The sequence below is a fragment of the Erinaceus europaeus genome, chromosome X (assembly GCF_950295315.1).
Source record: "Erinaceus europaeus chromosome X, mEriEur2.1, whole genome shotgun sequence".
Lineage (NCBI taxonomy): Eukaryota > Metazoa > Chordata > Mammalia > Eulipotyphla > Erinaceidae > Erinaceus > Erinaceus europaeus.
Genome location: NC_080185.1, coordinates 15,832,786 through 15,976,964, shown reverse-complemented (window position 1 = coordinate 15,976,964; position 144,179 = coordinate 15,832,786). Strand labels below are relative to the sequence as shown.

The 144,179-nt window shown below is 39.8% G+C and overlaps 1 pseudogene; it reads right to left on the bottom strand.

Annotated features, from left to right (window-relative positions):
* Nucleotides 1–57,484: 57,484 nt before the first annotated feature.
* LOC132535917 (uncharacterized) lies at nt 57,485–134,194 on the bottom strand (annotated as a pseudogene).
* Between the last annotated feature and the right edge of the window lie 9,985 nt (nt 134,195–144,179).

Sequence of the window (144,179 nt, the reverse complement as noted above, 5' to 3'; positions counted from 1 at the left end):
ATTTATTTACTTACAAGTGACATAAGCTAGTACCCTGCCAGTAATATTCTTCTCATGGTGCAGAAATAAGTCACAAAGTACTTGTATATGCTTTATAATCCTTAGGTGCTCTGCAACCCAGTACATGCCCCAACACCTATGCATACCTCACATAATCCAGAGACATGATAGAAAGCATAGTGCAACCTTAAACAAGGGGGCAATGTAGATAGTGGCTAACAACTAATCATTAAGAGTCAGGATACCTGAATTTCAATTGCATAGGCATTATTTACTACTTGTGTCACCTTGGAAAGGTTTCCTCATCTCATTGTGCCTGTTTCCTTCAGGTGTAAGTTTGGAATGATAATGGTACCTACTTCACAAAGCTCTTAAGAAGAATAATTGATGAATGCTTATAGAGTTTAGGTTAGTGCCCAGCACAGAATTAGTGTTGTTGATGTGATGTTTGCTTCTACTGTGGCTGTTAACGATTGTTGTTACTTACTATAGAACTCCACTGTAATAGTAAATATGACTCCATTTAAAATAGCTATGATTACATCCTGACCATAAGGCACAGAATCACATAACAGCTTACTTGTTCACTGTCCTTTCCTTCCTATGCCCATACTTTATGAACTGAGCCCATAATTCTCACATGCGCGCACCACAGCGGAGCCTCTGCAGAACACCGAGGCTCATCACCAACATCTGGGCACACATCACTATGCACAAAGTTACCCAAGACACAGACATACCCATCCAGGCAGAGACTCACTCCAATTCAACCAAACATTCTTTGTCATTTACTTACCTGCTCTCCAGTACACATAAGTGCCACAGACGACCAGACTGGCTTCAGAATGCCAAGAACTCACTTCAAATTTTTAGAGATAAAGACTTCTCCAAAGTGTAGAACTAGATCACACCACAGAATCAGCTACAATGAACAGACTACCAACACAAGAAACCAGTATGCATCACCTAGCACACAGATTGTCCTAGTGGCACACTTACTAGTGGGACAAATCACTGTCTTGCCTGTAAACACAAAGATTTGCCTCAGAGAGCATAGCCATGGTGTAGAATATGCATAAAGTATTTCACTGGGTACAAATGTACTGCTCACTCATAACACATAGACTGTTTCAGCACACACAAACAAACCTCGTATCACACATATTTGATCCATAACTTCGAGCTTTACACTGAATCATATAACAAGAATCCACTTTCAACAGTCTTCTCCACTGAGCATATAGAATAACTCCTTCCTGCCACAACTGCCCACCACAGCAGGGGTTGGGCCACATGCAGGGGGCCACATGGTACAGATATAGTCTGCAACGTACAGATTAACTGCTCAAGATTAAGGTTTGCCTCAGAACTCCCAGATCCACTCCACAGCACACAGTTTTTCACCCCAAACACCAGGTTGACCTGCCAATTCATGGCTGTGTTCACAACACCTGGATAAAATTCATGACATATAGACAGTATGACTCAAAGCCAGACTTGATCCTCTACAAACAGACTGGCTCCATACAACACTGCCTTGTTTTATTTATTTATTTATTTTTAATAAAAATTAGATGAGCACCAAAGCCAGCAGAAATGGTGGAAAACACGTAAAGAGTCTACAATGTACACATATCCTCATTTGATCGAATCTTAACTCCCAACAGCCAAGCTTCACATGTTCACCATCACCAAAACTAGCCTCAGAAGCCCAAGACTGAAGCCATGTGACACGGATATAAATCCAATTGTTTGAAATCTCCCCACGCAGGATGAGACCCCTTCTTGCTGCATACCAGTAACATTTACTTTGTAATTAGAATTTTAATTTTTGTAAATTTTATATATTTATTTGTTTATTTATTATTTATTCGCCTCCAGGGTTGTCACTAGGACCAGGTGCCTGCACTATGAATCTACTGCTCCTGGAGGCTTTTTCTCTCCCCTTTTGTTGCCCTTGTTGTTTACTGTTGTTATTAGTGTTGTTGTTATTGCTATCATTATTGTTGGATAGGACTGAGAGAAATGGAGAGAAGAAGAGAAGACAGAGAGGGGAGAGAAAGAGATACCTGCAGACCTGCTTCACTGCCTGTGAAGCTACTCCCCTGAAGGTGAGGATCCAGGGTCTCAAACTGGGATCCTTACATCGGTCCTTGAGCTTCGTGCCATGTGCACTTAACCCGCTGCACTACCTCCCAGCCCCCTATATATTTATATTTTATTAGCTAGAGACAGAAAGAAATTGAGAAAGGAAGTGGAGATAGAGAGGGAGAGACAGAGAAACACCTGCAACGTTACTTCACCACTTGTGAAGCTTTCCCCCTACAGGTGGGGACCAGGGTCTTGAACCCGGGCCCTTGCACACTGTAATGTGTTCACTTAAGCAGGTGTGCCAATGCCTGGCCCCCAGTAACACTTACTTTATAGTGTATACCAGGAACTGCTAGAAGTTGTCATCACAACCAGATGTGCCTCACATTATGCTCCACAGCACACAGTCAGACCCTGTGGTAACCATGTATTTAGCAAGAATACACAGGTTTGTGCTATGAAATGCAGCATCAACCATGATTGTCTTCCACCAATCCCTAAGTAGAGTTCACCTGCACACTGGTATGCCCTACATCAACCACTCTATCCCTCCACACCTCCCTGGATCCCCAATATCAAGAATGGTCCCTGAACACATAAAAAATTGAACAGCACACTTTAAAAGCCCAAGATTTACAGATATGTCCTGTAACAGTTATAGTATCTTTAGAATATACTGAGTGACCCATGACATCCAAGCCTACCCCATGACTCTAGGATATGTCCCACCCTCAACTAGAGATTGACACTTTCCTTCCTTTGAAATCTCAGTCTACTTCCTGTGTACATAAACATGAGACAACATCTGGAGAATCCTTACAATGTCCAGACATGCACCAAAGATTCTCTCCTCAACATCTGTCTGCACACTACCACACAGAGACATGCCAACCAAACAGATGATGGGCCCCCAAAACACTGAAAATTGTCCCCATAGTCCTCATAGACTCATTCCTCAACAGAGAGAAAAGAGTCATACCCAGAGAAAGTAGGACACAATATGGATATTCACTCCACAGTGCTTTGACTTAACCCCAGACTTTAAAGACACCACACACATTCCCCAGAATTACTACACAATATTTGGAAGGTCTCACACCTCCATGAAATGCAACATGATTTTCATGTTCAGTATGGAACCTTTGTATTCACTGTAGGAGGCACACACTATCACATTTAATCCTCAATGACACATCACTGCTTTGGGTGATATTAACAGAGGCTCTCCAAGCTCACACAGAGCTTTTGCGTGTGACTGTACTTCTTTAGGGCTACATACCTTTCATGAACGTGGACAAAGTTTTTCATTTTAAGCCACTCCAAGGACTAAAGGAGATCATTTCAGGAAAGACTAGATGTTCAGATCAGTTTGGGGAGACATTCATGCTGCTTCCTGGTATGTGTGTGGGACCTTGGGACATTCCATAGCTGTAATAGTATTTAGTATGCCTAGAGGGAAGGAACATGAATTTGGTGCCAGACAATGTGTGTGAATCTTGCCTCTGGCACTTCTTGATCATCTAACCTGAGACAGTATCCTCAAATGCTCCCATCCTCATGCCCTCTTTTGTAAACTGGGGCGACACTGGTTCCTGCCTTCTAGAGTAAGGACTAAATAATATCAGCTTTCTTAATATAACTTGCCAGGCCAAAAAAAAAAATGGAATAGAACAGGAAGAGCATATAGAAGTCACTTTATAGGCCTTTGGCAAATCAGGCAAGTCTGGGAATGCCACAGGCGAGATGGGGCTGTGCTATGGAACAACCAGCTAAGTGCCAGGGTCTCCACAGAAATGTCTCTGTTGACTGTGGGATTGCAATGTCTAAGCACCCACTTGATTTTTACCTTCAGAGTTTATCAAGCCTGCAGTCTTAGACCATGGTTACCATCATCAATAGCCAATATTTAAAGGAAAAAAATAATGTTTACTTTCCTCGCCACTTGAAGAGAAGGAAGAAAATCCGGGGACCTTCTGCCTCCTGCACCATAGAAAACCAAGTGGGGAAATAAAGACAACAAAATGCCTTTACATCCACACACCTGCATGCATCTGAAATAAGCACCTATACACCAGGATACATTCTAGTGACACAAATTTTCAGTCTAACAAGGAGACCCATAGGTGTAAACAGAGCCCCACAGACCACACATTCAAACAGCCACAAAGAGATGTATTTGTGCAAGCTTGAATATGAAATTCAGAGTCGCACTGGGGTTATGTTATGTGTAGACACACTGATCCACATACAGATGTACATACATGTCTACACAGACCTGGTGAGGCTGATGCAGAGACATTTACTTATATGTCACTCTAGGCTTCTGGATGCAGAAAAAAAAGATACACATAAGCACAATACAACAACACAGAGATCCTTTTAGAGGTTCATGGGACACAGACCTTCTCCAGATGGTTATGCAAGAATGTAGACAAGCAAACGGGACCACACAGGCACATAGGTTTTACATGTGTGTGCAAAGAGACAGAGACTTAGAGACATTTATAGCAGACAGGTGTGATTTCACTAATACACAGACACTGAGATGTCTATGCAAACACTAAAACTTTCCTTCAGAAATAGATGTAGATAGAGACAAACATCATTGTGAGAATGTACATACTGTCACTCTTATGCTCACAGGGTCATATTCATGTATATACAGAAGCATGGTCATCATTAAAGCATGCATGCATAAACATGATCATGCCTGCAATGCTAAAGGTAAACATTTTAATGTACACCTGCATGAAACTGCATGGGAGTTCTCACACATTGTTTATATGGGAACAAACAGGCACACACATAAATGTACTTCTTGTACCTGGACATGTTCACATGCACATACAGACCAGACAGATGAGTCCATCAGAAGACTTTTACATATGTATACAAAGATAGTGGCATAGAAGCTCGCAGAGACATGCACTGGTAGAGAGGGAGGCATTGTGATGAGTTATTCGGTAGACATATGTTTCTATGCAGAAGCATGTACCTGCACATACAGATACAGGTCTAAAGGCTCACATAGGTCTATAAGGGAAAGCATTTCCATACAGACTCAGATGCACAGGAGGAGGTGGCAAAGTCACAAACACAGGAAGAAACACATAAATCCACAGACACATAGTCATACACAGAGACAGAAGTACAGGGATTCACAGCTGTATAGACTGCTAGAGAGATGGACACAGAAGCTTATGTAGATGCATGCAGGGATATGCACACAGATTTAAATACAGACAGGTATTTCACAGGGATGTACAGAGAGATAGGTAGAGTCATAAGTATATGCCTGAAAACACACACACACAGAGAAACACACACACCTATTGATTAGTATATGCAGATACAGTGTCACAATCCAGCACATAGTAACACAGGCAATACTTGTGCAGACAATTTTATAGTATTGTGTAAGTGTAGTCACATATGTTCATGACAACATAGATGTACACAGTATATACCACAGAAACACAGATCAGCAAATACAGGGATATAGACACACACAGACTTGAAAATTTGTCATGTAAGCAGTAAACATGAGGATTAAGCAAGCTTACATAGACAGACACTACCTTAAACATGTGAGTTTGTGTAGAAATATATAAGAAAGAATGCAGGTATGATCCCAGGGACATATCTTTGCACACATAGGTATGGAGAAATACCCAAAGAAGATAAGATTTCCACACTCAGATGGTGGCATACTCCCAATCCCCCGATAGGTGTGTGCACACGGCACTGTGTAAATACACTTGAATACAGGGACCCATAAAGGAACATTCAGATGACAAGTGCGCCCACTCAGAAATACATAAGCACATGATCCTTAGCATGTAAAACACACACACACACACACACACACACACACACACACACACACACACCTCTACAGCCAATGTAGACTGGCAACACTAAATATATAGACCTATATAGGTGTCACAAATATGTTAGTATGGGTATGCATTCACACATATCATCATCTACACATTCACACACACACACGTACAAATGTACCCCCTGACTATAATAGCACTCAGTCATAAATGAATATCAAATATATGAAAGCACACACATGAGCATTATATATAATGGGCAAATTGTGCTGACACGGATCTAATTATGCTTTAAACAGGAACACAGACTGGCATATACACAAACATAGACACACATGCAGATTCAAATACATGAAAACACAGAGACTCTGACATACATGACATACACTCTTTTAAGAAAGGCAGTGACTTTGTTTTACTTGTGGCATCTAGAGGTCAAGAGGCTGTGATTTCTAAGATCCTTCTTCCTGTGCTTCTACAGGAGACAAGATCAAAATTTTTGAGCTCCTTCTATTGAATATACTGTATAAACGTAGATGTGAAAACTACCGAAAAGAACTCCAAAGCACTTTTCCTGCCATTTGTGTGTATGTACACACACAGATACAGGCCAACACACATAGGATAAATGTGTCAATAGGCATAGATAGATAGACAGATAGATATGTAGAAAGATGCATATACATATACCTCTGAAACACCCTATGATGTAATACTTTAAGGGCATTTTGATTGAATTTGGAAACCAAGCCAAACTTGTATCCACACCTCAAGCACCAGCATTTACTAACTCAACAAATCCTGGTTCTTTCTTTCTTTCTTTCTTTCTTTCTTTCTTTCTTTCTTTCTTTCTTTCTTTCTTTCTTTTTTTCTTTCTTTCTTCTTTCTTTCTTTCTTTCTTTCTTCTTTCCTTCCTTCCTTCCTTCCTTCTTTCCTTCCTTCCTTCCTTCTTTCCTTCCTTCTTTCATTTCCCTCCCTTCCTTCCTTCCTTCCTTCCTTCCTTTCCCTTCCTTCCTTCCTTTCCCTCTCTTCCTTCCTTCCTTCCTTCCTTCCTTCCTTCCTTCCTTCCTTCCTTCCTTCCTTCTTTCCTTTATCTCTCTTCTTTCTTTCTCTTTCTTTCTTTCGTTGTAAGTCATGAGTACGTCAGTTTAGACACCAGGACATTTCTGGAATTCTTAGAAATGGCTAGATTTCATTACTGTCCCTGGCACAGAGGAAGAGGTGAAACTAATATTTTTTGTTTCTTTTTGCTATGGTTGCCACTGTTTCAATATTCATTTCTTTTTGCAGGGGATGAAGATTAAAAGATGAAGATCAAAAGGAAAGTGAAGAAGGAAAGGAAGGCTTTCTGTTCACTGGACATCTTCCACCTAATGGCCATACTGAGTAAGTACAACAATTGTGCATTGCTCAGAAAGCCTAAATATCACCCACTGCAAGCTTTGAAATTGCTTTCAGGGAATAAGCAAGTGTACATAAGGTTAAAATGGTTTATGCTATCTCCAGGAGCTTGGATTTAGTTGTAAAATAGGAAAAATTAAATTTCAGTTTTCCTCCTGACTTCAATGAGACTGTTCTATAGCAGTGGTCTTCAGACTTTCTACTTACAGACCACCAAAACCAATATACTATATCACATATCTTGACATTGGCAACTGAAGTTTGTCTCAGAAGGTTTAGATTTGTAATTATTCCCATCATACTACAAAATATTTGTACTTTAAGAATAAGTGATTCAATGGTCCAGTAGGTGACGCAGTAGATAAAGCATTAGATTCTCAACCATGAGGTCCTGAGTTCATTTCCCGGCAGCACATGTACCAGAGTGATATCTGGTTCTCTCTGTCTCTGTCTCTGTCTCTCTCTCCTTATCTTTCTCATGAATAAATAAATAAATTCTTGGAAAAATAAGTGACTTAATCACATTTTCCATGCATTTAGTGAATTTAAAGTGCCATAGGTGGTTTGAAAAGCAAGCAGATAAAGAAATAAACCCTAAATAGTCAGAAATTTTGCATGCATTTTCTTTTTAAATATATTTATTTATTATTGAATAGAGACAGAGAGAAGTTGAGAGGGGAGGGTAGATAGAGAGGGAAAGAGATAGAGAGACACTTGCAGCCCTCTTTCTCCCCTTGTTAGACTTTCCCTCAGCAGATGGGACCAGGGGCTTTTTTCATTTGTTTTAATTTTGATTTATAAAAAGGAAACACTGATAAAATCATAAGATAAGAGGGGTGCAACTCCACACAATTTCCACCACCAGAAATCCATATCCCATCTCCTCCCCTGTTAGCTTTCCTATTCTTTATCCCTCTAGAAATATGGACATAGAGTCATTATGGGGTGCAGAAGGTGGGAGGTCTGGCTTCTGTAATTGCTTCCCCCATAAACATGGGCATTGGCAGGTTGATCCATACTCCCAGCCTGTCTCTCTCTTTCCCTAGTTGGGTGGGGCTCTGGGGAAGCGGGGCTCAAGGACACACTTATGGGGTCGTCTGCCCAGGGAAGTCCGGTTGGCATCACGGTAGCATCTGGAACCTGGTGGCTGAAAAAAAGAGTTAACGTATAAAGCCAAACAAATTGTTGGTTAATCATGAACCTAAAGGCTGGAATATTGCAGATGAAGATTTGGGGTCTCCGTTTTGAAGACAGCTAGTAAGCCTATTTTAGTTATATTTCAAAGAGCCCATGACTATACTAGTTTTTTCCTGAGGCTGACCTCTCATAATGCAGGTGGACCCAAGTTATTGTCTGGGGAGATGATGTCATGGCTGGATAAAGGGCTAGAAAGCGGGATCAGGGAAGAGAGTAGCTCCCAAATATGGGAAAGGTGTATAAATATTGTTGACTGTAGAGCCCACTGATTTGATTCTGGGTTCTTGTTCACTGTAACGTGTGTGCTTAACCCAGTGTGCCACCACCTGGCCCCTCATAGCTTTCCTAACTCCTTGAAATTAATATTCCATTAAGATTCCCTCACATAATTGTTCCCATTAGTTGTCCTACTCTACATCTCTGTGAGAAGTATATAAGTATCAAAATGAAGTTTCCTATAATGCTAAACTTCTAATATTAAATTTTTTATATTTAATTGTTAATTTTTTATATTTAATTGTTAATGATATATATATGTATGTCAGAACCGTATAAGATTATACATACATAGATTAACTGGCTCCTGCAAATAAGTGGAAAGGACAAACGTGAGTATCTAAGACATGTATCAAAATACTCATAGTGACTTGTCATCAAAAACACCTTAATAATTCATATTTTATTGAAAATGTTTAAATTTGTAACAGAAAAATCAATTAGACATAGTTTTCATTCTGTAAAAACAAAGATTCCCTGATTCACAAAAAATTTGCTTATGAATCATTTATTTTTAAGTTTCCAGGAAATTTTCTAACAGGCTTATGACAAGATTTAGCACATGACTATTTTATCAGTCATACTTTTATTTTCAGCTATTGTTTTCCATCGCAATCACAAAAAATTGCAAAAAAGTCAAATACTTAGATCAATATGCCTTTTCCAATCCAATGATCATTAAAAACATCTTTTTTTTTTACTTTTTAAAAATTTCTTTATTGGGGAATTAATGTTTTACATTTGACAGTAAGTACAATAGTTTGTACATGCATAACATTTCCCAGTTTTCCATATAACAATACAACCCCCACTAGGTCCTCTGTCATCCTTTTTGGACCTGTATTCTCCACCCCCCCCATCCACCCCAAAGTCTTTTACTTTGTTGCAGTTCAGGTTCTACTTGTGTAAAAAAACGTCTTTTTTATTAACATCATTTAAGTATAAAATTTCAAGACAAAATTTGCATTATCAATTTCATAAAATATTCATAATAAAGTTTAATGATGAAAGGCAATGATCATATCAAAATGATTGTGCAAGTCTGATTTAGTTTCACATAAAGTGTCAGACTTCATTTTTCAGGGAATGAAATGATTTAATATGTATTCTGAGGAGTATTATTAAAAACCAGGATAGGGGAGTCGGGTGATAGCACAGCAAGTTAACAGCACATGGTGCAAAGCTTTGCAAGGACCAGCGTAAGGATACTGGTTTGAGCCCCAGGTTCCCCACCCGCAGGATGTCGCTTCACAGGAGGTGAAGCAGGTCTGCCAGTGTCTCTCTTTCTCTCCCCCTCTCTGTCTTTCCTCCTCTCCCTATTTCTTTCTGTCCTATCCAACAACAACAGCAATGACAACACTAATAATGACAACAAGGGCAACAAAATGAGAAAAATGGCCTCCAGGAGCAGGATTTGTAGTGCAGGCACCAAGCCCCGGCAATAACCCTGGAGGCAAATAAATAAATAAATATATAATAAATAAACCAGAAGAGATAAATTACGTGACACCTCTTCTTAAGTAGTTTACTAACAAAGACAATAGAAGATTAAAACTAATGAGATTTTTAAAAATATTTTATTTTATTTATTTACTCCCTTTTGTTGCCCTTGTTGTTTTATTGTTGTAGTTATTATTGTTGTTGTCATCATTGTTGGATAGGACAGAGAGAAACGGAGAGAGGAGGGGAAGACAGAAAGGGGGAGAGAAAGACAGACACCTGCAGACCTGCTTCACCACCTGTGAAGCGACTCCCCTGCAGGTGGGGAGCCAGGGTTCGAACCAGGATCCTTATGCTGGTCCTTGTGCTTTGCGCCACCTGCGCTTAACCCGCTGCGCTACAGCCCGAATCCCACTAATGAGATTTTTATCCACTTCAAAATATATTAGGAAATTAAATATTTTTTCTTGTCTAATTTTGAGTTATGCAATATCATATATAAATGATATAATTCATGTGTGGAGCAAGGACTTTGATGGTAAACATAGTTTTCTTTGAAAGAAACATATGCACATGTAATTTATTTGTTTATTTTAATTTTTATTGCCACTAGGCCCATTGGTGGGGCTTAGAGCCTGCACAACTAATCCACTACTCCTGGTGACCATCTTTTCTTACTTTTTTGTTTTCCTTCCTTTTCTTTTTTCTCTTTCTTCCTTCCTTCCTTTCTTTCTCTTCCTCTCCTTCTCCTTCTCCTTCTCCTTCTCCTTCTCCTTCTCCTTCTCCTTCTCCTTCTTCTTCTTCTTCTTCTTCTTCTTCTTCTTCTTCTTCTTCTTCTTCTTCTTCTTCTTCTTCTTCTACTTCATCTCCTCTTCCTCCTCCTTTTTCATTTTGAAAGAGAAATGGAAAGGTAAGTGGGTATAGAGAGGGTGAGAGAAAGAAAGACACCTGCAGCATTGCTTCACCACTTGTGAGGTTCCCCTCTGTAGGTGGGGACTTGGGGTTTAAACCCAAGCCTTTGCACATAGCAGTAATGTGCGCGCTCTAAAGGGTGAACCAGCATTTAATAGCTCCACTTGCTTTTAGAATTTTAATGTCAGTTTTTTTTAAAAAAACAATTTACTAAGAATCATGTATAATAATCTGGTTTTATTACTTCATAGAATCCGCTTTTCAACTATATGTTGAAAATGGTGAGTGTGTGTATGTAATTGATCTAGCATCTGTCATACTTCATTTTCAGTAATCAAAAGTAGAAAATATTTTTCATAAAAAGTGAGAACTGGCTTTAATAAAGAAAGATATTTCGTGAGACACTGGGAAAACAGCTTTCAAGTAGTTTCATTGAATGATGTACCGTATGCAAAAGAAATCACATACAGTTTCTATGCATAGGTTTTCTAGTGTAAACATTTGATACTACTGGCAGTCATCCTGCTTATTTTTTTAAAGAATCAGCAACATTATCTACTGTTGTAAGTTAGGAAAGACCACTTTCCAATTAATGATACAGTGAACTGATTAGCATTGACAGGTACAAAATAATGCTTAATTTTAAGCCAATAAAAAAAATCTTACACAATTTTTAGGTGAGAATACACATGGAAGTTGAGAATCTGTGATTAGGTTTACCCAACCCAGCAAACTAGTCCTTCTCACATACTTCTTAAAAATAATTCAAGATCAGTAAACTAGCTTGAAGACCACTATTCTAGACAGTCTCTAGCAAGATTTTTCCAGAGCAATGTATTGTTGTTATTGTTGGGATAATCCACTTATTTTAGCTGGCAGTGGAAATAGCTTTCAATCTTTAGTTTCTGCCCAATGCTTCTATGACTAATTGTGTTTGAGCAAAATGTCTGGAAGGGATAAGATTGTTTTGCTGATGAACATATGTATTGGCTAAACTAGACTTGCCTTATTCACTATGGAATCCACTAGTCACATGTGTTTATTGAGCATTTGAAATATGATCACTGTATGTTATGCTGTAAATATAAAATATAAGCCAGGTTTCAAACAACATAAGCATAAACAAATAATCTCATTGATTTTTATATTGTTTGCACGTTGCATATATTAGGTTGGATAGCATATTTTCTTAGAATTGATTTCACCTGCTTTTAATTCCTTTAAATGTTGCAACATGAAAAATAAAATCACATGTGATTTGCATGGGATACATTATATGATAGTGTTGGTCTAGAGTTTGGATTGCTACATCAAATTATATATAGAAATATGACTGTGGTAAAAATGGATGAGTTCTGATCTAGTTCAGTCTACTGATGTTCTGATGCAACCAATACCTTGCACTAGGATTTGGTATATGGGTTGGGAAATTTCTAGTTGTAAGCAGAAAAAAATCCAAATGTAAAAGAAAATGTAAAGTATAGCCTTTTACTATTGGGTTGTCAATAAAGTCATGATGCATTTTTGCATAGGAAAAGAAAAATATGCCATAACCTTTCCAACAGCACAGTAGTACCTTGGAATCTTTCTAATATAAGCTTTTGAGAGCTTCTTAGTTTGATGACTATGTGAAACAATTGAAACTCTTCAGAAATGTCAGCAATGGATATTGCATTTACTATTGAAGATATACTTTCATCATATTTGGAATATGTTTATATTTGACCTTTCATGTATAAAAGAAAGAAAATATCTTCAAATTACTATGATGTAGTACTTTGTCATCCATACTGCATTAATTTTCTGAAGACTGAAAGAGCCTTTTTTCAGTTTAGATAGACATATTTATCAGACATCATGATATTATAATAGATATTATAGTATTATAATAGAGTTTGGGTATGCACAGGCAATGACTATTCCCTTTAAATTGCCTCCTAGTGACAGTGGTCATAAAATATTGATAAGGTGTGTTCTGATTCCAGAAATGTGACAATATGAAGAGTGTCCATCTTAGAGTCAGTTAATCATGGTAAGTCACTTATCAGAAAATAAAGAATTATAGTTGGCAGAAAGTCAAACTGTAAGATTATTTTGGGAGTCGGGCAGTAGCGCAGGAGGTTAAACACACAGGGCGCAAAGCGCAAGAACCAGCATAAGGATCCCAGTTCGAGGCAGGGGAGTCGCTTCACAAGTGGTGAAGCAGGTCTGCTGATGTCTATCTTTCTCTCCCTCTCTCTTTCTTCCCCTCCTCTCTCCATTTCTCTCTGTCCTATCTAACAACAACAACAATAATAACTATAACAATAAAAACAACAAGGACAACAAAAGGGAAAAATAAATTTAAAAAAAAATTTTAAAGATTATTTTAAAACATATTTGCTGTATATTATTGTATTTTCAAAAACCAAAATGTGGCTCTTACCTGAAAACTTCTGGTGGTGCTCTTAAGTAGCCATCACGATAAGACATTTTCACCTCAGTTGTTGTTTGATTGCTTTCCTAATATGTCTTTATTTGTTGCCTTCCTTGGAGTTGGGAGATGAATGGTGGTAGATGGGGCTCTGACTAGGAGCACACAGAATCCCTCCAGACTGGAAAATTCTAGCATTTTTGTTCTGAGACCATTTAGCAGAGGTTTGTGTGAGACTATGCCTTTAGTTTGTTCTTCACAAGAGGGCTAACAGAGGAAGTCTTTCTCCTTGTCCAGGCTTAGTTTAGTTCTATTATGTTCAAAGTATCAGTTCTTGACTGAAGGGCCTGGTATAGGAAGGAGCAGGGATTGAGTGGCTCTCCCAGTTTTTGTCTTATATATTTTCAGCAAGAGAGGGTTGGCAAAAGGATTTACATTTCCATAGGAAGGACATTTCTCTTGTGAATTAATGAAATAAAATTTAGACTTCTCATCTTGCAGAGTGGCACATCTCTGAGTCTAACATTAGTCTTGGTGATATATAATTTATAAGAAGCATCAAGCCCCCTTATTATAATAAATGAGAATAAGAGAAGCAGTAACCCATTTCCTTCCTGGTCGTAGTAGCTAAACTTTATATTAAAACGTTAAGCATCTTTTATAAACTCAAATGCAGAGTCATTTTGTGTGATTGTCTATGTCTGTAGGCTTGGAGAGCCTCATGTTTAAAAAGACCCCGTACTTGCTTTGAAACTCCGTTTTTGTGGTCTTGGACTCCTCCTCCTCCTCCTCCTCTTCCTCCTCCTTTTTCTATAAGCAATTTAATAGTGATTTACAAAATTATAACATGATAGGGGTGTAATTTCACACCACTCCCACCATAAAAGTTCTGTGCCTACATCTCCCTGCATTGGCTACCACCATAGTTCTCCCAAGGTCATAGTGTGCATGTGTGTGTGTGTGTGTGTGTGTGTGTGTGTGTGTGTGTGTGTGTGTGTGTGGGTGTTGTGTGTGTGTGTGTGTGTGTATTCTTTTTTGAAGTTCTTATGTTTCAATTCTCTATATTTCACTTATGAGTAAAATCATCTCGTAGTTGTCCTTCACTTCCTTCCTTATCGCACTAATCATAATTATTCCCAGGGCCATCCATTTAGTCCTAAAGTGCATATTATAGCCTTTGTTAAGAACTGAGTAAGTACTCCTTTGAGTATATGCATCATGAACTTATTAACTTTTTGTGTTTATGAAACTCAAATTAGTGATTTTAGTCCATTGATAAAGGTTTTTTCCCATCAACTCTATCTGAGTATCATTCATAGGGTTCCCCATACACACACACACACACACACACACACACACAGTATTTTAATTTTTTCCCCTTTTGTTACCCTTATTGTTTATTGTTGTTGTTGTTCTTGTTACATTGTTGTTGGATATGACAGAGAGAAATGGAGAGAGGAGGGGAAGACAGAGAGATGGAGAGAAAGATAGACACCTGCAGACCTGCTTCACCGCCTGTGAAGAGACCTCCCTGTAGGTGGGGAGCTGGGGTCTAGAACCAGGATCCTTGCTTTTCGCACCATGTACGGCTAACCTGTTGCAGCACTGCCACTGCCCGGCTCCCAATATTTTAAACTTTTAATCAGGAAAATGAAAAGGTGTGCACTAGAGAAGCACATGGGCCATTTGGGTAAAGATGGGTGACTCCATGTGGAAGCTGATGCCCATTTTTATTCACCTCTAAGGCCCTGCCTTCACTTTCTAAGCCACACCTACACCTATTCCAAATTTGAGTAACCTTCCTTTTTATTCTTCCTTCTCAGGTAAGAGAAATAGCACCTGACTTTCTTAGGTGCTCTCCAGATTCCCTTCCCTCTCAGTGATTGTATGAAAACAAAGGTTCCTGGTCACAAAAGTTCTGATCCCAGTAGAACTGGGTTCAGATCCCTGTGGTTCTCTTCTCCTAACATTTACCCCCTCTGGTAGAATGGCCCACAGTTATTTTGGGGGTATGGAAAAAGGGAGTTCTGGTTTCTGTGATTGCTTCTCTACTGGACATAGACATTGGCTGGTTGATCCATATCCTCAGTGTGATTCTGTCTTTTCCTAGTGGGATAGAGCTCTGGGAAGGTGAGGATTTGGGACATATTGGCAAGGTCATCTTCCTAGGGAGGAATCATGGTAGCATCCCCTCTATTGGAAACATCTCTATTCTTTATTCCTCTGGAAGTATGGAGCAAACTTCTTTACAGGGTGAAGAAGGTGGAAGGTCTGGCTTCTGTAATTGCTTCTCTGCTGGTCATGGGTATTGGCAGGTGGATTCATATCCCCAGCCTGTTTTTGTCTTTCCCTAATGGGATAGGGCTCTGGAGAAGTGAGGTTCCTGGACACACTAGTGAAGTCATCTGCCCAGGGAAGTCAGAATGGAATCTGCAACATGGTGGCTGAAAAGTCATAAGATATAAAACAGTACAAATTGTTTAATAAATAGGAACACAAAAAGGTAGGAATAGAACAGATGAAATTAATGGTCTTCATGTGGGAGGAAGCTAGGAAGCCCATTTTAGGTATGTTCCAAGGGGCCCATGACTAGTAATTTTTGTGTGTGTGTGGTAGCTAACATGCACGTGGGCTAAGAATATTATCTGGAAAGCTGATATCAGAGTTGAAAATAAGGCTAGAAAGCTGGATTAGGGCATAGAGTAGCTTCCAAACACGAAGCATGGGCTCCCTCATTTCTTCATATGATTTGGGACATCTTCTGTGCCTGTAATTGTTCATCTGTAAGATATCTTTGCCATATACCCACTGTCCGTACAAGGAAATTGCTACAGTCAGGTTAAAATTTCCACAGAAGGACTTGTAATCTGTAAATAATGAAATAGATGGTGTCTTGGTAGTCACCACACACATGCAGGAGGGGGTGCCATCTGGGGCCTGAAGTGGACTTAGCAGTCAAGCTACTCTGGCCCAAAGTTATAGAACAGATATCCTGGGGGATCCTAGAATCAGAAAATCAGTGCCCTATAATCTCAGAGACACAAACAGACCATTCAATTGCTGTAAAAATTATAGAAATTGCAGATAGCCCTGTGTGTGTGTGTGTGTGTGTGTGTGTGTGTGTGTGTGTGTGTAGGGGTGAGCTGAGAAGAGTCTTGAACCTCTGGAATGTAGTCCCAAGCTTTTTCCTCAGGTACCTGAAGTTTTATCCAGACTTGGGTGTGGCTAGACAAAGGTCAAGTACACCAGGCATCTCAGATTTTCAGAGAGGTTTTCCTAGTTGCTTCAGCCCTTTAGGGTAGTTTAATGTGGGACTATGTAAAACCTTGGTAGAGCTTAGGGAAGCTCTTCCATCCTTGGATGGAGGTCTGGAAAGACATCCCACTTATTAGCCTCTCTTCTTAGAGATGAGCCAAGAGGGAAAAGTCTCCCAGACTCAGTTTCTCTGTGTTAGTCTCACAAGCTCACAGAAATCCTACAAACCTCTCACACTTAGTTCTCCCTGCTAGCAGTAGGCCAAATGGTTGTGTGCTTTAGGCTTCACTCAGAGTTCACACATCCACTTCACCTTTTGATCATAAAGGAGAAAAAACTCTATATACATCCCTAACACCAGACAGTGAAAAGCCCCAAAATCATATTTCCTTGTGTTCTTTGATATCTATGATTTACATCAAGTTTTTTTTTCTTTTCTCTACCTCACCTTACTGATTTAACCCCTATGCTTCTCTCAAATGACTATGGATAATTAAAGTGCCTGCATCATGGAGACTAATTGTCTTGACCTTTACATGTCACATCAATTCTTGTCATACAAGCCCCCTACCATAGGAGCAAGCTGACCTTTAAGAAACCTGTAATTGGGAGTCGGGCTGTAGTGCAGCGGGTTAAGCGCAGGTGGCGCAAAGCACAAGGACCGGCATAAGGATCCCGGTTCGAACCCCGGCTCCCCACCTGCAGGGGAGTCGCTTCACAGGCAGTGAAGCAGGTCTGCAGGTGTCTATCTTTCTCTCCTCCTCTCTGTCTTCCCGTCCTCTCTCCATTTCTGTCTGTCCTATCCAACAACAATGACAACAATAATAGCTACAACAATAAAACAACAATGGCAACAAAAGGGAATAAATAAATAAAATAAATATTTTTTAAAAGTTTAAAAAAAGAAACCTGTAATTTCTGACATATTTGAAAAATGTTCTTTGTTTAATTCTCTATATAAACCAGTACCTATCCCCAAATAAAACAAGTGCTCGTACCAGAGTACTCTCCTAGTCCTCCTTTCTGTATCACACAGTCCCTGAGAGCCTGTGAGGAAGGATCGGTGACTTACCCCATGACTGGATACACTCCACGTGGGTTCCAGCAGTTTAACATAGGTGGATTTAAACATGTATTGGGAGGTGGTAGGAGCATGGTGGTACATCTGATTGAGTACATATGTTTCAAAGAAAAAAGGTTTGTGTTTAAACTCACAGTCCTACCTGCAGTGGGGAGCTTCACAGACAGTGAAGCAGTGCTGCAGGTGTCTCTATGTCTCTCTCCCTATTTTCCCTTTCGTCTCGATTTCCCTCTGTCTTTATCAAACAAACAAATAAGTAAATAAATAAATATGCTGGGAAGACATCACAGATTTCCAGAGAGGGTTTTGTTTTATTATTGTAAAAAGTCTTATTTGTTTGTTTGTCAAAGCACTGCTCAGCTCTGGTTATTGGCAGTGTGGTAAACTGAACCTGGGACCTGTTGCATGCAAGTCTCACATACTTTCACTATGCTAGCTCCTTAGCCCTGATATGTATATATTACCTCCAGGATTATCTCTGGGGCTCAGTGCTATCACCATGAATCCATTGATTCTGGCAGCCATTTTTTTCCTTTATAGGATAGGGCAGAGAGAAATTGAGAATGGAGGGACAGAGAGAGAGGGAGAGAGAAAAAGAGACACTTGTAGACCAACTTCGCTGCTTGTGCTCAAACCCAGATCCTTGCACAGGTCCTTGTTTGTGCTCAGTACTATGTGTCCTTAACCAGTTGTGCCCCTGCACTTGATATAATTTGTAGATGACAACTAAATCCAGTGGTCCACTTAATATATTTCAAGTAACCATAACTATAGAAACAGAAAACTTTTTCATGTTATTAAGACTTTTCAGATTCTTGGATTTCCCTGAATGTTAAGGAGGATGAGTGTTTGAGATACATTTTATTTATGCTCAGTTAAGGAGATAAGCAAACTGACACACTTCATAAAATAATCGATAAAGTCTGGAGTAACAGCTTAGAAGCTGAACACAGGACTTTCATACATCTGGTCCCAGGTTTGATCCGTGGTACAACCAGATGCCAGAGTCGAGCCGCGCTCTAGTTTCTCTCTTAAATATAAATTTGTTAATATTTTAATTAATTTTTAATATTTATTTACAAAAAGGAAACATTGACAACAACCATAGGATAAGAGGGGTACAACTCCACACAATTCCCACCACCAGAGCTCCATATCCCATCCCCTCCCCTTATAGCTTTCCTATTCTTTATCCCTCTGGGAGTATGGACCCAGGGTCATTATGGGGTGCAGAAGGTGGAAGGTCTGACTTCTGTAATTGCTTCCCTGCTGAATATGGGCATTAACGGGTTGATCCATACTCCCAGCCTGTCTCTCTCCTTCCCAGAGGCAGAGCTCTGGGGAAGCGGGGCTCCAGGACACATTGGTGGGGTCATCTGCCCACGAAGTCTGGTTGGTATCATCTTAGCATCTAGAACCTGGTGGCTGAAAAAAGAGTTAATATATGAAGCCAAATAAATTGTTGGCTCATCTTGAACCTAAAGGCTAGAATAGTTCAGATGAAGAGTTGGGGGGGTCTTCTGTTTTGTAGAAAGTTAGTAGGCCTATTTAAGTTAAACTCCAAAGATCCCATGACTGTACAAGTTTTTTTTTTCTTTTTTGAGCCTGACCTCTGATATGCAGGTGGACCCAAGATATTATGTGAAGATGATGTCATGGCTGGAAAAGGGAACAGAAAGCTGGAACAGTGAAGAGAGTAGCTCCCACATATGGGAAAAGTGTATAAATATTGTTTATTGTAAACCCCATCGATTTGATGTGATATGGGTCCCATATTCAGCTTAGGAGCTTATGTGCCCTCTGCATCCCTGTATATCTGAGCTCATATTCTGTGGTCATGAGTAGAAACGTTCCAAGCTTCCCCAGTTTCAGAACCCATCTTCCTCAGGTGTAGCATACAGTATGTTGTCCAGCCTCCCTTCAGAGGATGGAATATTCTCTACCGTTGTTGATCCAATGTTGAGGGCAATATTTTAAAATGATGAATAAGAGAAGAGATAGTGAAATTTGCAGATGAAAGGGGTTGATTCTGAAGCTCTCTTATAGCAGTCAGAGGACTCTGAGTGATCATTTCCCCTAAGGACTTTGAGTTTGAGTTTAAGTGAATGACAGGGACATAAAGACTGACTGCCTAACTTGTGCCCAGGATAAAAATGGACAGAGGATGTCAGAGTGTCTCAGCTTACAACGAGGAATAGGAAAAAAGGAATAGGAAGAAGACCTGTAAATATCTGTGAGTAATGACTTGGAAAGTATTTGCAGATTTGCAAGTTGAAACTGCATTGATTATTAGAGGACTGTTAAATCACTGTGACCCCAAAGCAAAATGTACTTGTTATAAATACAAAACAAGATCTGCTAGCCTGAACTGCTTTGCCATTGGGCAGAGTGCATTTTGAGGGTTTTTTCAATTTCTCTCCATGGTTGGTTGAATGAACAATGTACCAAGGTGCAACTTCTGAGACAACAAGATTAGCCCTGTGCTCAATGTAGAGCACTGAGAGCTTCTTAAAGAGATTAAATCAAAACCTTATTACAGTTCACTAGTGCTTTATTAATATAGAAGACTTTTTGTTTTGCCTTTCCAGGGTTTCATTTAAACTTGGTATTTGTGCATATTATTAAACTTCTTGGGATTAAGAACTTTAAATCCCTTTATTTGCAAAGCTCTATTCTTCAGTTCTCTGCAAGAGCTCAGAAAGCCCTCTATCTATTCCTACTGCATTATTTATTACACAGGGGCTTAAGAAAGAAAAAAGATGGTTGAAACACTTTTGAGAGAGGTACTTGGCCAATGGAAGGAGGTCCACCATTTCTCCTTTACCTTTGTGGTTTCATCTTCTCTTACTCCTCTCAGAGTCTCTTGGGCAACGGTTAAATGGGGTGGGGGGTTTCTTACCACTGGTATGGAAAGCAGGATGAAGAAAGAAAGAAAGAAAGAAAGAAAGAAAGAAAGAAAGAAAGAAAGAAAGGAAGTAAGGAAGGAAGAAAGAAAGAAAGAAAGAAAGAAAGAAAGAAAGAAAGAAAGAAAGAAAGAAAGACCAAAGAGACAACAACCTAGAAACCTTGCTGTGGAAGTTGAGTATATATTTCATCCTTAAGCTCTGGTTTCAGACACTGAACTTATTCTAACTGCCTATCACTTCTCCTCCTCCACCTCCTCATATTATTATTATTGTTCTTGTTATTTCTGTTATCATTTTTTATTGCCCCCTAGGTTGTCGCTGGGCTCAGTGACTACCCTACGAATCTGAATCCACCACTCCTGGTAACCATTTTTCCCTCCCCCTTTCTATTATTTGGATAGGATAGAGAAATTGAGGGAAGAGGGAGAGATAGAGAGGGAAATAGACACCTACAGACCTGCTTTATCACTCGTGAAGTGCCCCCCCACAACTGAGGAGTGAGGACTCGAACCCCATATGACAATATGAATGCTTAACTGGGTGGGCCACCACCTGGCCCCTACTTCTCCTTTTTTAAAATATTTATTTGTTTATTCCCTTTTGTTGCCCTTGTTGTTTTTTATTGTTGTAGTTATTATTGTTGTTGTTAGTGATGTCATCATTGTTGTTGGATATGACAGAGAGAAATGGAGAGAGGAGGGGAAGACAAAAGGGGGAGAGAAAGATAGATACCTGCCAACCTGCTTCGCTGCCTGTAAATCGACTCCCCTGCAGGTGGGGAGCCAGGGGCTTGAACCCAGCTCCTTACTGTGGTTCTTGCACTTTGCGCCACGTGTGCTTAACTCGCTGTGCTACCGCCAGACTCCCCCCTTTTATTATTATTATTTTTTATCTCTCTGCTCCTTTCTCACACAGACCTAGCATAAGTGGCCTCAAACCAAATGACACAGACAGAAACTCATAAAAAGAGTTGACAATTCCTCCAGTATTTCTTATTTATTTCTTTGAACACTTAAGGCTTCATCTATTCATTTCTTTGTGTGTTACCTTCCCATGCTCTTAAGCATCTTGAGTGTAGAAGTCAGGCCTTAATGTTCTGCTCCTGAGGAGGTCTGTTAGAGAGCCTTTAATAGGAGTGTGACTGCATGCAGGGCAGAATCAATGTCTGTTTGTCTCTTGGTAGCTGTGTGTAAGTTGTGTTCCAGTAAAAAGTCATGGCCACACTGAAACTGAGTGGGACACACCCCTCTCTAAGTAAATAGCAACACAAACCAGTGAAAAGAATAAACAGAGGATCCAAAAGAGACAGTAATCTTTAGTCCACACAACAACATATGAGGGAAACATTTGTGGCAGTTTCTAATTTTTTTTTTACATTAGGGTTATCACGGGGGTTGGTGCTGGCACTAGGAATCCACCACTCCCAGCAGCCATGTATTTTTCCCATTCTTCCTCCTCTTCTCCTTCTCCTCCTCCTTCTTCTCCTTCTTATTCTTCTTCATCTTCTACATCTTATTTTTCCCCTTCTTCTCCTTCTTCTTCATCATTTTCTTCTTCTTCCCCTTCTTCTCCCTCTTCTTCTTCTTCTCCTTCTCCTTCTTCTTCTCCCACTTCTCCTTCTCCTCCTCCTCCTCCTTCTTCTTCTTCTAATTCTTCTTCTTCTTCTTCTTCTTCTTCTTCTTCTTCTTCTTCTTCTTCTTCTTCTTCTTCTTCTTCTTCTTCTTCCTCTTCCTCTTCCTCTTCCTCTTCCTCTTCCTCTTCCTCTCCTCCTCCTCCTCCTCCTCCTCCTCCTTCTTCTCCTGTTTTGTCATGGTTTAGTGAAGACTCAACCATGACAAAACAGGTCTGTGTAAACAGCTAGTGGCCTTGAACACCAAAGACCTCTCTTTGTTTAGCACAAAGTCTGTTAATGAGACTTCAGATGCTTCTAACAGATTTGGCAATTGTTCCAGTCAGATGAAAGCTTCCAGAGTTCCACTGGCCTTTGAACCACCTCAATGTGTGTGTGTGTGTGTGTGTGTGTGTGTGTGTGTGTGTGTGTGTGTGTGTGTGTGTTGAAAATGACTGTTGAAGCATTAGTAAGCTGTCCAAAAGCTGCTACACTAAAAAAAAAAATTCCCACAAAGTCAAAATGTACTATTTTTCTATCTTTTTTAGTGCAAAATGAGAAAAGTTTCCAATAAATTTGGCTAATGGTGTCAATTTGAATTGCTGTAACATAATTTTCTGTCTTATAGCATCAGAGAAATATCAGTTTCTTTGCTTAATTCAGATTTACTGATAAGACTTATTTACTAGGGAGAAAGGGAAGAGTCAAGACAGACCCCCATCTACTTTTATTTTCCAGCTGCCAATCATTTTCAGGATAGAGAGTAGGTGTTAGAGCCTCTGTGCTACCAAAAACCATCTGTTCAATTTGGTATGACTCTTCTATGTTCAAGTTTCACTCACCTTGGTTACAACTAAAGGGGCTGTATGAAGTATCTGTCATTTTCCAGCTTCGATTGTGTCCAGTTTTGGAAACATATTTGCTTTTACTACATACAAAGTGCCATTTTGGAGTAGTAACTGATAGGGAGGTGAAAGTCATATGTACTGGAATAGTATTTTGTCAAACATAATCCCAGGGTACAAGAGTTCCTTGGCATCTGCAACTGTGCTGTCTGGTACAGAGAGTATAATGCACATGTGAAATGCACACCAAACTTCAAGGGCTTAGTAGAAGAAAAATCATGAATGATCCTATTACTGAATTGGATGATATATTTTAATGATAACATTTGGTCATATAAACTATGTCATAAATCATTTACTTGCTACTTTTTACTTTTTTCCAAGCATTTTCTAGAATGTTTATATTTATATTTTGGTACATTGTATTTCTGCTAGCCAGTCTTGATCTAGAGACTTCCTTCTATTACATAGGACCTGAGTTCTAGTTACTTAGAATTTCCAAAACTGGTGGTCCTCAGTCTTGGATGATTTATTTATTTATTTATTTACTTATTGGAGTGTCAAGGGAGGGAATGTAACTTAAATACAAATTTTTTTTTAGTTTTTAATTTCTGTGAGTTTTTTTTAGTGATTTAATATATTATGGGATAACAGGGATATAAGTCCACAGTGTTCCCACCAGCTGAGTTCTGTCCCCTCATTGGAATCTCTATTGAAAACTATAGTAGTTCTCCCAAGGTGACAGATATATGTTGACTATAATATATTATTTGTCCAGTTTTTTTCTATGATCCTGTCTTCTCTTCCTTTCTAGGGTAAACCTACACCTATTACTAATTCTGAGTATCCTACCTTTTTTCTTCTTCTCTTCCTGGGTCCTAATGGAGTTGGTGTTCAGAGCCCTCTGGTCATCTTCCCCTAACATTCCCCCACCTCTGGAATTATGGACCAAAATTCCTTTTAGTGTGCATAAGATAATTGCTTTTCCACTGGCCATGGGTGTTGGCACGTTGATCCAGAACCCCAGCCTGTTTCTATTTTTCCCTAGTTGGGTAAGGCTATGGAGAGGTGAGGTTCCAGGATACCCTGGTGAGGTCATCTGCCCAGAGAAGTCAGGATGGTCTCATAGTATTGTCTGTAACTTAGTGGCTGAATGGTGGTGGTAAGTTATAAATCAGGACAAAATGTTTAATAGATAGGAACCAAAAAGTAGGAATAGAGCAGATGAAATTAGGGATCTTAGGGTAGAAAGAAGCTAGAAAGTCTATTTAAGGAATGTTTCAAAGGGCCCATGGCTTTAGTAATTTTTGCCTGAGCTTGATAGCTAACATACCATTGGACTAAAAATATTGTCTAAGAAGATCGTGTCAGAGTTGAGAATAGGGCAATAAAGACGGATTAGGGCAGATAGCAGCTCCCAAACTTGAAAAAAAAGTATTTAAGTACAATGAGATCTTTACCTCATTGATCTGACCTAGGGCCCATATGTATTTATATTTAGCACAGGAGCCTGTGGAACCTCTGAGTTCCTGTTAGTCTGAGTTCCCAGTTCCTGCTGGGGACATTCTAGGCTGCACTCATTTCAGGACCAGTCTTCCTAGAGTGGCAGAGTAGGATGACCCAGCCTCTCTTCAGAGAGTGGTGCAGTACCTACCATTAGAATGCAATTTTAAGGGTTCCAGCCCCCGGCTCCCCACCTGCAGGGGAGTCGCTTCACAGGCGGTGAAGCAGGTCTGCAGGTGTCTATCTTTCTCTCCCTCCTCTCTCCATTTCTCTCTGTTCTATCCAGTAACAACCACATCAATAACAACAACAATAATAACTACAACAACAATTTAAAAAAAGACAACAAGGGCAACAAAAGGGAAAATAAATAAATAAATAAAATTAAAAAAAAAACCTTAAAAAAAGAATGCAATTTTTTTTTAATTTTTTATTTAAGAAAGGATTAGTGAACAAAAGCATAAGGTAGGAGGGGTACAACTCCACACAATTCCCACCACCCAATCCCCATAACCCACCCTCTCCCATGATAGCCTTCCCATTCTCTAGCCCTCTGGGAGCATGGACCCAGGGTCGTTGAGGGTTGCAGAAGGTAGAGGGTCTGGCTTCTGTAATTGCTTCCCCGCTGAACATGGGCGTTGACTGGTCGGTCCATACTCCCAGTCTGCCTCTCTCTTTCCCTAGTAAGGTGTGTCTCTGGGGAAGCTGAGCTCCAGGACACATTGGTGGGGTCTTCAATCCAGGGAAGCCTAGCCAGCATCCTGGTGGCATCTGGAGCCTGGTGATTGGAAAGAGAGTTAACATACAAAGCCAAACAATTTGTTGAGCAATCATGGATCCCAAGTTTGGAATAGTGGAGAGGAAGTGTTAGGGAGGTACTCACTGCAAACTCTAGTGTAATCCTGCTTTCAGGTATATATTTTGCAGTAGTTTATGGATACGTGTGCACATACTCTCACAGAAACTGGTGTATGTCTAGGTTATGGGACTTTGTTAGAAAGTGAACTACCTGAGATGAAATTAGAGTGTACTATAAAAGGAAAGGTCTCACCCGAGTAATGAAGCTGAAGGGTTGTCATTCCACACGTGAAGTCTCTGGATACACTCTGAGGTGAAGCATGTTGAGATGGCAATCGTTGCTTTGGTTAGGTTGTGATCGGCGGATGCAATATTATTTGGTATGGATTGGGAGATGCATACGGGAAAGTGGGCCCTATCCAAGGGTTCCAGGACTGGGGGAAGTAGGGGCTCTATAGTGGAGATCTGAGGTTCCTGCTGTCTTAGGGTTCAAAAAGACAATCAATAGTTAATATTATCATCACATTATTTGTTAATTGGGTTAACTTTGAAAAGTCCCTTTGTTATGGTTTGCTGTACAGTACCCAGTATCTTGTATATAGCTGTGCTATTGGAAGCTTCTAATCTACTTGGTCTAGGCTTTTGAGAGAGTCAGCATATCAATTACACAGCCTATATATTGAAAAGATTCAGTTTGTGTTTTGAAAAACTTCGAGACAGACAATTAATTTTCCCCCTCTCATATTAATTAACTAGTGATTTATATGACTACATTTTGCTAGGAGTGTACATAAACACCATTCCCACCACCAAAAGACTGTGACCCATCCCTAAAATAAAAAAATATTTTATTTTAAATTTCATTTATTTATTTTGGATAGAGGCAGAAATTGAGAGAGGAGGGAGAGATAGGGAGGGAGAGAGAAAAAGAGACACCTGCATCACCTTGTGAAACTTTCCCCCTTTACAAGTGGGATCAGGGTCTTGAACCCGGGCCCTTGTGCATGATTACATGTGCCACTGCACAGCCTTGGATGCTCTTTATAATCACATGGAATTTTAAAAAATATATTCATCTTCCTTATGATAATGGTTCACTCAGTACAACTGATAGTGAAGTTTCTTTTATGCTCTGAATTTCATTTTTCTTTCTTTCTATTTTCTTTCTTTCTTTCTTTCTTTCTTTCTTTCTTTCTTTCTTTCTTTCTTTCTTTCTTTCTTTCTTTCTTTCTTTTTTACCAGAGCACTGTTCAGCTCTAGCTTATAGTGGTATGGGGGGATTGAACCTGGGATCTCAGATCCTCAGGCATGAGAGACTTTGCATAACCCTTATGCTATCTACCCCCGGCTTGCTCTGAAGTTTTACTTCTTCTGGATAAAGGGGGAAGTAGCACTTATCCCAGAACCTCAAACAGTTCATAGCTCTTTGACTCTATTTTTTTTTAATAAAGATTTTATTTATTTAGTAATGAGAAGATAGGAGAGTGAGAGAGATAGAGAGATAGATAGAGAGAGAGGGAGAGAGAGAACCAGACATCTCTGTGGTACATGTGCTGCCAGGGATTGAACTCAGGACCCAGAGTCTAGTGCTTTAGCCACTGCACCACCTCCTGGACCACACTCTTTGACTCTTAACAGTGACACAGAAATTGTTTCTTCACACCTTCTGTCCCTTTCTCTCACCCTCCTTCCCTCTCTCCTTTGCTTTCTTCTTCCATCTTCCCTCCTTCCTTCTGTTATCTTTCCTTTCCCCTCCTCTTCCTCTCTCTCTACCTCCCCTAACTTTCTCTTCTACCTCTTTCTTTCTCTCTCTCTCTTTCTTTCTTCCCTTTCTTTCTTTTCTAAATATTTAATGTATTTGTATTTAGATATATTTATTTATTTATAGAGACAAAGGGAAGATAGAGAGGGAGAGAGATAGAGAGACCCCTGCAGACCAGCTTCACCACTCGTGCAGCTCACCTCCTGCAGATGGGCGTTGGGGCTTTGAACTACTGTAATGTGTACACACTGTAATTGTTTCTCAGCTGGACATGGATGTAGGCTGGTGGATTCATCCCCCCAGCCTGTTTCTGCCTTTCCCTAGTCGGGTAGGGCTCTGGAAAGAAGAGACTTCAGGACACATTGGTGAGGTCGTCTGCCCAGGGAGTGCAGGATGAAATCCACAGCTTGGTACCTGTGTGTTAGTGAGTTTCTGGAAAGATCCTAGATGTATTTTGTTGCATTTTCAGGTGATTTTCATTTTTGTTATTTCTATTTTGTCAGGAGCTTGATCTGAAATGGCTTCTACCCCATAGATACTCTTCACTTTTTTTTTTTAAATAAAACAGAGGCAAGGCATATACAGAGAACTAGACAAAACATCTGGCCATAGCGAACACTTTTTGGTTACATTTTGCTTTCAAAGATGAATAATGACAAACACATTTATTTATAGTCTAATCTAGGTAACTTCTACTAAATATTAGGAGATATCCAATAACTAACAAGAGATAGATTTGTAACTAGTAATTATTTGTCATTGAAGTGGACAAGTTATTGAATAATCCTTTATATAGAATCCTCTTCTTGATTTCATAACCTCTCTTCCCAAATAGGGCTAATGGAAAACTAGTACTTCAACTTTTTAAAAGAAACAGATCTAAGAGGATATTTTTAATACATTATTTATTTGAAAAAGACAGAGAGAAATCAAGAGGAAAGGGGAAGAGGGAGAGAGAGTCACCTGCAGCACTGTGCCAATGCTTGCAAAGCTCCCCCCCTACTGTACCGTGCAGTTGAGAGTGGGGACTTGAACCTAGGTCCTTGCACACTGTAGTATGTGCTCTCAACCAAGGGCACTGCCTCCCAGCCCCATGTAAGAGGCAATTAACAGAGATATTGCACAGAAACATGGAGTGATATTTCCTTTTCACACCAGATAAAGTTTGTAAAAAGAACATCATCCATCTTCACTCATGTCAGATTTTCTGAAAGTCCACCTCCATATTGGTTCTCACCTGTGGAGAGACTCAACCCTGGAATAATCCACCAGAATTCCACATCTGGAGCCACAGCTTCATTTTAATTTCCCTTGATTCCATGGATCGTTTCCTATTGGCATTGCAATCACAGGAGCTCTGTAAAATGGAAGAAGAAGAGATCAGAGGGTAATGGGACCTTTCTCACGTGCAAGGATGAAGTGAGAAAGATGGCAAAAAAAAAAAAAGAGGCAGCAAAAGTAAAGGAAGCTGAATGTCTAGCTGACACAGCAGGCAATCCAGTGAGCTTGCTCTCGGGGTCACTGGGTCTGTACCAAGCACCTGTGCTTCAGAGAACATAAGGAAATGCCTACTTACAATACCATTACTTTATTTTCAATTTAGTTAACGGCTTTTAAAATCAACATGATATTTTATAGCAATTAACTGTAATTACAAATCTTAAAAACATTTTTATGGATAATTACACATCTAATTATGTCTGGTTTCTTCGTTTTCATTTAATTCTAAAGGAAATTCACTGTGCCATTTTGACAAGTGCTTAGTGTTTTTGAAACTGCATGTGAATGCTTTATTATTGAAATTCTTATTACACATCCTCATAAACTTTTTCCCCCAACCTGAATACGTCTCTAAAGATTGGCAGAAAGTTCCCTTTCTGCATGCTGGTGTCACACACCCATTGTTAACATTTACAGTTGCTTAGAAAGGGCTCTCACAATGGCCAAAACTACATCATCATCACCATCATCATAGTAATAATAATAATAATAGTAACTTACCCAATTGATCAATGAAAGCCTTGAGACCAAGTGGACTCCATATTTCCTTTTTTTATTTTTTAATTAATTAGAGATAGAAACTGAGGGGAAAGATAGGGAAGGGGAGAGAAAAATGCCAGCCACACTGCTTTACCACTTGCAAACCTTCCCTCTGCAGGTGGGGTCCAGTGGACTTGACCTTGTGTCCTTTTTCATAGTAACCTTTGCACTCATCTGGGAATGCCACTGCCTGGCCTCAACATACTTTCTGATGGAGATCATTTGGTCACTTGACAGCAAGATTGTCAGATGAGTTATTGAGCCACTGGGACTCAGCCCTCTCTTGCTTACTCCCTGGGACCCATCTGGGCACCCATCAATCCTTATGGGGCTGCATTCACTGCGATGACTCATTCAGTCTGGAAAGTGTGACTGAGCCCATTTTACCAGATGAACAATTCTATTAGGCGATGGATCCATGGAGAGGCCTAAAGTATAGCTCCCAACCTTAAGGCTGTTTAGACTTTATCAGGAGTTAAACCCTGTTTCTAGATAACCCCAAGATAAAAACACAAGTATCACAAGGAAGAATAAAGAATTATTGGGGTCCAGAGGAGAAAGTGAGGGAAATTTAGGAAAGCATTCATTAATTTTTCAACAAGCACTGGCACAAAGGATTATGTTAGGCCTGGCATAGAAAGAAAATAATGTCTTCTCCAGAAAATTTTCCTCTAGAGGCTATTTACTAGAACTCTAGGAGAAGGCATTTACCTACACAAATAACAGCATCTGAAACCAAAGGTAAGCACCACAGATAATTCATAAGAGAATAGAGAGCTGAGGGAACTTAGGACAAAGTCCTTTTGGGGAAGCCAAAGGAGCAGTCATGGCTAAAACAGAGCCTAGGCTGAGCTTATTTTAGTGAGTTTCTCACCTTGTGAATGAGAGTATCAGGTACATAAATACTTTCAATGCAAGTAAAAGGGATTAGCTGGTCTAAAAGAAATTGAGACAAAGAGATCTAAGGGAGGATCTGGCGGGGTGGGGGGTGTTTACTACCATCCTGGATTTTTTCCCTCCATTGTTATTGCTGGGGCTTGGTACCTGCACTATGAATCCATTGCTCCTGTTGGCCATCTTTTTGCCATTATTGTTGTTGTTGTTGCTGTTATTGCTGTTGTTGTTGTCTTTGTTTTTGGATAAGACAGAGAAATTGAGAGAGGAGGGGAAGGCAGAGAGAGGGGAGAGAAAAATAGACTTCTTTTACTAAAGAGGTTGGATTGGAGCTGAGCATTAAAGTATCAAAAAAAAAAAAAGCCAACAATGAAAGCAGAGTATGGATAGAAGTATACAGCCTCTTGCAGACAATTCCTTTTGTTTTTCTTTACCATCAGGGTCATCACTATGACACAATCACTGCATGACTCCACAGCTAGTTTCTGGCAACAATTTGTTTTGTTTTCTTTAAGAGAGAGAGAGAGAGAGCACATGCATATGCGAGAACCAGGTGAGCCACTTGCCAGATACCAGCTGACAAGTCCTTTAAAGTGTTTCCCTTGAACTAGGCTGGGCAGTGGCACAGTATGAATCATACATACGACACAGCTAGATCACAGAAAGAAGAAATACCACGCCAGGTCTTTTGACTTCTCTGAGTAGGTCGTGTATCTTTTCTTCTTCTGTTGGTGCTTTGGGACTGAGTTACTATTAATGGGGGCCAAGTAGTGGCATACCTGGTGGAGAGCACATGTCATAATGCACAAATTCCCGGGTTCAAGCCCCCAGTCCCCACCTACAGGGGGAAAGCTTCATGAATGGTAAAGCAGGGCTACAGATATCTCCCTTTCCCTGTCAGGAAATACAAAATACAAAATAAACAACAATTTAAAAAATAAATATTTTTATTGTTGTAATTATCATTGTTGTTGTTATTGATGTCATTGTTGGATAGGACAGAGAGAAATGGAGAGAGGAGAGGAAGACAGAGAGAGGGAGAGAAAGACACCTGCAGACCTGCTCCATTGTCTGTGAAGCACTCCCCTGCAGGTTGGGATCTGCAGACTCGAACCAGGATATTTACTCTGGTCCTTGGGCTTTTCACCACCTGTGTTTAACCTGCTGTGCTACCGCCTGACTCCCAAAGATAAATAAATTTTAAAAGGAGACAATATCATTGAAAAGCTGGGGATATGGAATCTGATTGTCTTCACTTTGAATACTTTCCCACCATTCGCTAGCTGTGATTTGGTTTTTATCCTTCCTAAAATGGCAATGGTAGTATCGCTGTACCTATGCATATAGGCCACACAAAGATTTTCTTAATTCACGTACAGGAAGTTCTCAGACACAGCCTCAGCAAGAAGAAAGGCCACATGTATCAGCTGTTTTTGTTAGAAGTAGCAGCATGGGGCCCCAAGCTCAGTCCCTCAGCATCACGAATCACATGTGTCAGAGTAACACTGTGGTTCTCTACTTTCCCATGTTATAAATAAACAAATAAATGTAGAAAAAGAACTATTGATGCTAGTAAGTTACACTAGTAGTTGACTATAAATTTGTAGTGAATTCTTGTGCTTAAACTTGGAGCATATAATTAGAATGGCCTGACCTGCTAGAGAAAACCAGTAGTAAGCCACGGGATTTCTTTTTAAATGCTCAATATCACAATAAGTGCTGAGGTACCCATGACATCAACCACCCAAGTAGCCAGACCTCAACAGCTAAAAATAGCCCTGCCATAATGCCAGCTACCAAAACAGTGGCAGCCACTAGTAAAACAGGACTAAACTCACGACCAAGCTAAAAGGTTTCCGAATAGTCTTCCATCTGGGCTACAAATCACATCACCAGCAAGCTTGCAAAAGACGGAGTGGCCTGAATTTAAAGGCAAAAGCTGTGCTCAGAGCTCATCAGTGCAAAGATGTGGTTCCTTAATGTCAAGTGCCTTAGTTTACACCCTTCAGCCTCAAACTGAAGTTACAATATAGAATGTCCCCAGTCGGAGGAGACATTCATAAGGAAAAGGAAAGCCTGTTCATTTGCAAAGCCTTGGAAATTTCCTGTCTCTCAATTGGGTATTCGGGGTGGGGGTGGGGGGTTACTCACAACACATATGGCTGTATAGCCACCTGAACAGGAGACCCATGGCTTTTCAGATTCCCACTGTGTGGCCAACTGTAGGCTTACCAATGGCTATCATCCAGAACATGATTCTTGTGGGCCTTTCAAACCTTTGGTTCACTTAATCTGGTCCTTGGTCATCACTGAGCATGCAGGGGCTGCTGTTCCAAGACAGAGAGGCCATAGTAATTGCTGAACCCTCCAACAATCTCCCTTCTCCGATGAAGTTCACTACAGTGAACTCAAAAATCCCTGTACAGACTCACAACAAGCCTTTGACAGTTCTTTTTTCTTTTTCTTTTTTTAAATATTTATTTATTTGTTGGATAGAGACAACCAGAAGAAGGGAAGGCAAAGAGAGGGAAAGAAATAGAGAGACACCTGCAGCACTGCTTCACCACTCTCAAAGCTTTTCCCCTGCAAATGGGGACCAGGGGACGTGAACCCCGGTCCTTGTGCATTGTAACATGTGCACTCAATCAGGTGTCACCACACCAACAGTTCTTGAGACACAGAGCAATTCAAATGGGTCTCTTTTGAGACCTCTGTGTGTTATGCCCTCAAAGCCCAACATAAACATCACCTTTTAAATTTTTTTTAGTATTTCTTTTTTAAATTTCTTTATTTGGGAATTAATGTTTTATGTTCAACAGTAAATACAATAGTTTGTACATGCATAACATTTCTCAGTTTTCCATATAACAATACAACCCCCATTAGGTCCTCTGTCATCCTTCTTAGACCTGTCTTTTATTTTGGTGCAATACGCTAATTCCAGTTTAGGTTCTACTTGTGTTTTCTCTTCTGACCTTGCTTTTCAACTTCTGCTTGAGAGTGAGATCATCCCATATTCATCCTTCTGTTTCTGATTTATTTCACTTAGCACGAATTTTTTAAAGTCCATCCAAGGTCAGCTGAAAATGGTAAAGTCACCATTTTTTATAGTTGAGTAGTATTCCATTGTGTATATATACCACAACTTGCTCAGCCACTCATCTGTTGTTGGACACCTGGGTTGCTTCCAGGTTTTGTCTACTACAAATTGTGCTGCTAAGAACATATGTGTACACAGATTTTTTTGGATGGGTGTGTTGGGTTCCTTAGGATATATCCCCAGGAAAGGACTTGCAGGATTATAGGGTAAGTCCATTGCTAGCCTTCTGAGCATTCTCCAGACTGTTCTCCACAGAGGTTGGACCAATTTACATTCCCACCAGCAGTGCAGGAGGGTTCCTTTGACCCCACACCCTCTCCAGCATTTGTTGCTATTACCTTTCCTGATGTATGACATTCTCACAGGAGTGAAGTGGTGTCTCATTGTTGTCTTTATTTGCATTTCTCTGACAATCAAAGCCTTGGAGCATTTTTTCATGTGTTTCTCGGCCTTTTGGATCTAATATGTGGTGAATATTCTGTCCATGTACTCCCCCCATTTTTGGATAGGATCATTTGTTTTCTTGTTGTTGAGTTTGGCAAGCTCCTTATATATTCTGGTTATTAGCCGCTTGTCTGATGTATGGCATGCAAAGACTTTCTCTGATTCTGTGAGGGGTCTCTAGGCTTGGGTAGTGGTTTATTTTGCTGTGCAGAAGCTTTTTAATTGGATTTAGTCCCATAGGTTTATGCTTGCCTTAGTCTTCTCTGTAATTGGATTTATTTCATTGAAGATATCTTTAAAATTTATGTGGAAAAGAGTTCTGCCAATATTTTCCTCTAGGTATCTGATTTATTTGGGTCTTCTTCCTTTTTTGCTTTGTGAGTCTGGCTGAAGATTTGTCAATTTTGTTCACTCTTTCGAAGAACCAACATTTACTTTTGTTGATCCTTTGTGTTGTTTTCTTATTTTCAATTTTATTTATTTCTGCCTTTACTTTAGTGATTTCTGTCCTAATGGTTGCTTTAGGGTTCCTTTGTTCTTCTTCTTCTAGGTCTTTAAGATGTGCAATCAGGCTGTTTATCTGTGCTTTTCCTTGTTTCCTAATGTGTGCTTGTATGGTTATGAACTTCCCTCTCAGTACTGCCTTAGCTGTACCCCAAATATTTTGATAGCTTGTGTCTTCATTTTCATTGAACTCTCAAAACATTTTGATTTTTTTCCTTTATTTCCTCTTTGATCCAGTAGTTATTAATTAGTGTACTTTTGAGCTCCCACATGCTAGTATTTTGTTTATTGTTAAGTGTTAGTTTAATTCCACTGTGGTCTGAGAAGATGCTTGGGATGATTTCAGTGCTCTTGAATTTACTGATGCTTTTTTTGTGGCCTAACATATGGTCTATCCTTGAGAATGACCCATGTGTACTTGAGTAGTATGTGTATTCCAGTTTCTTGGGATGAATGACTCTGAAAATGTCCAATAGTTCTACTTTATCTATCTCCTCATTTAGCTCCCTCCTGTCTTTATTGATTTTCTGCCTGGATGATCTATCAAGTTGAGAGAGTGGGGTGCTGAAGTCCCCTACTATGAAGGTGTTTCTGTTAATATGTTGCTGTAGCTTTTTCAATAGATGTTTGATATATTTAGATGGCTTTTCATTGGGTGCATAAATGTTAATAATGGTTAAGTCCTCTTGATTGACTGATCCACTGAGCATTAAGTAGTGTTCATCCCTACCTTTTTAAATTTTATTTATTTTAAAGTCTATCATGTCAGATATGAGAATAGCTGTTCCTGCCCTTTTTTGTGGGCAATATCTCCAATATTTCTTCTTGCTGGTTTAACCATTTTATATAGTATGTTATGAGGTCCCTCTCTCAGTACTTTTCAAATTACTGATCACTCTTGCCTGGATTGACTTGTATCTAAGTAAGGTAATTAAAGGGTTCACAGTTGTGGAAATTGACAGTTGTTTCAGTAGTATTTTAATCCCTGAGTTGGAGCTCAGTGGCTTAAAAACCTCTTTTGTTCTTTTTCTTCCCTGTAGGCTATGGGAGCCTGAGGGCTTTTAAACTATAAGTAGGCTTCTTACCTTAATCACTGACTCCTGACCAAGAGATAAAGCAGGGTGAGGCAGAGATAATCCAGTGGTTATGCAAAGAGACTTTCACAGCCCCACTGCTAGGCCACCAAGGTATAAATCTTCTCCTGAGTTTCCTAGTTAGTTCTATGCCGCCTGATGTTGGCACAGGGCCTCCCTGCCGTTGCTCCAGATTCTGAGGGCAGTAGCAATGGAGACTCACAGTTGCATTTGGTGAGTCTCAGTGGAGTCCTCTCCTCCCTTCAGCCTCCCCTTGTTGGTGAAACAGACTGGAGGTGGTGTCTCAACTGGTAAACTGTCTAGGTCTGTTACCAGCCACTTAATCTCTTCCTAGGCTCCTCTTTGTCCAGGATCCACACATGTTTGCACTCATGGTGATTTGGTGGGTTCCTGAAGTCTTTCCAGTCCTGTTTTATTTTGGTCCTAGGTGGTCTTCTTTAGTATTCCTGGATACTGGGAAGCTCTGCCCAGGTGTAGCCTGTGCTGGAGTGCTGGGGCTGGGGCTCCTCCTTTCTGCAGATCAGCCTTGTGTCTGGATCCTGTGTAGAGGGCTCTATGCCTCTCAGGCTCTCTGCTGACTGCTGTGGGCAGAGATAGAGAGAAGAGAGAGCCATAAACATCACTTTTTGCAGTCCTGAGCATAAAGGAATCCTATTCCATGGGGATATTGTTATTACAAGTATTAGTAAAAAAAAAAAAAAAAGAGGAATTAGAGGTGGCTAATGGCAGGTATTCTCCTAGTAATCAAACAGCATCCCCACCTATTCAACCTTACCTTATCATCTTCGGGCCAACTCCTTCCCCTTCTACCAGAAAATGAATCTTAAACTAATACATTGTTTTTGACAAAGCAATTAGACATTTATCAGAATTTTTTTTGTCTAATTATATTTCATTTTTTTAAATTTATTACCTTTTGTTGCCCTTGTCTTATTGTTGTAGTTATTACTGATGTCATTGTTGTTGGATAGGACAGAAAGAAATCGAGAGAGGAGGGGAAGACAGAGGGGGGAGAGAAAGATAGACACCTGCAGACCTGCTTCACCGCCTGTGAAGCAACTCCCCTGCAGGTGGGGAGTCGGGGCTCGAACCGGGATCCTTATGCTGGTCCTTGCGCTTTGCGCCATGTGCGCTTAACCCGCTGTGTTACCACTCGACTCCCTAGATTTCATTTCTTAAGGGGGCTATTTTGGACAAATCATCTCTATTTCACAAAGGGTTATCTTTGGCAGTTTCTTTGGCAGAGACTTGGAGAATCATTCAGGGAGAAGTTTGAGAAATGTAGCAGTAAAGAAACTAAAGTTCAGAAGGGTTCACTTCTTCAGAAAATAGAATATGGCAGCTGGATTTGAGCCAGCCCGTTTGATCATGAATAAGCCAGTTATCTGACTCAGTTTCTGTATCAGAACGCTAGGGCTCAGAATACAGGTGGTGAAGCAGGTCTGCAGGTCTTTCTTTCTCTCCTTCTCTCTTTCTTTCCCCTCCTCTCAATTTCTCTCTGTCCTATCCAACAACTACAACAATAATAACAATAACAACAAGGGCAAAAAAAAATGAGTAAAATGGTCTCCAGGAGCAATAGATTCATCATGCAGGCACCGAGCCCCAGTGATAACTCTGGAGGCAAAAAGAAAAAAAGAAAGAAATCTCACAATGTGTGTTGTCCTGAGTGAAAATAAATTAAAATACAAAAGGGAAATGCCTTGTAAATAGGAGAGTGCTATTCAAAAATAATTAATTGTCATCTTTATTTATCTCTATTAGCAATATAATAATGATAACAATAATAAAATCTGTTAATGCCCTTAGGTTTAAAACTAGCCAGTCAGAATTTTCTTTGTCCACTAGGTGGCAGGCAAGCCACTCGGCAAAATACTAACTAGCTTGGGGATGTGAAAGCCTCCACACCATTCAGGTGAGGCAGAGCAGCAAAGAACGAAGTGGGAATTGGACACTGTGAAAAGCAGAGATAGACTGGATTGCTAAATTGAATCACACTCAAACGTGTTGATTTGAAATTTACTAAGATTTTATATCTATGGATACATGATCTTTTCTTCTGACTGTGAGAGAAGGGCTGGCTAAGCAGGAAATTTCTGCAAGTGGAGATGACATGGCAGACTTAACAGCCACCACACCTCATGATAATTTCTAACAACACTTTTCCAGTAGTGGATTCCTCTGCAGCAGTGGTCAGTACTGTAGATGACCAAATAGCAAACATCCCTGGCTTTGCAGGATGATCTGTTTCTATTGTCGTATCTCAACTTTGCCTTTGAGACAATAGGGGAATGAGTAGATTATAATAAAACTTGATGCACCCAGAAACGTGGATCCAAACAATTTTCACTTCCCATAGATTTCTGTTACTATTTCTTTTAAAAAGTATTTATTTATTTATTTTCCCTTTTGTTGCCCTTGTTTTACTGTTGTAGTTATTATTGTTGTTGTTATTGATGTCATCGTTGTTGGATAGGGCAGAGAGAAATGGAGAGACGAGGGGAAGACAGAGAGGGGGAGAGAAAGACAGACACCTGCAGACTTGCTTCACACCCTGTGAAGCGACTCCCCTGCAGGTGAGGAGCCTTGGGGGGGGGGGCTCGAACCGGTATCCTTACTCCATATTCTTACACCATATGCACTTAGCCCAATGCTCTACTGCCTGGACTCCGATTTCTTTTACTATTTCTAGCAATTAAATTTAAAAAACGTAGAAGTCTGTGTTAAATTGAAGACCACACCAAACTAGATTTCAGATCCCTGGATTGTTACTCTTTGTAATCTCAATTAATATATAACCCTGACTTTCTGATCTTAATCCTCACTCCCTGAGATGACCTTTGGTTTTTTTTTTTTTTTTTTACTGCCTTAGCAATAAGTGTTTCAGTGGGACTATTTCTTGCACATATGAATCACTAAGGGTCCTTACATTAATCGTCTACCTCTCAGTATATATGTCTATTTTTTTCAATATAGAATCATACCTCCTTTTTGTTTTTGATACAGAAACCTATAATTTGCTAGACAAAAAAAAATTAAAAGGGTCAGGCAAAATAGCTCACATAGGAGGAAGCCTGCTTTGCCACGTGGGTGACCCCGGCTCTAACAGGGCTCCAACTGTACTTTCTGTGCTGTGGTGGCTTTCCTCTCTTAGTCTTTCTCTCTGAATCTCTCTCTCTCTCTCTCTCTCTGAAAAAAAACTGACCTGGAGCAGTGAAGTCAGAATAACGGCAAAAAAGAAAAGAGGAACTGTTAGAAGAAGAAAAGAAGGAAATCAGTTAAATCTGAATGTCAGTTAAGCAACAAGATTCTACAAGTCTAAGTGTATCTTTCCTATGTGTTTCATAGGATGAACTTTTATAGGAAACATGTTCATTTATTTGACATTCAGTTTTAACTGCGGCAACCTGGATTTCGATTAGCGAAACCTGGCAACCGTTCTTGTACTATGGGCTTGGGTCCTTCTTTTGCTAAAGCCATAAAAATAACCCCAGGTGTGGTGACAGGCCTCCTGAGGTGAAGCCTACCTTTAGAGCTCACACCTCGCTCTCTGGCTTGCTGTCTCTGCACTTCATTACACACACCGCATGGCATCAACAGCCTTTTCCTATCCTCCTTCCAGGAGGATGATGTTATTTATTTATTTATTATTATTATTGGCATTCTCAGCTGCTTTGTGGAACTCAAAGTGACTCACAAGCAGGTTCTATATAAGAAAGACCACCAGAACCTGGGTTGGGGGGGGGGCTGTCTTAGGATGGGGTATGTTCTCTCCCCACCCTGCTCTTAACCCATCTGCAAGGCCTTTGGTGCGGGTTCCATGTGTGCTGGGCAGTAAGCAATAGAGTTGGTATTTATTATTTTTCTATTGATTTCTTTGTATTTTTGATAGGGTAGAGAGAAAATGAGGGGTGAGAGGAGGAAGGGAGAGAGAGGGTGGGGATAGATAGCCTAATGGTTTTGCAAAAGAAACTCTCTGAGGCTTCAATATCCCAGGTTCAATCCCCTGTACCACCAAAAGCTAGAGCTGAGCAGTGCTCTGGCAAACAAACAAAATAAATAAATAAGCAAGGGCCAGGCAGTGGCACACCTGGTTAGGTACACAGATTACAGTGTGCAAGGGCTCGTGTTCAACCCTCTGGTCCTCACCTGCAGGGGGAAAGATTCAGGAGTGGTGAAGTAGGGCTACAGGTGTCTCTCTATCTCTTTCCCTATCTTCCCCTCTCAATTTCTGTCTCTATTAAATAAATAAATAAATAAATAAATAAATAAATAAATACTTTTAAAAAGAGGGAGAGATGAGGAGAAACATCTGCAGCCCTGCTTCAATGCTTCTGAAGCTTCCCCATCTGCTGGTGGGGACCTGGGCTTGAAATTTTAAAAAATTTTAAATTTATTCATAAAATAAAAAATATCGACAAGGCCATAGGATAATAGGGGTACAACTTCACACAATTCCCACCACCAGAACTCTGTAGTATCCCATCCCCTCCCCGATAGCTTTCCTATTCTTTATCCCTCGGAGTATGGACCCAGGGTCACTATGGGGTGCAGAAGGTGGAAGGTCTGGCTTCTGTAATTGCTTCCCTGCTGAACATGGGCATTGGCAGGTCGATCCATAATCCCAGTCTGTTCCTATCTTTCCCTAGTGGAGCGGGGCTCTGCGGAGGTGGGGTTCCAGGATGGGCTTGAATTTTGATCCTGGGTGCATCACTGCCAGGCCCCTTATTTACTTGTTTTTATCATATATATATATTTTTTTAACCAGAGCACTACTTTGCTCTGGTTTGTGGTAGTGCAGGGAATTAAATCTGAGACTTTGGAGCCTCAGGCATGAGAGACTCTCTGCATAACAATTATGCTGTCTCCCCAGCCCTAAAGCTGACTTTAAAGGGGATTCTTTGTGTCCCTGTTCTATAGGGTGTATTGCAGGCACTGAATGTTCACACACCTTGAATTTTCCTGGTGACTTTTCAGGCAAGACTTTCGAATGCCCTCAGTTGGATCTGCCTTCCAGCTGTTAGTTTTGCCATCTTTCCCAGCAGCCAGGTGGGTCTGCGGTTGGTAGTGAATAACAAGCACAAGCGCTGGCTGGGTCTCTGGTCACCTTGGCCTTAAGATGGTTATAAGCCTTGGCCAAGACCCAGCAGGTCGCGAGGTGGAGCCAGGTAATAGAGTAAGGGCTCCAGGGTGCAGACCTCAGGTCGCTGGTGATTGTGGACCCCCAGCGTGCGGGGTCACTGTGAAGGTGTGTGTGTGCGGGGGAGTTCTCCCTTAATGAATAAAGGTTGCGCTCTGGGAGTAGGTGCTTGGCAGAGTCGGGGAGGGTCCTCCCCAGAGGGGGCAGATCATGTTTCTGCACTTATCAGAGAGGATCGCCGGTGGGAGCAATCAGCATTTCGGAATTGCAGCTTCCCTGGCCGCTGCTTCCAAAGACCCCAGAAGACTCCCAGTCCTTGTCCGTCCGCTTGCCCACTCTTCTTTGATCTCATTCCCCCACCACCAACAACCACCCCCGTGCCGCGGCCGGCTCGTGGTAGCCTGTGTTCCTCTAACTGCAACATTAAGTCCATCAATCCTAACGTCCTCATACACATCTCCCGGGGCCGAGTGAGGGGAAAATCCAGTGAGGCAGGCACTCGCTTGAGACACTTAGTAATTAAGATGTGGGGTGGCTGTGGGAGAGACTGAGATTTATGCAGCGTCTTGAAAGTTCAAAGGTAATGCACAACGCAGTCCATGACAAATAAAATCTCCCCGATTTGGCCCTTGAGGGAAAACACCCCTCCCCTCAATTTGCAAATTTCCTCCTCAGGCAATTCCCTCCCACACTGAGACAGGAACCCCTGGGCCTCTGTTCTTTCTCTTTGCAAGGTGTAGGGTTGCCATTGTGTTGGGGGCGGGAGGCACCTCTCTCTCTCTCTCTCTCTCTCTCTCTCTCTCTCTCTCCTGAAAGGGATGATAGCTGCTTCCCCACCTGTGTCCTCAGGATGAAGTTTGGAGGTGAGTGTTTACGTAGCTGAAGTTGTGAACCCCCACCCCAGCCTCAAAATAGAGCTGGGGTCTCCTAATTAGGGCTTAGGTTACTACTCCGAAATGGGTTGAATGCAAATACTTTCATTTTATTGTTTTAATATTTTATTCTAATGAAAGAGATACAGACAGAAAGAGAATCAGCAGAGCACAGCTCACCTCTGTCTGATGGTAGCACTGGGAATTGAACCTAAGACTTTGGAGCCTCAGGCGTGAACATCTTTTTGGAGAACCATTCGGCTTCTCCCTAGCCCTCAAAATAAATGCATGAAAGGAGCCACAACTTGCAGGGACGTGCATTTGAAATAGCTTTGCAGGAAAAGAACTGGGAAGAGAGCTCATCTGGAGGTGCATAAGACTCCGGCTCCAGATTCCTTACAGCGCACCATGTACTGGAGTGGTGCTCTCACTTCTCTCAGCCTCACATACAGTTTGGTGAAATCAATAAGATACTCAAAATAAAAAGCGGGACATTTTGTTCTTCTCTAGCCCACCGTGCACTTTTCCTGGCTAGGCAATTCAGTCCGAATTCACCTTTAATGAGAATGACACTTAGTGATTTACAGTGCTTCTCCCCCCTAATATCCTCATTTAGCTTTCCTAGCTGGGCAGCCAGACTCTGCTAGGCCATGGATAAAGGCAGCTTTCAAGCGCTATTAGCTCCTGGAACCATTGTACACTGATTTCCTATTGTTTACTGCTCTCCCTATTGAAAGAGGGGTCAGGTGGCACAACTAGCCCAGGCTGAGATGACAACCCTTGTGACTGCTGGATTCCTTCAAAGGGTTCCTAAAGATGTGCTTGTTCTCTGCCTCCCCTCCTCCTTCCTCCTCCTCCTACTCTTTCTTCTTTTTGCTTTTCTTCTTTTTCTTAACCTGTGAAAATGGAGTAAAGAAGAGACAGGTGGAGATCAGGAACATAATGCCTGATTTGATGCGCCTGTGAAAAGATCTTTGAGGTTGTGAGGGTGGAGGGGATCTCACAGGATCAATAGAATACATTGAAGAATTTTTGCTACTTTGGTGATGGGGTGGTTAATAGCCCATATCATGCAGAAGTATGAAACTGTACCCCTAAAATATACAGTAAGAGAGAGAGAGAGAGACAGGCTGGAAGTATGGATCGACCTGACAACGCCCATGTTCAGTGGGGAAGCAATTACAGAAGCCAGACCTTCCACCTTCTGCATCCCACAATGACCTTGGGTCCACACTCCCAGAGAGACAAAGAGTAGGGAAGCTATCATGGGAGGGGAGGGGATACGGAGTTCTGGTGGTGCAAACTGTGTGATGTTGTACCCATCTTATCCTATGGTTTTGTCAATATTTCCATTTTATAAATAATATATATACAGTCTTGTAAACCACCATTACCTCAATGGAAAAACTATCTTGGGAAGCTCTGGACATGGCCAGTCCCCCCTAAAGATCAAGAGTAAGTGGGACAGTGTTGGGACATGGGCCCTGATGAGATGAGTTTGCACTCCTAGAGCAGCCAGTGTTCTAACATGAAAGTCAAAAGCCAGTGACCAAGTTCGTTCTCAGTCTGCCTCGAGCTGTTGTTCCACCCTTGAGCCAGAAGAGGGCACTTTTGCTACATAGAATCTACTGCTATTCTCCGCAGAATCAGGGGAAGAATTTACAGAGCTATAAAAAGACTTAGATTTAGTAAGAAATATGCACGGTTTTCCATGAAATTTTAATGCGAAAAATAGGTCATTATTAAGAACTTATGGATGTCTGTTTGATTAATGACCTATCGAACCATAGAAGGAAAGTGAAAAATATTTCATAACTGTCTTTGTTATCAAAGATTAAAATAGCAAGGACAAAACAGCAATGTGATAACAGAAATATCAGCATGCTATTCCTGAATTATTTAGGAAACAAATAGCTAGGACTCTTTCTCCTAGGAATGTGTATTCTGAGACCTGTTACCAGGGGAAAATAAGTCTGATTTATCCTAACCATTTGCTTTTGTAGCCACCACAAATGGGAGCTCTTGCCTTGATGATGACAAGCCTAACTCCGCGTCATATTCTTCCATGAAAAAATATGGCTTCTGAGACCCACCCTGATTGCCTTCAATGACAATTCTGGTTTTGTTTCTTTACTATTACTTCACATGCTTCACATATTTTCACGTCCTCTGGTCTGCTCTACTTAGCAAGCACTTGCTCCTCAGCCTCTGCATTGCCCTCTGTGCCACCCCCCTCCATCCCCACTTCTCCACATACTTTCCCACACACTTCCCCCATCTTTCAAGGTCCAATTCAGATGCACACCTTTTCATGAACACTACACATTATCCTTATTCTTTCAAATGTGAGCACCAAAATAAACTAGGACATATTCTGGTCCACTTGCCGAGGTTTACAGTATTCACAGGTGATTAAAACAGATGACATAACAGTGAATCCCCATAAATGCTGTGATTAGTATATGTCTGGGAGGGAAGGAAGTAGAGAGAGATCCCTGATCAATGTTTCAGCATTAGCTGGAAGTAGCAGGGAAAGCTTCCCAGAAGAGGTGGTACTTGAACTAGCATTGGAGGTTAAGGAAATCTGTGTGACTGAAATAATCCCATAACTGGCTGGCAAATGAGGAAGGGGAAAAGGTAGTGAAATCTAAGACTGGGGAAATAGGCAGGCACCATAAGACAGAAAGGATTTAGATCTTATTCCACAAGCCATGCAGATTTATGCCTTTGAGAATGACAGAAATATTGAGTTCCATTCTTGTTTTTTTTTTTGTTTTTTGCTTTTATTTTGTTTAAGGGTTTTTAGTGATTTAGCACTGGTTTGTAACACTATAGAATTTTACTAGTATGATTTTATGCTTCTGTGTTTATATAAGACCATACCTGGTGTCATCTTATTACCACTGTATAAGACCATACCTGTATAAGACCATACCTGTATAAGACCATACCTGTATAAGACCATACCTGGTGTCATCTTATTACCACTGTATAAGACCATACCTGTATAAGACCATACCTGGTGTCATCTTATTACCACTTCTCAATCTCTTCCCCTTCCCCTGTGGTAACCATTTTATTTGCATTAGTTATGTATATTCCAGATATGAATGAACCTATCTGGCAATTTTACTCCTTATTTTATTTTTATTTTTCATTTTTAGTTTCTTTTTAAAGAAATTAGTGTCAGGGCCAGGCCATGTTGCACCTGGTTAAACACATATATGACCATGCTCAAGGACCCAGGTTCAAGCCCCCGCTCCTCACCTGCAGGTAGGACACTTCAAGAGTGGTGAAACATGTTTGCAGTTGCCTCTCTCTCTCTCTCCCTCTCTCTCTCTTTCTCTCTCTCTCTTTCTCCCTCCATCCCCTTTCCCCTTCTTCTCTTTCAGTTTCTCTTTCTTGTCAAATAAAATGGAAACAAGAAAAAAAAATGAAGAAAGTAAAAAGTGGCTGCCAAGAATAGTAGATTCATAGTGCTAGCAACAAGCCCCAGCAATAACCCTGGTAGCAATAAAAAGAAAAATTAGGAAAAAAAAATAGTGTGATGGCATTATGGAGGTTTCAAATGAGTACCATTGAAAATGTACCTGTTTCTATTTTTCTTTTTTCTGGATTTACAGTCTCTCCAAACTCAGCCTGCCTTACCCACCCCTTTGCCATCACTACTAATTGAGGACTCCTTTTTTTAAAAAAATTTTTTTTAACCAGAGCACTGTTCAGCTCTGGCTTATGGTGGTGCAGGGGATTGAACCTGGGACTTTGGAGCTTCAGGCTGAGAGTCTGTTTGAATAACCATTATACTATCTACCCTCTGCCCAATTGAGGACTCTTATTTGAGAAATACCACCCTGAGGTGATGTGATAGACAGGCTTCATTAGCAGGCAGATGAATTAAGAAATGACCCCTTCTCAGATGGAGCTGGAAGACACATGTTCTGCACTTCAATAAATCATGTTCTCCTTCAATAAAAATAAATACAATATATAGCATGTTACTATACAAAAGAAAGAAAGAAAGAAAGAAAGAAAGAAAGAAAGAAAGAAAGGGAGGAAGAAAGAAAGAAAGAAAGAACCCATTCTTTGGATGAAAGATAGAAAACAAAGAGCTGGAGAGAGGAGGACTGGGCAAAAAAGTTGCAGTTTAGAACCCCACTATATATATATATTAGAAGTTTAAGTTTCTTGAGGTCAACGTTTATGCTATATTAGTTTTCTCTCTATCTCTTTTTTTTCCAATTAGTTGTCTTATTCCTCACATTACAGGGCTTTGTCACATGCTAAGTTCTTTCTTTGCAAATTTGATTGAGTTAAATTCATATCAGAATTTTTTTATAGTATGACTTTTTTACATTTAAAAAAATCTGTTTATAAAATGGAGACACTGACAAGACCAGTAGACAACACTGACAAGACCCACCAGAACTCTGTATCCCGTCCCCTCCCCTGATAGCTTTCCCACTCTTTATCCCTCTGGGAGTACGGACCTAGGGTCATTATGGGATGCAGAAGGTTGAAGATCTGGCTTCTGTAATTGCTTCCCCACTGAACATGGGCATTGACAGATCGATGATACTCCCAGCCTGTCTCTCTTTTTCCCTAGTGGGGCAGGGCTCTCAGGAAGCGGAGCTCCAGGACACGTTGGTCATCTGTCTAGAGAAGTCCAGTTGGCATCACAGTAGCATCTGGAACCTGGTGGCTGAAAAGAGTTACCATATAAAGCCATACAAATTATTGACTAATCATGAACTTAAAGGCTTGAATATAGCAGATGAAGGTTTGGGGTCTCAGTTTTGGAAATAGCTAGTGGGTCTACTTTAGGTATATTCCAAAAGGCCCATGACTTGATTAGTTTTTGTTTGAGCCTGGCATCTGCTATGCTGGCGGAACCACAGAATGCAAGTTCAGACCTATGGAGATACAGAGATTACATAGGCTCCTAAGCTGAATATGGGCCCCAGACCAAATCAAATTGATGGGGTTTACAGTCAACAATATCTATACACCTTTCCCTTATTTGGGAGCTACTCACTTCCCTGATCCAGCTTTTTAAAAAAAAAAAATATATATATATATATATATATATATATATATATATATATATATATTTATTTATTCCATTTTGTTGCCCTTGTTGTTCCATTGTTGTAGCTATTATTGTTGTTGTTATTGTTGTCATTGTTGGATAGGACAGAGAGAAATGGAGAGGGGAGAGGAAGACAGAGAGTGAGAGAGAAAGATAGACACGTGCAGAACTGCTTCACAGCTTGTGAAGCGACTCCCCTGCAGGTGAGGAGCCGGGGGCTAGAACCGGGATCCTTACGCTGGTCCTTGCATTTCGCACCACGTGCACTTAACCTGCTGTGCTACCGCCAGACTCCTGATCCAGCTTTCTAGCCCATTTTCCAGCTATGACATCATCTCCCTAGACAATAACCTGGGTCCACCTGCATATCAGAATTTTTTTTTTCTTTTAACCGTGAGGGTTAACTTTTGAAATGCTCTGTAGTTGATCTTTTGTCTCAAAAGTAGGACATCTTTGTTATGTTATTAATTCCATGGTGGTAGTGTATTGGGGGTAATTTACCGGTCGAGTTTGTTTCCCCAACATTTAAAAGTTTGTAACACATAAGCTCATTAAAGAATTGAGGAGAGAACATGATTTCCAAGAAATTTAAACTTTATTCAAGAAAATTGAGGACATTCACTTGTTAGACCAAGAGAGAGCGAAAGAGGAAGAGATAGAGACAGAGGAAGAGGAAGAGAAGGAGGAGAAGGGGAAGGAATAGGAGGCGGAGGGGGAGGGGAAGTGGAAGCGGAAGGAGTAGGAGGAGAAGGGGAAGGAGTAGGAGGAGAAGGACAAGGAGGAGAAAGAGAAAGAGAAAGAGAGAAAGAGAAAGAGAAAGAGAGGAGCCCCCTCTACTCACATCTTGATGGGAGGCTCACCTAGGCAGACAGGCCATGCCCACAGGTCTAGCTTATAAGACCCAAGCCCTGCCTTCACCTTTTCAAGCCACACCTGTCATCACTCCCATTTCCTGTGCTGCCCTCAACAGTAGGACATTTATTACTTTTTTTTCTTAATTTTTTCTTGGTGAACTAATGGTTTTCAGTCAACAGTAAAATAAAATACAATAGTTTGTACATGTGTAACATTTTTCAGTTTTCCCCATAACAATTTAAATCCCACTAGGTCCTCCTTTGTCTTCCAGGACCTAAACCCTCCTCCTTACCCCCAGAGTCTTTTACTTTGCTGCAATACACCAAGTTCAGTCCAAGTTCTGCTTTGTGTTTTCCCTTCTCTTCTTATTTTTCAACTTCCGTCTATGAGGGAGATCATCCTATATTCTTCCTTCTCATTAATTAAATTACAAACAACAATAACAAAGATTTCCCACAGAAGCCCTCCTACTGGGTACTTTGAAATGTTAAATTACTCTGATGCTCTTTAAATTGTGAATTTGCTAGTGTGTGTGTGTGTGTGTGTGTGTGTGTGTGTGTGTGTGTGTGTGTGTATTTTTGAAAGGGGAAGTGATAGCTCTGCACAACTTGTGCAAAAGTAAACCTTAGTACCATATGTCTTTTCATAAGAAAAGCTGACTGGCAAAATAGTGTACCTGGATAGCTTGCCTATGCTGCCATCTGCCTAACCTGTTTGAGCACAGCCCTCACCTCATCAGAAGATGATTCAATGCTAAGGTGTCTTTCCCTCTCTCTGTCTCTCCCTGTTTGATATGTAAAAGACACCCTGGAACAGTGAAACCCTGAAGATGACAAAAATAATTTCTTTGTGTGAAGTGACAACTGAGAAAGATCCCAAACCTCCCCCCTTACTTTTGGGGGCACATGAATAGTATCAGCTACAACCAGGAGTACACAACACCAAGTCTCCCAGGCTTTAATAACTGAGCATAAGCCTTAGTCTCAAGAAACTTATTCTTCCAGGCATGTTATACTCTCAGCCCCTATAGAAAGCCATATTCTGGAAAAAATACTTGGGGAAGAGTTAGACTTGATGACACTATTGTTTATCAGTGTCCTAGCAGTTTCATATCTCTGTACAGCTTGCAGAGCTCAAAGGCAACATAGAAAGATTATTTCAGAAACTGTACTCTTTTAAAAAATTTTAGCGACTAAATATTAATTGACAGGGGTATAATTCCACACCATTCTCACCACCAGAGTTCTGTATTCCTATTCCCTCCATTGTAAGCTACAGCAGTTCTCCCAAGGTTGTAGATATGGGTCAACTATTATTTCTACAACTATCTGCCTATATTTGTATATATTCACCCAGTCTTTCTATGGTCCTGCCTTCTCTTCCTTTCTAATTCACGCATATACCTATTACTACTTCTGAATATCCTTCCTTTTTCCCTCTTTTCTCTTTGGGTCCTGATGGAATTGAGGTTCCGACCCCTCTGGTCACTTTTCCCCACTATCATTTATCCCCCACTGAGAGTATAGAGCAAGATTCTTTTTTGGGTGCAGAAGATGGGAGTTCTGGCATCTGTAATTGCTTCTCTACTGGACACATGTGCTGGCCGGTTGATCCATACCCCCAACCTGCAGAAACTTCACATTTCCTGGGCCCCAGTATTTTATGGAAGTGACTTGTCCTTAGCTAGGTCAGAGAATAGAGGAGGAAATTGACCCAGTGTTGATTTTATATGTAGATGTATATTATATTATGTGAAAGTTTGGTGACATTATACCTGGTGTTCTATGTAAACCTTTAGTAATCATTTTCCCTACCCAAAGTTAGTTCTTTTTAAAAAATTATCTTTATTTATTTGATAGAGACAACCAGAAATCAAGAGAGTAAGGAGAATATAGAATTGTAGCAGAACAGAATTTAAGCTGGGAAACTGTAGGATAAGTAATTGTTTCATTTTGAAACAGTACCCAAAAGCCTGGTACTCTAGTCCAGGGGAGAAATACTATTAAGAGGGCTTCAGACACTTAGAGATGGACAGTTACTTATTTCATCATGTATTGGATAGTCCATCCTTTTCATGCTAGCTTCAAACAATAGCACAAGACTAGAATCATGATAAAAGAAAATTAAATGAGTATATATCTCATACTTTCTATTTTTTTCAATATTAAAGCAGTTGACTACTTAAGCATTTGAAACTTTTTTTTCCAAAAGGCAAAGCAAAAAGAATTAAAAAATGAATGACAGGCTGGAAGAAAGTATTTTCACTATTGAATTAAAAATAAGAATGCCTTAACAAGGTAAGAGTGCTTACAGATTCGGTGATAATTAAATTGTGAGCAACTGATGTGAACAGATAGTTTTAAAATAGAGAAATGATTTTCCATATAGACAGATGATGGAAGCAATGGGAATTAAATATATATATGACACCTTGTTACTTACCTTCTGCTTGGTACAAATGATAAAGATTGACAATATGACAGTATTTCCTCTAGGAGAGCGTATGGAGGACAAAGACCTCCATCTACTTTTAGGGAGCATATAGTATGTTTTAGCATTGGTATGGGCAATTTGGCATGCACTTTTATTATGTTGAATATCTTTTCCTTTTACTAGTACATTGCCTTTGTTCCTGACTTCATTTCCTATGATTCTTCTATTTTGTGTGTATTTGTGTGTCTGCTTTCTCCTAGATGTTGAATTTCGGCTTCTCAACACCTTCTTGATGCCTGAGTTCCGTGATCTCTTCAAACTGCAAGTCATTCTTCCACATGACAGAATTTGAGTTGGTCTAACCTGTGCCTTTGAGAGTTTTGGGACTGTCAATTCAAGCCACTACCATGTTGTCTTGTTATCTTGTGTGACAAGGTCATCTTTGGGTGGCTTGTTTCTGCCCTTATTCTTCTGCCTATTGTCCCTTCTGCAGACTGCACCTGTGTAGTCACACAAAAGCTGCCTTTTAAATTTGTCTTGGGCATCTTGCCCTTTGCTCTCATATACCACAAATCTGTATTGTGTGGTGCTCAGTGATACAGTTTTCAATAATTAAATACTTGTGTAAGTGTGGGTAAGAATGGCATCAGAGCAGTAGGACCAGATGATGGATAATAAAAACGCAAAAAGAGTGAAGAGGGCAAGAAAAGTGATGTCTCTAGCTGACAAGATGAGAGTCCTGGAAATGCTGGATAAGGGGCAGAGCAAGAGCTCTGTAGGGCATTTTTTGGGGGGGTTAATGAATTCACAATTCGTACAATAAAGAAAAATGAGCAAGCCATTAGGGGCAGTGCTTCTAGGGGCACACCTGAATCATTGAAAAAATCTTTTATAAGCCGAGATGCGAACATAGAAAAGATGGAAAGAGATCTACATGTGTGGCTTCTTAAACAGAAGAGTCTGAATAGGCATCTTTCTGTGTATGTGATCTGGCAGTAGGGCACCCAAAACTATAAGCTTAATATTCAATCAGGATCCAAAGTTGTGTCATTCATTGCAAGCAATGGATGGCTGGATAGGTTTAAGAAACGATACGGTTTGTATAAAAATAAGAAGGTTGAGGAAGCAGACCATGAGGCTGCTGTAAAGCATCCTGAACAACTCAAGAGAGTGATTGAAGAGAATGGCTACCTGCCTCAGCAGGTCTTCAACGCTGATGAGACAATTCTGTTCTGGAAGCTGATGCCTGCTTGCACTTCCATTGCAAGAGATGAGAAGAAGGCTAGAAGCTTCAAGCCTGGAAAAGACAAGCTCAGAGTTCTGCTTTGTTCTAATGCTTCTGGTGACTTTATGATGAGGCCCATGTTGCTTCACAGGTTGAGAAATCCTTGCCCTCTTAAAAGAAGATGCCAGAAACACTTATCTGTCTATATGAGGGGTAACCATAAGATGTGGATCACCGAGACACTCTTCCTGGACTGGTTTCTGAACTGTTTTATTCCCGAGGTTAAACAGTATTTATACCAAAGAAATCTGGAGTTCAAAGTGTTTCTAGTCTTGGACACAGCCCCTGCTGACAAAAGTGCCATTCTGGGTGTTGATCCTCATGTTCAAGTCAACTCCATTCCTCCCAACACCACCTCACTCCTTCAACCCATGCGCTTGGGGGTGCTAGATTCACACCCACAGAAGGTAGCTAGAAATATTTCAGAAATGTAATTGCAACTGTTGATAGGGTAGATCAGCATGGGTTAATGTGCAGTACTCTCAGAATACTGAAATACCCACAATGCATATTAGAATGCCCTGATTCAGAGCATAGAGATTCTTCTGCTGAATATCCGTCGACATACAGGCAAGGCTTAAATGGTGACCTATGACCCTATGAAACAATAATGAGAAATGTCCAGAGACAGATTAGTAATTTTTTTTTCTGCTGTTTGCTTCAACAGGAGAGAAGAGGTTGGAACACCACATTATGCCATTGAAGCTTATCTCATGAATAGCAGGGGCCAAGATGACATACAGTCAGCTGCATGTGGCATCTATCATCATCTGTACAACCTGTGATTGCAGCAGAAGACTTGAGCTCTCTTCAGACAACATCATTGAAGCCTGACTGCCTCACCTTGAGATCAGAGATTAGAAATTCATTGCCTAATCATTACTACTACTTATGTGAAATTAGTAAATTCTATCTAGATTCACTCTGTGTTTGATTTCAGTGAATGCACCAATTGTCTAGGTTCTTTATATTCTTCCCTCCCTTGTCCCACCTTCCTAGACAAGCTTACCAATTCCTCTATTACAAATTCTCTTATGATGAGGGTTTCAGGATCTCTACTCTATTTGGGTGGACAATTCGTTTTCACATTCTTATCTTTTTTTTTAAGTAGAGAGTAAGAAACAGAGATGAACAGAGACAGGAAAAGGAGAGACATCATAGTATTTCCCAACATTTATGAACCTTGTCCGTGAAAGTGTTCTCATATGGTATCCAAAGTCTCTGGCCCTGGTCCTCACAAATTGTTAAGCGTGCACTCTACTGAGTCATCTACCTCCCTGCCCCTACATTCTTGATCTTGATTTTTTTTTAAACTCTAATCAAGACTAATGTGTGATTTCAACAAAAGGGATAAAATATTTTGGGATTATTTATTTACTTGCTTATCTATTTATTTATTTTACAGGGTAGCTACTGAGAAGTCCTATAATATAGTAGAATGTGTGAACCACATTTGTGATGTGAAAGACAAATCACTGAACTTAACACAATGCCACCTTTTAATGTCTTTGTGTGTACTACTGTTTAAGAGAACAGAAATTAGGTCACCAAGACAGTTCATATGAGAGGGCACCTACTTTGCCATGTGCGCCAACCAGATTTGAGTCCAGGCCCTACCACACTGGGGGAAGCTTTGGTAATGTGATCTCTCTCTCTCCTTCTCCCCCTCCCTTCATTTCTCTCTCCCTCCCTATTTCTCTTTCACTGTCTGTCTGTCTTTTTCTTTCTGTGTGTAAAAATTTACCTGAAGATGTGAAGCCCCAATGAGGGAAAAAAAAAAACAAGAAACAAATCAGCATCATGTGCATATATGAGTATATATGTTTACAACTGCAAAATCCAATAGCTATGAAATGAAAGGATAAATAAGATATTTCACTAGCATGAATAACACAATATTGAGGAATTAAACATGAGCCCATTTTGTGTGAAACACTGCACTTCTCCTTTCCTGACTTGCTACCTAAAGCCAAAGATGTAATTAACCCATCCTTGCAGACACCTGGAGTTGACTCTTGATTCATCAATAGTGTGAGGAGAAAAAAAAGAGAGAAAGAAAGAAATAAAGGAAGAAAGAAAGAGAAAGAGAGAGAGAAAGGAAAAGAAAAGAAAAGAAAAGAAAAGAAAGAAAAGAAAAGAAAAGAAAAGAAAAGAAAAGAAAAGAAAAGAAAAGAAAAGGCCACCAGGAGTGGTGGATTTCTAGTGCTGGCACCAAGCCCCAGCGATCAACCTGGTGGTAATAAAACAAGGCTATAGTGAAAAGGATGTCTACATTAGAGTGAGCTTTGTCATTGGCTTGTCTGTCTTGGGCTGGTTACCCCCTTTTTTGAGTGAGTGATGAAGGATAATCTTTGACCTAGTTAAGGTGTGAGAAGTCAGCAGGGATCCTGGGCTTTGGAATCAGGCTGGTCTGCTTTCAATCCTGCTCCTGCCACTTACAGGGTATGTAACTATGGACATTCTTCTTAACCATCTCAGACTTGGTTTTCTAATCTGTAAAACAAGGTCAGAATAACCTAAATTCTACAATTTCAATGAGAATATATGAAATGCCACATGCAGGGCCTGGCACATAGTAAATGCTCAAAAATTGTTATTATAACATGACTAAACAATACAATCATTCGCAAAATTTTCACGTTTTAATTATCCTCAAAATAAGGTGTGCATGATGACTTTAAACAGAGAAAAAGACTAAAATTGAGTTTTAGTTTTTTTCTTTATGAATAATACCTGAAATTGTAATTTATTTGCCCCTATGTTGTTCCTTTGTCTGCAGTGATTTAATATTGTATATTTTAATGTGGTTGTTATTACAAGGTATTTTTATGTAGTAATTACACTTTTTCTCATGTGGTCACATTCCTGTTACTTTAAAAGAAAATCTGTCCCTCTTGGTTACATTTTTGAAGATAAGGGCTCACTCAGTGTTATAAAGGCTAGAGGTAAACGTATCCATATTCTGCTTCAACTATCAATACTTTGCTTCAACTTCTAAGTTACCAGCTCAGCTGCCTGTTGAAGTGATCTTACTTTGGAGAGGAGTATTTATCATAGCTAGCTTCTGAACTTCTTTTGTATTTCATGAATTCTGTTATAACATTCAAGACACTTAAAATAATTATAATCCAAATGCTGAGTATTCATATTAACATTAAGGCCATCAGCTGAGCAACAGAACTGACTCCATCTTAATTCAGGCATCACTACCACTTAACCTAGATAGCCATAGTGGCCTGATTAACGCACATCCCAGTCATTTCAACGTCTTAACTTGGAGCATCTGATCTTGTAGTATACATACAACTAGAAGTCTTTGGCATTCAGCACCTTGTTTCTTCGTCAACTTTCCTCACATACAGTTTGACTATGGTTATTTTCTTATTAAAAAAAAATCCCCAGTGACTTCCCATGCCCTATATGTCCCACTGTTCAACTTTTAAATCATGGGCAATTTTTAAATTATTCTTAGTTTCCCTTACCTTTTGCCTGCGAGTGCTCTACATAGTAATGATCTAGCTACAAAGTAGTCTTGATTTATGTTTATCATGCAAGCTCTTGTGGGTAAGATCAGACAATAAACTTATTATCCAAGTCAGGGTGAAGGAGAAGAAACCTCCAAGCTATAGTTTCTTTCCTGATCTCCTGCATCATTACAAACTGCTAGAGTTGGTTCTTGATTAATTGGCAATAATATAAAGAGTGTCACAATGAGATCATGGCACTTAGAGTGACCACTTAGCTACCGACTTCTCATTTACCTGGTTCTTAGGGGTTCTCAATCTCTCTCTTGATAACTGGTGTTTGACCATGAATAAATAACTAAAAGGGCAAGTATCTTTTCTTTTCTTTTTTTTTTTTTTGCCCCCAGGGTTTTCGATGGGGCTCAGTGCCAGTACTATGAATCCACTGTTCCTGGTGGCCTTTTTTCTTCTTCTTCTTTTTTTTCTCATTTTACTGGATAGGACAGACAGAAATGGAGAGGGAAGGAGAAGATAGAGAGGGGAAGAGAAAGATAGACACCTACAGACCTGCTTCACCTCTCATGAAGTGATCCCCCTGCAGGTAGGAAGTGGGGCCTCGAACTGGGATCCTTGCACTGGTCCTTGCAGTTTTAACTATGTGTGCTTAACCCAGTGAGCTACCACCCACCCCCTCTAAATTTATTCACAAGATTCCAGTCTATTATTTAAGAAATTCTTACTGAACTTAGCACTGTTTATTGGGTTCATTTTGACTCTGACTACAAATTTTGCTTGAACCCTTGAGCAGTTGATTAGAGCTTTAAACTCCATTGCTAGGTTCTTGCCAGTATCATTTGACTATTATTCCATGTTCATCTACCATTAAACTTCAAATTGCTTTCTCCATTTTCTTGTATATGAATAGTGGTCTGGAATACCGTTGTGTTTCCATGACCTCAATTTGTTGTCAAGAGTTGTCACTCTTCGGTGATTCCTTATTCCCATCCTGTCAACCTATTGGTCAGATCAGATCACTGAGACTACAAAGATAAGGTTCCAACTCAAACTAACGTTTTTACTTAAATTTCCATACTTTCATTTTGTCAGCTTTCTGAAATGCCTTTTCCTGTGTTTCTATTCTTAGTGGAAAAAAAATGCCATAGCCACGAAGACTTAGATTAGCATTATGATATGTCTTTTAATGTAAAGCCAGATTTTTTCTCTTTTTTTTTTAGTATCTTTATTTATTTATTGAATAGAGATAGCCAGAAATTGAGAGGAAGGGGGAGATAGAGAGGGTGAAAGACAGAGAGACACCTGCAGCACTGTTTTACTACTTGTGAAACTTTCCCCCTGCAGGTGGGGACCAGGGGCTTGAACCTGGGTCCTTGTGCACTGTAACATGTACACTCAACCAAGTGCGCCACAACCTGGTCCCAGTAAAACCATATTCTAATGTGAAACTCTTTCAGTGTTGTCAGTATCTTTCCCATAGACATTCCCAAATATGAAAAGATTAAGACTTTCAATTTTTTTTTGTCTCTAACATTAGGTCTTCTGAGTTCCATAGCTTCTAACATCTTCAGTTGTTAGATATTCTAGATGCTATAATATCCAGATCTTCCAGTATCTGGCCTGTAATTTTTATAATCTTTCCAATAACAAAATTGCTAAAGCCTAGATTTTCAATAGCTCCAACAGTCTTCAAGTTCCAGGTCTTGTTCTTTAGAGTCCAGCATTCTAACTTCAGATTCTTCTGTTTCCAAACCTCCAATATATTCAACACAGAGACATTAGAGAGGCCGTGCATTTCACTGTGTCTAAGTCCATCTGTCCAGCATCTTCTAACACATACACGATTTAGTTCCTAAGGTTTTTAAGGTATTCTAAATCCTGAGTTTATACTGCCTTATAATCACCAATTCCTTGAATGCCTATGTCTTCCAATATCTCTAAGAACCTGGTATTCCAATATTCAGGTGTTCCCACGTATCTGATGCCTGAATGATGAAGTCTCCTAGCATAATTGTGTCTTATTAGGTTTGTCTTTTGATGTCCAGGGCTGCCAATGTTTTGACTTCCAGCATCACTAAAAGCACACCTTTTAAATCCTATGTATTTTTTATTTTTATTCATAAAATGGAAATACTGACAAGAACATAGGATAAGAGGAGTACAATACCACACATTTCCCACCATCAGAACTCCATATCCCATGCTCTCCCTTGAAAACTTTCCTATTCTTTATCCCTCTTTTAACATGAATCAATATTCAGGCTTTTATACATTTCTTTATTGGGGAATTAATGTTTTACAGTTGGCGGTAAATACAATAGTTTGTATATGCATAACATTTCCCAGTTTTCCACATAACAATAATATACCCTCTTATGTCCTTTGAATACTCAGGCATTTTAATATCTTCTAGTACTGAGGATTTCTGGCCTCAAGGTCTTATGTTGACCGTATATTTCAGTGTTTGGGGTTAACAAGTTATAGGGCTATAAATATCTCTTTAATATTCAGTGTTACTGGCATCCATGACATCCAATTCCCATGAATGCTAAATTTTAGGAGTTCCAAAGTCTCCATATGTCTGGAATAACCAAATGTCTCCAAAACCCAAGGCTTGAAATTTCTTCAACATCCTGTGCTTCCAATGTCTCCAATGTCCAGGGTTTCCAATGGCTCCGGTGTGGAAGTCTTCCAACAACTCCAGTTCCTCCAGGAATACCAAGTCTTCCAACATGATCAAGGTCTTCCAACTAGTAAGTCTTCCAGAAATGAGAGCTCTTCCAGGAAAACTCATGTCTTCCAGACAAGCTGTGTCTTCCAATGAGTTCAAGGTCTTCCAATCAATGAACATCTTCCAGAAATGTCTGTCTTCCACCAAATACAAGTCTTCCAGGCAATTTATGTCTTCCAGGAAAACTATGGTCTTCCAGTCAACCCATGTCTTCCTGAAAGAAATCCAGGTCTTCCACTTTGTCCTCATCTTCCAGAAAAATCTCCGTCTTCCACCAAATCCAGATCTTCCAGTCAACCCACACCTTCCGGAAAAATCCAGGTCTTCCAGCTGATAAGTGTCTTCCCATCAATCCACATCTTCCAGAAGAAAACAGATGTCTTCCACAAAATCCTGGTCTTCCTAAAAGCCACGTCTTCCAGAAAAAAATGTGTCTTCCACTAAATCCAGTTCTTCCAGAAAATCTATGTCTTCCAGGCAATCCAGGTCTTCCAGACAATTTAGGTGTTCCTGAAAATCCATGTCTTCCAGAAAAATCCATGCCTTCTAAGACATCCATGTCTTCCAATGACCTCCAGGTCTTCCTACCTATCTATGTCCTCCAGAAAATTCATGTCTCCCATAAAGTCCATAGCTTCCAGAAAATCCACGTCTTCCAGAAAAACTTGTCTTCCAGAAAATCGACAGCTTCCAGAAAATCAATGTCTTCCAGAAAATCCACTGCTTCCACAAGATCTGTCTTTCTGGAAATCAATTTCTTCCAGAATAATCTATGTCTTCCTGAAAATCCACTGCTTCCAGAAAATCTACTACTTCCCGAAAAATCTGTCTTCCAGAAAATCCACTACTTCCAGAAAAATCCATGTCTTCCTACACCTCCAGGTCTTCCAGTGTCTCCAGGGCTTCCAGCGACTGCTTGTCTTCCAGTATCTCCAATGTCTTCCAGCATCAATACATCTTCCAGATCTTCATGTTCTTCCAAGAGCTACTCAGTCTTCCAACAACAGGCTCAGTGTGCCAGTCTTCTAAAATTCAGGTCTTCCAGTGTCTACGATAAATCAGGTATTCTATCATGTCCCATAGTCCAGATCTTCCAGTAATTCTACAGCCTTTTTTATTCAAAATTAATTTTCCCATGTCTGAATTTTCCCATGCTCATATGTTTCCAAAGTTAGGTCTTTCAAGTCAGATATTTCTCCTTTTAACAAAATTACCTTCAAGAGAAATTAGCAGAATATTCCTTCTTATAGGTCATATCTTATGCATCAACTATACTATAGATTTAATAGTGTTTTTTACTGCTAGGAAATGTGCATTTATTCTTTGCAACTTTTAAAAATAATGTACATAAGATATTTCTGTATAATAATTACACAGATGGAATTTCTATGATAAAGTTTCTACATTTCTGTGCTTTATAATGTTTTTACAGTCTACTCTTTACAGGTTCAAGTTAAATTTTTACCTTAATGAGAAAAATTTCATTTAGAGACTATTATTCAGGTAAAATTAATACACACACTATTTATCCATTTTTATAGTATCAATTTTGTTTGGTCTTACTATAATAACTAAATAATAATAACAAACAAAATTATAATGAGAATATAGCATTTGCTATGTCCAGGCACTACTTTAATATCCTTAGATGCATAGACTCATTTTACTTTCACAAGAACTTATTGAGATAGGTGCTATCTTTATCCCTATTTACAGATGAGAAAACTGGCACACTGAGGTGAAGTCAAATTTCCAAAGGACACAACTGGTTAATTACAGTAGTGAACTTGAACCCAGCTAGGCTGTTTCCAGAATCCGTGATCCTAATTGCTATAACATCTGCAGCTGAAAAATAAAGCTGGGAATTATAGGATTCAAAGTTTGTTTGTTTCCATTTTCTGTAGAAAATATTATAAGATTTTCTAAATATTGTCACTATCAGAACATATTTGAGTTCACAAATCTCATTCTTGGCTATTATCATTCTCTTGCTCATGCATATAGAAGTAGGCAGAAACACTTTCTGATACTCTTTATCAGTTTACCACAAGTTAGTACTGAGTTCAGGTATGCTTTGCTTTAGAAATATATATATTTGTATTGGTGCTAATTTTATATATTATACATATTTATATTTTATACATATTTTATATATAGGTGCTAATTATATATAATTTTTAATAGTGCTAATTGAAATTTTTATTGGTGCTCAAGGAAACCACCACTTCTGTCGGCCTTTTTTTTTTTTTATTTGATAGAACAGAGGAAAATTGCGAGGGGAGGGGGTAGAGAGATGGAGAGAGACAGAGAAACCCCTGCAATGTTTGCTTTATTATTCATGAAATTTCCCCCTTGCAGGTGGGGAACCTGGACTTGAACTCTGGTACTTGCACATGGTAACATGTGCAGGTGTGCTATCATATCACCCTGTCCCCTGAATCATATTTACAGTTACACACTCTGAATTTGGCGCTTGGGATTTCCCTCTTATTTACTCTTAAGTGCTTATCACTGTCCATTCTCCAACTTGTGCCTCACTATCAAGACCACTTACCATTAATCTGTAACCTCCAGGGTTCACCTGTTTCTTCAAATAGCATCAACTTCCTGGATTCCAGGCCATGAATTTAAGTCTGATTAATGGTAACTATGATTATTTAACTTCCACCCTGCTGACCTAGAGAACTAATTAGTTGGTTCAAGTCTGAGCTCCTACCAAGAGCTTGCAGCCTCTTGCTGCAACTACAAGCAATATAAAGACAATTAAAATTATGGCTGGGGAGTCAGGCAGTAGCGCAGCGGGTTAAGCGCAGGTGGCGCAAAGCACAAGGACCGGAGGAAGGATCCTGGTTTGAGCCCCTGGCTCCCCACCTGCAGGGGAGTCGCTTCACAGGCGGTGAAGCAGGTCTGCAGGTGTCTGTCTTCACTCCCCCTCTCTGTCTTCCCCTCCTCTCTCCATTTCTCTCTGTCCTATCCAACAACAATGACATCAATAATAACTATAACAATAAAGCAACAAGGACAACAAAAGGGAATAAATAAATAAATAAATAAATATAAAAATTTAAAAAATATATGGCTAGGCAAGGATTTTTTAAAAGACTGAAATAGGAATACCTTCAAAATATTTAATCATTTAATTTTTAAAACATCCCTTCATTAATTCATTTATTAATTCATTCAGAAAATCTTTATTGAGTGCTAATGGTGTGCCAGGCATATTTCAGTGGAGATTCATATTGTCTAAGGGGAGGGAGGGGAATGGACAGCATTTAACTAATTGAGCATTTATCCTTTGTGAGAAGGTCATGAAAGAGCAATGAGTGTAGGAATCTGGAAAAGGCTGGAAAGTCAAGGAAAGAAAGTAGCATTCATAGTGACTGAAGAATATTTGCTCTTATGTTTATCACAACAACTTTATGATTCACAGAAGACATGTTTTAAAATCAGCTTTACCTAATCAATGGTTTAAAGAGTAAATACTAAAAATTGCCATGGGGTTCATATATTTTAACTATTTTTCTAGTCTTCAATGCTGACTTAAAATATACAGTAAGGGGAGTCTGGTGGTAGCGCAGCGGGTTAAGCGCACATGGCGCAAAGCACAAGGACCAGAGTAAGGATCCAGGTTTGAGCCCCTGCCTCCCCACCTACAGGGGAGTCGTTTCACAAGTGGTGAAGCAGGTCTGCAGTTGTCTTTCTCTTCTCCTCTTAATCTTCCTCTCCTCTTTCCATTTCTCTCTGTCCTATCCAACAACAAGAACAATAACAACAACAACAATAATAACTACAACAATAAAACAAGGACAACAAAAAGGAAATAAATTATATATATATATATATATATATATATATATATATATATACAGTAAGCCCCCCTCAGTTAATAGCTCACCTGGATAATACTCCTGTTTTGTCGTATGCCTGACAAAGGTTCCAACAAGGTCCCCACCACATTCAGGGAAACTTCAGTTATCTTGTATCTGTCTCTCTGTCTCTTACTATCTCTTGATATTTTAAAAAGTCAGGCCAAAGCTATGAAGCCCTGGTGATGACAAAAATGCAGCAGCAAGATTTTTCACAAATTATCAAATATAAAATGTTGATAATATTTGACATAATGTTTTTGCTTCAAGAAATATACTCAAGGAAATTATCTAAAAGATGTACAAATTATGTACAAAGTTATTCTTCACCTGATTATTTACTGTAGTGAAAATCAGACAAGTCTAAGTTTCTCATTTTAAGGATGTAATTAAAATTAATATGTTATTTCTGTGTGATGGAATACTTTCTATTAAAATATTTATAATGTGTTCAAATTATATAATGCTAAGTGAAAATCAGTATATAAGATTATACAGTGTGTGATTGCAATTATTTCAAATACATATAATCAGAGATAGATGACTAAAATTAAACACATTAAAGATTGTGAACTGATTATCTCTAGGTAGGTAGGATCACATGGAATTTTATTTTATTTTTCAGTGTTCTACTTGTGTTCTTCCAGAGATCTTAATAGGGTGAAGAGATTTTACAATCAGGAGAATTGCTTTCTAATTGTGTATAAAAGTATTTATTAATCTTTTAATTGTACATATAGTTAAGTTTTACTGTAGAAAACATTCCAAAATTCAAGTAAGCCAAGTGAAAAAAAATCAATCTCAGGTAGTCAACATTCAGATATAACTGCTGTAAGTTTTTTGGTGTATATATATATGTTCTTCCATCCTTACATAGGGAGGCTTATTTTCTCTTACAAAATGGAATCACTGCCATTTTACCTATGTTTCCTATTACTAATAAATTAATGTATTTCTTCATCAACAACTATAAAGTGTAGAACTTTGGATATGTAGCTTATCTATGCTGTCTGCTATTGGTGAGCATTTTATTTGATTCTTTCTGACAACTTCGTGTCATAAAAACTGCTGTTCTGAGCACAAACACTGTGCAAGTTGTGTAGGTCACCAATTGTCTCACCCACTGTGGCAATCCTGTCTATGTTCCTATGCAACCTTGTTCAGATATTTCTTAGGTATTTCTTAGATATTTCCGATATTACAGGGAGTGTCTGCTCAAGTTGCCCGATATTTCCTTCAGTAGATGTCTGTGTGGTGGGAATTCATTTGCTTTTAATTCTCTTGTTTGTTATTAGTTAAACGTTCTGCATGGGAAATGTAATGCCATTTAAATCAAAGAACAAACACCAGATTACACTCAGTGAGATCTAAAATGTGTTGCAACAATGCATCATGGGGACTGAAAAGGAATGTGTCACCGTGCTAATAACTGCTTGAGTCACGAGATTTCAGAGAGCCTCTTTAATGTTTCTCGTGTTTGTAATCTACATGTTATAGGCTGAACTTTATTTATCATAAAATTTAGAAAAACTTCATTAAGAAGTAAAAGATGCAATAGACTGTAAAGCATCCGGTGAAAATAACTTACCCCCAGTCCCACTCCCCAAAGATAACCATGAGTAGGTATTTGCTTTCTGTTTTCTGAGTATGCTTCTATGTGCATGCATTCTTCTTCTTCTTCTTCTTTTTTTTTTTTAGAGTTTATTTATTCATGAGAAAGATAGGAAGAGGCAAAGAACCAGACATCACTCTGGTACATGTGCTGCCGGGGATCAAACTCAGGACCTCAAGGTTGAGAATCCAATGCTTTATCCACTGTGCCACCTCCCAGACCACTGTGCATGCATTCTTGTATGTTTTACAAAATGAAATCTTCCTGCACACATTACTCTACAACTTTCTCCCTTCCCCTTATCCTATCCAATAGACTCACTGCTGGGCCAGCTAGAAGAATTACCCTGTAGATACATTATATAATTCATTCAACTCTGTCCACCTGATAAACCAATAGATTGTCAACAGATTTCCAGTCTTACAGATCACACCATTACAATGTTCTTTTAAATATTTTTTACTTTAAGGTATATATTTCACCCCCGACTTATGGTTGCATCTGCACATGTGCTTTATCTCATGGGCCTTGGTCTATATCTAGGTTCTGAAACTTTGTTAGAAGGTGTGCAATGTGAAATTGCATTTTTAGAGGGATTTTATAGGCTACATTTCTAATTGCTAAACCAAAAAGCTTGAGTTGAAATGCAAAACAGAGCACTTGCTTATTTTTTAAAAATAATTTTTATTAGTAATTTAATAATGACTAATAAGATTTCAATATAATGGGCTGTGTATAATTTCATACAGTTCCCACAACCAGAGTTCCCTGACCCATCCCCTCCATTGGAAAGTTCCCTATTCTTTATTCCTTTGGGAGTATGGACCAAAGATCTTTATGGGGTACAGAAGGTGGAAGGTCTGGCTTCTGTAATTGCTTCTCTACTGGACATGGATGTTGGCAGGTCAATCTATGCCTCCAGCCTGTTTCTGTGTTTCCCTAATGGGGTAGGGCTCTAGAGAGGTGAGATCACTTGTTGAGGTCATTTGCCCAGGGAAGTCAGAATAGGATCATAGTAACATCTGCAACTTGGTGGTTGAAAGGCGCAAAGATATAAAGCAGGAACATTTGCTTCTTATTACTCTGTTGGAAATTCCTTGTTCATGTCCTGTGGCTATTTTTGTGTTGATTTTTTTTTTTTTTTTTTTTTTTTGTCGAAGCTCTCTGAATACTAGATCTGGTATCCTCCTATTGCCTATGTTTCAAAAATGTCTGTAACTGGTCCTTTTAAACATTCCTACTGATGATCACAGAATGTGAGCTCAGATCTACAGGGATGCAGGGGTCACATTGGCTCCTCAGCTGAATATGGGCCCCAGATCACATCAAATTGATGGGGTTTACAGTCAACAATATATATACACCTTTCCCATATTAGGGAGCTACTCTCTACCCTGATCCAGCTTTCTGTTCCTTTTCCAGCCATGACATCATCTCCCCAGACAATAACTTGGATCCACTTGCATATCAAATTTTAGGGTCAGGGAGAAAAAAAACTAGTATAGTCACAGGCCCTTTGGAATATAACTAAATTATGCCTACTAGCTATCTACAAAATGGAGTACACTCCAACTCTTCACCTGCACTATTCCAGCCTTTAAGTTCATGATTAATCAACAATTTGTTTGGCTTTGTGTGTTAACTCTCTTTTCAGCCACCAGGTTCCAGATACTAGCATGATGCCAACTAGACTTCCCTGGACAGACAACCCTACCAATGTGTCCTGGATCTCTGCTTCCCCAGAACCCCACCCCACCCCACTAGGGAAAGAGAGAGGCATACTGGGAGTATGGACCAACCAGTCAACACCCATTTTCAACATGGAAGCAATTACAGAAGCCAGACCTTCTACCTTCTGCATCCCACAATGACCTTGGGTCCATACTCCCAGAGGGTTAAAGAATAGGAAAGCTATCAGGGGAAGGGATGGGATAGGAGTTCTGGTGGTGGGAACTGTGTGGAGTTGTACACCTCTTATCCTATGGTTTTGTCAATGTTTCCTTTTTATAAATAAAAATAATTAAATTAAATAAAAATTACTGTGGTGATATTTGATATGAAGATTTAATTATGTAAGTAGGCAAACATTTTAATCTTTCTTCTCTGATTTATTGGTTTTGTCTCATATCTAGGCCTCTATATCTAAAGATTATAAAAATGGGAGAGGCCAGGTGGTGGCACTCCTGGTTAAGCACACACATTACAATGTGGAAGAAGCCAGGTTCAAGCCCCTGGTCCCCAACTGCAGGGGGAAGCTTCATAAGTGGTGAAACAGGGCTGTGGGTGTCTGTCTTTTCCTCTCTATCTCCCCTCCCCTCTCAATTGCTATCTCTATCCAATAATAAACAAATAAAAAGACTAAATAAATAAATTGGACGGTAGGTAGATAGCATAATGGTTATGCAAAGAGACTCTCACTCCTGAGGTTCCAAAGTCCCAGGTTCAATCCCCCACAGAACCATAAACCAGAGCTACATAGTAGTCTGGTAAAATACATACATACATACATACATACATACATACATACATACATACATACATACATAAAAATGGGAGCCAGGTGGTGGTGCACTGTGTAGAGTGCAAACATTACCATGTGCAAGGACCTGGGTTCAAGTCCCTGGTCCCCACTTAAAGAGGGGAAGCAAAAAATCATGACAACCTTCTATATTTTCTTCTAGAATTTTATGTATTTCTATCCCTTAATACACGTTAAATATGTGTAGTCATATACTAGAAATTAATTATCTAATATAGTTTTTTGTTTGTTTTTTTCAGAAGATATAGGCAGTTTTTCTTTTTCTTTCTTCCTGTTTTCTTTTCCAGAGCATTGTTTAGCTCTGGCTTATGGTGGTGCTGGGAATTGAACCTGGGACCTTAAAAACTCAGGCAGGAAAGTCTTTAGCATAACTATCGTGCTATCTCCCCAGCGCAATAGCTAGTGTTCTGTGTACCTTACTTGCTGTGTCCAATTACATTCTTCACTGATGTCAAGTTTTCTTTCCTATCACCAGCCATATGTATATGCTTCCCAGGTTTCCTTTTTGTGTAAACTTTTATCATTGAGCTAATGTCTCACTGCTTTATTCCTCCAATATAATAATTTTTTGGGATATGATTCTTTATCTTTTTAATTTTTTTCAATAACTACCTGGTTATCCTTGTAACTTTTCTTTTTCCAGATGTATTTTAGTATGAACTCAACAACTTTTTTTGAGAAGAGTTTCTGAAAGTGCCTAGGACCTCTTGAGTCATGTCAACAATTGAGTTTTTCATGATATAGTTTTACATTCATCTTGCCGTATCCAGCGAACACATTGAACTCTCTTCCTAGTTTTGTTTTCTACCTGTTAGTCTTGAATTCCTAGGCAACTAATGGTGACAGCTGTAAATAATAAGACATCTTATCTTTTTCTTGTGTTAATTATTATTTTGTTCTGTTCTTGGTAGATTTTTCAAAGTATATGCTCTCCTTTATCCTATTTGCTATAGTAGTTTAGGAGCTTAAAATATCACTTCTATTCTAATAGTGGTTGTTCTGTGATATATATATATATATATATATATATATATATATATATATATATATATATATAACATTATTTACATATTTTGTGCTGATACTTTATGCTAACTTTAAAAGTTGTATGGATAAAAGCATATCACACTTTTGTAGTAGAAAAAAACAAACAGATATTCTTTTAATTGTCTCCAGTCTCCCCTTACTTAGTGTTATTCTCTAGATTTTACATCTTTCAGCCACCCCCTCAATTCCTTACAACTTCTGTCCATTCTGTCACTGCTACCAGATTGTTTCCTTAAAACATTATTTGCTTCCCCTCACTCAGTTGCTGATTAAATCCAAATGCCTATACATAACCACCAGTTCCTTTGTGAACTCCCATACAACACCATTCCTATTTGCCACTGGACCATCTACTCCAATCCGACTGGTTTCCTCACTCCTTCATAACTGTCACTTGTTCTTTACTTTCACTTTTTTTACTCTCCTCCCCCCTCCCCCCGCCCATGTATCTAACCAACCACAGTCATGATACCAGTCTTAAAAGATAAATTAATCTTCTGCCCTAATAGTTTCCCATTAAGAAGACCTTCATCACACTCTGGTCACCAGACTTCCCTTAGGCTCTCTCTGGTCCCTGAGAACAGTAAATAACTGCACAGAATAGAGTTCTGACACTTCTAAACTTCCTGATGCATTGTATAGCCACATTTAAAAGGTAGGTCTTATGTCATCATAGAGGTTAAAGAAAAAACGAGCCAACAAAATATATACACAAGGGAGTACTATGTAGCTGTTAAAAATGATGAGGCCGTCTCCTTTGCAATATCTGGTCAGAACTCAAGGGCATCATGTTGAATGAAACAAGCCAGAAAGAGAAAGACCAATACCAAACAGTATCACCTATAGGTGGAACTTAACAATAAAGATCAGAAAAGGAAAACATAAGGTAACACTTGGACAGAATGTGGAGTATTGCACCAAAGCAAAGGACTTTGGGGAAGGTGGGAAATGGATATCATGAAGGGACACTGGGATTCTGTTGTATCTCCTAATCAAGGGGAGATAAAAGAAAGACTATACTATAAACCATTAACCACCAACACCACCCCAAACACACTAATAATTTTCTTTTTAAAAAGGAAGAAGGAAAAAAGACACCCCCCCAAAAAAATAAATAAACTATGATATCATCCTGAACTCTCTGGGCAGATGATCTCAATAATGAGTCCCAGAAGCTCATCTCAAGAGCTCTACTCCACTAAGAAAAGATAGAAAGAGGCTGGGGGGCGGGCTGGTGGTCTCTCACCTGGTTGAGTGTACATGTCACAACATGCAAGGACCTGGGTTCAAGTCTCCTGGCCACCTCTTGCAAGGGGAAATCCTTGCAAGTGGTAAAGCAAGGCTGCGGGTATCTTTCTGTCTCTCCTCCCTATCTCTCCCCATTCTCTCGATTTCTGGCTGTCTCTATCCAATAAATAAAGATAATTTAAAAATTAAAAAAAAAGAAAAAGAAAAAGAAAGAGGGTGGGGGTATGGATCACCTGCCTACTCCCATGTTCAGCAGAGAAGCAATCCTTCTGCACCTCATAAAGAATTTTGATCCATACTCCTAGAGAGGGTGAAATGTTGGTGGAATATGACCAGAGGGCTCTGAACTCCAATTTCATCAGGACCTGGAGAGAGATGAGGGAAACAAACAAACAAACAAACAAACAAATAACAAATGAAGGATGCTCAAAAGTAATTGGTGTTACTTAGAAAAAAAGCCAGGACCATAGGAAAAAAGTAGGCAAATATATAAAAACATAGATAGACAATTATAGAAATACCAGCCAACCATATCTGTGACCTTGGGAGAACCACTGCACTTTCCAATGGAGGGAATAAGGATCCAGAACTCTGGTGGTGGGAACGGTGTGGAATTATACCCGTTACCTTATAATTTTGTAAATCAGTATTAAATCACTAATAAGGAATAGCCACTGGGAGCAGTGGATTCATTGTGTACCATTATTCCATTTTGTTCTCAGATAACAATGTTCACATCTGCCCAATGTACATTCCTCAGAGGTTTAGTGCATCCACAACAGCAGGACAAAATCAAATCCCCACAAGTTAACTTAGGACCAAGAAATAACAAATAACACATGTTAGTATTATTAATTACTATTATGTGCCTCTAGGGTTATTGGTGGTGCTCAGTGCCAGCACTATGAATCCACTGCTCCTGGTGGCCATTTTTTTCCATTTTACTGGATAGGACAGAGAGAAATTGAGAAAGGAGGGGGAGAGAGAGAGAGAGGGAGAGAGATAGAGAGACACCTGCAGACCTGCTTCACTGCTTGTGAAGCAGCCTCTTTATTTTTTTCAATTTTCCCCCTTTTTTTGCCCTTGTTGTAGCCTTGTGGTTATTATTGTTGTTGTTGATGTCGTTTATTGTTGGATAGGACAGAGAGAAATGGAGAGAGGAGGGGAAAACAGCGGGAGAGAAAAATAGACACCTGCAGACCTGCTTCACTGCCTGTGAATCGACACCCCCCCCCCCGCAGGGGGGGAGCCGGGGGTTCCAACTGGGATCCTTATGCTGGTCCTTGAGCTTTGTGCCATGTGCGCTTAACCCACTGCGCTACTGCCTGACCCCTGAAACAGCCTCTTTATAGGTGGGGAGCCCACTGTTAAAATTCAATCTGATTGCCAGTTTGAAGTCTTAAGTGAAAACTTAAGTGGAAAATTATTTCTGTGCCATCTCCATGGCAATTTTTTCTCAGTTTCTAACAACTTTATTAGAACACACTATGGTTTGTTTGTTTGTTTTTACCATGCTATGTATTATGGAGCCATAGAATGTGTTCAGATTACAGTATGACTCTCCACCCCACCCCCAGCTTGGCAAGTTTCACTTTTTCTTTAGTAACTTGTGTTTCTTTGGGCACACAATGTATAGTACCAAATTATCTCCACTGAAATTCTTTAGTGCCCATTTATAAGCAAAGAAAACAGCAAACAAACAAAAAACAGAAACTCTTCATCCCCTTTCTGGGAATTTGCAGGCATGGAGCATAAGTAGCAGAATTCCAGGCAGCTGTCTAAAAGATACTGTTCATGTTTTATTCTTGTGTGAACTGGTGCTATTTACGATTTGTTTTTGTTGAAGGCAGCTTTATTTTTATTCTTTATTTAATTAATTTGCCACCAGTCTTTTTTTATTTTTTAAAAATTTTATTTATTGATTCATGAGAAATGATAGGAGACAGAAAAAGAATCAGACATCACTCTGGTACATGTGCTGCTGGAGATTGAACTCAGGACCACATGCTTGAGAGTCCAATGCCTTATCCACTGTGCCACCTCCCATACCACCACCAGTTTTACTGCCTGAAGCCACTGCTCCTGGTGGCCATTTCCTCATCTGTATTTTTTTTTACCTCTCCCTCTTTTTTCTAAGAGAGAGACAGAGAAGAAGAAGGAGGAGGAGGAGGAGGAGGAGGGGGAGGAGGAAGAGAGACACAGCATTGTTCTTTTTCCCCATTTTTTAATTGATTTAATATTGATCAACAAGACTATAGAATAAGAGGGGTACAATTCCACACAGTTCCCACCACCAGAGTTCCGCATCCTATCCCCTCCACTGGAAGCACATTTCTAAACACTCTTGAAGCATCACCTTCACAGGTGGGACCCATAGTGACTTGTGTTTTCTACTGGCTGTGATGCTACCCCCCCATGTTGAGTTTACTGTTAATTTAATGGTTACTCTTGAATAGATACACAGTTCCTTTCTTCCATACTACTTTGTTGGCAGGGATTTCATTACCTACAGTGGTAAAGCAAGTCAGCTCTGAATTCAGTGGCTTCAAACAATAACCTGTTATTATCATGAATCTAAGATTTGTTTAATCGATGTTCTTTTCTCATTTGGCCTCAGTTATGCATCTGAAGTCAGCTATGGGTAATTAGGATGTCCTGTTGATCTTTACTGGATTCTCACAATGTTTGGGGGTTTGATGGGGCAACCAGGCTTCCCATCCCATCACGTTTTATCCTCCTCATACTAGCTACATTGGGCTAGTTCAGCCATGTTTTCATGGCATGGTAAAGTCCAAAGAGGGAGAGTAGATGTGTGCCAGACCTCTTGATAAACTGGCATACCATCACTTCTGCCACATTCAGTAGGACACATTTAAGTCCAGCATACAAGATACTGGGATATAAACTCTACCCTTTAATGAAAAGAAATGCCAAGTTACACTGTAGGGTATAGATAAGAGAGTCCTTTGATGATAGATATCAGTGAAGTAAACCCAACACAGTTCACCCTCTGCTCCCAAAGGTGCTCATCCCTTGCACATGCTAAACATATGCACCCTTCTCAAAAAACTGATCTATGGTTCACACACCCACTATACGATGGTGAGACAAGGGCACTATAACTGCCAAAAAACTCATCCAACATTGTCAGTCAAAATTCAGTGCGCCTGTATGCTGGGCTAGCTTTGCAGCGGAAGACAGACGATCAGGGACACATGGCTGAGCGGAGAAGCAGTATTTCTTTATTCATGAGCTAATGATTCAAAAAACTAATCTAGTCTAATCACATCCCAAATCTGTCCTGCATCCTTCTCCTCTGGCAGCAGTGTCAGAAACCCAGGAAGTACCTAGGATAGGGGGAGGGGAGGAGCAAGAAGCGTGGAACTAGCAAGGACTAAACTAAAATCTCCCGGAGGCAGGGAGAGTGAGACCAAACCAATGTAACAGAATGACCATGTAAATAAACCACAAGCTCAAGCAATGTAATAGAAGGGATCCCAGAAGCAGAACTAAAAGCATACCAACACAACATGAAGAAGTCACTGGTCTCTACCAATTTTATGATCGCAGAAGGATGATGAGGGGGACAAAGATTGATCCTTGATTGGAACTTGGTTCTGATCACTGTGAGAGGCACCAAGATTGATTCTCAAGTCTGTCGCTGAGTGCATCTGATATTCTTTCTTTCTCATTGACAATGAACATATTCCGAATAGGTTGTTAGATCACCGTTTAAGAAATGAGAAACTTTATCAGCCATTTTGCTGCTTATAAAAATTGAGTGCCTAGTGGAGTCGGGCAGTAGCTCAGCAGGTTAAGCACAAATGGCGGAAAGTGTTAATGGACTGGCATAAGGATCCTGGTTTGAGCCCCCGGCTCCACACCTGCAGGGGAGTCTCTTCACAAGTGGTGAAGCAAGTCTGTTGGTGTCTATCTTTCTCTCCACCTTTCTGTCTTCCCCTCCTCTCTCCATTTTTCTCTGTCCTATGCAATGACAATATCAATAACAACAATAACTACAACAATAAAAAAACATAAGGCAACAAAAAGGGAATAAATAAATATTTAAAAAAGACAAGCTCCAGTAGGACAAAGTAGAGCCATATCCATACACTCACACTGAGCTCTTTGGGGGAGACTAATTCCATGGGAAGGTGGAAGAGACAGCACACTCAACCTGGTTCTCACAGTATTCTCAGAACCTATTCTACTCTACTCTACTCTACTCTACTCTACTCTACTCTACTCTACTCTACCCTACCCTACCCTACGCTATCCTATCCTATTATATTTTATTCTACTCCATTCCATTCCATTCCATTCCATCCCATCCCATCCCACCCCACTCCATCCCATCCCACCACATTCCATCCCATCGTATTATGTTATTTGACACCAGAGTTATCACTGGGATTCAATGTCTGCATGATGAATTTATTGATTCTTATGGCCATTTTTTTCTTTTTAAAATGTTTAACTTTTTAAATTTTTATATAGACAAAGAAATTATGAGGGAGGGAGGATATGGAGAGGGAGAGAGAGAGAGAGAGAGAGAGAGAGCGACCTGGAGCACTGCTTCAGCATTTGTAAAATTTCCCCTTTATAGGTGGGGATGGGGACTTGAACCCAGGTCTTTAAGCATGGTACTCAATCAGGATAATCACCACTGGACCCCCAAATTTCTCACTCAGTTTTTTAGAGAGGTTGCCTCACTATCCATGAAACTCCCCTGGTGCCACCATTGGCATTCTCATGTGGTGCCAGGGCTTGAACCAGAGCCCGAGGCATGGAATCACTTCTGGAATTTCCTTGTAAGTCCTTTTACCTGACTTCTACCAGGTACCAACATGATGTTTTCAGAGATCTCATCAGATAGTTTTATAGTCACACTATTGATAACATCTTTACCAAGGAGCTATATCTGTTTGGCAATGCTTTTATTTGCTATTTCCTTGAACTGAGGGACTGGACATAAGAAACTGTAGACTTTTTTGCTAGAAAGTAAATTCAGGCTCCTCTGTGTCTCCTTTCAATTCTTCTAACAAACTGACTAGTTATTTAATTTATTTTTTTATTCATCTGTTCTTGCTGTATCTTATTGTGCATAGCTATCAGTGACCACGTGACATTTCCAATGTTCTGCATAGTGATCTCTTTACCCAGACAGAAAAGTACATTAAGAACATTTTCCGTCATCCAACCTCAGATCAACTTTCCCAGTTATTTTTAGGTGTCCATATTTGGATTTTTTTTATCATTTTAATGCCTTCCTGATTAGTTTGCATGCCATTTTTTCTAGCCTTGGCTTGTCATTCAATCCCAAAAGCCATCAAAATTTAACATTTTGTCTTAACAACTGTTTAACTGCCAGGCTAGCCTGAGGGTGTTTCTTCCCAAGCAAGTGCTCTCTGGGTTGGAGAGAACTCTGCCAGAGCCAACCTAGGCTGTTGCCTACTGAGTGATGTGGGAGAGGAACCAGGTCTACTCAGCGACTCGGAAGAGGAACCAGGAACTCTCGTGGCTGAGCAGGAACGCAATGCCATGCTAACTTTTATTCATCTGCATTTATACTCTCCAGGAAGGAAGTGGTAGGGTATAAAAGGAAGTACATAGGATAAGGGGGCGGAGTGGAAAAAAGAGCGCTAACCAGTGGGAATTAAACTATGGAAAACAAGATGTGACTAGGAGAGGGGGCAGAGCGAAAAGAGAGTGCGATCCAGTGAGATTAAACCAATGCCTGGCAGACAAGTGGGCCTCAGGTAAAACAGTGATTATGTAAATAGACCACAGCATTAAGCAATGGAGCAGGGGGGAGCTGGCGTACTTCTCAACATTTAACAAGGTATGCAAGATTGAGTAGCTTATCAAAGACAGAAATTTATTTCTTGCATTTCTGGATGTCAGAAATTGGGGTACCAACATAGTTGGATTGTAAACTTCTCATTGTATCTTACTTGGTGCAAAAAAAAAAAAACCAAACATTTTCTTTTTCCTTTTATAAGGTACGAACTCCATTGATGAAGGTTTCAGTCTCATGACCTAATAACCCCTCAACTGTCATGTTCTTAAATCCATCACACCAGGAGTCAGGTGGTAGCATAGTGGGTTAAGCACAGATGGTGCAAAGTGCAAGGACCAGCATGAGGATCCTGGTTTGAGCCCCTGGCTCCCCACCTGCAGGGGTGTCTCTTTACAGGCAGTGAAGCAGGTCTGCAGGTGTCTTTCTCTCCCCTCTCTGTCTTCCCCTCCTCTCTCCATTTCTCTCTGTCCTATCCAACAACAACGACATCAAAACTACAACAATAAAAAACAAGGGAATAAATAAATAAATAAATATTTTTAAAGTATCCATCACACTAGGGATTGGCTTTTCAATGTGGGAACTGGAGAAGGGCATATACATTCAGTTCATAAGAGCAGTCTCCCACAGAAGTTACCCACTTGTCTCTCAGTCAACTACTGCTGTGTAATAAGCTACCCCAAAACTTGATGGCATAAAGTAATGATCATTTACCACATCATACAAATGTATGGGGTAACCAGCCACTTTATAGTCATCACCAGAGCTTCACTACTCCGGGATGACTTTTGCACATAGAAAGAAACAGAGACAAAGAGAGATATAAAAGAGAGAGAGAGAACAGAAATGAAATTTCATCCAATGTAGTGGGGGCTAGGCTCAAACCTAGGTCTCACACTTGGCAAAGCAGAGATCTATCAAGTAAGCAATTTTATTTTGCTGGTCTCAAATGGGTAGGCTTCTGTCTTTGATTTCAGTTGTGGATCCAGCACACAGTGTTGATACCCTTGACAATGATCTCTCACATATTTGGGGACAATAAACAGTGTGTTCCCTTAAGATGTCCTCAGGTGAGACAACTAGGTTTTCCCCATGCCTTCTCATTCTCTAATCAGCTTGTCCTCATGACATGACAGGGATCCAAGAGAGGTCTAAAGAAGGAGCTGTTCCATCATTTTCTCTGCCGCATTCTATTGGCCAAAGTAAGTTAAAGTCATATAGATGGACTGCCCTCATAAAATAGACCCCAGAAACCTCATTTCCTCTTCCATGTGATATTACAGGAGGGGAAAAAAGATCATTTATGAATCAGGAAATTGAGATCCACCAGATACCCAGTCTCTCATGTCTTGATCTTAAGACTTTGTTGTCTCTACAAGAAATACATTTCTATTGTCTACAAGTCACCCAATCTATGGCATCCTAGTATAGTCATATAAAGAGACTGAGACACACTGTCAGTTCAGAGCAAAGGGTTGAGAAGAGACTCCATCCCCTGCTAGAAGGAGCTACAAAACTTCCTTGCTGGGAGTGTCAATTAATGAGGGCCTTAAATAGCTGATTCAATATATTTTGATCCAATCAGATCAGTATGTATTGCACACAACTTTGTTAAAATTCAAACAGGTTAAGCGGGCACTGAATTCTACTTTAATCTGTATGGATGGCCTAATAACTTGTTTTCAATTTTTCCTTGAGAAAGACCTTCTTCCATCACCATGGGATTCAATGAGATGTTCAGATTTGACTCCTGTCTCCATTTGCCTTGGACTGGGGGCTCTCATTTTCTTTCTAAGACTTGAATTTCTGGGACGTTTTAATGTGTGTATAGAGCTTCTTCTTTCTCATCACTGTTCTCATTTCATTTGTTTGTACTTTTATATCTAAGAGGGGAGAAGTTTTGGATGTCATTCATCTGATCCATTTTTCTACATAGTCCCAATATTAATAATATCTCTAAGTGCACTGAGTTCTGAATCAGCATTTTCTCTGATTTTTAGGACAGTGGGCTCAACGGAGAAGGGTGAAAGTCATGAGCTAGCTATTTCTTTCTGACTGCTCAGAGAAGCTTCTTCCCCATGGGAAAGACAGACTGCAGGGCAGATCAACCCCATGGGTACTGTGGTTCTTTGAGTCTGTGGAGCAACATTAAAGCTGCCTTTTTCAGAGTGCCCCAGCATTCAACATATTGACTATGTTATAGTTACTGACCCATGTAGCTTACTCTGATGCCATGTCCTCTGTTTTCTATCCAGCCCCCCTTGCTGGTGGATTCACCCCTGCCTTGTATGCTCAAGCAACCTAGGCATGCCAGGTAGAGGTGTAAATGCTTTCTTTAGTTGCCTCTTGGGAAGCAGAACACTTATATTGACTTTGGTTGGGTCTGCAACATCAGCACTAGTGAAAGTAAGTCCACCTTTATTTTTTAAGTTATTTATTAATCAATAGAGACAGAGAGGGATTGAGAGGGGAGGGAGAGATAGAGAGGGAGAGAAACAGAGATATACCTGAAACCCTGCTTCACCACTCATGAAGCTTTCCCCCTGCAGGTGGGGACCAGGGGCTTGAACCTGAGCCCTTGCACACTGGAATGTGTGCATTTAACCAGGTGAACCAGCCCCCATCCCGTAAGTCCACATTAAAAAAAAAAAAAACTCATGGGGGTCATGCATCTGACTAAGAGCACATAGTACTATACACAAGGACCTGGATTCAAGCCTCCACTTGCACGTGCAGTGAGTATGCTTCAAGAGTGGTAAAGCAGGTCTGCAGGTGTCTATCTTTCTCTTACCCTCTCTATCTTCCCCTCTCCTCTCAATTTCTCTCTATTCTACTGAATAAAAAATTAGAAAGGGAAAAAATAGCTGCCAGGAGCAATGGGTTCATAGTTCAGATATTGCGCCCCAGTGATAACCCCAGAGACAAAGAAGAAGGTAAGGAGGAGGAGAAGGAGGAGAAGGAAGAAGAACTCATAATAAATACTGTTATAACTATTGAATGAGTTTAGTGCTTACCAATCACAAAATGAACAAATAAAAACCAATCATATTTTATATACAGTAAACTTACAGAAATAAAACAAAGAAAACAATCCCATTTACAATAGCAACAAAAATAATAAAAAACTGGGGGCAGGGTGCTAGAGCACCTGGTTGAGTGCAGAAGTTACAATGTGTAAGGACGTGGGTTCAAGCCCATGGTCAGCACCTGCAGGGGAAAAGCTTTGGGAGTGGTGAAGCAGGGCTACAGGTGTCTCTTTCTCTCTCCCTCTCTATCTCCTTCTATCCTCTCAATTTCTGACTGACTCTATCCAGTAAATAAAGATAATAAAAATTAAAAAAAAGAAATAATAAAATGCTTAGGAACCATTTCAGCTCAAGAGTTGAAAGAATTGTAGACTGAAAATTACAAAATATTGATGACTAACATGCAAAATAACAACAGGTAAATGAGAAAACACACCATGTTTGTGGCTTTAAAAAAATCAGTAGTTTCAATGTTTATATTACTGGGATGTCACTGCTCTAGGACAACTTTTTCAGATAGCAAGAGACAGACAAACAGATGGAGAGATAGCACAACACTGAAGCTTCCCCCAGTGCAGCAGTACTCCCTTGTGGTATATGGGGTTGGGGTGTGCAGTGGGGAGAGTGAGAGCAGAGTTCAAACTCAGGTGCCCTCCCAAGTGAGCTAGCTTGAAGACCCTGCGATCTTGATTCCACTTTCTTTTTTTTTTTAATTTTTAATAATAAAAAGGAAACACTGACAAAAACCATAGGATCAGAGGGGTACAACTCCACACAGTTCCCACCACCAGAACTCCATATCCCATCCCATCCCCTGATCGCTTTCCTATCCTTTAACCCTCTGGGAGTATGGACCCAGGGTAGTTATGGGGTACAGAAGGTGAGAGGTCTGGCTTCTGTAATTGCTTCCCTGCTGAACATGGGCTTTGACAGGTCAATCCATACTCCTAGCCTGCCTCTCTATTTCCCTAGTGGCCCAAGGCTCTGGGGAAACAGGGCTCCAAGACACATTGGTGGGGTCGTCTGCCCAGGGAAGTCCGGTTGGCATCATCTTAGCATCTGGAACTAGGTGGCTGAAGAAAAAGAGTTAATATATAGAGGCAAAAAAAAGTGTTGACTAATCATGAACCTAAAGGCTGGAAAAGTTCATATGAAGAGTTGGGGAGATCTCCATTTTGTAGATAGTTAGTAGTCCTATTTTAGTTATATTCCAAAGAGCCCATGACTATACTAGATTTTTTTTTCCTGAGCCTGACATCTGATATGCAGGTGGATCTAAGTTATTGTTTGGAAAGATGATGTCATGAATGGACAAAGAAAAAAAAGAAAGAAAGCTGGATCAGGGAAGAGAGTAGCTCCCAAATATGGGAAAGGTTTGTAAATATTATTGTTGACAGTGAAGCCCACCGACTGACTCCATTTTCATTGCATATATATCTAGAAGTGGAATTTCAGGCTCATAGGGTAGCTCTTTTTTAATTAATTATTTTTTTATTTATAAAATGGAAATATTGACAAGACTATAGGATAAGAGGGGTACATTTCCACACAATGTCCACCCCCAGAGCTCCATATCCAATCCCCTCCCTTGATAGTTTCCCTATTCTTTATCCCTCTAGAAGCATCACCCAAGATCATTGTGGGATGCAGAAGGTTGAAGGTCTGGCTTCTGTAATTGCTTCCCTGCTGAACATGGGCATTGACAGGTCGATCCATACTCCCAGCCTGCCTCTCTCTTTCCCTAGTAGAGCAGTGATCTGGGGAGGTGAGGCTCCAAGATACATGGTGGGGTCCTCTGCCCAAGCAAGTCTGGTTGGCATCATGGTAGCATCTGGAACCTGATGGCTGAAAAAAAGTTAAGATATAATGCAGAACAAATTGTTGACTAATCATGAATCTTTTTATAGCCTTTTGAGGTAATCTCCATTCTTTTTTTAATAATTATTTTATTTGTTATTGGATAGAGACAGAGAAAAATTGAGAGAGAAGGGGGAGATAGAGAGGAAGAGAGACAGAGAGATACCTGCAGACCGGCATCACAGCCTGTGAAACAACTCCCCTGCAGGTGGGGAGCGGAGGCTTGAACCGGGATCCTAACTGGTCCTTGAGCTTTGCTCCACGTGCACATAACCCTCTGCGTTACTGGCCGACTCCCTAAGGTAATCTCAATTCTATCTCCTGTGGTCACTGCATTTGTTTCTATTTCTATCAGCATTTATTGTTTTTCATTTTTCAGATAATAACCATTCTAATCACACTAAGGTGATACTCATTATGTTTCCTTCCATATACATTTTGAATTCAGAGGAGGAAAAAAAAGCTAATTATGCAATATTATTAGCTCAGTGGTATAAAAATACACAGAAAACTTGGAGAAAAGATACAAAACATTAATAGTGATCATCATGGGGGGTAATGGATGCTCTAAAAATATTTTCTGTTTCCTTCAATTGCCTTGAAGTGTGTGTAATCTTTTCTAATTGTTTCCTAAGAAATAATTTCATAGAAATTACTTTCACAAGGTGTACAAAAATAAGACTTAAGTATCGTGCTTACACTTTCTATGTCAGGACTATCATTATGCTGTTGGTGCCTAAAAAGAATGCTTGCTGCATTTATGAGACATTAAGAAATACAACTTTAGCTTTGCTAAAATACATTGGAGAGGAACTGAGGCTATAGTATAGTGGCTATGTAAAAGACTTCCATGCCTGAGGTTCTGAGGTCCCAGGTTCAATTCCCAGCACCACAATAAACCAGAGCTGAGCATTATTCTGGTGCATATCTATCTAAAATTTTAATTATTTTTATTTACTGGACAGAGATATCCAGAAATTGAGAGCATGGGGGAAGATACAAAGAGAGATGGGGGAGGAGAGATGTCATCTGCAGTACTGTTTTATCACTCACAAAGTTTTCCTCCTGCAGGTGGGGACTGGGGCTTGAACCCAGATCCTTACATGGTAAAATGCACTTGACCAGGTGTACTACCACTTGTCCTCCCATAAAACACTGGTGAATAGGTAGAGAAGATAGTATAGGTTGTATCCAGATTATGGCCTCAGATCAAAGTGGTTTTCTCTGAAGTCTTTAAAAAAAAACACTGTTTTATTCTGTAAACATAGGAATCTGAACAAAAGTCACAACACTTTAGGGTTACTAGGAAATGGAGTTTTTATTATTGGCATTCCAGACCCAGAATCAGCTAATGCCAAAAAAGCTTCTAGGGCCCGATTTGCTGTAAGATTTACTTTAAAAAAAAAGGTTTTTTTTTAAAGTATATTTATTTATTGGGTAGAGACAGCCAGAAATTGAGAGGGGAGAGGGAGAGAGATAGAGAGACACCTGCAGCCCTGCTTCACCAGTTGTGAAGATTTCCCCCTGCATGTGAGGACCGGGGACTCGAACTCAGGTCCTTGTGCACTGTATTATGTGCACTCATCCGGGTGTGGCATCACATGGCCCCTAAAATTTCCCTTTTATAGATAAAGAAAATTTGATTAAAATGATTCACAATATGCATACAAGGACTAAGACATGGGCAGAGGTCATAAAGGTCAGAGGAGGTCAGGACTTTTACAAACAGCTGGCTTTAAGTCTGCCAGGGCTTTTACAAACACCACGAGGATGAGGGGGTTAGGGTTAGAATTTATGCTGGCTAAAAGGGGCCTGGTATAAGCAGTTGCCGTTAATTTCTGCAGGATACTTCAATTCATTTGTTTATTTGATACAGAGAGAAATTGAGAAGGGGGAGTTAGAGAGAGACAGAGAGATACCTGCAGACCTGCTTCACCACTCATGAAGGCCCCTCCCTTGCCCCCGAAGGTGGCCAGTGGGGGCTCGAACCCTGGCCTTTGCATCCTGGAATGTATGAGCTCTAGTGGGTGCACCATCACTTGGTCCCTTTCTCTGAACTCTTTGAGGGCACATTGCACTATGGCTCACTAAGCTAATGCCTTTTACTCTAGTATCCCAATTAAGTTGTTATTTACTCATTTATAGGGAGGGATTCCCTAACACCAGATCTTTCCCTGGTACCACATTATGCATATGGTTTGAGTCCAAATCTGAGCTCCAACTAAGCGCTTTTTTTTCCCCCAAAGCACTTCTTAGTTCTGATTATTTATGGTGATGCTGGGGATTGAACCTGGGAGCTCAGCACCTCAGGCATGAAAAGTCATTTGCATAATTGTTGGGACTATGTGTAAGCCTGATAGAGCTTAGGGAGAACTACCCCCATCCTTGGATGGAAGTCTGAGAAGATACCCTCTTGGTGGGTCTCTCTCAACCGAGGTGAGCAAAAGGGGGGAAACTCAGACTTAGTTCTTTCCTTCTTGACTCTCAGGCCCACAGAAACCCCAATATTTCCCTCCGTTAACTGCAGGCCACATGGCCGCCTACTTTAAGATTTACTTACTCAAAGTCACCTTCTGATCACAGAAGAACACACCTTATCACACATTCCATCATACACCTCAGACTCCAGACAAGAGAAATTCCAAACCATATGGCCTTTTGATATCCATCTTCTCTCTGTCTCACCCTACTGGTTTAACCCCTATGCTTCTCTCAAATATCTTTGGATAATTAAGTTGCTTGTGTCATGGAGAATAACTGTCTTGTATCTCATCAATTCCTGTCATACCGGCACCCTATCATAAGGTCAAGCCGATCTTTAAGAAACCTGTAATTTATGACATATTTCAGTAATAATTCCCTTGGTTTGTTTTTCTGTTTAACTCATGTCCACCTTGAGCATGGTGCAGTCTCCCCGGTGTCATTACTCTAGAAAGAACCGGTCCGTTATCTTTCCCCTGGAGATCACCCCGCCAGAGACCTGACACATAATCTTTAAGCTGTTTCCTTAGTCCCAACTAAGAGCTTTTATAGGAATAGTTCTATGTTATAGAAGTTACTGTATTGTATTGAGCTCCTGAATGTTGCAAAGAGCTTAACACAGCATACCTTTATGCCTGAGACTCAGAGGTCCCAAGTTTAGCATCTGACACCACCATAAATCAAGACTTAGAGATGCACTGGTTAAAAAAAAACTGTGATGCAAAATAATCACTAGATAAGTACTGTATAAGATAATTTATGGAGAGAGGAGGGGCCCAGGGGAGGCCCAACTGGAGGGGCTTGACCGAGACAGAGATAATTTATGGAAAAAGAGATATAATTCATTTTATGACTCAGTGACACTAAACTTGTTCTTTTACTACCATGGAGACTTAAATAACACTAAATAAAGAGATCATGATATATGCCAGACCCAAAAATATTATGTACCTTGTCCAAGGTCATGTAGCTCATAAGGGCAAAGGCTGACATTGTACTAAGGTAATCCTGGTCTGAAGTAGCTGGGGAATTAGCCCAGACAGATTCAGACAATGTTTCCTTCTTATAAATAAAAAAAAGAAGAAACCTCATGTGAAAGATTATATTAAAAAATAAGAAAAACTCCAGTAATGTAAAAGTTCTCCCAGATTCTATTTCTTCCTGACAAGCTGACATGACTTAATATCCATAAAAGTTGGTATCCATAAATATGATATTATTGCAATAGAATCTTGTTTGATTATGATTTTCTCCAGAGAAAAACACATTGAAATTAATCAAATTTATATGGGCCCAAAAGAGGGAATATAATTGCTGAGGTGCCCACTCTCAAACACACCAAAAGCCCAATTATAAACATGCTAGAGTAGAGAGTATTGGTCAGTTCCAATAGATTTCTTCCCTCTAAGGCTTTCTCTCTCCTTGTCCTTCAAAGGGATCAGATCTGAACCATCTTGACTTTGTGGAAGTTTGATTAGATAATCTGAAAGAAGTCTTCCATTTGTATAATCCTGAATCTGAGATTTCTGAATGTGTCACAGTTCACTAGACTTTTTTTTAACCCCTAGTAAATCTTTACAGTATTAACATATTTATCACACTGTGTCCTATTGTTGGCTCATTGTTAAACTATAATTGGTTATTATCTAGAAATGTCTCAAGATATTTGCAGGAGGAAATGTGTGATTTTGGTAATTTACACTCTTGGACAATTCTCATCACTGCTTCCTGGGAGGCAACACTGCTTGTAAGAAACCAATAGGACTTTAGTTCAGATAATCATGGTTTGTAATGAACTGCAAAAAGACTCCAATTAATGATCTAGCAACTGGAATCTCAAGTTTACAAATAGTAGTTCACTGTTGTTTTTTTTTTTCCCTGCTGTTTTTTTCTTTTCCTTTCTTTTTTTCTTTACCAGAACACTGCTCATCTCTGGCTTATGGTGGTGTGGGGGTTAGAACATGGCACTTCAGAGCCTCAGGCTTGAATCTCTTTGCATAACCATTATGCTATCTACTCCAACCCCCTGTTTTTTTCTTTATAGGAGGTAAAACTGCATTTCTGCTTTGGCAGTAATCAAATGAGTGATTATATGTAATATAGCATATGAATTCCCTATCCTGACTTTCAGAAATGTGAGATGGTTAGGTCCTCTCTTCAAAAGAACATGAGTAGAACAATTGTTTAGTACAAAAATTCTTTTTATAAATTGTTATTGATGACCACCTGTGGCCAGTAGTTTTGCATTCTTTAGGTCAGCTCCTTGCAGTGCTTGCTAATCCTCCAGCAGAGACCCTCAGACTCTCTTCTTCCTTTCCTTATTTAGACACTGTGAGCTCTGAAGCCCAGTCCAGGGGTGGAGGAGACAGTTCTGTGTCAGGTATAAAAGATGAGAGAAGGGCCTGATGGCCACTGTTGGTGGCACGCCCTTTGCAAAAGAATAAATGCCTTGCTTCAACTCCTTATTTTTTGCCTTGACAATTAATTTTAATTGGATGTCATTTACAACAAGAAATATCTTATATTTGTTTTTTTTTTTTCCTTTTTTTCTTTCCCACTAGGGTTATTCCAGGAACTTGGTGCCTCCCTTACAACTTCACTACTCCTAGAGGCCGCAATTTTCCCTTTCTCTCTCTCTTTTTCTTTCTTCCTTCCTTCTTCTTTCTTTCTCTCTTTTTTTATAGCCACCAGAATTATCAATAGAGCTCAGTGCCTGCACTTCAAATCCATTGATCCTTGTGGCCACCCCCCTTTTTTTCCTATTCTTCTATTATACTTGATAGGACAGAGCTAAATTGAGAGTGGAGGGGAAATAGAGAGGGAAAGAGAAAGGCAGACACCTGCAGACCTGTTTCACTGCTCATGAAGTGCCCTCCCGCAGGTGGGAGCAGGGGCTCAAACCCAGGTCCTTGTACCTGGTAATATGTGCCCTTAATAGGATGCACCACTGTCTGGCCCATCTTCCCTCCTTTCCCTTCCTTCCTCCCTTTCTTCTTTCTTTCCTTCCTCCCTTCCTTTCCTTCTCTCTTTTCTTTTCCTTCTTCCATTTCTTCTTCTTTTCCTCCTCCCCCTTCTTTCTCCTTTTTTTCTTCTGCTTTCAGTTTTGATAGAACCAGAGGAAATTTGATAGCAAAGGGGTAGATTGGGTAGAAGAAGGAGAAAAATATATAGTTCTCCATTACTTTAGTAGCTTCCTTCCTGTAGGGGGCAACTGAGAGCTTGAACCCACCCAGGTACTTTCTCATGGCAAGGTGTATACTCTGCTAGCTGTACCACCACTTGCCTCACAGAAATAGATTCCTTTGTGGGCCCCCGTAGTACCTTGCCCTCAACGTGGACCAACAAAGGCAGAGAATATTCCATCCTCTGAAGGAAGGCTGGACAACATATTCTGTGTTCCACTTGAGGAAGATGGGTCCTGAAATTGAGGCAGCTTGGAACATTCCTACTCATGACCACAGAATGTGAGCTCAGATCTACAGGAATACAGAGGTCACATAGGCTCCTAAGCTGAATATAGACCCCAGATCAGATCACATCTATGGGGTTTACAGTCAACAATATTTATATACACTTCCCATATTTGGGAGCTACTTTCTTTCCTGATGCAGCTTTCTGGACCTTTTTTGCTACCATGACATCATCTCCCCAGACAATAACTTAGATCCACGTGCATATCAGATGTCAGGCTCAAAAAAAAAAAAAAAAAAAAAAACGAGTATAGTCATGGGCTCTTTGGAATATAAGTAAAATAGGCCTACCAACTATCTACAACACCTCCCCCCAACTCTTCATCTGAAGAATTCCAGTCTTTAGGTTCATGATTAGTTAACAATTTGTTTGGCTTCATATATTAACTCTTTTTTCAGCCACCAGGTTCCGGATGCTAACATGATGCCAAACGGACTTTTCTTGGGGAGACGACCACTCCAATGTGTCCTGGAGCCCCTCTTCCCCATAGCTCTTCACACTAAGGAAAGAGACAGCCTGGGAGTATGGATCAACCTGTCGATGCCCATGTTCATCTGGGAAGCAATTACAGAAGCCAGACCTTCCACCTTCTACACCTCATAATGACTCTGAGTCCATACTCCCAGAGGGTTAAAGAATAGGAAAGCTATCAGGGAAGGGGATGAGATACAGAGCTCTGGTGGTGGGAACTGTGTGAAGCTGTACCCTTCTTATCCTGTGTTTTTTGTCAGTGTTTCCTTTTTATAAATAAAAAATAAAAAAAAGAGAAATGTCTTTTTAAAAACTGCAGGTTGGGTGGGAGTAGAGAGCATAATGGTTATGCAAAAGACTTTGTCTGAGGCTCCAAAAGTCCCTGCACCACCATAAACCAGAGCTGAGAAGTGCTTTGGTAAAAATAAATAAATAGATAACTAAGTAAATAAATAAAATAAAATAAAATAAAAACTAAGTTCAGGCTATGTGTTAGTGCACCTTAAGAACAGACACAATTGTTCAAACCCCTGTCCCCACCTGCAGGGGTGAGTTTTCATGACTGGTGCCTCTCATTCTCTCTCTTTTGCTATCTCTCTCTATCTCTGACACGCTAACTAAAAAAGAAAGGAAAAACCAAAAATAAAAGGACATCAGGACCGGTGGAATTGTCTCACAAGCACTCAGCTTCATAGATAACTCTCAATGGAAAAAGAAAAAAGAAAAAAAAACTGTAAGGCCATTTTCTTCACTTATTTTTATTTATTTTTTAATTGAAAAAGAGATTAAGAAGTGATTTCTAGTTTTACACTTCATTGACTATGAGCTAGCTTTCATTTTAATTCTTGTGCTACACACTTTCTTAATAACTTAATTTACAGTATAGTAAAGCTAAAAAGATGCAGACACCCAGATAAGGGAAATCAGAATTTCAGTTAAAGTACCTTCTGAGTCACCCATTAGGGAAAGATCTGGGGCCGGGTGGTGGCACATCTGGTTGAGCGCACGTATTACAAAGATCTTTTATTTTTTTTATTTTTTTTATATTTTTATTACTATATTATTTTTTTTATTTAAGAAAGGATTAATTAACAAAACCATAGGGTAGGAGGGGTACAACTCCACACAATTCCCACCGCCCAATCTCCATATCCCACCCCCTCCCCTGATAGCTTTCCTATTCTCTATCCCTCTGGGAGCATGGACCCAGGGTCATTGAGGGTTGCAGAAGGTGGAAGGTCTGGCTTCTGTAATTGCTTCCCCGCTGAACATGGGCGTTGACTGGTCGGTCCATACTCCCAGTCTGCCTCTCTCTTTCCCTAGTAGGGTGGGGCTCTGGGGAAGCTGAGCTCCAGGACACATTGGTGGGGTCTTCAATCCAGGGAAGTCTGGCCGGCATCCTGATGGCATCTGGAACCTGGTGACTGAAAAGAGAGTTAACATACAAAGCCAAACAAATTGTTGAGCAATCCTGGACCCAAAGCTTGGAAAAGTGGAGAGGAAGTATTAGGGAGGTACTCACTGCAAACTCTAGTGTACTTCTGCTTTCTTACTTTGGTGCCATACTCCAAACTCAGTCAATTTCTGCTTTGCGTTTCTACTTCTTTTTTTTTTTTTTTACATGCATAACAGGTCCATGAAAAATGATGAATTAAATAGTGGGGGTTGTATTGTTAAATGGGAATCTGGGGAATGTTGTGCATGTTATACAAAGATCTTTTAAAGTGCTAGTGTAAAACAATAAAATCACCTTGGAGGTTTTTCTTCTTTTTTTTTTTTTTGTTTTCCCTTTAAAAAAGTGCTGCCAATTTGCTTGACTACAAAAGCATTGTTTTGAGTATGCAGACATTATGGACTGAAAGCCTTTGGCCCCAGCCCCACCCCACCGCCAATTCATATGTTGAAAGAAGTCTCCAAAGAGGTGCTATTGGTAGGTGAGGCCTTTAGAAAGCAATTAGGTCGCAAGGGCAGAGCTGTGTGGACTGGGATTAGTGTCCTCATGAAAGAGACCCCACAGAGCTTCCTCTCTGCCACCATGTGAAGACACAATAAGGACAATGAAGTCAATGAACTTCAGGAGGATGTAACCCCCATGCTGGCGCCCTGATCTTAGAAGTTCCGGCCTCCAGAATGGTGAGTCACTGAGTGTATGGTATTTTATTATACAGGCCTGAATGTACTAAGAAAGTAATGTCAGCAGATGGGCATATTAATTTGTGGCTTCACTTAAAAGAGACCTACAGGCAGAGTCAGAGAGGGAGAGACACACAGAGACAGATAGGTGTGGGGGGAGGGTTACACTGGAAAAAGTTTTGTGAAACCAGCAATATCCACAACACTGACAGCCATAGACTCATGTCTTGTGCATAGCAGATGATTTTTAGTGTTGCCAACACACAATTTCAATAAAAAAAAACAAGTTCACGGGAGGGAGTCGAGTAGTAGTGCAGCGGGTTAAGCATATATGGTGCAAAGAGCAAGGACCAGTGTAAGGATCCCGGTTCAAGCCCCCGGTTCCCCACCTTCAGGGGAGTCACTTCACAAGCGCTGAAGCAGGTCTGTAGGTTTCTATCTTTCTCTCCTCTCTGTTTTCTCCTCCACTCTCCATTTCTCTCTGCCCTATCCAACAACAACAACATCAATAACAACAATAATAAGAACAACAAGGGTAACAAAAGGGAATTAAAAAAACTGGAAAAAAAACCAAACAGACAAAAAAAAAAGTTCATTTTTATGAGAGAGACCAGAGCATCATTCAGCTCGGTTATATGTGTTGGGGACCAAACATGGTTCCTTTATACAAGTACTGAGCTCTTGTACTGAATTATTTACCTGAACCAAATTATTATTTTTACTATTGTTACTATTATTCAGGTTATTTCTGTCTTCACCATCATGAGTTTCACAGGCCCAGGATAACTTTTCCAGATAGAAGACACACACACACACACACACACACACACACACACAGTACTTATTTTTTTAATATTTATTTTATTTATTCCCCTTTGTTGCCCTTGTTTTATTGTTGTAGTTATTGTTGTTGTCATTGTTTTTGGATAGGACAGAGAGAACTGGAGAGAGGAAGGGAAGACAGAGGGGCAGAGAAAGGCAGACACCTGTAGACCTGCTTCACCACCTGTGAACCTGCAGGTTGGGAGCTGGGGGCTTGAACCAGGATCCTTACGCAGGTCTTTGTACTTCACGCTACCTGCACTTAACCTGCTGCGCTACAGCCCAACTCCCAGGACTTATTATTTTTTTTTAACATGAATTGTTTATTCAGAGCAAGAAAGAGTGATTAGAGCACTATTTAGGCATAAGCAGTGTCAGAGATGGAACCTAGAATCTCATGCCTTCTGGACTGCATAATTTACTTTAGTTGTTAATGGAAGTACCATCTTTACTAATCAGATGTTCTCTTTAAAAAAGTTTATTTCAACAAGAGAGATACTGAGAGACAGAGATCGAGACAGACCGGAGCACTACTCACCTCTGGTTTATGGTAGTGCTGGGAGTTGAATGTAGGGCTTTAGGCATAAAAGCCATTTGCACACCATTATGTTGTCTTCCCAGGCCCTAGTCGGATATTTTTAGGATCACTTATAGTAATTTCCATACAAAATATACAGGCCTGTGCCCTCTACCCTTTGAAAATTTGCCAACAGGACTTCCATTTTTTGTGACAGAAGTTGGAAAGCACAGATGGCATCCACATGGGTTTTGTGGTGGCAGAGAGGAAGCTGTACTTGAAGTAGCCATAACTGCCCCACCAAGTTCCTTCTCAGGCACCAACCAACTCCTTGAGCCCTGTGTTCATCACAGCAGTCCTGCTTTTACTAGATGTGAGTGTGATTTAAGGGTTTTAAGTGTTATTTGGGATGATTTGGTTGGCTCTTTGGTAGGTCTGAGAGAACTTCCAAACTTTTGCATGCTAATGAACTGTAACTGTTTTTTTGTTTGTTTGCTTTATGCTATTTTGGGTTAGGAAAAGTTTCCAAGCTCGACTCTCTGTTTTTAGGGGAAACCTCTATTTGAAACTCATCCTTCAGAAGGTAGCTTGCAGAGGAAATGGTGCTGTAGTTTGTTTCTAACCCAGCAGCAACTGAAGAATTGTTACTTTATGCGAACTGGAAACACTGCCGTGGCCACCCTCAGTAGTCTTATTTCTTCTTTTTTTTTTTACTTTCCCTGTTGTTGCCCTTGTTCTATTGTTGTGGTTATTATTGTTGTTATTGATGTCGTCCTCGTTGTTGGATAGGACAGAGAGACATGGAGAGAGGAGGGGAAGACAGAGAGGGGGAGATAAAGATAGACACCTGCAGACCTGCTTCACTGCCTGTGAAGCGGCTCCCCTGCAGGTGGGGAGCGGGGCTTGAACCAAGATCCTTGAGTGGGTCCTTGCGCTTTGCGCCACGTGCGCTTAAGCCACTGCACTACCGCCCGACTCCCAGTAGTCTTATTTCTAACAAGTCTAGTTTAGACTAAAGGCCTTGCAGGGATTCTCAAAATACCATCTCAGGTTTATGGCTGGCCAATATGTTTTCACATGGGTTATAAATGAATCCAAAAATCGGTGTATTGCACCAAAGTAAAGGACGCTGGAGTGGGGATATGGGTTTCAGGTCCTGGAACATGATGTCAGAGGACCTATAGGGGGTTGAACTGTTATGTGGAAAACTGAGAAATGTTATATATGTACAGTATTTTATAATTGACTGTTAACCATTAACCTCTAATAACAAAATAACAAAATTCATATATATATATATATATGTATATATATATATATATATATATGAAATGAATCTTAAAGACTGAGTGTTTTTCTTGGTTGTCACAGGCAAATGGCACACAGTTCTGAAGACTGTCACTTTTTGTATACTAGAGAGCCTACTTAAAGAAATCATTGGGAGTCGGGTGGTAGAGCAGCGGTGGCGCAAAGCGCAGGGACCTACATAAGGATCCCAGTTTGGGCTCCAGGCTCCCCATCTGTAGGGGAGTTGCTTCATAGGCGGTGAAGCAAGTCTGCAGGTGTCTGTCTGTCTTTCCCCCTCTCTGTCTTCCCCTCCTCTCTCCATTTCTCGCTGTCCTATCCAACAATGACAACATCAATAACAATAATAACTACAACAATAAAACAATAAGGGCAACAAAGGGGAGTAAATAAATACTTCAAATATAAATCATCAGCAGTTTATTTTTATGAGGGTGATCAGAGCACTGCTCATCTCTGGCATATGATAATGTGTGTGTGTGTGTGTGTGTGTGTGTGTGTGTGTAGGGGGGTTGAACCTAGGAATTCTTACATGGATTTTCTGTATGCTATCTCTTTGACCCAGGGACACCTATCTTTTCATTTAGGTGATCACATATCTATAGAGCTTACTACGTGCTTGGCACAGCTATAAAAAATTTAAATACTGCTCACACATGTATAAGCATCATGACAACACTTTAGGTAGATGATAATTTCATGGTCCCCATTTTATGGATGAGAAACTGACATAACACACTTTATGCAATTTGCTCAAGGACATACAGCTGGAGGACTGGGGTTCAAACCTAGACATTTGGCCATAGAGTCCATGTTCTTGAACACTTCCAAAGATTGATATTCCTAAACTAGAATTAGCATTTGACAGGGCCAGAGAAATAGCTCTAGAGAGGGTACTGATTTGCCAAGGTTCAAACCATGCCCTCACCTCACTGAAGAAAATTTCACTGAGACTCTCTTCTCCTTTTTCCTCTGTTTCTAAAGTAAAAAAAAAAAAAAATCAACATATGACTTCAGGTTACTACATATTGATTCAGGTCTGTAGTGTTCCCATGGGGCATTCACACATAGATTACTTCTAAAAACCTGTGTTTCTTTTTTTTTCTTTTTCTTTTTTTGGAGTAACTTTTTTTTTCACTGTGAGACTACTTTTAATTTAGTATTTATTTGATAGGATAGAGAAATTCAGAGGGAAAAGAGATTAGAAAGGGAGGCAGAAAGAGAGAGGCCCCTGCAACACTGGTTTCACCACTTAAGAAAAGATTTTCCCAGGGGTTGGACGATGGCATACTTAGCAGAGTATTAAACACAAGGCATGCACAAGGACCTGGGTTCGAGACCTGACTCCCACTTTCAGGGGGGATGCTTCACAAGCTGTGAAATAGGGTTGCAGATATCTCTCTTTCCATCTTTATTTTCCCCTCCTCTTTCAATTTCTCTCTGTCATATCCAATAAAAGAAAAAAAATGGCTGCCAGGAGCAGTGGACTCATAGTGTGGGAACTGAGCCCCAGTGATAATCCTGGTGGCAAAAAGAAAAAATATTTCCCCTGCCAAGGACTTGAACCTGGGTCCTTGCACATAGTGATGTGTGTGGTCAACCAGGAGTGCCACTGCCTAAGCCTTAGTTTTTAATTTTTTTAAAACACTTTTAAAATATTTATTCCCTTTTGTTGCTCTTGTTTTGTTGTTGTAGTTGTTGTTGATGTCGTCGTTGGATAGGACAGAGAGAAATGGAGAGAGGAGGGGAAGACAGAGAGGGGGAGAGAAAGTCAGACACCTGCAGACCTGATTCACTGTCTGTGAAGGAACTTCCCCTGCAGGTGGGGAGCCAGGGCCTTGAACTGGGATCCTTACTCTGGTCCTTGAGCTTTGCGGCACCTGCTCTTAACCCGCTGTGCTACCGCTTGACTCCCAGTTTTTAATTTTTATAAGAAATAGAAATCAGAAGTTCCAGGGATCAAACCTGGAAGCTCAAGCATGCAAATCTACAGCAGAGCTACAGTCCCAGCTTCCAGCCCCCACCCCAACCTAGGAACAGTTATTTTAAGAGCAGCTCATTTTTCTGTTTTGTCCTGAATGACCTCTGATTCATGATGACCACTGACTCTTTTTATTTAATTCTTACTTTTCCTGTAGATATGGTCTGATGAAAATTTTCATCAATAGTCTCTCTCTCTCTCTCTCTTTCTGTTTGCCTCCAGAGTTATTGCTGGGGCTCAGTTCCTGCACTATGAATCCACTGCTCAGGGAGGCCATTTTTTCCCATTCGTTGCCCTTGTTGTTGTTATCATTATTATTTTTGTTGGATAGGACAGAGAAAAATCGAGAGTGGAGAGGAAGACAGAGAGGGGCAGAGAAAGATACCTGTAGACCTGATTCACCTCTTGTGTAGCAACCCCTTGCAGGTAGGGAGCTAGGTGCGCGAACCAGGATCCTTATGCAGGTCTGTGCACTTCGTGGCATGTGCGCCTAACCCGCTGTGCTGCTGCCCGGCCCCTGTGTGTGTTGCTTTTTTCTCAGTGTTTAGTTTATTCCTCTTTGAGGTTTACGGTCAGCAAGAAAGTGGCCCACTGCTGAGCCATGCAAGTTTTGCTGAACTCTTTTCTTAGCTTTTAAAGACTCATAAAGTTCTGAGGTTACTAATTTTCACAAGGACTCAGCTTAGTGCTCTTACTCCATTTCTGTCTATATTGACAGAATGAGGAAGATGGGTTGGGGCGTATCTCTGTTTTTAAGTTTTATCTTATTTCTCCTGTCACTTGTAGGCAGGTTTAGAGAGACTCAGCACAGAGAAAAATAAACCGAGGAAGTGAATCTTTATGTTGTGTTATATTTTTCTCAAGAAACAACAGATGGAGCTTTTTGAAATTTCAGTAATTATTTATTTGTTTATTTACTTTTTGCCTCTAGTGTTATCTCTGGGGCTTAGTGCTTGCACTATGAATCCACTGTTCCTATATATATTTTTTGATTTTTTTTATAAGACAGAGAGAAATTGGGAGGGGGAGGGGAAGACAGAGAGGGGGAGAGAAAGATAGACACTAGCAGACCTGCCTCATCGCTTGTGAAGCAACCCCACTGCAGGTGGGGATCCTGGGGCTCCAAGCAAGATCTTTGCACTGGTCCTTGAGCTTCATAATATGTTCACTTAACCTGCTGCGCCACTGCTCAGCTTCCGAAAATTTAGCAGTTTTTATTTATTTATGAGAAAGATAGGAGGAGAGAGAGAACTAGACATAACTCTGGTACATGTGCTGCCGGGGATTGAACTCAGGACCTCATGCTTGAAAGTCCAGTGCTTTATCCACTGCACCACCTCCCAGACCAAATTTAGCAGTTTTTAACTAAATTTAATGATAGAAAAAAAAAGATATGATTAAGTTTATGATGCCTTCCCTTTTTCTGACTCTTAGAAAGGTAATTCTGGTAAATGAAATAAGAAAGCAAAAGGAGAGATCAGTTCTTTAGCAGTGGGTGTGGTGAGTCTTGTGTACACACACAGATATAGATAGCCCTCAAATTTTTTGCCACCAGGTTATCACTAGGGCTTGGTGCCTGCACAACTCCACTATTCCTACAGGCTATTTTTCCCTTTAGGTTTTTGTTGTAGAGATGACAGAGAGAGAAAGAAAGGCATAGAAGAGAGACACTTACAGTACTGCTTCAGCAATCATGACATTTCCCCCATAGGTAGAGACTGAGGACTTGAACCCATGTCCTTGCACATGATAACGAAATACACTACAGGGTGAGCCACCACCTAGCCCCTAAGCCTCAGATTTATATATATATATAAAGTGTTTGAGTCTTTTTTAAAAAAATTTTATTACCTTTATTTATTGCATATAGACAGCCAGAAATCAAGAGGGAAGAGGGTGATAGAAAGGGAGATAGACAGAGAGACACCTGCAGCCCTCCTTCACCACTTGTGAAGTTTTCCCCCTGCAGGTGGGGGCTGGGGGCTCAAACCCGGGTCCTTGTGCATTGTAATACGTGCGCTCAACCCAGTACACTACCACTGGGCCCCCAGGCCTCAGGTTTTATAATATGGTAAACCAAGGTTGAATCAAAAAAGAAAAAATATATCTAGTACAAATCAATTACTTTGTATAACAAAATCTGTAGTCTTTGTGAAGCTGAGTATCTTAAATTTAGAGAGATTAAAAAAAAAAAGCTAGTATAGTTATGGACTCTTTGGAATATAACTAAAATAGGACTACTAACTATCTACAAAACAGAGTCCCCCAAATCTTCATCTGAACTATTCCAGCCTTTAGGTTCATGTTTAATCAACAATTTGTTTGGTTCTATATGTTAACTCTTTTTAAAGCCACCAGGTTCCAGATGCTAACATGATGCCAACCAGACTTCCCTGTGCAGACGACCCCACCAATGTGTTCTGGAGCCCTGCTTCCCCAGAGCCCCACCCCACTACAGAAAGAGACAGGCTGGGAGTATGGATCGACCTGCCAATGCCCATGTTTATCGGGGAAGCAATTACAGAAGTCAGATCTTCCACCTTCTGCACCCCACAATGACCCTGGGTCCATACTCCCAGAGGGTTAAAGGATAGGGAAGCTATCAAGGGAAAGGATGGGATATGGAGTTCTAGTGCGGGTAATTGTGTGGAGTTGTACTCCTCTTATCCTATGGTTTCTGTCAGTGTTTCCTTTTTATAAATAAAAATTTTTTAAAAATTAAGGTGACATGGTAGGTAAAGAAAGAAATATTGACATATCCAGTAAGTTTCAAATTAGAACAATTTTTGTGACAACTTATTCAGGCTTATTTATCAAAAGATTTGCACAGTTCATATACAGAGCCAACATTCTGTTGTTTGGCTCCTAGTATATTAGATTGTGTATTAGATGTCATATGATTCAATTCTGGTAAAATATGCTGATACTTGATGCAAAAAAAAATTACACCACTCACATGGAAATTAGATCACTAGTTTTATCATTAGAAATATATGTGCATAAATTAATTTTCTTTTTTTCATTTTTTAATATTTATTTATTTTCCCTTTTGTTGCCCTTGTCATTTTTATTGTTGTTGTAGTTATTGTTGTTGTTGTTATTGATGGCATTGTTATTAGATCAGACAGAGAGAAATGGAGAGAGGAGGGGAAGCCAGAGATGGGGAGTGAAAGATAGACACCTGCAAACCTGCTTCACTGCTTGTGAAGTGGCTCCCCTGCAGGTGGGGAGCTGGGGGCTAGAATGAGGATCTTTAAACTGGTTCTTTCGCTTCGTACCATGTGCAATTAACCCGCTTCACTACCGCCTGACTCCCAGATTAATTTTCTCATGCTATATTCACTGATTTTATCATCAAACCAGTTAGTGTTAACTAAGAACTAGCTATAAGCAGGAATATGGGTTTTTAAAAATATTTTATTGGGATATTAATGGTTTATAATAAATACAGTGGTGGTACATGTGTAAAATTCCTCAGTGTTCTGTAAAACACTCTCACCTCCAGGGTAGGTCCTCCTTCACCATCTTGTACCAGGATCTGAAAAACACACTTCTCCATATTCCTTGAGTTTGATGCAGTACACCAAACCCAGTCTAAGTTCTGCTTTATGTTTCTTTTTCCGTTCTTACTTCTCAACTTCCTTCTATGAGTGAGATCATCCCATATCCAACCTTCTCTTTCTGGCTTATCTCACTTAACATAACTCCTTCAGTGGGCTTTTGTGAACCACTGAAGTGCCATCCAGCTGGGAAGAGAAGATAAAAGTCTATCTATCTATCTATCTATCTATCTATCTATCTATCTATCTATCTATCTATCTATCTATCTATCTACCGTCTTTATCTTTCTTCCTAGCATTTATCTACCTATGTATCATCTATCTAATCTATGAGGGAGGAATTGAAAACACCAGAAGAGCTGAGAAATGATGTAAACATTAAGCAAAAGAGGCTTGAGGTTTTGTTGCAAATGGGGAACTTGAGAATGGCTAAAAAGGGTGTATTCTTTGAATTGGATACAATATTTTGCAGTGCTGAGTTTTCTTGTTTGTCTTAAAGTGCTGCATTAACGTAGATGTTCTCAAGGTAGAGTCTCAGGAGTAATATTAGGTCATAAGGATTCTTCTGACAGTGTCTGGATGAATACTTATGACAAAGTTTCCTTTTAATTGCTGTAGACATATGACATCAAGGTCCATGGTTTTCCATCTTATGTATAATCAGCAGCTCTCTAGACTTTCTATGTGAGCTGTTAAAGATGGCTGAAACTACTGAGATGAGCACACTGGTTGATGTATCTGGGGGACTTAAATTTTGAATTCTACCAACAAGCCTTATAGGTCTTGAGCAACACTGTAAGGCTTCCTTTGAGCATGCTCATACAGAGATGTTGGAATCTTCATGGTTTGGAAGACATCTTCTCTCTTACTGTTTACCATGCAACTGTCCCAACTCAGTACTTTACTTCATTCCCTTCTTGGCATGCTCTTTCTTCATCTTTTTTTAGATGGATGATTCTTCGTCATCAGGTCTTAAGTCAAGCATCTTCTTGTCCTTGAAGAAGCCTTTCCTGACCACCCAGGCAGAAACAGCACTTGCAGTCATCCTATTTATTGATCCATCGCTCCACCTCTTTCTTCAGAACATGCACCAATACCTGTACCTAGCTAATCTGTTTATGTACATAGATTTGTCCATATCATTCCTCACTGGAGTATAAGCTGTAACTGTCTTTAACACTCTGATACTCAGGAGGCTTTCAAGTCAAGAAATAGAAGGTTCCATTTAAACTGGCTGGAACCATACAAATTTATTGCTGCTCACTGTACAAAGTTTAGAAGCCAAATGTGTGTAGCACTTGTAAAATCAGTGATTTAGCAGTACCATCAAAATGCAAGTTCTTTCCACCTATCCATTTGGTGAAACTTGTCCTTTCATGGTGGAAAGATTTTTTTCCAGTGACTCCCAAAATAATAGAATCACAAAGATCATCCAAAAGGTTAAAGGAAAAACTTCCCTCCCTTAAGTCTCCTTGAGCTTCCTAACACCCTTCCCCTTACATTGGCATTTACAAGCCAGACTACTATGCTAGACAATGTGTGACAATGGACACACATAAAGAAATTTACTGGGACCTTCAAGAAGCCTCAGTCCTCCCCACCAGGTTTGGAATAGTTTGTGAAAGCAGAGAAGTGACATGTGAAGCCAAATTTTCATTGGCAACCTTTAGCACTTTTCTTGTTATAGTGAACAAGAATGGCCTGTATGGCCTTTGGAGGTCTCTAGCATTGTCTTCAGACTGGGCTTGCGACTTTTATGGAATGGTGTGAGAAGATTCTGTCACTCTTCATGCTAGAGGCTTGGAAGTAAGGTGCTCATATCTTTTATGGTCATTTCATATTTCCCCAGAAAAGTCACTCAAGGGTTTGCAAGTAATACCCATCATTTATACCTTGGTGACTTTCCTTTGAATTTGTTTACTTGGGTTTTATGTGCAACCCCACTTGTTGGCATGGTCAGAATTATCCCATGCCCTCCAGTGTTTCTGCTGAAATATCCAGTAAGAATTGTCTTTCAACAATTTCAAGAAGTGGTGTTGTGCTTAAGATTATGATTTGATTTAAGAACTGTGCAATAAAATTCATGTGTTACTTAGAGCCGGTCTTCCAAAAGGACACCATGTCCAAAAGTTTAATATCAGGACCAATGGGGTTAAGTGGCCATGACCTACGTGTGCTTCACTTTCTAAAAATCTTATTATTTTCATTGAGGAGAAATTAGAAAAAAATTAGAGAAGTGCTGGTACTTTAATTTTAATCCATTTTTTAAATAAATAATACATTAGCTATCCTGCCCCACAGGGAAGAATATAATTGAAATACTGAATTCATTTCTTCAAGACAGAAATAGTAAGAAGTAATGGCATACTCTGACAACTTAGCTGCTTTTTGGAATCCCTAAGAGACAAGGCAGACTGATGAAACAGTGTCACATTTCTATTAAAAACAAACATTGCCTTTCTGTTATTCCTCTTCCACTGGAGTTTAGTCTCAGAAGTCGCCCTTTCTGTCTCCCTCTCCCTGTCCCTCTCCCTCTCCCTTTCTCTCTATCATCTATCTATCTATCTATCTATCTATCTATCTATCTATCTATCTATCTATCTATCTATCATCATCTATCATTGTTATTATTATCTATCTACCTACCTATCTAGTGTGACAGCGTTCTTGACGTCTCTGAAGCTATGTAAATAATGAAGATTAAATAAATCATACTATACTTTGCTTTTTAAAGCATTGCAGTCCTCTTATGAAAAAAGAGCACTTCAAGAATTCAGAGTCTCGAGATTCTAATTAGAGGTATAATTTAAGACAGAAATGGATAAGCACAATGAAATAGCCATGGTAATAAGTTGGTGATGCCCCTGGCATATCTATAATGTGCCACTAATTCTTGACTAAATATAGTAGCCATAGTGCTGCCACAGGGCCTTTAGTTCATGTGTCACACTGTTCTCAATTATTTATTTATCTACTCCCCTCTCTACAGTGTGAGCTTTTCTAGGACATGACCCATGTCTCCTTCACATTTCTCCATTCCCTGCAGTGTTGAACTCAGTACCAGACCCATCATGGTTTATCTGTAAATTGTTACTCTTTGTTTTGTAGTGGAAAACAGAAATATGTTAGCATGTTTACTTTGCAACTGTAATGCTTCATACTAAGACCACAGCATTAAAAAGGTTTCCTCCACATGGACAGAATATTTACCACAGAAAAGATCTAAAAGGCCGAGAAACACATGAAAAAATGCTCCAAGTCTCTGATTGTCAGAGAAATGCAAATAAAGACTACAATTAGATGCTATTTCACTCCTGTGAGAATGTCATACATCAGAAAAGGTAACAGCAGTAAATGCTGGAGAGGTTGTGGGGTCAAAGGAACCCTCCTACACTGATGGTGGGAATGTAAATTGGTCCAGTCTCTGTGGAGAACAGTCTGGAGAACTCTCAGAAGGCTAGCAATGGACCTACCCTATGATCCTGCAATTCCTGTCCTGGGAATATATCCTAAGGAACCCAATACACCCATCCAAAAAGATCTGTGTACACATATGTTCTTAGCAGCATAATTTGTAATAGCCAAAACCTGGAAGCAACCCAGGTGTCCAACAACAGATGAGTGGCTGAGCAAGTTGTGGTATATATATATACTACTCAGCTATAAAAAATGGTGACTTCACCGTTTTCAGCCGATCTTGGATGGACCTTGAAACATTCATATTAAGTGAAATAAGTCAGAAACAGAAGGATGCATATTGGATGACCTCACTTTCAGGCAGAAGTTGAAAAGCAAGAACAGAAGAGAAAACAGAAGTAGAACCTCAACTGGAATTGGTGTATTGCACCAAAGTAAAAGACTGAGGTGGGTGGGTGGGGAAAATACAGATAAAAGAAGGATGACAGACGATCTAGTGGGGGTTGTATTGTTATATGGAAAACTGGGAAATGTTATGCATGTACTAACTACTGTATTTACTGTCAAATGTAAAACATTAATTCCCTAATAAAGAGATTAAAAAACAAAAAGGTTTCCTCCTCTCCTCCTCCTCCTTCTCTTCCCATAACACTTATTTTCCTAGTAGATGTTTACCCCTAACTTCCATTATAGACTCTAACCTATTCTGAACTGTATCTATTCAGGAAAAAGCTGTGTGGTTGTACATATCTTTATTTTCTCCAAATACTGGGCTGTTGTTTAAGGGAAATAGTAAGATGGGTGATGATTAGATATTTTAGGTCCCTTAGGAGAAGGTAAAATGAAGCAACCATTTGACAGTTTATCTGGTTCTGGGTGCTGTGCTTATAGTAATAAAGGTAGTGAGATGGTGTTTTCCTTCTTTCCCTTTAAATATTATTATCTTTAATAAACTATAGCTTTTGGTTTCCCTCTAACATTAAACAGTACTGTTTTCTTCTTTAATGTTTGTTTATTTGATAGAACAGAGAGAAATTGAGAAGAGTAGGGGAAATAGACAGGGAGAGATAGAGAGACACCATCAGCATTGCTTCACAACTTGTAAAGCTTCTCTCTGTAGGCAGAGTCTGGATGCTTGAACGGGGTCCCTGTGCAAAGTAAAATGTGCATTCAGTCAGGTACACCACTACCCAGCTCCAACAGTCCCATTTTCTAACTTTTCACTTTGCCTACAATTTTCATCTGTTTATTTTACTAAATTATACAGGGTCCAATGATTACTAAGACTGTTGTTTGTCACATGTGTAAGATTTATCTCCTCATGACAAGTAACAACACACCACACTGTTTACTGACTTGTCATCTTCGTTTATAAGACAATGGGTCCTTAACCTCTTACCACCACCCCCCATCTCTCCACTTTAGAGTTAAGATTCGCTTCAATAGGCTACAGCTAATCAGAGTCTCATTCTGTGTTTCCTTTCTCTCTCTCTTCCTCAAGTTTCATCAGTGAATGAGATCCTCCAGTATTCACCCTTCTCCCGCTGGCTCATTACCTAACATGATGTCTTCACGTTTTATCCGAGTTGTAGCATAAGAGAAAATGGCATAGTTTCTTTTTTTAATATTTATTTTTTTGTTGCCCTTGTTTTTTTATTGTTGTTGTAGTTATTCTTGTTGTTGTTATTGATGTTGTTGTTAGATAGGACAGAGAGAAATGAAGAGAGGGGGGAAGACAGAGAGGAGGAGAGAAAGAGAGACACCTGCAGTTCTGCTTCACTGCTTGTGAAGCAACTCCCCTGCAGGTGGGGAGCCGGGGACTTGAACCGGTATCCTTATGCTGGTTCTTGTGCTTTGCGCCACATGTGCTTAACCCACTGTGCTACCGCCTGACTCCTGATGGCATAGTTTCTTATAGCTGATTAGCTGTGTATCATAACACACATTTCTTAACCGCTCATCTGTTGTTGCATAGTTGTTTTGTTTTCTTCTTCTTTCATTTTATTTTATTTTATTTACTTTTATTGCCACCAGGGCTATATAGCTGGGGCTTGGTGCCAGAACTATGAATCCACTGTACCCAGCAGCCCTTTCTTCCTTTCTTTTTTTCTTTTTATTTATTTATTTATAAAAAGGAAGCGTTGACAAAACCATAGGATAAGAGGGGTATAACTCCATACAATTCCCACCACCAGATCTCCGTATCCCATCCCCTCCCTTGATAGCTTTCCTAATCTTTAGTGTTTTTAGCTTTCCTATTTAACCCTCTGGGAGTATGGACCCAAGGTCATTGTGGGATGCAGAAGGTGGAAGGTCTGGCTTCTGGAATTGCTTCCTAGATGAACATGGGCTTTGACAGGTTGATCCATACTCCCAGTCTACCTCTCTCCCTAGTAGGGTGGGGCTCTGGGGAAGCAAGCTCCAGGAAATATTGCTGAGGTTGTCTGTCCAGGGAAGTCTGGTTGGCATCATGGTAGCATCTAGAACCTGGTGGCTGAAAAGAGAGTTAACATACAAAGCCAAACAAATTGTTGACCAATCATGAACTTAAAGGCTGGAATAGTGCAGATGAAGGGTGGGAGATCCTCCATTTTGTAGATAGCTAGAAGGCATATTTTAGTTATGTTCCAAAGGGCCTGTGGCTATACCAGGTTTTTTTTTTCCCTGAGCCTGAAATCTGATATGCAGGTGGATCCAAGTTATTATCTGGGGAGATGATGTCATGGCTGGAAAAAGGACCAGAAAGCTGGATCAGGGAAGAGAGTAGCTCCCTAATATGGGGAAGGGGTACAACTATTGTTGACTGTAACCCCCATCAATTTGATATGATCTAGGGCCCATATTAAGCTTAGGAGCCTATGTAACCTCTATATCCATCATAGATCTCATTTTGTTATTTTTTAAGAAAACACCTTTTGTGTCTTAAAGTTTTTTTCCCCTTTCATATCAAAATGCAAATATTTGTAATGGGGTGGAAATAGGGTAATATCAACAACATAACTATATTGGCTTCCCAAATCCTTCTTTTGGTAATTTGGTAACTAACAGGCTGCCTGACATAGATTCTGGTGTGAGGCTTCTTGCCTCAAATGCTTTTTCCCCTCATTCTTCTGACACATTTGCCAGGGGAGTGCCTCCCATCTTCATAGTCTTCCTGTGTTATATACCAAATAATACAGTGGGCAACTCAGAATAGATAATTGTTAGAAAACAAATAGGCCGAAACTTAGATGTCCAAATGAGAATATGCACTCCATCTTCAAGACTGCTAAAATATATGTTCAGAATTCTTTTTGTCTGGAGAAGCGGTTATACATGCAAAATGAAGGCACTCTTCTTATCACTTTCTTCAGGTATGTGCGCTGGATTGAAGACATGTTTAATTGCCAGATTCAGCAGATTTAGTAGAGTCCCTCCTTTTTTGGTGAGGCATAATTGACATGCCAACCTCAAGGGATTTGTTTCAGGCATACAAATTAATGATTCAATATTTCTATACACTATGAAATGGTCTCCAATATAAGTCTAGTTGCCAACCATTATCATACATAATTATTTTTATTGTGATGAGATTTTTTCAAATTTTATTTTCCTCAGGGCTGGGAGATGGCACACCTGGTTGAGCCAACAAGTTACATTATGTAAGGACCTGGATTCAAGCCTCTGCAAAGGGCAAGCTTCTGAGCAGTGAAGCATCTTACCTTCTCTAGCTCTTTCTTGCCTCTCAATTTCTCTCTGTCTCTATCCAATAAATAAATAAAATATTCTAAAAAACATTGTACTCGCTCAGCAATGTTTCACTGTGTAAGAGACTATTTATTTATTTATTTATTTATTTATTTATTTTGACCAGAGCACTGCTCAACTGTGGTTCCAGTGACTGAACTTCTGACCTCAGAGCCTCAGGCATGAAACTGTTTTGCATAACCAATTTGCAACCCTGCCTACAAGAGGGAACATCTCCCAATTTATTTTTTCTTTTAACTGGAAGTTTGTATCTTTTTATCCTTTTCATTTGTTTCAGGTGCACTGCCTGCCTTTAGCCCACCTATGCCTCTGGAAACCAATTTGTTCTCTCTTTGTATCTCTGAGCTTGTCTGTTTCTCTCTCTCACTCTCTCTCTCTCTCTTAGATTTCACATATAAGTGAAATTATATGGTATTTGTCTTTCTCTGGCTGACATTTTATTTAGCATGATACCTTATCATGTTGCCGCACCAGTCAGTTGACTTTAAAATATACGTGGAACCAAACATGGACTTACAGAGTTGCTGCCATTGAGGAGAAACAAATGAACTAAATAAACTTAGAAAGGAAGGAAAGTAGCAGTATTGGGCGAGAGTTGAAGTTGAGTTTCAGTGCATCTCCAGGAAGCCCTGATATACCATATTGGGAGCTCCAATCTGAGAGGACCCTTTAGAGTTGCTCTGAGTTGAGTACAGGAACCAGGCCAATATCATACATTGATCAATTGTTCTATGTGGTCATGCCTGCAAGTAAACATGATCTAGGGCAAAACAAACAAACAAACAAAAAACAACTTAAACTCAAGTCTCCTGATTGTATAGAGGATATTAATTTGACTTTTATGGGAAGTGTGCAAGCTTGTTGAACCGGCACAACTAGGTCATATGTCCTTCAGTCTAAGTAAACACTCTTCACGTCTGCTCAAGAGACCACTGGCTTGCCTGCCCCTGCTGAAATGGTTCATTTGGGAGAGCTTTAGACTGAAGAGACCACTGGCTGGGCACTTACAAGCTGTGGTCATTTACAGCTCCTTGCAGGTATCTTTCAGAGCTGGTAAGAGCACACGACACAGGCAGCACATACTTGACATATGTACCATCTCAGAAAGAAATGGAAGTGTCCTCCCCAAGAAACACCATCTCTAAGTGTTATACCTGGGTCCATGATATAAAGAAATCCACAAGAAACCAAAGGTGATGTAAAAGCAGAGAGCCTTTATTATTCTAGCCAGCTAGGGCTGAGTTACCAAGGGGCTGACACACCAGCTCTCTGGTAATCGACCCCGTACCCAAGTCCTATTAAGGTTTATATACCTTTCAGATTACGTGGCTACGTGACAAGGTTCAGCTACACAATGTGGTTACATGACAGTTTTACATCTATAGCCCACAGGTGCAGGGAAGGGGAGGAGGTCTTTTTTGTCCTTGGAGTTATCTCTTTTCCTGACTCCAGGTTCCCAGGCTGTTTTCTCAGAGTCTGCCCTTATATTTATCTGCGGCCTTGCAGACTCCCAGGCCTGTCTTGTAATTGCTTACTTAACCCTTGGGTTGCCCGAGTCTAGGTTCATTTGTCTGTTTATATACCATTTTACACTTATTACTTTTTGCTCAGTTCCTACATAAGCACAGTGTTTATTTAGACTGAAGGGCGTACTACCTAGTTGTGCCAGTTCAACAACCGTGCACACTTCCCATAAAGTCAAATTAATATCCTCTGTACAATTAGGAGACCTGAGTTTAAGTTTTTTTTTTTTTTTTTTGTCTGCCAGCACTAGGAATCCACTGCTCCTAGAGGCCATTTTTCTGCTTTGTTTCCCTTGTTGTTCATCATTGTTGTTGCTGTTGGACAGCACAGAGAGAAATTGAGAGGGGAGGGTTAGACAGAGAAGGGGAAAGAAAGACACCTGCAGACCTGCTTCACTGCCTGTGAAATGACCCCCTTGCAGGTGGGGACCTGGGGCTCGAACCGGGATCCCCATGCGGGTCCTTGCGCTTCACGCCATGTGCGCTTAACCTGCTGTGCTAGCGCCCGACTCCCCTGGGTTTAAGATCTAATAGCATGATTTGGGCTAGCTTACATGACTTCCCTGAAACCCATTTTCTCCATCGTATAACTGAATTGGTAACAATAGCACAATAAGCCTCATGGGGATGTTCTGAGGCCCAAATGTGACGACAGGTATGAAAGCAATGCAGGTAGCTCCCAGCTTTTGCCAGTGTGCTTTCTACAAAAGACTGACCTCAGAACCTGTTTTCCTTAAGCAAAACAAAATCAAATAGGACTTCTGCTTTTACAACAAAGATCCAAAAGTACCAACAGCATCTCCATGGGTTTTGTGGCAGATACAAAGGCAGCAGTTCCCAGAGCAGTGACGGTGACCCTGTCTACCTCCTTCTCCAGAGAACTACTTTCTATGGGCTTGCCTTGGTCCCCACATTTCTGATTTTTATTGGCTGGGAGTGTGACTTTTGGTTTTATGTGTCATTTGGTAGGTTATTTTTGGATCTGGTGATCCTGCAAACTTTTTTTTTCATATAAAGGAGCAGCGGTGCTTCTTGGCTGTGTGTCACTTTGGCTTAGGAGTAGTTCCATGAGAAATCACTACTTTTGGAGAGTGGGGGAAACTCATTCAGTAGAAATAGAAATCATTATTATATTTTAAATTCTTGAGACTGTTTTGCACTAGGAACCAGAAGGGAGCCTCCTATCTATCAGGCTATATGTTTTGGTGCTTTTCAGGCTAAAATGCAAAGACTTTGATGGCTACATATTTTTATAGACTCTAATCACTTTGGAAAAAGATATTTAAATAAGGTAATTCTTCAAGAAGGTGCAGAAGCTTCAAGTGGCAACCAGTGGCATGATTTGCAACTAATAATACCTTCCATTATCTTAAAAAGTCCCTTATTTGGACCAGAGCTCCAGGAAATATAATTTGAGATCATTTCGATGTCAGTAAATTAAGTATCCCAGATGATTAAGTATTGTGTACAGATATTAAAAGCTATAAGGATAAAAGGCAAGAACATCATTCTCATTCTGATTAAGAATTGCTGCTCAGATTTCTTGTCCTCATAGCAGCTATTGGCAAACGCTAGAAGAAGATAGCAGCTATTAAAAGCTATACCTTAATAATGCATTTGTAAACTCAATAATGGATTAGGAAGTATAGAGAAAAGGGAGATATTTTTATTTCCTTAAGATCATTGGATGTTTGACATTATCTTCAAAGCAAAATTCATGGAAGACCAAGGTGTAGAAAGTGTAAGGTTTGGTGGGGGCAGATAGCTTAATGGCTATGCAAAGAGACTTTCATGCCTGAGGCTCTAAAGTCCCAGGTTCAATCCTCTGTACCACCATAAACCAAATCTGAGCAGTGCTCTGTTAAAAATAAATTTAAGAAAAGTAAGATTCTTGAGATTTGCAGCTATGATTTTCATTCCAAAATCTCTTGGTGGCCATAGTAAATTAATATTTAAGCAGTTTATTGAAGGCTGGAGAGAGGGTATAATGGTTATGAAAAAGATTATCATGCCTGGGGCTCCCTCCGAGGTCCCAATTCAGTCCCCAGCACCACCATAAATCAAAGCTGATGCCTCTCAGGAGTCCTACCCCACTAGGGAAAGATAGAAACAGGCTGGAGGGTAGGGATTGACCTGTCAACATCCATGTCCAGTGGACAAACAATTACAGAAGCCAGAACTCCCACCTTCTACACCCCATAAAGAACTTCTGTCCATACACTTAGAGAAATAAAGACCAGGGAAGTTTCCAATTGGATATGGAATTCTGGTGATGAGAACTGACTTGTATGGAATTGTACCCCTCTTATCCCATAATCTTGTCAATCATTATTAAATCACTAATAATAAAAATTTAAAAAATAAAAAAGGGCAAGTGGATATAAATATAGATAGTTGTCGAAATGATAATCAACCCATATCTGTGACCTTGGGAGAACTAAAGCAGTTTCCACTGGAGGGAATGGAGATACAGAACTCTAGGGGTAGAAACAGTGTGGAATTATACCCCTGTCATCTTATAAATTTGTAAATTGATATTAAATCACTAATAAAAAAGAAATAACACAAGGATAACCACAGAAACGTCAGGGCTGAGCAGTGCTTTAGTTTTTGTATCTCTCTCATTAAAATAAAATAAAACAAAATATAACAAAATAAAAGTGCTGAAAAAAGGAATGCAAAATGTTTATTGGATGTTTACTATATTCTAGATCACTGATACTGGTTGGGGTCGAATCCATAGAAGAATGAGATATGATTCTTTTTTTAATCAATTAATTAATTTACTTATAAAATGGAAACAATGACAAGACCATAGGATAAGAGGGGTACAATCCCCACCACCAAAACTCCATATCCCATCCCCTTCCCTGATAGCTTTCCTATTTTTTAACCCTCTGGGAGTATGGACCCAGGGTCATTATGGGGTGCAGAAGGTGGAAGGTCTGGCTTCTGTAAATGCTTCCCCGCTGAACATGGGCATTGACAGGTAGATCCATACTCGTAGCCTGTTTCTTTCTTTCCCTATTGGGGCAGGGCTCTGGGGAAGCGGGGCTTGCTTTTTATTGCCATCAACCAGGGTTATTGCTGGGGCTTGGTGCTGCCATTACAAATACACTGCTTCCAATGACCATTTAAGGAGAGCTTACTTGTTGAAGTGAATACAGAGATGGAAAGAAGAGAGATACACACTAAACATGTGTAGGCCCTGGATAGTGAGAAAGGCCAGAGCTTCCTGACCGTCCTAGTTTTATGGTGGGTCCAGTGTCAGGGTAAGTTACTGTAAAAAGAAAGAAAAATAAATTTAAATGCAAATAGTAAATCGTACATATCAAATACTCTGGTTAAACTCATTAGAAATGACTTAAGACTCACAAAGGTTATTTAAAATGAGACTTGAAAAAAATCTAGGAAGATGATTATATTTAAATCTACATATTCTACTACTCAGCTATTAAAAAAAGTAATTAAGTCATCTTCTTTGCCTCATCTTGGTGGAATACAAAGCCATCATGTTAGGTGAGATAAACTAAAAGGAAAAGGACTTCTGTCAAATGGTCTCACTTATAGGTAGAATTTAAGGTGTTTTTTGTTTGTTTGTTTGTTTTTACCAGAGAACTGCTGAACTCTGGCTTACACTGGTAAGGGGGATTGAAACTGGGACTTTGAAGTCTCATTGCATGAGAGTCTCTTTGCATAACCATTACACTATCTATCTACCCCCACCCCAGGTGGAATTTAGAAGCATGAATAGTGATGAAAAACACAAAGTAAATCTTGGACTGCATGATGTATTGAGCCAAAAGCAAAGGACTCTGGGAAGGAGAGAAGGGAAGGGTGGAGAGACCTTGGGTTCTTGTTGCATGATGGATGATGTAAAAGGACCTAAGTTGTGGGGGAAGGAATTCTGCAAAGAACTTTCACAGGGAGATGAGAAACTGTATCCAGGAGTCAACAGCTGCACTGTAAACCATTGATTCTCACCATAAAAAATGATAAAAGAATATTTAAAATAAGTTACTGAAAAAAGTTGAAGTATGTTTTGAGGCAGTCTGGTTTCTTGAACCCTCACCCCTACCTCCCCATCCCAAGTGACACTTAGTCTTTAGTCACTATATACCTACACTTTAGAGTCTTAAACCAGGTGGAAGGGAGAGATACTGGTGCAGTTCTGGAGACATGCTAGCATCTGGCCACTTTTCCGCACTATACCTGAGGAAGGTTGAAAGGGGACATTTGCTCAGCAGTTCAGCCAGCTCCCAAGTTCCCAAAGCCCTTCCAGTGCCCTTTAGAAACTGCTGTGTATAGCAGATGGGAGTCTGTCCCCCAAACACACCCATCTTCAAATAGTTTGCTAAGCTGTGTGTGTGTGTGTTTCCTTCAAATCATTTGATTGCAGAGAATAGTTTGCAGTACAGTTACCAACAAATGGATAGATTGTTTCATGCCCCATTATAATAGGTGTCTTCCTATTATATACTAGCCCCTACTATTGTGATACTAGCCCCAAGCTCCCAATTTAGGTCTTTTTCTACCATCATGCACATAGTGAGACTGCAACATTATGTTCCACCCTGTCCCATCCCATCCTCCCCTAGAGTCCTTATAATGAATGCACATTTGACCTTTCTCCTGTTTTTGACAGAGTTCTTGAAACTCTTGGAATTTCATAGGAGTGCAGGTATCTTTTGTGATGTTAATGTGGTGACATTTAAATGATCTTTAGGCCACTTTAAGGTTGAGATCTGGTAACTAGGGGGAACCAATCCTGAGAAGAGAGAATTGAAACTTTCAATCCAGCCTCCCCCGCCTCCCCACACACACACACTGAGGAGGGAAGAGGGGACAAAGATGGAAGTCCATCATCGGTGGTCACCGGGTTAGTCAATCATGTTTGTGTAATGAAACCTCTACAACAGTCCAAAAGCTGGGTTTCAAAGAGCTTTCCCATTCATAAAGCAGGGTTCATCCTTGTGTCTCCATGCCAGGGCCCAAAAGTCCATGTTGTCACAAAATCCTTTGCTTGGTACCTAGCCTCATGGATCTGAGTTTGTTTTCTTTCTTTCTTTCTTTCTTTCTTTCTTTCTTTCTTTCTTTCTTTCTTTCTTTCTTTCTCTCTTTCTTTCTCTCTTTCTTTCTTTTCTACACTATGGACTTAGTTTCAGTTAATTTTGCATTTTAATCTTTCATTCCTGTTGAAACTTTATTTAGATTTGCTCCCCATTGTATTTCATGACTGTACAAAGTGATAAACTCTTTGTTTATTAAGGGATGGAAGACTTCACTCAAGGACACTTATTGACGGACTAGCTATCAATCAATACCTGTGGCTTCAGGGATACATGCCCAATTCTTTGCAGGTGATTATAAATTTGACTGACAGCATTCTGGGGGCCACTAAGGAAAAAGGGGCTATTGGGGGTTCTTGCCATTCAATATTTAGACTTTGACTTGAGCACTCTGTGTTTTCTGTGGAGCACTCTGTGTTTTTAGTCTAGTGCCTGAAAGTGATTTAATATCTCCATAGTGTACATATAAAGTCCTTTTCTGTCTATCTAGGGGAGAGAAAGTCAGAATTTTTAAGGAATGATGCTTATGCATCATTTTCAGCTGATAGCTCTCGTCCTGAAAGTGACAGAGCTGGGTTTGCCTTTGCTTATCTTTGTACCTCCATTTTTCCCCACAAATATTTATTAAGTGGCTACTTGGTTAACAGGTCTACTCGCCTACCTTGAATGAGATGACAAATAAAAACAAATGTAATCTTTGTTCTTGAGTGGCTTATAAAGAGACAAAAAGTATAGAGAAAAAAACACACAAATTAATACAAAATAACAACTGAGATAAGTGCGAAGAAGGAAAAGAGGCAAGAAATGGAAGCAATTCCGACTGCAATACAAATATTAGCAATTACTAAGTACTTATTCCCTATACTCTAGGAGTATGTACTGAAAGATTTGATTAGTTTGGGGATTATGAAGCTTTTACTGTAACCCAAAGGAAAAGAAGGAGCATAGATTGCCTCAAGGAAAAGTTCACAACTTGTTGCAAATATCTGATGTAGAAGTAGTCTGGAGAGACCTGAAAGAAGACAGGTCTGATTGAACTCTGATTGTATTACTTATCTATCACTAATGAAAACTTTACAGTTAAAACCATGTTTGGGGACTGGGCGGTGGCACAATTGGCAGAGTGCACATGTGACAGTGGAGGAGGGACCAGGTTCAAATCCCTGACCCCCCCCCCCCACCTGCAGGGAGGAAGCTTTGTAGCAGGGCTACAGGTCTCTCTCTCTCTCCCTCTCCCTCTCCCTCTTCCTCTCCCTCTCCCTCTCCCTCTCTCTCTTTCCCCCATCCCTTTCAATCTGCGTATATCTAATAAATAAATAAATGTTTAAAATCAAGTTTGTCTATAAAAGTTCATTCCACACAAAGCCTTGTTCCTTTCATAAATCTTCTACTTTTGTTAAAAAACAATCACCTTCACTTAACAAGATCAGAAGGGAAAACACTAAGCAGAACCTCAGCTGGAGTTGGTGTATTGCACCAAAGTAACAGACACTGGGGAGGGGAGGGTTCAGGTCCTAGAACATGATGGCAGAGGAGGACCTAGTGGGGGTTGAATTGTTATGTGGAAAACTGGGAAATGTTATGCTTGTACAAACTATTGTATTTTACTGTCGACTGTAAACCATTAGTGACTTTTTACTTTTTTTTTTTTGGCTTACAGTAAATAAAGAAATAAGTCACTTTCCCTTGTTCTTTGATGAGCTTTTTAATCTTTGGTTAACATTTAAATTGCTTTATCTCTTTTTATATCCCATAGCTTCTCTTTTTGTTTTGATCAGTTATTCTTACTTTTATTATTAATGCCACTGCATTTTTATTTATTGGGTTACAGTAGTGCCGTTGCTGACACATGGGTCCAGTTTCCCATCTTGCCATGACAGGTCTCGGCACTTCACTCTCACCCCCAGTTCAAGTCCTTTCTTATCCTCAGCCACTAGGGCACCAAAGCAAGCTCTCTGCCTGCTCTCCTCTAGAGCTGTGTTTCCCCCTTCTCTTCTTATTTCTGAAGTTCCACTTATGAGTGAGATCATCCTATATTCACCCTTCTCATTTTGGCTTTATCTCATTTGGACAGAAAGGCCAGTTCTGACTCAAACAGGGCTGGAACCTGGAATCTCAGGCATGGAAGTCTAGTGCATAAACAGCTACGTATCTCTGCAGCCTGACACTTTTTGAATAACTTTTAATTTTTTTCCTTTTATTTTAATTTGACAGGACAGAGAGAAATTAGGGATGTGTGGATAGAGAGGGATAGAGAATGATATATACCACCTACAGTGCTGCTTCACCACTCCACTCTCCACTTTTAAAGTTCTCTCACCCCCCATTGGTGGGGACCAGGGGTAAGCCTGGCCCTTGAGCATGATAACATATGCTCAAGTAGGTGCACCACTGCTCAAACCACTTTTTTGATGAACTTTAATGGACTCTTCCTTACATTTTTAAAAAATTATTTGTTTATTCCCTTTTGCTCTCCTTGTTTTTTTATTGTTGTAATCAACATTGTTGTTGCTGTTGTTGGATAAGACAGGAAGAGATGGAGAGAGAGGGAGAGAAAGACACCTGCAGACCTACTTCACCACTTGTGAAGTGACTCCCCTGCAGGTGGGGGGAGCTGGGTGCTCAAACTGGATCCTTACATTGGTCCTTGTGTTTCGCGTCACCTGCACTTAACCCACTGCTCTACCTCCCAACTCCCACATTTTTTTTTGCCTCCAGGCTTATCCCTGGGACTTGGTGCCTGCACAACAAATCCACTGCTCCTGATGGCCATCTTATCCTATAGTTTTTGTCAGTGTTTCCTTTTTATGAATAAAAATAAAAATTTGGATAAGACAGTGAGAAATTAAGAAAGGAGGGGGAGATAGACAGACAGAGACCTGCATCACTACTTGTGAAGCGACCCCTCTGCTGGTGGGTAGACAGGCAATTGAACTGGGATCCTTTCATGGGTCCTTGTACATATTTCTGTAACTTTTGCTATGCTTTGTTTTTGGCAAGTCAAGTCAAAGGAGAAGTAGTGAGTCCATTCAGAGAGTGTTGAATTAAAGATAGGTGAAGGCTCCCAAGTAAAGATGGCCAACAAAAGTCTGGAAATGTGTTTATGGATCGGCCTCTGCTGTCCAATCATGCTTACATAATCCATAGTAGCACAAATTACATTTGAGTTTTCAAAGACTTTCTACTATGGCCAAATTTCATAGAAAAAGCTTATAATGTGCAGTGTGTCCAAAATCAACTGTAGAATCCTGGAAATTCTGCTGGCTGCTGACAGTGGGTAAAATATTCCTTCCTTGGTATATGCACCATTCGACCTTCCTGTTATGGGAATGATGTGTATTTATTTGAACCAGTATCAGAAGAATACTGTTTAGTATTCGACTTAATTTAGTTTTGAATTGTGTGCCTCGTTACTCTCTTTAACAATGCTAAGCTATTTAGAAGAAGTAGGTAAATAATAAATCTTTAAGCTTGGATGGCTTGTTTACAGTCAATTGACTTCTACCTTCAGGAGATGGGAAATTAATGAACTCTGTCCTTTCTGTGACAACATATTTTACTCAGTTGTTTTCAAGTGGTTATGAACCAAATCTTGTACACTTTATATGGAGTCAAAACTTCCTCCAAATTTTTTTAAATTTTATTTATAAAAAGGAAACACTGACAAAAACCATAGGTTAAAACGGGTACAATTCCACACAATTCCCTCCACCAGAACTCCGTATCCCATTCCTTCCCCTGATAGGTTTCCTATTCTTTATTCCTCTAAAAGCATGGACCCAGGGACATTTTGGGATGCAGAAGATGGAAGGTCTGGCTTCTGTAATTGCTTCCCCACTGAACGTGGGCATTGACAAGTTAATCCATACTCCCAGCCTGTCTCTCTTTCCCTAGTGGGGCAGGGCTCTGGGAAGTGGGGCTCCAGGACACATTAGTGGGGTCGCCTGCCCAGGGAAGTCTGGTCAGCATCATGTTGGCATCTGGAACCTGGTGGCTGAAAAAAGAGTTGACATATAGAGCCAAACAAATTCTTGACTAATCTAAAGGCTGGAATAGTTCAGATGAAAATTTGGGGGTCTCCGTTTTGTAGATAGTTAATAGGCCTATTTTAGTTATGTTCCAAAGGGCCCATGACTATACTAGTTTTTTCCTAAGATATGCAGGTGGACCCAAGTTATTGTTTTTTTTTCCCTTTTAATTTCTTTATTGGGGGATTAATGGTTTATACTCAACAGTAAATATAATAGTTTGTACATGCATAACATTTCTCAGTTTTCCACATAACAATACAACCCCTACTAGGTCCTCTGTAATTCTTTATAGACCTGTACTCTTCCCCCGCCCCCCACCCACCCCAGAGTCTTTTACTTTGGTGCAATACAACAACTCCAATTCAGGTTCTACTTGTGTTTTCTCTTCTGATCTTGTTTTTCAACTTCTGCATGAGAGTGAGATCATCCCATATTCATCCTTCTATTTTTGACTTATTTCACTTAACATGATTTCTTCAAGTTCAAGTTCCATCCAAGATGGGCTGAAAATGGTGAAGTCACCATTTTTAATAACTGAGTAGTATTCCATTGTGTATATATACCACAACTTGCTCAGTCACTTATCTGTCGTTGGACACCTGGGTCGCTTCCAGGTTTTGTCTGCTACAAATTGTGCTGCTAAGAACATAGACACAAATCTTTTGGCATGGGTGTGTTGGGTTCCTTAGGATATATACCCAGGAGAGGAATTGCAGGATCATAGAGTAGGTCCATTTCTAGCCTTCTGAGAGTTCTCCATACTGCTCTCCACAGCTGCTGCAACAATTTACATTCCCACCAGCAGGGCAGGAGGATTCATTTGACCCCACAATCTCTCTAGCATTTGTTGCTGCTACCTTTTCTGATGTATGACATTCTCACAGGAGTGAAGTGGTATCTAATTGTTGTCTTTATTTGCATTTCTCTCGTAATCAAAGACTTGGAGAATTTTTCCATGTGTTTCTCAGCCTTTTGGATCTCCTGTTCTCGTCTTTTTTTAACTTGAGTTCCTGCTCTTTATGACATGTGGCTTTTTGTTTGTTTGTTTTTTGCATGCCTTTGCTGGGATGCTTTATATAGACAATGATTTGGACAACATTTTGGTTTATTTCTCAATTTTGCTTTTTCAAGTCCAGATTTCTTTTGTTCTTATTCAGAACAGGTAGTTGGAGCTGCTTTTATTCCTTCTTTAATTATTTTATTTTGTTCAAGTATCTTAAAAAATTTCCATGGATAGAGTTCTAAAAATAGTCTGTGTCTAAAGTGAACTTTTAGAATACTATATGCTAATTATTTTGATTTTTTTATTCATCTCTGGGAAGCCATTCATCTGTTCTATTCAACTATTTTTTCTGACTACTGAAAATTAGCATATAATTATTACTTATTAACTATCCTCAGTAGTTTTTCTGGGATACAGAGCATTGCTATTTCTTTTTTTTTTTCTTTTTTTTTCTTTTTTTATTTATTTATTTATTTATTTTTACATGCATAACATTCCCCAGATTCCCATTTAACAATACAACCCCCACTATGTCATTCATCATTTTTCATGGACCTCATGCTATTTCTACACAATGCAACTTTTCAGTAACTAATTAGAATGTGTGTCCATATTATCAAGAATGTTTACCTCTATGTTTTGAAAGAGGACAAGAATGTTTTTTAGAATTTTTAGCATGAAAATTCTTTGCAAGCCTGGTTTTCTAGACAGTCTGGACCATACAATATCATTGTGAAAGGAAATTGATTACTGATAATAGATGGCAAATAACTCTTAAATATTCAATGTCTGGTAAACAGAAGTATTTTCTTCTGAAACGATGAGTGATAAGTGGAAACTTGAAAGATAAACTGTAATATCATTAACTAGTTATTCAAACTGATTATGACATACTTTATGGGAACCAAAAGTATATATCAAGGAGACTTAAGTTTTTGAAGACTTTACTTTTGAGACTGTAGGTATATCTATTTTTTGGAGTAAATTACTGGTTAATACAGGCACAGGTTATTATAATCAAGTTTCTTATTTTAATTAGTGATTTAATATTGATTTAAAAAATTACATGTCAACAGGGATATAATTCCACAACCAGAGTTCTGAATCTCCGATCCCTCCATTACAAACCACAGCTGTTCTCCCAAGGTTACAGACCAGGGTAAACTATCATCTCTGCGACTATCTTCATTTGTACATAATTGCACCCTCCCTTTTTCGCAGTACAGTCCTTTCTTCCCCTCCAAGCCACTCATGACCCTATTACTACATCTTAATGTCCTTCTCTTTTTCCTGCTCTCTGTGAGGATCCTGACGGAGCTGGAGTTCAGAGCCCTCTTATCCTTTTCCTCCTATCACTTTTCCTCCACTGGGAATATGGATCAAAGTTATTTTGGGGGTGCAGAAAGTAGGAGTACTAGCTTCTGTAATTGCTTCTCCTTTGGACTTGGACACTGGCATGTCAATTCATACCCCAGCTTATTTCTATCTTTCCCTAGTGGGGTAGAGTCTGGAGAGGCGAGGTTCCAGGACTCATTGGTGAGGTTGTCTGCCCAGAGTAGTCAGGATGGAATCATAGTAGTGTCTTCAGCTTAGTGTCTGGAAGGTGGCAGGACATAAAGTGAGACAAAATAGTTAATAAACAGGAGCCAAAAAGTAGGAATAAAGCAGATGACATTAGGGATCTTAGAATGGAAGAAAGCTAGGAAGTCTATTTTAGGTTTTTTTTTTTTAAATTTTGTCTCCAGGGTTATCACTGGGGCTCAGTGCCTGCACTACAAATCCACTGTTCTGGTGGTCATTTTTATTTTTTTACTTGTTTGGATAGGACAGAGATAAATAGAGAGGGGAGGGGAAGATAGAAGGATACACATCTGCAGACCTGTTTCACACCTTGTGAAGGAACTTCCCTGCAGGTGAGGTGTGGGGGTGGGGTTCGAACCGGGATCCTTGGAGGTTCTTAAGCTTAGTACTATTTGCACTTAACCTGGTGTGCCACCGTCTGACACTCCCCCCCTCCATTTTAGGCATGTTTCTAGGGGTCCATGACTATTGTAGTTTGTTCTTTTTATTGATTTAATTAGGATCAACAAGTCCGTTGGTTAAGAGGGGTACAATTCTACACAATATCCACCATCAGTTTTCCCTATCCCATCCCCTCCATTAGAAGGTTTCCTATTCTTTATCACTTCAGGAGTATGGACCCAGGATGTTTATGGGGTACAGGAGGTGGAAAGTCTGGCTTCTATAATTGCTTCTGCAGTAGGCATGGGCATTGGCAGGTCGATCCACACTCCCAGTCTGTCTCTAGCGGCAGAGGTGGGGTTCTAGGACACATTGGTGAGGTTGTCTGCCCAGGGAATTCACGCTGGCATCATGGTAGCAACTGCAACTTGGTGGCTGAAAAGCATTAAAATATAAAGCAGAACAAATTGTTTAGTCATCAGGCACCTAAAGGTAAGAATAGAGCAGATGACATTTGGGGTCACCATTTTGGAAAAAACTAGGATGTCTATTTTTGGGTATCCAAAGGGGCCCATGACTTTACTAATTTTTGCCTGAGCCTGACAGCTAACATGTAGGTGGGCTAAAGGTACTGTCTGGGGAGATGGTGTCAGAGTTGGAAATAAGACTAGAAAGCTGGATCAGAGTAGAGACAAGGGCTAGAAAGTTGGATTTGGGTGGAGAGCAACTCCCCCCCCCCTTTTTTTTTTTGCTTCAAGACACAATGTTTATTCAAATAAAGTATTCTAGGAAGATAGGGAAGATCAAAGCTTTTCATAGTGATCTCTATTATTAAATCAGAGGTGAAAATGGTAAAGCTCTGGTGACTAAAATACTGGATTTAAAAGGTAGAGCTAGGCATCATTTCAATTCCTCTTCCCTTCTGACAGTTTTAAAATGGCATTCAGCAAAATATTAACCAGTAAATTTACAGAAAAAATGTGGATAGAATTAACTATTTAATTCCATCCACTCGACCCAGGGCCTATATATATTTATATTTAGTACCAGAGCCTGTATAACCTCTGAGTCCCTACTGGTCTGAACTCGTAGCTCATGGTCACAACTGGGAACATTACAGGCTGCACTCATTTCAGGACCAGTGGCAGGGCAGGATACCTCAGCCTTCCTTCAGAGAGTAGGGCAGTCTCTACCACCGCTGTTTTATGGTGAAGGCAAGGTTTGAAGAAGGCCCACATGGTGGCTTGTGATGAAGTTCCTGATGGAAGTGACCGGTGGTGGTGCAGAGAGGGGTTCATTAGCAATCTTGGCCCATTATATTTGTGTGTGAATCCAAGAATTACCTATAATCAATTTTTTATGTCATGGAGTGAATCCAGGGAGACATAAAGGATAAGAGCAAATATTAGAGGCAGAAGAAAAAAAGTAAACAGGCCTTGTCTGTCATCAGCATACGACTGGAGCGATTCAAAACACATCCTGGCCTTATAAGTTGCATGAGCAGAGTGGTGACTGTCTCTAGCTGCTTTTTGTCATACTTCTATGTCTCTTTCAACCCGCACTTATAACCTCTTGGTTATTTCCCTGGAAGCAGGAGAATAAAAGAAAGATGGGCCCCAGATTAAACTGATGGGGTTTATAGTCAACAATATTTATATACTTTTATATACATATTTAGAAGCTACTTTTTTCCTTGATTCAGCTTTCTAACCCCTTTTCCATCTATAATATCATCTCCCCAGACAATAACTTAGGTCCACCTGCATATCAGAGGTTAGGCTCAGGCAAAAACTAGCATAGTCATGAACCCCTTGGAATATACCTAAAATAGACCTACTAGCTACCTCCAAAATGGAGACCCCAAATCTTCATTTGCAATATTCCAGCCTTTAGGTCCATGATTAGTCAACACTTTTTTCTGCTTTATATCTTAACTTTCTTTCAGCCACCAGGTTCCAGATGCTACCATGATGTCAACCAGACTTCCCTAAGCAGATGACCCCACCAATGTGTCCTGGAGCCCCACTTCTTCAGAGCTCTGCCCCAGTAGGGAATGAAAGAGATAGGCTCAGAGTATGGATCAACCTGCTAATGCCCATGTTCAGTGGGGAAGCAATTACAGCAGCCAGACCTTCCACCTTCTGCATCCCACAATGACCCTGGGTCCAAACTTCCCATAGGGACAAAGAATAAGAAAGCTATCAGGGGAGGAGATGGGATACAGAGTTCTGGTGGTGGAAATTCTGTGGACTTCTACCTCTCTTATCCTATTATTTTGTCAGTGTTTCTATTTTATAAATAAAAATTATAAAAAATAAAAAAGAAAGATGGAAGCCTTGTTTGTAAATGATTGTGCCATTTAAAGTAATCTCTTATAGTGTTACAATCTCACTTGTGCTCCCTTTCCCATGGAACTAGACCAACTGTCACCCACTCCTTAACACAGTGTTCCAAATAGTGGTTATAAAGTTTATCTGCTTGGTTTGGGATTTGAGATAAAATATTTGATGTCTACAATATCCAACTATGGGAAGTTTTGATCATTTGCTCAGTCATTTCTTAGTTTTTTGAAATCAAAAGTACAAAGGTATGTAGTTGCAGCTATATACTGTAAGGCTAGATGAAAACGTACTTTCATAGTGACGGTTGTAGCGCAGAGGGCAAAATAAGCCACAGACTAAATTAGGGTAGTGGTGTCTTTTTTCCCTTAGTTTTCCCACTACCAGGAAGGGATGCTTTATAAGCACTTATAGTATTAAATCAATAGGTTATCATCCCATTTGATAACAGTGACCAATTAAAAAGTGCTAGGAAGTGCAATTATGTGGCTACTCATCGCCCAGAAAAAAAAGGGAAGGTAATTATGAGCATAAAGTAAAACCAACTGCAACATACTTACAAAGTACGTCAATTACACTATGGGATTATAATCCAAATAATGAAGAAAAGAAAAAGTGCCATCAAGAATTCCAGAACATAGAAAAACAATAAGCAAATTCAACAACTTTATTTAATGTTAACTCAATAAAATTTACCTTTCTGTTATTGAGCCAAAGTATAAATGACATTAAACTCCAACCTCAATGGAATCAAAACTCTTCAGAATCCACTATGAATCATACACACACACACACACACACACACACATACACACTTGTCTTTCCAGTTCCACCAAACTCACTAGCTCAATAATTTTCTGAAGACACAGTAAGGAGAAAATACACTCTACTGCTTGTACCTGCAAAGTATCAAGAATTTTTCTTGATTACCTAAAGTTCAGGAGAATTTTTTTCTCTCTTCAATGTTGCTTAGAATTAGTATTTTGCTTTGAAACAAACAAACAAAAAAAATCAGAATCCTTAACTTCTGAGCTGCTCCATCAGAAAAGTCCCACACCAACTTAAACTATGCATCAGCCAAAGACAACATTTCTGGAAACTCCTACTTCACAGTGCCACTACAAGCCATGTAATGAAATATAGTCTTTTACTATGATGTGCTATTATTTTTTTTCAGCTTTTTTGGTCTACATTTATTCATGGGAAAAACATCAAATATATGTAAAAGCTTTGGTATCACAAAGGCATGTGTAAGGCAGATACATAGATGTTTTTTATTTAACAATTTGCTATTGGAGCTACAAATCTGAAGCATCGAGACATGGTGTGTCAGCCTCCATCTGTAGACTTCCCTGGGCTTCCATCATGGCTAAGTCTGCCTTCATCCTGAGGTGATCGTACCTTTCTGTTGTCAGCTTCCTGCTTGCTTCTTGGTTCTTTTTGGTTTTTATACCACCTTTTCATTCTGCACATCTAAGCAGAGGTATGAATATTTGTTATGTCTTCTTCTGTTTTTATTTATTTTTGTATTGTTATTGGTAATCTAATAGTGATTTACAAGAGTACAAGATAATAGGGGGTATAGTTCTACATCACTCTCACCACTGAAGTTCCATTCCCTTCCCCACCCACCCCCCAATGATAACTGCCATAGTTCTCACCTGGTTGAATATATATATACTTTATATATATTCAATATATGATATATAATATATATTCAATATATAATATATATAATCCAATATATATAGGTTGACTATATATTCAATATATGATGTATATAGTTATAATATATTCAATATATAATAGACATAATTCATTATATATATAGGTTGAATATATATATATTTCAAGTTCATGTTTCAGTTCTTTGTATTCCACATATGAGTGAAATCACCTGGTAGCTATCCTTCATTTCCTTACTTTACTAAGCATAATCACCACCAGTTTCATCCATGACTCAAGGGACACAATATAGTCTTTATATTTCTGAGTAGTACTCTATTAAGTATATGCCCTTTGACAACTTCTCCTTTTTCTTCTTCTACCTCTTCCTCCTCTTCTTCTATTCCTCCTCATTCTTGTCCTTGTTTTCTTCTGCCACTGCTGCTTTGGCTGCTTCTGCTTTTTTAGTGATTTGGTGTGTTCCTGAAGTCGTTCTAGTCCTGTCCTGTTTCGGTCCCAGATGGTCTCCTTTGGTATTCCTAGTTGACCCAGGAGAGGAGAGGAGAGAAACACAGCTGCTACTCCGGAGCCCCGCCTCCAGAAGTCATGATATGCTATTTTTAACCTATAATCATAATGCCTAGTTATTCATTGTCTCTTTTCAATCTTCTTCGCGTGGATGACTTCTGATGATTATTAAAAGGTAAATTGACAGACTCACCTTTAACAAATCTAGAAGGCCTAACTACAACCCCAGTTCTTTAAGACAATCCTAATGAAAAGATCTTTAAATATTTTACCCATCTGTATGTATAACTTCCTTAAATAAGAAACAGACATTTATTCTTCATTCACCCATTCATTTAGTTGTTTGTCAAATTATACTTTCTCTCTAGGAAAATCCCATCTAAATGCCAAGCCTGCAGGAATAACCCCTAAAACAAGTGCTTTCATGTAATTTATAGACAGATGAGGGATGGAAAAGAGACAAGAAAATGTTACAAGTAAATAAACTGTGAAATACTGTTAAGTGAGATAAAGCAGACAAAGAAAGACCAATACCAAATCATTCCGCTCATTGGCAGAACTTACAAAAAAAGAACAGTAAGGGAAAAGTAAGGTGAAACTTGGGCTTGGTGTGATGTACTACATCAAAGGAGAGAGATTGGGTGAAAGGGCTGGATGTATGATGGTGGAAAGAGACCTAGATTGGGGGGGAGAGAGTGTCTTGCATAAACTTGTCATGAGGAGAGTAGAGGTTTACCTAAGTGTCAATAATCATACTGTAAGCCATTAGCCTTCCTGTAAAAAATAAAATTAATTGAGAATTATAAAAGGGCAACGTATACTCTAAACAGAACAAAAGGCAAAGAACCAGATAGGGAATGGGAGATATAGAGGCAGAGGGGTGGAAAGTTGTGGTGATGAAAAGGTGACGATTACATACATTACATACATTCCATAACTTCTTTATCTAGTCATCTCTTGTTGGACATTTAGGTTATTTCCATACTTTGGATATTGTAAATAATGTAGCTATAAGAGGTCCATATATCCTTTCAAATCTGTATTTCCATACTCTTTGAGCATATGTCTAGAAGCAGCACTGCTGGATCACAGTTTTTTGGGGGGTTATATTCTTTTTTTATATAATTTTTATTTATAAAAAAAGAAACACTGACAAGAACCATAGGGCAAGAGGGGTACAACTCCACACAGTTCCCATGACCAGAACTCCATATCCCATCCCCTCTCCTGATAGCTTTCCTATTCTTTATCTGTCTGGGAATATGGGCCCAGAATCATTGTGGAGTGCAGAAGGTAGAAGGTTTGGCTTCTGTAATTGCTTCCCCACTGAATCTGGGTGATGGCAGGTTATTTTCATGTTTATTTGTTCAAGTATAGATGACTAAAGCAGGTCAACTTGAAAAAATGGCAACAAGAATGTCTCTTGGACTTTGTGAGAACTAAGATGGTTACAGTGGGGAGGGAGGTTGAGGGGGTGGTGGTCTCAGAACTTCGGTGGTGTACCATGAGTAGGTGTGAAAATATTCCAGAAATCTGATAATTTTGTAAACCAATGTTATATCACTATGAAAACATTAAAAAGTGACTGTTGAGCTAAAATTCAGAGTAGCTTGAACCTATGCCTTCTGGATATCTGGGGTAATTATAATATATGGGGAAAAGTTGAGCACATGCCTGCCATCAGGAAGGAATGACAACAGCAACAATGAGGGAACAAACAGGATAAAGGGGGAAGTGAAAGGAGGTGAGCACAGAGTAGTAAACGGGAGGGAGATCCAGACTCTGCAGAGATATGTAGACCATTTAGCTTTATTTAGAGTCATTCCAGGCAACAGCACAGATTTTTTTAGCAGTGGTGTCATATGACACGATTTGTAGTCTAAAAACACACTGGGCCTGAGTCTTTCTAACAAATGTAAACTCTGGGAAAAACAGATCTCTGGAAGTGAATGGAAGTGATGTGGAGGCAACAGTGATGTGGAGTGTTTCACATGTGAAAAAAAAACATTATTAGGGAAATAATGATTTATAAGGGAAGTATCTGTACATTCCTCCCACCAACTGAAATTCTTCACCATTATACACTGAATATCCAATATCCATTGCAAGTGTGTTAATTTCACTTGTTTCTAAAATTCCACCTATAAGTGAGACTGTCTGGTATTTGTCCTTTACGTTCTGTTCTGGCTTATCTCACTTAATATGACTTCTTCATGTTCCTTCCAAGAAGATCATTTCAGCATCTTTTTTTTTTTACTGCTGAAAAATACTATATATATCTTTTTCAGATGTTTCATTTATAAATATCTGATTATTTTATTTTTATGAAAGAGAGAAAGATACACACAGAGAGAGGCTACCAAGAACACAGAGAAAGAGACCAGAGCACTGTTCAGCTCTGGCTTATGTTGGTGTTGGGGACTGAATCTGGGACTCCAGGGTCTCAGGCATGGGTCATTTTGCATGGACATTATACTGTCTCCTCAGCCCAGACATTTAAAAATATTTATGTATTTATTTATTGGGTAGAGACAGAGATAAATCAAGAGGGGAGAGAGAGAGAGAGAGAAGGAGAGAGAAAGAGACACACCCATAGCATTGCTTCATCACTTCTGAAGCTTTCCCCCTTGTGTGTGTGTGGGGGGGGGGGAATCAGGGGCTTGAACCTGGCCTCTTGGGCATAGTCACATTAGTACTCTAATGGCTGTAGCATTGCCTGTCCCCTACATCACAACTACTTAACCTCTCACTTGTTGTTAGGTGTCTGCTTTGTTTCTAAATTCAAGCTATCACAACTTGTGTTGGTATGAGCACAGTTGTACATAAATCTCTCCATGTAGGTGATTTTTGCTTACTTTGTATAAATCTACAGGAGGGAAATTGGTGGGTCATAGGATAGGTTCATTTCTCATGTTCTGAGGAAGGTCCAGACTGTTTTCCAGAAGGCTTGAACTAATTTACATTACCATCAGCAGTGTAGAAGGGTTTATTTATTTTCACATTTTTACCAGCACTTGTTTCTATCCCTTCTGGTGTATGACATTCTTACAGGTATGAGTAATATCTTTATACCTAGTATCTTATGGTTGTCTTTATTTGCATTTATCTAATAATTAGTGACTTTCAGATTTTTTCCATATGTTTATTGACTGTCTGGATATCTAGTGAAGATTTTGTCTTACCTCTCTTCCCATTTATTACTTTTGCAGTCATTGCTGCTCTCTCTCTCTCACTCTCTCTCTCTCTCTCTTTACACACACACAAAAACATATACACTGTATATGGAAACTGTGTGAAATTGTACCCTTCTTAACCATGGTGTTGTTGATCATCATTAAATCAATAGATATATTGAAAAGGAATACATAGAAAAAATATATTTCCAACAACTCAGTATTTACAAAATTTGCTGTTTTCATAGTTACTATTTACATTTATATGGCTCTTCATAGTAGTCGAGGAATTTCCACTGAATTGTTTTTAACTTTTTAATTTATTTATTTATCATAAGATTTGTATTAGTGACTTAACAGTGATTTAAAATATTATAAAATTACATGGTAGAGTTCCATTGCACATCCACCACTAACATGCAGTGCCCCTAACAATAACCACCACAGTTGTTCTGTTTTTATTTTTTTAATGTTTTTTCAAGTTCACATGTTTCAATTCTGTAGACTTCACACAGGAGTAAAACTGTCTGGTAGTTGTGCTTCAATTCTCCGTCTCCTCCTCCTTCTCCTTCTTCTTCTTCTTCTTCTTCTTTTTTTTTAATATTTATTTATTTATTTATTTATTTATTTATTTATTTCCTTTTGTTGCCCTTGTTTTTGCCATTACTGTTGTTGTTGTTGGCTAGGATAGAGGGAAATGGAAAAGGAGGTGTTGTTAAAATTCGGAGGCTCTTGCCGTGCGGGTTAGCTTCACGGGCGGGTAACAGAGACGCGGAGACAATGGCTGGTCAGGGAAGCTGTATTTCTTTATGCAGGAACAACGATTCACAAACTAAGACAAACTAATCACCAAACAGAACTCTGCTGTCTCTTTTCGGCGGCACAAGCACTCCCTCTTACTCTGTAACTCCGGAACTCTCCAACTCTGGAACTCTGGAACTCTCGTACTGGGGAACCCTCTCAAACTCTCGCACTCTCGAACTCAGGAACCCTCTCCCAGGGTTCCTTCGGGCGGGGCCAAGCAGGCCGGCGAAATTAACAGGACTTATGCAATTCTCTTGGAGGGGAAGAACTACCCAATGTAAAGCATACAACAAGGAGGGGAAGACAGAGAGGGGAAGAGAAAGATAGACACCTTCAGATCTGCTTCACTGCTTGTGAAGTGACTCCCCTGCAGCTGGGGAACTGGGGCTTGAAGTGGGATCCTTACGCCTGTCCTTGCCCTTTGCGCCACCTGTATTTAACCTGCTGGGCTACCACCCGACTCCCTATGCTTTACTTTTGACCTACTTCACTAAGCATAGTCACCTCCAGTTCCATCCATTTTGTTGCAAAGTAAAAGATATCATCTTTGCTGACTTCAGAGTAGTATCTCATGGAGTATATATCCCATAACTTCTTTAGCCAGTCAGCCATCTGATAGGGGCATTTAGGCTTTTTCTACTCTTTGGCCATTGTGAATAATGTAACTATGAACAGAGGGCAGAATCTGAACCTGACTCCAGCAGACTCTTTGTTCCACCAACATTTTGTCCAGGGGAGAGCTCAATTCTATAGGCCAGCAGACCGATTTGTTTGGGTGTGGCATATTGACTTTCCTACCAATGCAGAGGTAAGGTTGCTAGAACTATCATGTAAGTCTGAAGGTTCACAGACTATGGCTCTCTTCACTGCGTTATAAGACCTTTTTGTGACCTGGGTATGAGCAAAGGGGTACTTAATTCTAGATGGTTCATACAGTCCTTATTATTGGTGAAATTTGACTTGGTAAACCACACAAGTACGCAAGCCCTATGGGAGTGACATTATCAATTCTCTAAGTTACAGCTGGCTGCACCTGCATTTTTGATAGTTTTACTTTCTCTCTCATTATGGCAGCAAAGGTAGTTAGTGTATGAAACATTCCAGGAATGAAGATCTTCTCCATTTCAATGCAGTAAAGGCTTGATTTTGAGATTGTGGATTTTTCCAAGGTCTCTGATGCATAGTCTTTTCCTTTTCTATTGCCCAGCCCACTTTTTGTACATGTTACAAAGTGAGCTAGACTTCCAATTAAAAGGTGACCCCTGTAAGGCTGATAAAGCTTGACTATGTCTAATTTCAGTACTAAAATGCGATAATGTTTCACTACCAGGAAGATATTGGCAAGAAAAGCTTGAAGTTACTTAATAATCGGATAGAAGCAGGTTTATTATTATTATTTTTAAGTATCTGGATATTTCCCCCATCCACATTCTTCTGGTTTCTATTAGGCTGGATTGAATCACCCAAATTAATCGCCAACAAAACTAAATAGTCAATGAAAAACCTGTGTCCTAGCTACTACAATGAAAATCTGAATGTAGGTCAAAATGTGCTTCTTTAATCACCCTGGAGGCTGAGGAAGAATAAGAGCCTGGCGATGCAGGCATGGCTCTCAAGTCCTTAACACAATTCTCATCAATTCTGATAATGATTTTGACATTTCATCAAAGCTCCAGAGGAAATTGAGCAATTATTTATTTGACTTTAAGAATCACAGGGTGTCAGAAAGGACTCCAGAGACCACAATGAAATGCTTTGAAAGAACAGTGCTGTGGTGGGCACATCACAACTGAAATTAGAGCAAGTGCCATTATGTCAGCTGCAAAATGACAGGTCTTCTTCAAGGCACTTAAGGTTAATGAGTGGTATTTCATTTGGCGAGAGTGACCAGAGCACTTGAAAGCTATGGGCTAAGTCGTCTTAGGAAAGAGCTTTTCTAAACAAGAATCTTGAGGAAGCCGATACCATTTCAAAAACAGCACAGTTAGATGAGAATGGCAATAGTAATCATACGCTGGCTGCCATTTTGAGGCCTCATGCTACATGCCAGGCTCTGGACCCTAAAACCTGCTGCTGTATGATCTGATTTGTCATCAGTTCTACCTTTCGGAAGTTGATCCATTTGCTACTGAGAAAGGGAAAAACAGGGAGTGAAAAGCTGGGGTTGCAATGTACTGTCTATCACATTCTAGAATAGTTTTCTAATATTTTACATATTACCTATTACCATGTAACCGATGTAATGTCTACTGTTATGTGACCTTGAAATTTCCCTCTCTGAAAGTTTTACCAGATGTGACTCAAAGGGACTTGAAGTGGGGTTCCTAGCTCTAAAAGCTGTTACTCTGAAAGAAAGGGCATGTGGGATCTTTGGGTGTGGGGAGAAGTGGTAGAGAAATGGGAGGAGGGCTTTGGGTTGCATTGTATATGCAGGCAAAACCGGAACTGGAGCTCTGGGGGACATTCTGATAGGAGCTCTCCTCTATTTCTGGACAGTGTGCTTCTTTCATTGTTAGGTAAGACCTAAAAAATAAAGGCGGGGAAAATACAGAGGAGATTTTGATGCAGTGTGATTTATTGCAGGAGGTCGAAGGACTCTAAGTGGGGAAGATGGGAGAGGACTGGAAGGGGGTTGGGGACCTAGTGCTCTGTGGTAGAGGGAGAGGACAAGTTTTGGGAAGGTGACGTCTTTCAAGGGAAGTTAAGGAACTTTATAGCTGTGACAACAACAATCTTATTAAACATCGTTTCCCTGATAAAGTGATTTAAATTTTTTGTATTTATTTTCCCTTTTGTTGCCCTTGTTGTTTAACATTGTTTTGGTTATTGATGTCATTGTTGTTGGATAGTAAAGAGAGAAATGGAGAGGGGAGGGGAAGACACAGAGGGGGAGAGAAAGACACACCTGCAGACCAACTTTACCACCTGTGAAGTGACTCCGCGAAGGCAGGTGGGGAGCTGGGGGCTCGAACCAGAATCCTTATGGCAGTCCTTGAGCTTTGCGCCATGTGAGCTTAACCCTCTGCACCACCGTCCGACTCCCTATAAAGTGATTTTTAAAAAATGATTTATTTGTTAATGATAAAATGAGGAGAGAAAGAGAAAGAAAATCAGAGCATTACTCTGACACCTCAGGTTCCCAGGATGGATCTCTGGAGTTCATACTTATATGCTCAGCATTTTATCCACTGCGCCCTTTCCTAGGGTGGCCTGATAAAGTGGCTTCAGAATTATTTAGTTGCTTTTAGGGACTGAGTGGTGGCACACCCAGTTGAAAGCACATGTCACTGTATGTAAGACTCAGGTTCAAGCTCCTGTTCCCCATCTGCAGGAGGAAAGCTTCACAAGCATGAAGCAGGCCTACAGATCTCCTCTCTCCTCTTGATTTCTATCTGTCAAATTGAAAAAAAAAGAAAGAAAAACAGTGGAGGTAGATAGCATAATGGTGGTTATGCAAAGAATCTTTCATGCCTGAGATATTGAAGCCTCAGCTTCAGTTCCTGGCACCACCATAAGACAAAGCTGATCAATGTTTTGGTAAAGAAAGAAAGAAAGAAAGAAGAAAGAAATGAAGGAAGGAAGAAAGGAAGAAAGAAGAAAGAAAGGAGAAATAAAGAAAGAGAGAGAGAGAAAGAAAGAAAGAAGGAAGGAAGGAAGGAAGGAAAGAAAGAAAGAAAGAAAGAAAGAAAGAAAGAAAGAAAGAAAGAAGAAAGTGTTCATTGAGCGTGATGAATTTATCTTGTAGATACTGAGCCTCAGAGATAATTCCAGTGGTAAGAAAAAAATATTTATCTACATGAGAGAGAGAGAGAGATAGAGAGTGAAAGAAAGAGAGAGAGAGAGAGAGATTGAGAGATTAGAACATCACACAGCTCTGGCATATGTAGTGTCAGTGGAGATAGGTAGGACTTAATACATGCAAGTCTTATGATCTACTGCTGAGCTATCTCTTTGACAGACATTGAACCTTTGTGACCACTCTTCTTTGTTATTGGTGACTTCAGAAAATCTGAGAAGGTAGACGAATTATACCTGGAATGCTCTCCTTTTTTTTTTTCCGCCAGTGTTATTGCTGGGGCTTGGTAAAGGCATTCAAACCTACCACTCCTGGGGACCATTTCCTACCCTAATTTTTCCTTTCTATTTCTTTATTTAATAGGATAGAAGGGAGTTGAGAGGGGGGAGGGAGGGAAGGCGAAAGAAGACGAAAAGAAGAGGGGGGTAGTGGTATCACAGCATGTATTAAAGCTCAAGGACTGGTGCAAGGATGCTGGTTCGAGCACCCTCCCTGTTCCCCACCTGCAGGGGGTGTGGCTTCCCAAGTGGTGAAGCAGGTCTTCAAGTGTCTTATCTTTCTCACCTCCTCTCTGTCTTACCCCCCCTTTCTATTTTTCTCTGTCCTATTCAACAACAATGACAGTAATGACAACAATAATAATAACAACGACAAGAGCAACAAAAGGGGGAAAATGACCTCCAGAAGCAGTGGAAACATAGTGCAGGCATCAAGACCCAGCAATAACCCTGGAGCCAAAAGCTTTTTTTTAGAAAAGAAAGTAATAATTAAAATAATAATGATAATAATAACCATAGCTGTAGACCTGCTTCACCTCTTGTGAAGTCCCCCAAGTCCTGCAGGAGGGGATAGGGGCTTGAAGAGTGGTCCTTGAGCTTGGTAATATCTGTGCTTAACTGGGTACACTACCACCTGGTGCACCACCTCCGGGTCTCTTGACTTTTCTTTTTCACATAGTGTGGATTCAAATGAATGAAGTCACAGAGAAAGTCTGACAATGAGAGTCAAGAAACTGGCAGGTTCAGAAATGTTGGTATGATGGGAGAAATAGCTCTCTTCTGGTAAAGCATTAACAATTTATCAAAGTCAGTTATTTGAATGTGACATATAACGTGTTTTGAGATTTAATTTTATAGAAAAAGTTAGACTATACAAGTAAAAAAAAAAATCTCAAAAGCTCCCACAATCCCAGTATTTAAAGAACAACTCTTAATATTTTTGTGTATGCCATTCCAGACTCTGTGACGTACAGATAAAATATCAATCTAGACTATTATTAGTTCATTTCATAATATGGTTTTCCTAGTTGAGAAAACTTCTACAATCATCTTCACATTTGTAGTCTAAGATTGCGAGTGCATAAGAATACATGCTAAATCTTAATTTATGTCCTTTGAGATTATTTGTACATAGCTGTGCCACCAGTTGCTTCTGTTCTACCTGTTCTAAGTTTTTAAGAGAGTCAACATACTGAAGACTCAGCCTATGGTCTGCGCATTAAAAAGTTTGAGACATTCAATCAAGTTTTCCCCTGTCATATTAATTAAATAGTGATTTATATGACTACAAATTAATAGGAGTGTACATGAACACCATTACCATCACCAAAAGACTGTGTCCTATTCCACCCCCCAACCCCACCCCCCACCCCTTGAAGCCGAACATCCACCCTCATCCTCAACCCAGGGTTTTTACTTTGGTGCCCTATTCCAAATTTAGTCAAATCCTGCTTTGAGTTTCCCTTTCTGTTCTTCTTTCTCAACTTCTGTTTATGAGGAAAATCATCCCATACTCATCTTTATCTTTCTGACTTAGCTCACTTAACATAGTTCCTTCTAGCTCTGTCCAAGATGGGTAACAGAAGGTGGGTTTATTGTTCTTAATAGCTGCATAATATTCCATTATGTATATATACCACAGCTTTCTCAGCCACTCATCTGTTGTTGGGCACCTGGGTTGTTTTCAGATTTTAGCTATTACAAATTTTGTTGCTATGAACATAGGTGTACACGTATCTTTTTGGTTGGGTGTTATGGAATCCTTGGGGTATATCCCTAGGAGAGGAATTACTGGGTCATATGGAAGGTCCCTGTCTAGCCTTGCAAAAGTTCTCCAGACTGCTGTCCACAAAGGTTGGGCCAATTTACATTCCCACCAGCAGTGCAGAATGGTTGTTGTGTATGATACAGCAAATACTGACAAAGGGATATTTCAAAGCTAACCCAATTGCCAAATAATGTGATTATAGCAATAACTATCTATTGCCTTCTTAAACCCTAAGACAACAGGAACCTCCCACTTCCTCTATAGAGCCTATATTTACCCTAGTTCTGGAAACTCTAGAGTGGGGCTCACTTTCCTGCATGCTTCTCTCAATTCATACATACCAAATGATGTTTCATCTGCCAATCCCAGCCTAATCAACACAATGAGTACCACCTCACCATGCTTCACTTGAGACTGTGTCCAGAGACATCAAGCGTGGAATGTCAACCCTTCAGCCTCATTACTCAGATGAGACCCTTTCGTAGGATTATCTAATTCCATTCCAGGTGGTCCACTTCCTAACAAAGTCCCAAAACCTAGATAGAGACCAGGTCCCATGAGATAGAGCATATGTTCACATGTATCCACAAATTAGGGCAAAATATATACCTGAAAGCAAAAGTACACAATAGTCTTTAGTGAGTCAGTATAAAGTCCATAATGAAATAATGTCTACTTAGACTTGGATACAGTCTTCACCTACTTCCTATTACACTTCCCTCACTCATTCCTAAGCTAACCTTATCAAAGCAAGGACTGCAAAAGCTGAATAAGAGCAAGAGACTGGTATACTTTAATGATGACTCTTTAGTCACTATCAGGACTCTCTATCAGCTGGGGCCCTATTCGGGGAGTCCTGAGATTCCCAAACAGACATGATGGGCCTAGACCTCGAATAGACCCCTCTCTCCATTGTTACCAGTCATCTTTATCAGGAACAACAAAACAGACCCCTTTGTGGGCCCCCATAGGACCTTGCCTTCAACTTGGATCAACCATGGTAGAGAATATTCCATCCTCCTCTAGGAAGGCTGGACAGCATACTCTATGCTACACCTGAGGAAGATGGGTCCTGAAATTGGGGCAGCTTGGAATGTTCCTACTCACGACCACAGAATGTGAGCTCAGATCTACAGGGATGCAGAGGTTACACAGGCTCCTAAAATGAATATTCCAGTCTTTAGGTTTATGATTAGTCAACAATTTGTTTGCTTTTATATGTTAACTCTCTTTTCAACCACCAGGTTCCAGATGCTACCATGATGCCAACCAGACTTCCCTGGACAGACAACCCCCCCAGTATGTTTTGGAGCTCTGATTCCCCAGAACCCCACCCCACTAGGGAAAGAGAGAGATGGGCTGGGAGTATGAATCGACCTGTCAATGCCCATGTTCAGCAGGGAAGCAATTACAGAAGCCAGACCTTCCACTTTCTGCACCCCACAATGACCTTGGGCCCAATACTCCCAGAGGGTTAAAGAATAGGAAAGCTATCAGGGGAGGGGATGGGCTATGGAGTTCTGGTGATGGCAACTGTGTGGAATTGTACCCCTCTTATCTTGTGGTTTTGTCAGTGTTTCCTTTTTATAAACAAAATAAAATAAAAAATAATACATGTTAAAACTATGTCCTTGGTATTACAGCCTGGGATACTTGTACAAATGGATAAAATCAACTACTTAATTTTCCTATTGTGAGGTCTAAAAATATTCTGGTGGCAGTGTCTGAAACACTTTCCTTTATTTTATTTTTTCTATTATCTTTATTTCTTTATTGTATAGATACAGCCAGAAATTGAAGGGAAGGGGGTAATAGAGAGGAAGAGAGATATCTTCAATACTACTTCACTACTTTCAAAGCTTCCCTTCTGCAGGTGGGGACCTGGGGCTCAAAACTCAGTCCTTGTGCACTGTGACATGTGTATTCAATGGAGTGTGGAACCACCTGGCCCTTGACATTTTCCTTTGTAATTCAAATTTGTTCTGGACAACTTCACTATTTTTCAACCCCTTTGGAGAAGTGGAGCAAGGGGACCAATTCCACTATTCTGACTGCTTTTTGATGTAATGATTACTTAGTATTGGTACTCCAGATTGAAAATGGGAAAGATAGTATGGATAATTCCTTATGATAAGCCTTTTGTCTATTACTGGAATCCTATTGTCTTTGCTGAGACTACTTTTGAATTAGTTAATAACTGATTATGCAATTTTATTTCTTTTCACAGCATGGAAAAGGAAATTCTTCAAGAAGTAAATCCAAATTATACTCTTCTTTTTCCTCCCTCTCAATTTTCCTTCTATTCTCAGAAATTTTCAAAGGAGTAATTGTGGTTATTGTATATAGCCATTGTTCCTTAAGGTGGGTCTTCTTTAATTTTTAAGGGTGTCTTTGGTCTTGTCAAGGTCAGGCCGACTTTAAAATACAGTTTCCTGAACATTATATATTTCACTTTTCTGAGAGAGGTGGGATTCACATTCCTGAGGGGCAAAGATTTCTGAGAGCCCTCTTGATGAGAAGAACTATGGTTCACAGTGTTCAAATTCTCCTCCCAATCTCTCTTTCTTTGAAAAGCTTAAAAGCACATTGTTCTTTCCCTTAGCCTATCCCCAGGAGAAACTCTTGCACATCTGTTCTGAAGTCATATATGAGAATGCTCACTTTAGAATTTATTAGTGTTAGGAAAAATCTGAGTGTCTTCTGTGTTCTATCGATGGCAGGACACATAAATCACACGTGTTTATAGCTGAAATGAACTGACTGTTACATCCATTATCTTAGGTGAATCTCAAAACTGCTAAGCAAAAGTTGTTGGATGATATTATGAAATAGTGTGAGATGTCATGTATACAAAGTTTAAACTCATGCAAAAACATATGTTTGGATAAGCTAGATGATGCTGTTTTAAGAAACATTTCCTATTCTCTGTCCTAAAGCCATGAGGTGTCTGGCACTTATGGTATTGGGCTTCTGCCCAGGGATAGCTTAGAGAGCTAGACAGCTATAAGCCTCATCTAATCACATGCTTCACTGATCACGTCAACAATTGGGAAGCAGATAAAGTGACTTGCTTGGTGGTTTTTAAAGCTTTCTGCCTGGAAATGACGTATTTCATTTTCAGTCCTATTTCACTGACCAAAGCAAGTCACATAAACACACTGCAGGGAGTTGGGCGGTGGCGCAGCGGGTTAAGCGCATGTGGTGCAAAATGCAAGGACCTGCGTAAGGCTTTCGGTTTAAGCCCTGGCTCCCTACCTGCAGTGAAGCAGGTCTGCAGGTGTCTGTCATACTCTCCCCCTCTCTGTCTCCTCCTCCTTTCCCCATTTCTCTCTGTCCTATCCAACAACAAAAACATCAATAACCACAACAATGCTAAACAACAAGGGCAACAAAAGGGAAAACAAATAAATAAATATGAAAAAATGTTAAAAAAGGAATAATTTCAAAAAAAAATAAACACACTGCATTTTAAAGAGGTTAGGAACTCTTATCTTACCATGTACTTCGAGAGGAAAAGCACTCCCAAATATTTGGTGAATAACTGTATGGAAAGAAGGAAGGAAGACAATGGGATAGGATAAGAGATCCCTAACTGGCATCTGCCACTTCAGTTATCTCTCTACCTCTCCCCCCTTCTGCTCTCTGCCTGGGACAGTGACCTGTATAAATTTTGTCAGGGGGTTCCTCCATATTCTCTGCGTTCAGATTGGGTTTGCGTCTTTCTGGCACATGAGGTTGACAGTCAGTCATCTGTAACCTAGGAGGTAGATGCTCACCCAAAACAGCATTTGTCATGGCCTTAACCTTGAACTTCTCAGCTTTCAAAACTATGGAAAAATCAAAATTTGTTATTGAAGTCACAGTCTATGGTATTTTTCTTACAGTAACTAAAACAGACCAAGACAAATCAATAAAGGGATTAGTGGTTTCCAGAGGTGAAGGCAACTATTACCAGGTGGAGCACAGCTTTTCAGAGCAAAGAAACCACTCTGTACCAGATGGCGATTGTGAGTATACGCTATCATGCACTTGTATAAGCTCATAAAATGTACACCACTAAGGGTGTACATTTTACAAACTGGATTTGGGTGATAATAACGAAGTCAATGTAGATTCATCAATAGTAATATGCCACTCTGATGTACATTGATAATAGGGCAGACCTTACATTCTGAGGCAGGGTGTATATGGAAAATTTCTATAGCTTCCATTTCTTGTTTGTTTCTTTTTCTTTTGTTTAATGTTATTCACTTATTTTATTTTTTATATTATAGAATTACATGTCGACAGGCATTTGAATCCACACCATTCCCACCACACCACCAGAATTCTGAAGCTTCACTGCAATCTACCACAATTCCCCTAATGTTGTAGACATGTACCAACCATCTTCTCTACAACTACATGTCCACATTTATACATAGTTGCCCCTTCTTTTTCTGATTCAATCCTCTTTTCTGTCTCTAAGCCACTCATAACATCATAGCTACCTCCACATGTCCCTCTCCTTTTCCTTCTCTCTCTCTCTATGTGCTGATGGAGCTGGAGTGCAGAGCCCTCTTATCTTTATCTTATCACTTCTCCCTTTCTGGGAGTATGGATCAAGGTTGTTTATGGGGAGCAGAAGGAAGGAGTTTTGGCTTCTGTAGCTACTTCTCCACTGAGCATGGGCATTGGCAGGTCGATCCATACCCCCTGCCTGTTTCTATCTTTCCCTAGTGGACTAGAGCTCTGGAGATACGAGGGTCCAAGACACATTGGTGAGGTCGTCTGTCCAGATAAGTCGGGGTAGTGTCATGGTAGCATCTGTAACTTCGTGTCTGGAAGGTGGCATGACCTAAGTTGAGACAAAATGGTTAATGAACAGGAACCAAAAAGTAGGATTACAGTAGATGAGATTAGGGATTTTAGGGTAGAAGAAAGCTAGGAGAACCATTCTAGGCATGTTCCTGGGGGCATATAACTATTGTAGTTTTGCTTGAGCTTGGTAGCTAACCTAAGGCTAGATGAGAATATTGTCTGAGAGAAGATGTCAGAGTGGAGAAAAGGGTTAGAAAGCTAGATTAGGGCAAGGAGTAGCTCCCATTCTTATTAAAAAAATTATGTGGCTAAAATTAACTATTTACTTCCATCTACCTGCTCCAGGGCCCATTTGTAAATACATGTTTATATTTAGCACCAGAGCCTGTGTATCCTCTAAGTCCCTATTGGTCTGAGCTTATAGCTCATGGTCACATCTGAACACAGTGTTTCATTCTTGCTTTAACTGATAATATATTTAAGTTTTTTTTCATGAGAAAAAGTGAAAGAAACTATAGATTTATCCTTAAATGTTAAGTAACATGTAAAATTTATCCTCTTATCATGTTTTAGTTTCCATTTTTCTGTGACACACAAGTTAAAGGTTTACCTTAAAATATCAAAAAGAACATGCAAAGGTAAAGGTAATATGAATTAAAGAGTAATTATTTAGCATTTACCTCAATAATCTTTCTATGTTTTGGACAGTTGTAACATTTTAACTGTGTATCACAGCAGGTTTTTTTGTTTGTTGTTTTGTCCTTTCGCTATGTGAAAATTGTTTCCTTGAATTTCTTTCTGTTGTCCTTGTGATGTGTTATGGATCCTGGAGAATTTTATCTCTCCCTATAATGTGGAAAATTTAGCTGCTTGATGTAAGTATCAGTTTGTTGTGAACCATTCATAATGTTGGGTTTATGTGCAATCTGTGAATTCACTCCTTCCTCTTCTGCCTGAAAATATACTTGGATACAGAGTATTTCATCAGTTAAGTAATTTCCCATAAAATATAAGAAATAAGTAAGAAGAGCGGTGACATTGGAATGAAATGTATTAAAATATAATTATAAAGTATACTACAGAAACTAGACTCTGGTGAGTAAAAGAGCAGTGTTTTATTTTTTTTTTTCTTCACTAGGTACTCAAAGGAAAATTGAAAATGCCACAGTGGTGAGTAGATGGAAAATTAGAAATTAAACATTCAAAATCTGTAACAGCCAATGGGTGAAACTTCTGAAAATTGACTCGTGTTTAAGGAAAGATCAGCAGATATCAGCACTCTCAGAACCCACTATGAATCACACACACACACACACACACACGCACACACACACACACACACACACACACTTGTCTTTCCAGTTCCACCAAACTCACTAGCTCAATAATTTTCTGAAAACACAGTAAGGAGAAAATACACTCTACTGCTTGTACCTGCAAAGTATCAAGAATTTTTCTTGATTACCTAAAGTTCAGGAGAATTTTTTTCTCTCTTCAATGTTGCTTAGAATTATTATTTTGCTTTGAAACAAACAAACAAAAAAATCAGAATCCTTAACTTCTGAGCTGCTCCATCAGAAAAGTCCCACACCAACTTAAACTATGCATCAGCCAAAGACAACATTTCTGGAAACTCCTACTTCACAGTGCCACTACAAGCCATGTAATGAAATATAGTCTTTTACTATGATGTGCTATTATTTTTTTTCAGCTTTTTTGGTCAACATTTATTCATGGGAAAAACATCAAATATATGTAAAAGCTTTGGTATCACAAAGGCATGTGTAAGGCAGATACATAGATGTTTTTTATTTAACAATTTGCTATTGGAGCTACAAATCTGAAGCATCGAGACATGGTGTGTCAGCCTCCATCTGTAGACTTCCCTGAGCTTCCATCATGGCTAAGTCTGCCTTCATCCTGAGGTGATCGTACCTTTCTGCTGTCAGCTTCCTGCTTGCTTCTTGGTTCTTCTTGGTTTTTATACCACCTTTTCATTCTGCACATTTAAGCAGAGGTATAAATATTTGTTATGTCTTCTTCTGAAATTAAGATGAGGCCTTCCCTTAGTGACCTTGTCTTCAGTTGGCTTGTCCTATTCAGTCATCTTTGATCACCACCATGGGATCCGGACCTCTTTTTAGTGCAGTGATTCGTATGGTGTGATGAGAAACAATCTTTGGTACTATTTTTATGTTTTATGTCTACCTCTGAGTTTTCATTACAAGTCAAGTGTCCAACTGTGCACTTAATTCCAGAATGTACAGTCTATTCATAGAAAGGAAGATGGACATAAACAAACATCATGCCAGACCCAGGCAAACTCTGATTGGCAATAGAAAGGCAAAGCCCTGCCAGTACATGTGGGCAAAGAGGGACTGTAGTTTGGAGACTGGTGAAGTAAGTGGTGAGATCTGAACTGAACCCTGAGGGACAATGTACACTCCAGAGACTATATTAATTCTCCTCTATTTATGTGGAATGTCTCTCCATCTATTAGTATCTTGTTCTATGTCTATTTACAGCCTTTTGTGGTTTTCTTTTTTTCTTTTATTCATTTATTTATTTTAATGGCACCCGGATCATGGCTGAGGCTCAGTGCCAGCACAGGAACCTGCTGCTCCCGGGGGTCATTTTTCCTTTTTTTTTTTTCTTTCTTTTGCTTAATTTGATAGGACAGAGAAATTGAGAGAGGAGAAGGAGGGAGGAAGAGAAAGAGAGAGCGAGAGTCCTTCAGACCTGCTTCACAGCTCCTGAAGTGTGCCCCCTGCAGGTGGGGAGCAGAGGCTTGGATCTAGCTTTCTGATAGATAGACTTAACCTGGTGTGGTGTTTTTTTATATAGATCTTTGACGTCCTTTGTTAAATATACCCTTAAGTATTTTTTTGGTCACAATTGCATATGGGTTTATTTTCTTAATTCTTGTTCATCATTTGCATATCAATATGCACCAGATATCTGTATATTCATTTTGTAACCTACCACTTATTAATTCCAATAGGTTTGCAGAGGAGTGCATAGAATATTTACATTTATTATCGAATCATTTGTAAATGATAGGTTTATATCTTCTTTTCCAGTGTGAATCTCTCTTAAGGTCATCACACTTGACTTTCTCTTTGAGAATAATCCCCTGAAAACTGGTAAAGCAAGATATAAAATTGTCTTCTTCCACTAGTGAAAAGCAAGCTACTAAGGGGAGTCTCTTTAACAAATGGTGTTGGAAAAAATGGGTTGAAATGTTCAGAATAATGAAACTGAACCTCTATATTTCACTAAGCACAAATGTAAATTCCAAGTGGATAAAGGATTTGGATGTTAGACCAGAAACTATCAAATACTTAGAGGAAAATATTGACAGAACTCTTTTGCACACAAATTTTAAAGAAATCTTCAATGAAACGAATCCAATTACAAAGAAGATTAAAGCAGCAATAAACCAATGGGACTACATCAAATTAAAAAGCTTTTGCACAGCAAAAGAAACCAGTACCCAAACCAAGAGACTCCTCACAGAATGGGAGAAGATCTTTTCATGCCATACATCAGACAAGAGGCTAATCATCAAAATATATAAAAAAAACTTTCCAAACTCAACCACAAGAAAACAAATGACCATCCAGAAATGGGAAGAGGATATGGACAGAATATTCACCATAGAAGAGATTTGAAAAAATGCTCCAAGTCATTGGTTGTTAGAGAAATACAAATAAAGACAGCAATGACATACCACTTCACTCCTGTGAGAATGTCATACATCAGAAAAGGCAGCAGCAACAAATGCTGGAGAAGTTGTGGGGTCAAAGGAGCCCTCCTATACTGCTGGTGGGAATGTAAATTGGTCCAATCCCTGTGGATATCAGTCTGGAGAACTCTGAGAAGGCCAAAAGTGGACCTACCCTATGACCCTGCAATTCCTCTCCTGGAGATATATCCTAAGGAATCCAACACACCCATCCAAAAATATTTGTGTCCAACTATGTTCTTAGCAGCACAATTTGTCATAGCCGAAACCTGGAAGAAACCCAGGTATCCAACAACAGATGAGTGGTTGAGAAAGTTTTCGTCTACATACACAATGGTATACTACTCAGCTATTAAAAATGGTGATTTCACCGTTTTCAGCTCATCTTGGATGGAACCACATTAAGTGAGGTAAGTTAGGAACAGAAGGATGAATATGGGATGATCTCACTCTCAGGCAGAAGTTGGGAAACAAGATCAGAAGAGAAAACACTAAGCAGAACTTGGACTGGAGCTGGTGTATTGCACTGAAGTAAAAGACTCTGGGGGTGGGTGGGAGGGGTGGAAGGTTCAGGTACTGGAACATGACAGCAGAGGACCTAATTGGGTTTGTAGTGTTGAGTGGAAAACAGAAATATTGTGCATGTACAGACTATTGTATTTACTGTTGGCTGTAAAACATTAATCCCCCAGTAAAGAAATAAAAAAATTAATAAGCTATTGATTTCTGTAGCCTCTCTCCATATACCAAATGCTTATGAAATGTTGGGTGGTGTCAAACTTGACATTTACTCAGAGACTATGTCTCTGTACATTGCATTGCTTTCTTTATCTTTTCAGCCTCTCTTTCTCTCTAGGGAACATTTTGATTTTCTTGGGTACACAATGCTTCTTCCCAATTAAATGAAGTTGTTCTCAGGGAGCAACCCAGAGACCTTGGTTGCAAGGATAAGCATATAAGAGAGAGAATGAGAACATCAGCAAAGCTAATCAGGTGGTATCTGGGGTCTCAGTTCCTGTTGGAAGGTCAGACACACCCTTTGGTTTGCTTATGTGAGAATTAACATATATATATATATATATATATATATATATATATATATATATATATATATATATATGATTAGACTTGAGTTTCTGTTTCTTATAAGGTGAGCCTCAAAGGAAACACTCTTAACCTGTCCATTCCTTTTTATTCCTACCCCAAGTGTCCTAATATTATTTTTTAATTAAATTAAATTAATTAATTTATTTTTTATTTAGGAAAGGATAAATTAACAAAACCATAGGGTAGGAGGGGTACAACTCCACACAATTCCCACCACCCAAACTCCATATCCTACCCCCTCCCCTGATAGCTTTCCCACTCTCTAGCCCTCTGGGAGCATGGACCCAGGGTCATTGTGGGTTGTAGAAGGTGGAAGGTCTGGCTTCTGTAATTGCTTCCCCGCTGAACATGGGTGTTGACTGGTCGGTCCACACTCCCAGTCTGCCTCTCTCTTTCCCTAGTAGGGTGGGTCTCTGGGGAAGCGGAGCTCCAAAACACATTGGTGGGGTCTTCAGTCCAGGAAAGCCTGGCCGGCATCATGATGACATCTGGAACCTGGTGACTGAAAAGAGAGTTAACATACAAAGCCAAACAAATTGTTGAGCAATCATGGACCCAAAGCTTTGAATAGTGGAGAGGAAGTGTGAGGGGGATACTCACTGCAAACTCTAGTGTACTTCTGCTTTCAGGTATATATTTTGCAGTAGTTTATGGATATGTGAGAACATATGCTCTCTCTCACAGAAACTGGTGTATATCTAGGTTTTGGGACTTTGTTAGAAAGTGAACCACCTGAGATGTTATTAGAGAATATTATGAAAGGAAAGGTCTCACCTGAGTAATGAAGCTGAAGGGTTGTCATTCCACACTTGAAGTCTCTGGTCACAGTCTGACCTGAAGCATGTTGAGGTGGCCATCTTTGCATTGATTAGGTTGTGATCGGCAGATGCAATATTATTTTATATGAAATGGGAGAGGCATATGGGAAAGTGGGCCCTATCCAAGGGTTCCAGGACTGGGGGAAATAGAGGCACTATAGTGGAGATGTGAGGTTCCTGCTGTCTTAGGGTTCAAAAAGACAATGGATAGTTAATGTTATCATCACATTATTTGGTAATTGGGTTAACTTTGAAAAGTCCTTTTGTTATGGTTTGCTGTACAGTACCCAGTATCTTGTATATAGCTGTGCTATTGGTTGCTTCTGATCTACTTGGTCTAGGCTTTTGAGAGAGAGTCTGCCTTTCAAATACACAGCCTATATATTAAAAAGTCTCAGTCTGTGTTTTAAAAAACTTCGAGACATACAATTAATTTCCCCCCTCTCATATTAATTAACTAGTGATTTATATGACTACATTTTACTAGGAGTGTACATAAACACCATTACCACCACCAAAAGACTGTGAGCCATCCCTCCCACCCACTCCCAGCCCCCAATGGCCCAATAAGCTGCATGTCTACCCCTCACCACAGGGCTTTTACTTTGGTGCCCTACTTACAATTTGGTCAGGTCCTGCTTTTACTTTCCCTTTCAGATGTTCTTTCTCAACTTCTCTTGATGAGTGGGATCATCCCATACTCATCTTTATCTTTCTGACTTAGCTCACTTAACATAATTCCTTCTAGCTCTGTCCAAGATGGGTCAGAGAAGGTGGGTTCATTGTTCTTGATAGCTGCATAGTATTCCATTGTGTATATATACCATAGCTTTCTCAGCCACTCATCTGTGGTTGGGTACTTGGGTAGCTTCCAGGTTTTAGCTATTATGAATTGTGCTGCTATGAACATAGGAGTACACACCTCTTTTTGGTTGGGTGTTATGGAGTCCTTGGGGTATAACCCCAGGAGAGGAATTACTGGATCATATGGAAGGTCCATGTCTAGCCTTCTGAGAGTTTTCCAGACTGCTCTCCACAGAGGCTGTACCAATTTACATTCCCACCAGAAATGTAAAAGGGTACCTCTGTTCCCACAGCCTCTCCAGCATTTGTTGCTGCTGTCCTTTTTGATGTATGCCATTCTTACAGGAGTGAGGTGGTAGTTATCTTAGTGTTGTCTAAGAAATTTGCATTTCTCTGACAATCAGTGACCTAGAGCAGTTTTTCATATGTTTGTTAGCCTTTTGGATCTTCTTTGAGGTGAATGTTTTGTTCATATCCTCTGCCCATTTTTGGAAGGGGTCATTTGTTTTTTTAGTGCTAAGTTTGCTGAGCTCTTTATATATTTTGATGATTAGTTTCTTGTCTAATATATGGCATGTGAAGATCTTCTCCCATTCTGTGAGGGGTCTCTATGTTTGTTTAATAGTTTCCTTGGATGTGCAGAAGCTTTTCAATTTGATGTAGTTCCATTGGTTTGTTTCTGCTTTAGTCTTCCTTGCAATTGGGTTTGATTCATCAAAGATGTCCTTGAGGTGTAGGTGGGAAACTGTTTTACCAATGTTTTCCTGTAAGTATTTGATTGTTTCTGGTCTGACACAAGGGTCTTTGATCCAGTTGGAGTTGATTTTTTGTTTCTGGTGAGATAAAGTCATTCAATTTCATTCTTCTGCATGTTACAACCCAGTTTTCCCAGGACCATTTATTGAAGAGAGCCTCCTTCTTCCATTTAATCCTTTGGCCCCCTTATCAAAAATTAGATGTCCATAGGTGTGGGGATTTATTCCTGGGATTTCAATTCTGTTCCACTGGTCTGTGTGCCTATTTTTGTTCCAGTACCATGCTGTTTTGATGATGATGGCTTTATAATATAGGTTAAGGTCTGGGAGTGTGATGCCTCCATTTCTGTTTCTTTTCCTCAAGATGGTTTTGGCAATTCTAGGTGTTTTCAGGTTCCAGATAAATGATTGTAGTGTTTGTTCTATTCTCCTAAAGAATCTTGGTGGAACTTTGATGGGTATTGCATTAAATTTGTATATGGCTCTGGGGAGAATATTCATTTTGATGATATTTATTCTTCCAATCCATGAGCATGGGATATCTTTCCATTTCTTGGTATCAGTTTCTATTTCCTTGAGTAGCGAGTCATAGTTTTCAGTATACAAGTCTTTCACTTCTTTGGTCAACTTTATTCCTAGGTATTTGATTGATTTTGCTGAAACAGTAAAGGGGAGTGATTTCTGGATGTCTTCTTCTTCAGATTTAGTGTTTGCATAAAGAAATGCCACTGATATTTGAACATTGATTTTGTAGCCTGATACCTTGCTATATTGCCTAATAACTTCCAATAGTTTTCTGCTGGATTCTTTAGGTTTTTCTATGTATACTATCATATCATCTGCAAATACTGAGAGCTTGACTTCTTCCCTTCCAATATGTATTCCTCTGATTTCTTTCTCTTGCCTGATTGCTATGGCATGAATTTCCAATACTATGTTGAAGAGTAACAGTGACAGTCGACAGCCCTGTCTAGTCCCTGATCTGAGGGGGAATGCTTTCAGCTTCTGTCCATTGAGTATGATGTTGGCTGTAGGTTGGCTATATGTAGACTCCACTATCTTGAGGAATTTCCCATCTATTCCCATTTTTGTAGAGTTTTGAGCATGAACGGGTGTTGGATTTTGTCAAGGCTTTCTCTGCATCAATTGAGATAATCATGTGGTTTTTGGCTTTGCTTTTATTGATGTGGTGAATGACATTGATTGACTTATGGGTGTTGAACCAGCCTTGCATTCCTGGGATGAATCCCACTTGGTTGTGATCAACAATCTTTTTGATATGTTGCTGTATCTGGTTGGCCAAGATCTTGTTTCATATGTTGGCATCTATGTTCATCAGAGATATTGGTCTGTAGTTTACATTTTGTTCTGTCCCTATCAGCTTTTGGTATCAGGGTGACATTGGCTTCATAGAAGGTGGATGGGAGTATTCCTGTTTCTTTAATCTTATGGAAAAGCTTGAGAAGTATGGGTACTGTTAACTGAAAGTTTTGTATAATTCGTTTGTGAAGCCATCTGGTCCAGGACTTTTGTTGTTGGGGAAATTCTTAATAATGGTTTCAATTTCTTTGTCTGTGATTGGTGCATTTAGATTTTGTAGTTCTTCTTGTTTCAGTTTTGTAAGGGCATATGCTTCTAGGAATTGTTCTATTTCTTCCAGATTCTCTAGCTTGGTGGCGTATAGTTCTTTATAGAAGTTTCACAAGATTATCTGGATTTCTGTGGTGTCAGTTGTGATATTTCCTCCATCGTTTACAATTCTATTAATTTGAGTCCTCTCTTTTTTGTTTGGTGAGTCTGGCTAGAGGTTTGTCAATTTTGTTTAATCTTTCAAAGAACCAACATTTGGCTTCATTGATCTTTTGTATGGTTCTTTTATTTTCGACGTTGTTTATTTCTGCTCTAACTTTAGTGATTTCTGTCCTTCTGGTTGCTTTAGGGTTCCTTTGTTCCTCTTCCTCTAAGTCCTTGAGGTGTGCAGTAAGGTCGTTCATATGAGCTTCTTCTTGGTGTTTAATATGTGATT